The 121,896-nt window shown below is 39.7% G+C and overlaps 8 protein-coding genes across 12 annotated transcripts in view; 2 read left to right on the forward strand and 6 right to left on the reverse strand.

Annotated features, from left to right (window-relative positions):
- tax1bp3 (Tax1 (human T-cell leukemia virus type I) binding protein 3) overlaps positions 1–7,040 on the reverse strand; it is a 7,242-nt gene extending 202 nt beyond the window's left edge. The window contains exons 1-4 of the mRNA XM_030727489.1: positions 6,833–7,040; positions 3,896–4,015; positions 1,017–1,094; positions 1–830 (exon numbers count right to left, since the gene is read on the reverse strand). The exon at positions 1–830 is cut by the window's left edge and continues 202 nt beyond it. Of these exons, the coding sequence (XP_030583349.1) occupies positions 642–830; positions 1,017–1,094; positions 3,896–4,015; positions 6,833–6,871 (426 nt within the window). The 5' untranslated portion in view covers positions 6,872–7,040 and the 3' untranslated portion in view covers positions 1–641. The remainder of the gene's footprint in view (positions 831–1,016; positions 1,095–3,895; positions 4,016–6,832) is intronic.
- A 2,154-nt stretch (positions 7,041–9,194) lies between these two features.
- hsh2d (hematopoietic SH2 domain containing) lies at positions 9,195–14,014 on the reverse strand. The gene is made up of 6 exons (XM_030728005.1): positions 13,996–14,014; positions 13,337–13,527; positions 11,662–11,751; positions 11,385–11,550; positions 10,926–11,186; positions 9,195–10,627 (listed from the first exon to the last, which is right to left on the reverse strand). The coding sequence occupies exons 2-6, from the start codon at positions 13,459–13,461 to the stop codon at positions 10,163–10,165; spliced, it is 1,107 nt and encodes a 368-aa protein (XP_030583865.1). The 5' UTR covers positions 13,462–13,527; positions 13,996–14,014; the 3' UTR covers positions 9,195–10,162.
- Positions 14,015–16,990: 2,976 nt separating this feature from the next.
- On the reverse strand, positions 16,991–24,673 carry LOC115778908 (ras-related protein Rab-8A). Its single transcript, XM_030727284.1, has 8 exons — positions 24,506–24,673; positions 23,935–23,995; positions 23,093–23,153; positions 22,543–22,620; positions 21,514–21,603; positions 21,341–21,406; positions 19,307–19,357; positions 16,991–19,173 (listed from the first exon to the last, which is right to left on the reverse strand). Exons 1-8 carry the CDS (start codon positions 24,627–24,629, stop codon positions 19,084–19,086), a joined length of 621 nt encoding a protein of 206 aa, XP_030583144.1. The 5' UTR covers positions 24,630–24,673; the 3' UTR covers positions 16,991–19,083.
- Positions 24,674–25,145: 472 nt separating this feature from the next.
- Positions 25,146–26,971, forward strand: LOC115778909 (40S ribosomal protein S27-like). The gene is made up of 4 exons (XM_030727285.1): positions 25,146–25,323; positions 26,108–26,216; positions 26,318–26,428; positions 26,531–26,971. The coding sequence occupies exons 1-4, from the start codon at positions 25,318–25,320 to the stop codon at positions 26,557–26,559; spliced, it is 255 nt and encodes an 84-aa protein (XP_030583145.1). The 5' UTR covers positions 25,146–25,317; the 3' UTR covers positions 26,560–26,971.
- Positions 26,815–49,442, reverse strand: tpm4a (tropomyosin 4a). 4 transcript variants are annotated; one of them, XM_030727280.1, is made up of 9 exons: positions 49,114–49,442; positions 47,340–47,465; positions 31,725–31,858; positions 31,456–31,573; positions 31,271–31,341; positions 31,083–31,158; positions 30,001–30,063; positions 29,644–29,713; positions 26,815–28,157 (listed from the first exon to the last, which is right to left on the reverse strand). In XM_030727280.1, the coding sequence occupies exons 1-9, from the start codon at positions 49,225–49,227 to the stop codon at positions 28,075–28,077; spliced, it is 855 nt and encodes a 284-aa protein (XP_030583140.1). In that variant the 5' UTR covers positions 49,228–49,442; the 3' UTR covers positions 26,815–28,074. The 4 variants fall into 4 exon arrangements, with proteins under 4 accessions (XP_030583140.1, XP_030583142.1, XP_030583141.1 ...); XM_030727281.1 differs by lacking the exon at positions 26,815–28,157 and adding an exon at positions 28,761–28,963; XM_030727282.1 differs by lacking the exons at positions 47,340–47,465; positions 49,114–49,442 and adding an exon at positions 40,028–40,595.
- Positions 49,443–67,846: 18,404 nt separating this feature from the next.
- LOC115778739 (disintegrin and metalloproteinase domain-containing protein 10) lies at positions 67,847–99,342 on the forward strand. 2 transcript variants are annotated; one of them, XM_030727018.1, is made up of 15 exons: positions 67,847–68,058; positions 69,655–69,805; positions 70,050–70,168; positions 70,812–70,967; positions 76,723–76,808; positions 77,611–77,733; positions 81,564–81,656; positions 81,880–82,048; positions 87,546–87,709; positions 91,954–92,125; positions 92,275–92,419; positions 92,715–92,898; positions 95,845–95,944; positions 96,264–96,484; positions 98,258–99,342. In XM_030727018.1, exons 1-15 carry the CDS (start codon positions 67,929–67,931, stop codon positions 98,360–98,362), a joined length of 2,118 nt encoding a protein of 705 aa, XP_030582878.1. In that variant the 5' UTR covers positions 67,847–67,928; the 3' UTR covers positions 98,363–99,342. The 2 variants fall into 2 exon arrangements, with proteins under 2 accessions (XP_030582878.1, XP_030582879.1); XM_030727019.1 differs by having other exon boundaries at positions 69,658–69,805.
- Positions 99,343–100,428: 1,086 nt separating this feature from the next.
- lpl2a (lipoprotein lipase 2 a) lies at positions 100,429–105,642 on the reverse strand. The gene is made up of 10 exons (XM_030727020.1): positions 105,415–105,642; positions 104,381–104,577; positions 103,908–104,087; positions 103,636–103,747; positions 103,265–103,498; positions 102,433–102,675; positions 101,570–101,690; positions 101,090–101,308; positions 100,663–100,770; positions 100,429–100,570 (listed from the first exon to the last, which is right to left on the reverse strand). Exons 1-10 carry the CDS (start codon positions 105,512–105,514, stop codon positions 100,549–100,551), a joined length of 1,536 nt encoding a protein of 511 aa, XP_030582880.1. The 5' UTR covers positions 105,515–105,642; the 3' UTR covers positions 100,429–100,548.
- A 5,729-nt stretch (positions 105,643–111,371) lies between these two features.
- lpla (lipoprotein lipase a) lies at positions 111,372–119,213 on the reverse strand. Its single transcript, XM_030727351.1, has 10 exons — positions 119,114–119,213; positions 117,941–118,146; positions 117,356–117,535; positions 116,702–116,813; positions 115,706–115,948; positions 114,811–115,053; positions 113,719–113,839; positions 113,346–113,528; positions 113,139–113,246; positions 111,372–112,455 (listed from the first exon to the last, which is right to left on the reverse strand). The coding sequence occupies exons 1-10, from the start codon at positions 119,211–119,213 to the stop codon at positions 112,404–112,406; spliced, it is 1,548 nt and encodes a 515-aa protein (XP_030583211.1). The 3' UTR covers positions 111,372–112,403.
- Positions 119,214–121,896: the final 2,683 nt, after the last annotated feature.

Genomic DNA, 121,896 nt, shown 5'->3' on the forward strand with positions numbered 1-121,896 from the left:
ACAGTTTCGACTTGTATACGACACATTAACTCTAATTTCAACTGTGTTGTTGCTTTAACAGTTCTAGAAGGAGAGAGGGCGTTACATTAAATGCAAGTAACCACAAATAAAGTCATTTTACTGATGCAAAGAGCTGCATCAATAACATTATAATTAGGGAAAACACAATGGCTGTTTTGTATAGATTTTATACAATATACTGTACCATTATTTAAAAAAAACAAAACAAAAAACTGTCTAGAATTACACAAACTGTTTGATTTTACTTTGGCATTTGTTGCTGTAATAATGACGTAAAAATATTGGTTCTTGAAACGTGTGAATGAATTAACAGTTGTGGAAGTACCAGAATATAAAGTGTTTTCCACAAGTACTAATGCATATTATAATCACTGCGAATGTCTTAAATGTCATTGTTCCCAAGCAGACCTTTTCACATAGTTTTCTTGTTCTGAGATCAGATATAACTGGATGTGTTACAAATGAGAAAACAAAAACATAACTGAGGCTCATTTCCAAACAAAGTGATCTGTCTCAGTTTGGGGTTTTTTTTTTGCATTACTGGAATACAAAGGCCACGGTGCAACTATGAAGTGAATTTGGGGGAGTGTTTGTACTCCACATGAGTCTTCAGTTCTTAGCTATTGCATTAGTCTGTGCATAGAAGTAGAACCACCACATTCGTGTTTGGGATGAGTGCCCTTAGAGTGTTTGACAGCCTCCTCCAACGACTTCCTTGTTACTAGTACTCGCACCACATCCTCTTTCTTCTTTGTTAGTTTTTTACGGGCATCATCATGAGTCACCATGGTCATGTCCCAACCGTTCACCTGAGAGGAAGAAAGGAACTTGGTTTGAAAAAAAGAAAAAGAAAAAAAACCCTCCAAAAATGAGCAAAAAACAAACAAACAAACACAAAACTGGAGCAGTTTCATGAAAGACATCACAGCACTGATTGTGAAGCACATAGTGCCATCTTGTGGATCCATAGATCAAAACTTGAGTTCAGTACACACCTGCATTATTTTGTCTCCTATCCTCAAGCCAGCCAATTCTGCTGGTCCTCCTGGTGATATCCTGGTCACATAAATGCCCTGTTGACAACACGAACAACTCATCATTTCATATTTTCACAACTGGAGAACAGGTCTGATTTAAAAAAGGTAATCCAAAATAATACAGGATATCCCTGAAGTACAGTTAAAGAGATGGTTTTTGTGAAGTCCAGACTGTCCAGACAGAATCACCCACCAACAGAGATGTATAGTAACGAAGTAGAACTACTTAAGTACTGCAGTTAAGTACTAAAATACAGTATCTGTACTTTATTGGAGTACATATTTTTTCCCCTACTTTCACTTTTACTCCACTATATATTTTTGATTAATTTAATACTTTTACTCCGATACATTTTTCACGTGCTGAATCATTACTCGTTACTATTATGAAAACGTTATTAATCATCCCCAAGTCATAGTATCAATGCCAGAGCGGTAGATGGCGCTGTCACGGTTTATGAAGCTGGCTCATCATTGGGCGATTTGAGCGATCAAGTCTATAAAAAAAACGCAGGCTTCGTCTCCGCCTTTTGCGCTGTTGCTTGCAAGTATTGAGGACAAAACGCGTCAGCTTACTGTCCAATATCGAGATGGATGACGTCCCAGGAACACCTTGTCCAGGTTTGTCTTTTAGCTGCTCTGTGGACTGCCCCTCTGGCCTTTTGAGATGTTTTATTTGTGTTTGTTTTTTTGTAAACACTTGTATGGCCTTTTATCATTGTACTCCAGCTTCAGCCAAATACATTGTGCCTTTCAAATGTTTGAAATAATATAAACAATGATAATCAAACTTTTGACTGCCTTTCTTTAATATACACAGTACTTGTACTTGTACTTTCGGTACTTGAGTAGCAATTTTTGAAATACTTCTACTTGCAATACTTAAGTACCAAAAAAATTGAGTACTTCTGTACTTCCACTTGAGTATGGTGTTGAAAGAACACTTCAACTTTTCTCAAGTCAATTTTTTTATATAGTACTTGTACTTCTACTCCACTCCTCTACTCCAGTACTTTATACATCTCTGCCCACCAATAATTTTTGCACAATACAGAACAGATACTTAGAGAAAACAAGACAAAGGCCCGCTGTTATTGGAACGACACAGCGGGTACATCCCTCACATCAAAGTTACTGTAATATATGAAATATGTTAATAAATTAAAGTCTCAAGGTGAAAAGGTAGAAGCCAGTATGTAAGTCTTATTCATCTATAACATGGCAGCACATCAGTACATTTCTGTCCCACCAGCTCAAAATGTGCAGTCAGCAGTGTGGCATGACTTTGTGTAAACCTGAAGTATTCCTTTCTGTGACTGAGTTTGTTTAGTTACCACCTTGGGCCATGAGGAATGTGTTCAGGCCTGTAGCTCACCAAAGTGGGATGACTGAAATTCTTGAGTTGAGATATTCACTGTCTCATTAAATTGAGGACAAGATCCACATAACCAAAACTAGTGACTTGAAGAAAGTCAAGCATAATGTCACAATATTTTTATTTGAAAATCATAGGACTTCTCAGGTATAGCTTTTAAAGGAGGCCTGTTCTGCTCATTTCCAGCTTAATGAAGCTCAAGCTTAAGTTCAATAAGGAAGATCTGCAATCAGTCATCCGCATTCTTTCCCAAGTTTTTTACCATTTCTCTATTTGACATCAACTCCACTTTCCCACACTGTCAAACTCAATGCTGACCCCTTCTCTTCTAGTCCAATCATCTTTCTGCCCACCTTCCTTGAGCCAATCGGCCTCCCTCAGTGTGCTTTAAATATCACTGCTTACCTGTTATTCTCCATTCATTCATGCAACCCACCTCCTCCCCTTCACCACCCAAAAGCTCCTTCCAAGCCTCCATCTTAGTCTCCACAACCACCAGTGTCTAGACTATGGGGGTCCTGCCTAATTCCTATCTCTACTGGGATACCTTCAGCTTCAATGGGCCATTGGAGTCTAACTGCTAAACAGCTATGTGTATTATCGATAAATCTTGTTCAATTTCTCCTAATGATCTCTCCTTATTGAAATAATTTTATTTTGCATAATTCACAGTTCAAAATAATCCTAATCTGCACTGGCCCTTAGTACAAGAGGGTACGTAGAGCAGGTCATCTACTAATCAGAAGGTCAGTGGTTTGATTCCTGGCTGCTTCAGTCTGCATGCCAAAGTATCCTTGTGCAAGATACTGAAGCCCAAGTTGCTCTCTGGTGTATTCACTGGAGTGAATGTGTGTGAATGTTAAAAAGAAAGCACAAAGGTGCAGAAAAAAGTGCTTGCATGAATTGGTGAATGAAGCATGTTGTATAAAGCACTTTGAGAGCTCAAGTAGAGTAGAAAAGCGCTATATAAGAACCAGTCCATTTACCATTCACCATTCAGGACCAAGAGTACAAAAAAACTGTCTGAAATTGAGAATTTAGGGGAGGATGAAGCCTGACCTTTGTGCTAACAAGGAACAGGTACACATAGGCTGACCTCATTATTTTACACTTTGACCATGTTTAAGTAAAATCCACCACTGTTAACATGTATAAAGATGATAGAAAACACGTAAAAGTAGAAAAAGTCCACTTTAAAACATTCTGACTTAACTTTTTAATATCTAATTTCTGATTTTAGTCCTTTCACCACATCATAGTGAAATTGAAACCAGCCTCTCACACTGGTGTGGCTGATGCAGCAAAGTCTGACAATGACTGGAACTGCTTTTCTGACTGTGTCAGTGAAATTATTGTGTCCTCATTCATCCCATGCTCTGAACACGTTTTGTTTGTGTATCATATCACTACAGCAAACTATGAACAAAGACAGTTGGAGAGAATCAAAGTCAAAAAGACTCACTTTGTCAGACTTGTCCTCAGAGAAGGGATTCTGCCCAGGGTCCTGGTCTATCCCTCCTCCGATGCTGAAGCCAAGGATCAGATTCTCTCCTTGCCGCAGCTTCTGAATTTCAATTCGTTGCTGTTTAACAAAAGAAAACAAATCAAAAAAGTGTTGAGGAAAAGAGTGGGTAGGCGTATCGTCCAGCTTTCTCATGAACTGAAGTGAGGGTGTAGGCACATGTTTCATATTTTTATATTAACTCCCAAATGACATTCAGATTGCAGTAATTACATAAAGATAGCCAACTTATCATCCTGTCCGGTAGTAAAGCACTGATTTATCCACCACAAACTAATTTTCTAGATTTCAGTTTAGGCAAACAGTTGATCTCAGAGACCGTTTCTTATTAACTCGAGTCCATAGGCAGACACTTTATTAATGGACCCTACCCTTGACACTGACAAGCAGCTGCAGGCTCACCACATCACAGAGACGGATGACTCAGAGGGACTCTTCAAACACAAAGACTGCCTGTGTGTGCAACAGTGAATAATCAGACAGCCTCTCACTGGTGTGGCTGATGCAGCGAAGTCTGACAATGACTGGAACTGCTTCTTTCTCATAAAGTAAAAGGGAGTTCATAAGCCTGATAGGCAGACCTTTCATGACTGTGTTAAGTCAGCATGCAAGGGTCCTGTTGGGTCCGGGTGACATACATTTTGTCATGAAAGGGTGAATGCAAGGCTCCATATGGAAGTCTGCACAACCTTAAAGAACACTAACACATGGCAAATGTAAAAGTAGTATAACAGGAATGACTGGTCCATGGTGTCTACAGCTGTGTCCAGAAGGAAGTATAATCCCAAATTGATAACAGGTCGACTGCTCCCAAAAAATTGCTATGGTATTGCTTGGTCTGTTCATGTTGTTGGCAAACTGATAATACTTTATCACACTGAGAAAAAAAATAGAGGTGGTTGATATTCTCTCTGCAGCTTGTTGGTAGGTGGTTGCTAGGCATATATAATTCAACGTTTGTGGATATAAATGAAATGTTACAGGTATGAAACAAAAATGACAGAATGCTTTTATGAAGCATATCGGTGCATTAACACAACAAATGGGTCCTTTTAGCCTGTTGCTAGGTGGTTGTTTTCTCATCTATATCAGATATTATGACTCATCACAATACCTGATATAGATAAGAACCTTCAAGGGCCTAACATGTACCTGTGTACCAAGTTTGGTTGTTCAACTCCTAGTGATCTAGGAGGAGTTCACGTGCAACCCCCCCCCCCAAAAAAACACAAACACAAACACACACACACACACACACACACACACACACACAGCCAGAGTTTGTGTATTACAGTAAGATTGCTAAAAAGGCTAAATACCTATTTTTGTTTAGGTCTATTACATCACTGCCTGTGAACATTTTAGTAATACATATTTCTTAAAAATATACTGCACTTTTGACTGCATAAACATTTCAAATTATGTAACTGTAGCAGCTACGCACTGTTTGTTCTGTCTGGGTTCATTTCTGTAAATATTGTATAAAAATCATAAAAAAAAAAATAAAAAGAAAAGAAAAGTAACTTCTCACCTGTACCCTTCAGGATAAACTTATTTTGTTTATGTACAATAATTGTAGTATATTTAATGATTTCATACAAAATTTTAACATCATAAAATAAACATTTTCCAACTTACAGGCTTTTGAAGTACAAAGAAGTGGTTCAAAATTTGCCATTTTTTGCAGCCTTTTTGATCCCTCATAACTTTATAAGTACAAGAAGGTAGCCACATGCACTTTTCAGGCAGAAAAAACACTTTAAAAACACATTTTTATACAGAGCCTAAATGCATTTTTCAGCCCTGAAATTTTTTTTGTGACTACCGCCTTCATTTGAGAATTAATGACTCAAATACCTGAAAAATTAATGGGAATTTAGACACACCCTTATGTACTTCAAGGGTGTTTAACTTGAAAAACAGCAATAGTACAGTTATTGTACAAGTGAGGACATTACCTCACCTCTTTCGTATTTTATTACAGGTGATGGCTTTATTTGAGGTGTATTTTAAGCAGTCAGGGCACAACTGAATAATTATGAAAAATAAATAAATAAAAGAAACTGATCCCCCCCCCACACACACACACACACACGGAAATCACTGACTTCTGTTTCCCGAATTTTGACAAAAACAAATTGTCTATCATTTCAATGTTTTACCCTATTTCTTCTCTGAGCTGTAAAGTGCTGGTCAAACCAATCAACCTGAACAGTTCACTTTGGCCTCTGGGGAGTTGTGGCAGGAATTTATTACTGTTATTTTCAAGAATTAGAAAGGCAAACATTCACGTCACTGTCTTACAGTCAGAGCCTGTACGTTTCACTGGCCTGCTCCATACCCTTCGTATACTTGAGACAACTCGGGCCTGCTAAAATCCCAGCCATCCAACTCCAGTTATATCTTCAGCTTTGTAGCATTGGTCACAAACGTGTACTCGGAGTTGTGATATTTTGCCAACAAACAGTACTTTAAAACACTACGTGAGGCTGCGTGTAGAAGACCAGGAAGACCACCACGGTGGTGACGCCCATTTTCTAAAGAGCTGTTTTCTGTCGATAAATTCAGTTGCCTTTAAATTAACGGTCAACAAAATGCCCAGTTTTTTTTGCTGCAGTGATTTTAACGAGTTATTCGGTTAAATTTAATTGTGTGCATAAAGTGCTAATATCTGTTCAGCTACTCACCGTACTGCTTTTAGCTAAACAAAAAAGTCACCGTCCAGGTAACAAAACGTTAGTTAGCGGCGTATAGTTCCCTATCATGAGTTAGTTCAGAGTTTGCACCGACATGGTTTAATCTAATGTTAAAGTCGGACAAGAAGCCGAACAATAGAGTCTCGGTCAATGGGAAGAGCTACACACTCTCCAAACTTACCACAACAGCAGTGACCGGCTGACCTGGGACGAAAGACATACTCTCGCTGGGCTGTTTGGCTTAAATAGAGACTAAACTTCCAACAAATGCTGTTGTTAAAAAAAAACAAAAGAAAAGAAAAGAGGCTGGGGCTAGCGGGACAACTTTACATGAGACAGAGGAGAAAACCAAGCTGGAACCCAACGGCCTCACACATGATGTCACTTCGCCCTCCTCCCCCTTCAGGCGATCGGGGTTGTGTGTTTTGTCACACCTTGGTAGCCAGGGAGGGCGGTGTTTAACCGCTGGCAGTCGTCCTATAATGACTGAACTGAAATGAAAACGAATCGAACTCATCACGGAATTCTTGGCCCTCCTTGACTCAGGGGCACAATTATATGTAATCTGACTTTTATGATTGATTTTGGACAGTTGCACGGCACTTTGTTTGGCTTTACTTTTGCGCTCAATCACATAGACGGCAGTTATATCTAGAAAAAAGAAGCGGCTGTTTAAAGTGTTAAAAATGTAAAAAAAAAAAAAAAAGAAAGAAAAGCAAAAGAAAGAAACAAAGAAAAAAAGAAAAGCCTTTTTTTTAAAAAAAAAAGCCCTGATCGAGGTTAAAAAAAGGGTGAGATAAACATGGAAGGTGTTACTTAATGCTACACAGCTGAACAAAAACAATACAACAAATAGATATCTGAGCTTTTTTACCCCCTCACGAAAGTTGGGGACCATAATTGTAATAAGTATATAGACTCAATTTAATTTATATAGCAGCAAATCACAACAAATAGTCACGTCAAGGCGTCCACTATATTAGGTACGCCTTTATTAGACGTTCAAGTACTCCATAAAGCAAACATCTAATCAGTCAATCGCATGGCAGCAAGTCAGTGCATTTAGATGTGTAGACTGGACAAAACGACCTGGTGAAGTTCAAAGTGAGCATCAGAATGGGGAAGAAAGGTGATTTAAGTGACTTTGAACGTGGCATGGCTGTTGATGCCAGACAGGTTGCTCTGAGTATTTCAGAAACCACTGATCTGCTGGTTTTTTCTCTCGCAACCATCTCTAGGGTTTATGGTCTGAAAAAGAGAAAATATCCAGTGAGCAGCAGTTCTCTGGCTGAAAATGCCTAGCTGATACCAGAGGTGAAAGGAGAATAGACAGAGTGCTTCAAACTGATAGGAAGGCAACAGTAACTTAATCACTTGTTATAACCAAGATATGCAGAAGAGCATCTCTGAACACATGTCAAACCTTGAAACAGATGAGCTACAGCAGCAGAAGACCACACTGGGTGCCACTCCTGTTAGCTAAGAACAGGAAACTGAGGCTAAAGTTCACACAGGCCCACCAAAAATTGGACAATAGAGGACTGGAAAAATGTTGCCTAGTCTGATGTGTCTCAATTTCTGCTGTGACATTCGGATGTTAGGGTCAGAATTTGGCTTAAACAAAATGAAAGCATGGCTCCATCTTGCCTTGTATGAATAGTTCAGGCTGCTAGTGGTGATGCAATGGTGTGGGGAATATTTTTGTGGCACACTTTGGGCCCCTTAGTACCAACTGAGCTTTATTTCAACACCACAGCCTACCTGAGTATTGTTGCTGAACATGTCCATCCCTTTATGGCCACAATGTACCCATCTTCTTATGGCTGCTTTCAGCAGAATAACGCACCATGTCACAAAGCTCAAATCATCTCTGTTTTCTTGAACATTGCAGTGAATTCACTGTACTCAAATGGCCCCCACAGTCATAAGATCTCAATCTAGTAGAGCACCTTTAGCATCATGGATGTTCAGCATACAAATCTGCAGCAACTGTGTGATGCCATCATGTCAATATGGATCATAATCTCTTAGGAATGTTTGCAGCAACTTGTTGCAGTTTATAAACTGCAACAAGTTGCTGCAAACTCTTAGGAATGTTTGCAGCAACTTGTTGAATTTATGCCACAAAGAATTAAGGCAGTGAAGGCAAAGAAGGGTCCAAGCCGGCAGTGTCAAGGCGTAACTAATAAAGTGACTGGTGAGTGTATATCTGTTCAAGATAGCAAAATAGTCTTAGCTATTAAATTGAAGTGCAATTTGAAGTCTGCTTTTTTCAGTCAAATTTTCCTTTAAACTAATAAAGTAAAACATTAAAAAAAAATAGCAAACATTTAAAGCCAGATACAAACACTGTTGTACTACTTATTCTGCAAGCATCAGATGTGTTTTGCTGCCACAAGAGGGCAGTCTATACAAGAGTGACTGACAATGAGACACAAAAGGCCAAGTTAGAAAGGGAGTGTCATGCAATAAAGATTGCTGGAGAGATTAAACACTGGGTGGTAATGACACACTAATAACGACTGAATATTTTAAGTGCTTTATTAACTCTGTATTTAAAAAAATACATCCTTCATATATTATCTTGTCATAGACATGAATATGAAATGTGGTCTCCTGTAATCCTTATGTCTAGGTATCACTAGTCAGCCATTTATCTTAAAATTGAAATGGTCCTTTTAGGAAAATTCACATTCTGTGTTCACCAGTTTTAAAAAGGTGAATTTAACAGACCTCCATTTTTTTCACCTTTAACAAATGACCAGTTTCTGCATTCTCTCTCTCTCTCTCTCTCTCTCTCAGCATCTCTGTCATACTTCTGATCAGAGATCTGCATGTGATGCAACAGCCTTCCACCTTTATTCAAAGCAGCTGTTATTTCTTCTTTACATGTGCTATCTAAAACTTCTCCTTAGCACATTCAGACTTTAATATCCTACCAAATCAGCATATGAAAAAATGTAACCTCCATTTAAAAGCATAACCTGTAAAGGTGGCAGAAAATTGGCTTCAGGTAGACACCTATATAATGCATTTATTGCAATGCTTATTTTTATGTAACGCTATTTATCTGTTTAGATTTTCTTTAAAGCATATATAATTTGGCACAACTTAAAATTAAATATTCCAAGCTCCCTTAACTTGAAAGAAATAGATTGATATTATGGTAAATATGGCAGCCGTTAGCTTAGCACATAGACAGGAAATAGGATGAGACAGCTATCCTGTCTCACTCATCTGTTATCTTATTTAAAAAAGCATACATGTATCTCTCACTGTGAATTAATGCCTTACTGGTAAAATACTTTGACATTAAGTCATTCATAAGGTGAAACCTACATGTGAATAAAGATCATAAAGTTTTGAAGGAAGCAGGATTTTTCAGCATGGAGGCTATCACATCCTCTCATTTGTATGCACTGCTCAGATAAGGATACATGTGCACATTAACCCTCTTCTTTGATTTGACTCTCTTATTTATTATAGTTTCAGGTGATTACATTGCTGTGGATCAGAAGCCTGGGGCAAAAGGTGGTGGTGGCATGTACTCTAAGGGTAACACTTCATCAGTCAGCCTTGGATGAGTGCAGGTGGAGGAAAGTGGTGGCTCACAAAAGGTCTGCTGCCCTGTGATCTCCTGGTACTCGTGCTCAGCATTTTCACCCCTGTTAGTTGTCTCCGTGTTAATCTCTGAATATGAATTATCCTGCAGAGGTTCCCTCTTCTTGTGGAATTTCTTCTTGAAGTTCTTTAGGTTGATGACGGCTGACAACTTTGCTTCCTGGTTCTTCACATGCGGGATGTTGGTACAGGGTGGTTGTTCAGAGCCCGTGAGAGTGGGCAGGCTCTCAGGTGCAGAGACCGTTCTGGTAGCCTGAATCTGCTTTAGAGCCACGCAGTTTCGAGAAGGGACTTCAGGTGGTTGGTTGGATGGAGGGTTGTCGGCCATATATCTCTTCCTCGTCATTGGTGCAGGCTGTAAATCATAAACATAAAAGATGCACAGATTTTTTTTTTCTTTTCAACTTTTTTTTACTTTTAAACATGCATGCCACTATTCCTGCAAACCTACTGATCACAAGTAAATATCCTTTCACATCAAGATTTAGATTCATACCTGAAATCACCAGACTCAACCCCTTATAAATTACTAAAAGGATGCTGGCTCCAAAGAAAACCTTTTGAATGAAAGCCTTTTCACCAGTTTAAACAGAAAAGGTATGTGTGTCTTTAATTTTCAGAGCTTAAAGAATAGTTTTCATGGTCATTTTTACCGGTGCTGTAGGTGGGGTGGTTCTGTCTTGGAACTCATCTTCTAAAGATGGGTAAAGCCTATCTGATTGACTTTTTTTTGACAAAGGTGGTGAGTTCCCCAGATTATTTGGGCGGTAAGGAAGGGCGGGTGGGATATCCTCTTGCAATCCTGGCTGACTTATACTAGGAAGCTGGGAGTTGTTTGGTGGCAAACTGGTCCTGGAGCCTGGGCCTCTTGAGGGAAACAGTAGTTCTGCATAGTCAGTCCTGTCATTTGAGGCCTGACATAAGATCAGACATAAAAACAGAGCAAGTGTTGATATTTTTTTCTTTCTTAAAGAAAATATGCTGCACAGATGTTTTATTGTAATTTAAACAGCTAAACTTTATATCATGCCCTAAAATGTAAAGCCATAGTTTACAATAACATGTATAAAGTTGAGACACCTGTATACAGGAAGGTTAACACATGTTCTTACCTGTCCACAAGGAATAGTCAACACCTGAGAGTAAGGCATGATGGGAGTCCTTCGATGAAAGTCAACCAGGTCCTGCAGAAACCGGTGATACCTGTTCTCCCCCACTATAATGTAATAGCCATCCTTGAGTGCATCAATCATGAAATGTCTGCATCGGTCCTCGGCACTATGAGGTCAGTACATTAGAGTGAGCAGAGTGGAGCTCAGTCAAACTGTGTTTGAGTGTGTGAGTGCATACTCTTAAAAATAAAGTTTCTACCATGCCGCAAACACTCACCGGTACGAGAGAGTGTAGCCGATCCTGCTCTCGCTCACTCTGATGAGGAAGTAACCCGGAGGCTTAGACACGAGCAGTTCCTCTGCTGTCCTACACAAATTGCCACAAACAAAGGCCTCTTTGATGCATGCACTTCATTCTGTAAATTTTACGGTGTGGGTTTATTTATAAACTGCAACTGCGGAGTCACATTTCCATGATAATCACAGTGGGAATCAGCCTGGCCTTTGCACATATTTTAGAACATGTTTTTCCATGCGCAGGCGTATCTATCAAATAGAAACTTCTGATATTGTGTTAATAAAATAAACAGTATGCTACACCTAAAAATAACCCCAATATATATTAGGTTGTGAATATCTATCTGGATGTAGAGGAAGAATTCCCACCTATGGCCAATTTAGAATCACCAGCTAATCTAACATGCATGTCTTTAGGCTGCACAAGGAAGCCAGAGTACCCGCAGAAAAACCACACAGGCACAGGGAGAACATGCAAAACCAGCCAGGAGAATTGGACCCAGGAGCCTCTCGCTGCAGGCAACAGTGCTAACCACTGTGTTACCATAATTAAACATCCTAAACTGTCAAAAATACATAAGACTTTTTTTCTAACCATAATTAATAATTTAATTTACAGCTTTAAAACATGATAAGGGCGAAATATACCATTGAGAACTGCCCATAGATGCTAATCACATCTTATAGTTGTAGTAATAACAGAAAATGAGTTTGAAATTACTCACAAGTATGCATAATTACATATTTATATAAATGTGTTTGTTTAAAAAAAAAAGTGAATTAAATAAGAGGTGGTTAGTTTAATTTGACCTAAATTTTCTGCTCTTGTGCTGAAGTTTGTGTCCCAGTGGCAAGTGGGTCACAGATTGGCATTAGAACTTTACATATGACTGGGAAATATTCACAATTTATGGCCAACAGCCTGTTTTGTTTATGTTTTTTTTAATCAGATTTTTAAAGAAATGCATCACTTTCTTTGACGAGCGTGAAGACAGGCTTCTAACCAGGAAAATTTCACAGGCCGGCACTTAGGGACGACTGGGGGTCGGGGGCCTCATGGGATTTTCTGGTTTCTAAGCGGGCTGCATCACTCTTGACCTTGGGAAATACTGTACTACACACTATGGAGTCACTATGTACTAACTAAAGAAAACCTGCAAAGTAAAAGATTAGTTTTAGTTACAGTCTCCAAAAGTAGGGTTAAAAAAAAAAAAGCAGGAAAAGTAAATGCAAATCTCTGTTAATGCATGCCTGTAGTTAGATGTTTTAAAGGCTGTTATATGGGGCGTTGGAAAGAAAATCTAACCCTTGTGTGCTTCCTGAAACATTGGACTACTTCCTAAAAATGTGACATCTGAGAGATTTAACACTTTACCTGTTTATGCTTTGCATTTTCACTCATTCTTACATTACAGCTGCATTTTATATCTTACTTGTTGCCATTTTTGCTCCTTTCTGGAGCAAAAGTGGCAGGTAACTAAACTTAAACACAATATTTTAGATATGAAAAAAACATTAATGAAGGCACAAAGCATTTACAAAAAATGCAGTTCCACTGCATGCCATGCCATGGCATCTTTAGCTTGCAGGATTTCTTTTGGTCACCCACATCCACTCGAGTAGATGGAAGGTAATGATAGACCTCATAAACTTACTTTCTGGAAATGATCCCGTGAAACCACTCTGGGACTACACCGTTCTTGATGACATACTGGAGCTGAGACTCTGTGAACCAGGTGTAAGGATCATTTTGCCCTTTAAACGACTGACTTCCCTCCATCCTCCCGCAAAATGGTTCATTTAACCCTCAGTTGTGGCTGTTGGAAAAGTGACTGAACACAAAGACCTGTAAATGAAGAAGTTACAGTTTACTGACTCCAAACATTAAGTATACAAATATAGCCCAAACCACACAGAGGTGAAAGAGCTGCCATTTAATTTGCATTTTTAAATATTCATTGTTCCTGTTTCGGGTGAAGTGTTCTGTGGTAACTATGAATAGTTCCTCATCCATCCATTCATTTTCTTCCGTTTATCCAATTCAGGGTCACGGGGAATAGTTCTTCAGTTGAATTATAAGAGTTCCTTTGCGTTTTAAAAATCTCAAATATAATAGCAACATAGAGCTAAATATCAAGTCTATACATTGATACTTATATTTACAGCAGTTCCAACAGTTGGAAGACCTTGTCAATTATATTTGTTAATTAATCTTAAATTTAAAATATTAACACATAATTTATTACAAAACATTGATTTTGTGAACAAAACTCAAAACTGGTTTCAAATATAACTCATAGCAGAAGTTACTTACTCTGTCTGGCAGCTCCGAGACAAAATGACACAGCTGAGCTCACTCACCTGAAAAAAACCTGCCCGGGGGCGGAGTCAAAACCCTTCTCGATCAAAGTACAGCACAGCAGCATTTTAAATATGGTAGCTTTTAAGAGCTGCACACATTGAGAAAGCACTGAATAACGTCTCCAAATAAAACATTATCCAAACTATTCAGATACTCCACATATGTTAAGACAGAACACACATGGATCAGTAGCATTAAGTGTGTCCAAGGATGTATACACGTGTTCAACACTGTGGAGGAAATGAACTTCAAATGATTGTTTAGATGGAAGAGATAAGAAATATGATTTTCTCAATATTTTGCAGTTGTCCTGCTTTATTCCAAGACTAGATTTTTATAGAAAGCAGAAAAACGATACACATTTGGAAAGTTTCACAGACAGCAATGACTGCACACATCCACATGCTGAAGTTCCAGCTACAGTTGCACCTGCATCATTTCAAGTCAGTTATCATTAGTAAAAACATGTATCAGTGCGTGAGCTATAGGTCACTAGCTTTTAAGGAAAAGTAGAAAAGGAACTTCCTGCTCATGTAGGACAAAGGTGCATGATTACTCTCAAAAAGGAACTTCTAATTTTGGCATGTGTGCTGCTGTCTGACTAATTAAGTGACTTATTGACTGATTTCCAATTCAATAAAAAAATTCCCAGTAAAAAAAATACTAATGGTTTCAGAGAAACTTCTCCACCCACATGATGACTGTCAAAACTAAAAATGCCAGAACAAAGGTCAAAGTCTTTGTTGTTGGATTTCCTCCCAAAGTTGTGTGTCAAGCAGAAGTTATGAGCGCCAGCGTAAACGTTTCTGCGGGGCTCGTCCCTATTTGCACACAAAACCCCCCCACCTACACACTCCACCCCTTCCCCACTTTTATGAGAAAAAAAAAGTAGATTTATCTTTTTCAAACCTTTTGGTGAACCCAGTTACCAGGCAATGATTAATCCTAATATGTAATCTTCTCAAGCAAACAAGCCCTTATACACTTCCTTAAAGCATCTTGACTGCTTCATTTAGTGATGAAGAAGGGAAAAATAAGCCAGCAGCACATTAAAGAGGAGAAAACTACAAGGAGAAGAAGCAACAGACAGTACTGTATTAATAATGGTTGAATCAGGTGACTAAAGTGAGAGGTGCAGGCCTTACCCTATTTGCAAGGCTGGGGAGGAAGTGCATGAGTAGAATATGCTTGGCTAGAAGTGGTGTGAATTAGGTGGCATTTCGTCTCCAGAAAACTCCCCATTTGTACTTCCCATTGTCACAAGATACCCTGATAGTATGAGGCTACAGACTGCTCAGCAGTTCTTGCACCACTTGTATGCCAAGTGCGACACATTTGCATATTACAGACCAGAAATGAAAGTGTAGCACTGTATACAGTAGCAGAATTATTTACAACACAAAACTGTACGTCATGGAAGCAAAAACATCACTAAAAATTCTTAAAAGAAACGGATTATAAGCTGTAAGAACACTAAAAAATACACAAAAATTTGAGATGTAACTAATTTATATATCTACCTATCTAGCTATATATATATATATATATATATATATATATATATATAAATAAAAAGATTTGTTAAATGTCAAGGAGGAGGAGGTAACAGTGGTCCCTGTGGTAATGTGAACACTGGGAAGTGACCCCCAAACTGGGAGAATGACTCCAGCAGTTTCCAGGAGTGACATAGAAGAGCGCAGTCCTGGGAACAGCCAAGACACTGCGCAGGACCCTAAAGGTACCAGGCCTCTAGTAGAGGACCTCAACTTGAAGGTCAAAGACTGTCTGCAGGGTGAGTGGTGAATTTTATATATATTTCATCCCCATGACTGATGTTCAGCTTGAACTTCACCAGCTTTCCTAGATGATTTCTTTATACCTAAATGCATTGAGTTGCTGCCATGTGATTGGCAGATATTTGCTTTAATGAGCAGTTCAATATGCGTACCTAACAAAGTGAACAATAGTTTTCAGTTTATGGCATGTAATGATTTATATATTCATTAGAAAAATGTCTTAATATTTCTTCTGTCATTTTTGCATACAAAAATGTAACAACACATCTTTAAGAATCTCATTTTTAATAAATCATCAAAAGTACACATCTACAAAAAGTGTAGATCAATAAGATTTATGAAACTACAGTACAATCATTGTAGATCTTATTTACAATTGCTGAATTATTTAATTTATTCCACATTAAGCCTATCAGTAATAAGCAAAGAAAGCCAATCTTAGTTCAGGAATGCTTAAGATATGTGAACACAGAACTGTCACATTTACAAAAGGGAGAGAATTACATAATGGGCCAATCAAAAGAAAAGAATATTAAAATTAAAATGATGGCAGACTGAAGCTCACAAACCTGATATTTCATCAAGCTGTGAACTGATTTAAACAGAGTGATTTTAAGAAACAGCTGAAACAGATTTAAACCCAGCTAAGCTGACAATGGTTTCTTAAATCCACAAGTTTAGTTACAGGTTTGATTCAACGACTCTTCAGCACTACTTCAAAGGATCTGCTGTGACCGACCTTTGATGTGATTTACTCAATTTCCTATTTTTATCCTCTGATGAGCTCTCTATGTAAGAGTATGGAGTGACAGCAAAAAATAAAACAGCAAGGATCCTCTGCACAATTCTAATCTCAAATAAAGCTCATTAAGTCAACTGTGCAAAGCTTTCTGAGGTTTCCTACGCACCAAGAATGCATAGTTCAAATGGCCAAAATACTGGACCAAAACAACGCAAGAGGAGAGGTGGAGTAAGAAGGTTTGCGGGGTTTCCAGAAGCATCAAAGGTAAGTTGCAAATAAGGACAGGTGGGGGGAAAAAAAGAATAACCATTTCAATTACTAAGTGGGAATGTTATAAAACCAAAAAAATCTCTGGATCAGACTTGATTTTTTTGATATACTCATAGAAAGTCAGGTTTCAGTGCTCGGATTTTGGGTTTTTTTGGAAGCCTGGAGAGGGTCCATGGAAATCTTGTGCATGAAAATTCCTTGCTCTCAGTTTAGACTTGCAATAAACAGTAAATAAATGTTAACTTTTTTTTCCCCCAAACAGAAAGAAAAAGGAAAAAAGTGCATAATCAAGAAGAACTTAAAAGGGCACTTTGTCATTTTGGTGCTATGTTTTGTTTTACTCCATAAATACTGCTACAGCACAGCACCTATCCAAGGCCCAGGAAACAGTTGTGTATATGTTCCCCCATTGGAACGGAAAACTGGAAGACGTACAAATGCATTAAAACAATGATTTCACTACTGCTCTGACTGTTTTGGTGCCACTGCTGTGTAGCAGAGTTGCCTCCAGGTGGTCAGTGTAGGTATTGCTAAAACAGTGTGAAAAGCAACAACAAAAGGAATGCATGTGCTGCCCCCCCAAAAAAAGAACAAACAAACAAACAAACAAAAAACCCTGCTGTAGCCACGTCAGTACTACAAAGAAAAATCTGGGCTCTTTCATACATTACATTGCACATTAAAGAAGACTGGAATGTTCTAGGAGAAGGAAAGTTGAGAGTAGAAAAGGTGGAGAGACGACATGTAAACCCCACTCTGGATACGATGAGTGACATGTGCTGGCATTACTGTATAATATGGTGAATCATAATCAATTATATATATTTACATGATGCATTTACATAAATGTGGACATTAAAAAAAAAAAAAAGCTAGACCACCCTGTCAGTACAAATATCTAATATAATAGCTTAAAAAAGTACTGGGGGATTGTACTGATCACACTGGCAGCACAGGTGACAGCTGAAATATTAGAAAAGCACACGAGTGTAATACAGTCATTCTGGAAGTAAAACCTGGGCTTTTGTTGGTCATAAGGATGAAATACAGTGCTGCTCAAAGGTTTACGACCAGTTAGAAACGGCCTTGCTTTTGAAAGAAAAGCGTTTTTCTTTTTATGTAATACAACATGAATTTGATTGGAAACAACAATTAATGATTAATGGAATTATTCATCAGAAATCATCACTGTTTTTTAATGGGATATCAACATAGGCGTACAGAGCCCTTTTTTCAGCAACCGTCACCTCTGGCTTCCAATGTCACATCGTGTCACCTAATCCAAGATCATCATGTAAGAAGCTGAAGAATGCTGTGCTGACTAAAGAAGCAAACAATACAGCTAGTTAAGTCTGGAGGATCAGCCTTTGTGTGTTGGATTATAGGTTAAAAATGCACCTCAAAAAGTTAGATTCCTGTTCAAAGAAACACAACTGTGTTTACTACTCACTTCACAAACCAGCATGTCTGGGCTCTTACGAATCCCACGTTAAAAAAAAAAAAAAAAAAAAAGCTGCCAGATGAGGAACTGTGAGGCGTGTGTGTTTCTCTTGAGATTCTGATGTACTTGGGGTCTCCCACTTCTCTTTCTATTCTGGTTAGTGCTGTTCTGTGAAGGGAGTTTTGACAATTTTCTCCATGTAACATCCTCAATCTCTAAGAAGAATACTACCTTTCTGCTGGGAGCAATTTTGAAACTATAATCAAAACCACAAAAGCCGATGTTCCAGACACCTGGATTTTGCTTCTATGAACAACAGTTTGTAGCTGCGCTAACATGATCAGCCTTTTAACATGATAAACTTGAGAGACGGCCGCTCAAAGTGGGCCTCTCCTGTTAGGTAGCTGATGAATGAGTCCATTAATTATTAGCTGTCATTCTCAAAAGGTTTGAACATTTTTATTATGCAAGGAACTGGCCATTAAGAATCTTTCACTCGTATGCCTACTTTGAAAATGTCAATTAATGGGGGAAAAATGAAAAAAAGAAATCAGGTTAAATATGTAACAGAGCGCACAGCAGTTAGATCCACAGGTATTAAAGGAAGATGGGTAAACCGGGTGGGGGGGTAGACTTTTCCTTTTCCTAATTTCATAATCACAGATCAAATCAGAAGGAGGAGGAAGACAAATGAAGAAGGATAAAACAGAGATAAGTGTGTGCTCTGTCCAGTTCTGTCCAGTGGGGGGAACACGGTTAAGGCGATGGTGGTTGCTGACACGCTCGTCTTCTCACAGCAGCGTGCAGCGGAAGAAACTGCTCTTCTTGGGTTGTTCTGTAATCTTTACTCCTTGACTGCTGCCCTGTGGGTTGTTTCCCTCCTAAAATGCACATACGTGAAAGCCCAGTAATTAAGAAAACATCCAAACACCAGTATAACGCCACTAAAGTCAGACATACTGAAAGTACTGTGGGCAAGCTATTAATAGAGTTTTCACTTCTCTACATTCTTACCAGCTTCTTGTCCATTTTTGCCTTAATGTCTCTGGCGAGGGTTAAGAAGGCCTGCAGACAAAAATTGCACTGCATTAAAGTAATGATTCTGGGATAAAAATTATGATGAGGAAAAAATAAAGATTTTTATTTACCTTTAAAAGACAAAAACAAAGTCTATAGTCTCATTTTGTAAGAATTAAACAAGAAGAGCATGTAATCCTAGAAGAGCTAGAAAGGAAACAACAGGGTTTCAGTGCTGGAGCTGTTGCAGCGATTATCATGGGGATTGTGAGGTGCCTGACAATAATATGGAAGAGCTCATTGAACTGATTAAGTGTGTTTTTGCCCCTGAGGTGTTCACTCTGTTTAACTTGAACTTTGGTTCATTTTCTCCCTTGGTGCGGTTCATTTGTGTGAATGTTAAAGCAGCCGACAACAACTGCACCGATAAACAACTGACCAAGAAACAACTGAAGGTTCTTGTGTTTTGTAGTGCAGCATTTTGGTTCGCTTGGAGTTTTCACTATATGAAAAGAAACCAAAACAACAGGAAAAAGCTACAAGTTTACAAACTCGTCAACTGATTTGTACCAGAGCAAACAAAGTGCATGTGTGAAAGCACCCTAACACCAGAGGAAACACAGTGAGTGTAGTCTGATGTGCTCCATGGAGCATCGCTGCACTCAGACTCCCCTGTCCTTTCTGGCTTCAGAATTTTAGGGAGGACAGGGATGTTAATCTGAACACTAAGAAAAAATGTGGCAGGAGTAAACTAATTATGATTCAAAAGTGATGAAATCCCAGAAATATCAGTGTAAAGGAACATTTATGTGGTCTGAATACTAAACTGTTACCTGCTGGGATGCGTCCATATTACTCAATGAGGGAATTCATCTTTACTATTACTGTTTGAATCCAGTCTGAAGCAACAAAAGATTTGGATTCCTCCATCAGCTGAAGCAGGGGTCATCCACTGCGCTTGTGCATAATTAATGGATTCTGACCACGCTCTGCACCATGTACTAGCTGAAAACTTTCTCCAACATTTTTAATCCTTTGAAATCGAAGGATGTGCTTCCCATCCAAATAACATTAGTAGAAAGTGTTTGCAAACAAAAAACAAAACAAAAAAACAAAACAAAAAACAAAACAATAAAATATGACATTCGCTTTCCTATTGGTGGAAAAATGCACCACATCAACCAATCAAAAAATTATGTGGTATTTGGTTGCTGAAGAACAGGTGAAATTTGTGAGTGACTGGGATGAAAGAGAGACTGCAATATTGATAGCCAGTTCTCTCAAATTCCAGATGTTAGTGTGTTTGGAGTATATAGCTAGTGTGTAGTGTGTTGTGTAGTCATAGAAAAGGCAGACTCTTTAGATCCAATGTGTTCATACAGTATGTCAAAGTGAAAATGTAACTGTACAGTCACATGTGAGGTTGTGCTGAAGGGAAAAAAAAAATCCCAAACACAGCAAGGTAAACAGTTTTTAAGATGTAATATAAAAAGGTAAAATCAAAAGTATCCTAGACCCGAGAGGGTTAATGTAAAAGATACAGAAAATCTTTCCAATCTCATACCACAATACCTGCATTAATTTCAAATATGAGGTTACATATTCTAACATATTAATAAGTTTTTTCATGTTTTCACTGCTGCAGCAAAGTAACCTCCCAACTTTGGAGGTAAAGTACTTCTTATTCTTATAATGCCTCAATAGTAGGTTTTAGGCATAATTGTAGGTTTGGAATATTTTGATAGAGTAGCTTGACTCTGTTTCTAGTTTATATGCTAAACTAAACTCATTCATGGCATCATATTATTTGAAATAATGATAACGGTTTTGTGATCATGCTTTGAATATTATGAAAAAAAGATTCTTATAAGAGATAAAGGTTGCTTGAGGTGGATTTCAAGAGTTTAAAAAAACGCTTATCTGTAGCGAATGTGCTGCCCATAGTTTTATACAGTTAAAAAAAATATATATATATTTTTTAAAGAAACAATGTCCAACAACGAGCAAGTAATTTCAGAAGCGTGAACTCACATTCTCCACATTGATGTTTGCCTTCGCACTGGTCTCCATGAATTTGATACCGTACTCCAGTGCCAACTGACAGCAGAAGAAAGAGTAAGAATCAGTATCACTAGGCAGACATTACTGTTGTATTGTTGTGTACTTCACAGTAACATTCTCACTGACAAATGAATCACTCCCACCTTCTCTCCTCTTTCTTTGGACACCTGTCGCTTGTCATTGACGTCACACTTATTTCCGAGGACCATCCTTTCCACGTCTGCTGAGGCATGCTGTAGAAATGAAAATGACACAGTGAACAGATAGGAAAAACATGTGCACACTCATACACACTAAATGGGAAATGGGCTGGTTTTTATATACCGCTTTTCTACTCTACCTCAGAACTCAAAGCGCGTACAACACATCTTCGTTCACCCATCCACACAAGCACTTTTTTTCTATCTAACATTTACGGTCCAATGAATGCAACGGAGAGCAACTTGGGGTTCAGCATCTTGTCAAAAGATACTTTGGCATGCAGACTGGAGCAGCCAGGGACTGAACCACCAACTTTCTGATTAGCAGATGACCTGCTCTACCTCCTGAGCTACAGCCACCTCTAAGGATGCATTGATGTTTTCACTACATTCACTGCCAACAGCTTACCAGTAATTAAGATAATATTTGCTAAAGGCAGCGTCTAATGTTTTTATATCTGTATACTTTACATGACACAAAACATTGGCTATCAACCAAACTGCCATTTTAAACATTGGTATCAACCTAGAATTTCACACTGCACTCCACTGCATACTTATTATAGCAAAAATCCTAATTACAATTGTTCTGTATAAACTGAATAAACTCAAACTAGTTAAATAAATAAATGTGAACATGCTACAGCCTTGCAGGAGTGAATTTGGACTTTTATCTACAGGCAAAATTAAAGGAAAAAGGATGCACAGAAAGGAAAAGCAAGCATTATTGCAAAACAGGATGCAACACAATAATTGTTTTGTCACAATTATCTGGGCTTCATAACTGACAGAAACCAAAACACTGCTAATGCTAATGGCTGCAGCGCTAGCTGACTGTTATGTATTCTAGTAGCTAACTGCTAAAATTCTCAGCCCAGCATGATGGCCCCTCAGCAAGGTGCAGAGCCGGGCAATCAACTGCTGGCTAGAACCCTGAAGATCTAAAAGAGTATGAGTAGGACAAGGTTTTACCTCTTCTATATTCCGTATCCAGTTCTTGATGTTGTCAAAGGACTTCTCGTTGGTAATGTCATACACTAACATGATGCCCTGGAGAGGTCATAAAGAAAAAGACATAAGAACACACAGTAACCTGAGAACAGTGATGCATCTCGTAATAATTCTATAGAAACAGGCAGATCCAGAGAAACAGACCTGGAAATCAAGCCTTTGAGGTTTTATGCTGCTCATGTCACATTTGTTATTAATAAGTGCTATATCAATAAAACTGAATTGAAATTAAACCTCTATTAGTGTTGGAACTTCAATAAAAGCACTTTGACCAAAGATAAGAAGGATTAATTACATTTAGAAATACCCGAACCCATTAAACGAGATGCTAACAAAAATGCCACAGTAAAGTATTAAGTGCACTTGATTTTTCAGGTGCACGTGACATTAACAACAATATGGGGTGCGGTTCTGGTAGAGGTTTACGATGCAGTGCAATCATCATTCACCTACTCCATTCCCAGAGATTATCTGTTATTGTACTATCTGAAAGGCTAATGATGCAACTTACCATGGCTCCTCTGTAGTAGGCTGTTGTGATAGTCCTGAACCTTTCCTGTCCTGCTGTATCCCTACACAGAAGACACATCTGTTAACTATCTGCTCTTAAGATTAAAAAAAAAAAAATTATTTCATATCAGTTTAATTTTTGAGCATACGGGGGTCTCGCCCTGAAACCAGGTATTAGTGAAATTTCCTCAAAATAGCTCGTGTGAAATAGCTAGTAGTCTGTGTTTACAGTTAGTGTCCAATAATTGAAATTGTCCCAAGTCTTAGCAATCAAAGGACAAAAAAAATAATTCTAACACACATCAAAACCTAATTTCTTAAATACAAAAAGTAAGATTTATAAATTAAATTTTTTTTTACAGATAACTTTCTTTTTATGTTCTTATGCAACATTATTCTTATACTTGTGTATTTTCAATTGCAATAATCGTTCAAAGTGTTACCTGTTATTACAGTTGCTGTTCTGTCTGATAATCATCTTTGGATATTTAGTACAATGCATATCAACTGGCACATTTATCAATGCCACTTTTTTTTGAGAGACTTACATATGTTGACTTGACTGTATACTAAACTCAATGAAACATGTGGCATGAATTATTTTACATCATACTGAAATGCATGTGGGGCACAAACTAATTGTCAGAAATGCTTTTCCGTTTAAAACAAGCATTCTAAAAATGCAAAAACACTTTATCCTTAAAGAATGTAGCAAAGAGTGCAGGCATGTAGTATTAGACTGCAGTTTCAGTTTAATTTATGTAATAAAAAGCAGCTGAGTATCACTGTCATCCATCAACCATCCTGTCAGGTAAAGGCATTTTATATATTTATCTACCTTACCATATCTGTAGCTTGATCTTCTTCCCATCTAATTCTATTGTTCTGATTTTGAAGTCAATACCTGAAGAAAAACAAAAGTCACATCAATTGTTGCCTTTTTGTTGAAGCACCACAAACTTTACTAACCACCCCACTGACGCTAACAATGCCTGGTTTTAGTGGACGGAGAGCGGCTGTTGAGATAATTCACACTTTCTGTAACGCTGGCAGCAGGAGTGCGAAGTACAGGGCAGTCTGTCATAGGGGAAATGACACTGCCAACCAACACTGTTAGCATGCTAGCTCAGTTTGACACTGTTAAGGTATTTAATACGATAAAAAATTACAGGTTAGGGTGTACCTCATCTCATTGAGATCACACGTATTTGGGCGTGATATGTATTCTCGCCGATTACAATGTCTGTGAGAGTCCTGGAAAGCCCCTCTAACTAGCCGGTTGAAAGCTTCCTGAGTAGCTTCTAGTACAATATGAATGCTAGCCAGAAAAGTTAGCCGAATTAGCCTGTCGGGATGGGCAGATCCTATACCGCTTTTCGGCCAAGACAACACAAATTACACGACTTTTACCCACCTATAGTGGAGATAAACGTTGAGTTGAAGGCATCTTCTGAAAATCTGAATAGCACGCAGGTTTTCCCAACGCCGGAATCGCCGATTAAAAGCAGTTTAAACAAGTAATCGTAAGTCTTCGCCATGTTATTAGCTAGGTTACTACTGCGGATATCCCGCCCGCCGCGGACACAGAAGCGTCACTTCCTGAGAGCTTCTTTTGGACAAATCAAACGTCACTCTCCTCTGTCGTCGTGGCCGCTCTCTCGAGAGGTTTGCTCGTTTTGATACCTGTCGCCACCCTGAAGAGTTTTGTTAATTAATCTCTTAACTAACCTCTTCTTGCAATAACACAATACTAAATCAGTGGTTATGTATTGTCCATGTGAAACTAGACACAATAGTTTAACCTTATCAGTGAAAGTTTCTAACTAAAGCTAGTTTCGCTTTCATTTAATAGAACTTCTTATAACAACTGGTGTTGTTAGACCCTGTTTAGAATTTGTGAAAAATAAAATAAAAATTAAAAGGCTATATTAAAGAAGATTTCCTTTTTCCATGCCACTAGTTTGCCATTCTCTTACAGCTGTACCTTTTATTATTTTTACTTTGGCACTGTTCCTCCCCTAAAGTATTTATTATTATGTATTCAGCATGGACTTGCCCAGCAAGTATCTGTTGCACCTCCCCTACACAAAGACCCCGCCTGCTCCGTCCTTCAGAAATCAGACCTACAACAAAATTACAGGTGGATCTGGTGGCGAGTATATATCGCGCTTAGTTGGCTCTATTTATATTTGCATTGGACGAAAAAAACGGACGATCTGAGCAAAAATGTCTGTAAGTGAAAATCTTCTTTCTTTTTTGTTAGAAGTCAGAACAGTTCTGCCTGACAGAAAGCGGCTTTAATAGTCTGTTATGAACTAAGAAATACACAATTAAATTACATTTAATTTTAATTTATCAAAGGGTAGCAATAAGTTGAGAGATATTTATTACTGTACTATAAGTGAATTTGCAAAAACATGTTATATATATTGTTAGCTGTGCATACTCCTGTAAGACATGATGCCTGGGCTTGCCTGGACATGTACCTGCCCTAACTAGTAATTCATTCTTCAGACAGTAGGGGGCATCAGGCTATAACACATATCCTAGTACAGCTGTTAAACGGTTCCTGTTTTCATCTTTCGGCCGCTCCCTTTAGGGGGCAACACAGTAGATCATCTGCCTCCACCTCACCCTCTTTCACTCTTCACTACATCTATCTGTGGTCTTCCTCTTTTCCTCCTGCCTGGCAGCTCCATGTTTCACACCCTTTGCCCAGTATGCCCACTATCCCTCCTCTAAACCATCTGAGCTTTGCCACTTTTAACTTTGTCTCCAAACCACTCAACTTGAACTGTGCTTCTGATGTACTCACTTCTAATCTTGTCCATTGTTTTTAATGAAGCTCTGCCTTCTTTTTTTAGTGCCGTCTCCAAACCACATATAATAGCAGGTCTCACTACCGACTTGTAAATCTTACCTTTCACTTTCTCATCCCTCTGTTAATTCAATCCTGTCATTAACTAAAACAACAAAATCGTTAATGTTAAAAAAAAATGCTCTGCCTTTTTTGCAGTTGGCTAAGGATCTGATGCACCCTAGCTTTACAGAGGAGAGGAGGAGACATAAGAAGAAGAGGCTGGTGCAGAGTCCAAACTCTTACTTTATGGATGTTAAATGCATGGGTAGGCATTGCAGCTCATTCTGCACCACATATTGAGTTTTTATGACAATTTCCTTTTAATTATATGTGGTAAATTCTAATTCATCTCCAAATACTCATCAGGGTGTTACAGGATCACCACCATCTTCAGCCACGCCCAGACAGTGGTGCCCTGCGCAGGCTGCTCTATAATCCTCTGTAGGCCACGAGGGGGAAAGTGCAGACTGACAGCAGGTAAGGACCGTGTCAAAGACAGACATGTTGGAGACGACAGCTCTGTGTTCTACTAATTTGGTTGCAAGGAGTTACTGAACTGTTTGATATTTGTCTCTCTAGGCTGTGCCTTCAGAAAGAAAAACACATGAACAGTAATGTGCCAGAACGCAGCAGAAGAGACCACAGAGTGAATCCTCAACAAATAGAGAAATCACCTCTATTTATCTAAATGTAGAGTGAAATTTCAACCCCATGTGGGGCTTAATGAGACGGAGAATGAGAAAGAATCATATGCATGCATGTACATTCCCAAACTTGACATAATGAAGCACTTACTGTCATTACTTATATTGCACGAGTGAAATGCAACAATCAGAATGCACAAAAAGTCAGACAAGTCATGATTTCTGTAAAACATTTTAATAGGTTGACATGGAGGGGGGTGGTGAATGAAGTATTTCATAACAGTCTCAATCAGATGTGAGGCACCCTCAGTGGCTCTGACATGAGATGAAACCACGATGACCATCAAACAAAAAATAAAAACATTTCATGAATGAATTGCCTGTGTTACGCGTGTTCTTTGGTTTTGAGAGTTCCTCTGGCAAAAAGAAGTGGTGTAAATGAAACAAAACCAAAAAAAAAAAAAAAAAAAAAAAAAAAAACCAAAACAATACAAGTTCTCACATTACCTAACATTATTCTACTATATACAATAAGTATCCATGTTGATAAAACTTGACTGAGTTTCCAGTGGTTTGGGGTTTAGCTCACTCATATAGTATATTGGAAATATTGGCTACATTATGGCATATTGTTGGTAATGATGCAGTAGGTGTCAGTGGTCAGGAAAGGTCCAGACGCTGCTCAAGCTTAGCTCTCAGGTTCTGCAGACTTCCAGCCCAAAACATACAAAATGTAGATGTTCAGGATGTCTGCATCAGGTTTACCAGCTTGGCCAAAGAGGTATTACATTATAATTAAATGTAAGGAAGTCTAAAGTCATATTCTGTGTTTATGAATGCAACCTTTCCATCAGGCCTCCTGTTCATTTGACTACTGTGTTATTCTAACACAAACAGATTTATAATGAGACTGACACAAGCATGGATTAGTCAACCGTTTGTTAATTTCCACCCACTTGTGATAAAACGGAGTAATGAGAAAGAAAAAAGTTGACTAACTTCAACTAACCACTAGGTGGTGTAAAAGCCACACATGACTGAGCAAAACCCTATGCCATCTGTAGCCTATGTATTACAAATAATCAGGTGTAATGTATGTGCACACAATATGTAAAATTAAGCCAGTTTAAGTGGTTGAGTGACCAAATCTGAGGCTTCTTTGGACAAATTTAGTGCCAATTCTTTCTAAGTGGTCAAAAACCTTTTCTGGAAAGAATTTCTACAATAACTAATGTAGTTTCAAAAAAAAAAAAAAGAAGAAGAAGCAATGGGTTCAAAACAATTTTTCATCTTAAAAAAAAAAAAAAAAAGAAAAAGAAAGAAAAAAAAAAAAAAAAAAAAAAAAAAAAAACCTAAAGGGGCAAGTATTAAGTTAATCCCCCTTTACACGGGGAATAGAGCTCGAAATGCGGAATGGAGTCGAATGTTTAATGGAATGTTAATAACGACCTCATCCTCTCCAGCTTCCTCTCTGTGTGTTTATAAGCTGTTCAGCTCCTGCAGGGTCTGGTCCAGGACTTGGTGCATGCCCAGATTCTCCTCTTTGGCATGTGATAGTTTCTCTGTAGAGAAGAAGAAACGTGACATGGTGAACCCTCAACCACCAGCTAACAGTACTGCTCATTTCATGCCATTTTAATTTCTCTACAAGGTTTGTCACACAGCACCCCTTGTGTTACTGGACAGATGTTTTGCATAACTGTTTTGGTTAAGTTGTGCCACATGCAAAAAAAAAAAAAAAAAAAAAAAAAAAAATTCAACCACAGCAGAGTGCCTTTCATGCATAAGACTAGAAGACTGTGGGTGGGAGGGTACAGGATGGACTCATTTTCTGCACTGTGAAGTCATTAGTCGAGCCCACTTTGTGTAAATAGCATTAATATCTATACATACTTTATGGATATAAATATCTGAAACCACCAAAAATTTTAGATTTAAACCCAGGTGATTGCAAACTGTATTAATCCACACTAAAATCTCACCAGAAATGCTCACCTCTGTAAAACTGACAATCAGATGGGCACATACAGTAGTGATAAATTATAAAATACACTGTTGATTATCTAATTACAAAACAATAGTCTCTATAGTTTGCTGAGACTATGAATTAAACATTTCACAATTGGCAAAACTGTCAAAAAACAAAAAAGACAAAAGCTGCAAACTAGGAAAAAGAGATTTAATGAATTATGCTGTGCACAGTAAGATGAGCAGAAGGCACATCTGATGAGAGGAGATGAACATTTAGAGACACAGTAGACAGAGAGAAAGAGCAACACATGTCTCTACAGAGATGTCATGTCATTGAGGGCATGGTCCAGCTCCTCGCTAATGGCCTTGTACTTCAGCTTCTGAGCATACAATTCATCTGGACGTCAGAGGTCGACAAAGAGCAGAGGCAGGTGCCAAGGACAGCAGCGACACAAGCAAGCCGAAAGCAGGACGAGAGCGAGAGACAGATGGAGGCAAAGAGCAGAGGGAGGAAGGAAAAGACAAAAAAAATAGGTCAGCCTTTTTAAAGATGCAGAAATGCTTGGAAGAAAGAATGATGAATATCTAATTATGCTCACAGCTCTTTTTGTTTTTGTTTTTGCTGGGTGAGCTTTGAGCATTTAAGTCTTTTGTGAAACTCTCATAAAAACTGCACCAATAAATCTATGAACTCAGCTGCCTCTGGTTCAACAACTAAACGATCCTGACCTAAAAACATCTGAGCACATTCTGTCCCTTTGCTGCTGCTTCATGGCTCACATGGAATACTTGTCCTTCAGTAACAAGGCTCTTTTTTTAGCCTGTCATAGGAGTTTCCATACATTTGGTAGAGAATGCTTTCTTTTCCACAGGAAATTTTTCCAGTGATTCTGAAATAGGACACCTCATCAGCAAATAGATCACCTAATTTAATGAAGCTGAATGTATCCTTGCAGGTTCACTTACTGCTAGACAAAATGATTTTGTGTCTACATGTTGTGTTAAGAGGGGAAAAAAAAGATTTTGGTGCAAAAATGCTGCAAAGTCTTCAAACTTCAACATGTTATTCTCTCATACCTTCCAGGTCATCAATGCTCTTTTCCAGTTTGGCAACTGTCCTCTCTGCAAACTCTGCACGGGTTTCAGCCTGGGAGGAATTTAGATACAACATGTCAAAACAAACTAATGAGCTCTAACAAAAGGAATCCATCAAGCAAGACTGCAACAGGAAAGATTTTCTTACTGAACTTATGAAAATGTCATGTTTTACATTGGAGTTTTAAATCAAATGTGCTACAAAAGTCTCTGAATGGATCGGATGCACAGATGATCAATCCCAGTGCCTTTATGTGTAGCAGGTGATTTGCACAATCATTGGAAGCAGGAAGCTTTTTCTTTTTCCTTTTAAATCCTGTGAAATCACCGTCATCTCACCTCCTTCAGTTTGTCAGTCAGAACTTTGATCTCCTCCTCATACTTGTCTTCTTTTTCTGAGTACTGTTGAGAGACAGCAACACAAAGAAGCAACATTACCCAGTTAGCAGCAGAAATGATCGCACATGCTTTCACTAGAGTTTCACACAATGGGAAACCACAATACAAGAATTATTACTGCTTTGAGAGCTATTAGCGCCACTCCCTCGCGAGTCACCGGCACGTAACAGGCAAGGTGTTGGCTTGTCCTGGGAACAAGTTTTGCTGCTACGCTAAGCACGGCAGGTCTGATTCAAAAGAAAAACATACCACATACTGCCAAAGGAAAGCTGTCATGAGGTAAACCTAGCATGCTGTTGTGCTGCATGCCTATACATGGACAGGAATGAAGCACAGACATTCCTAAGTGTGGCAGGTCTCTACTGACTGTTGTTACACTCACTGGAACACCTTACGTAGCCATTAGCTCTACACGCACAAAAAAAAAAAAAAAAAAAGAGCCTCAGTGGATAATTTGTCCTGCGGTAGATAAGTTACTGTGCAAACATATATTTAAACAGCTGCATATCAAAGGAGTTCAGGTGCTGAGCTCCCTTATATAACATGTTGAGGCTAAAATAAATGGTTGTAAGCAGGGCCTGATGATACGCAGTTATAATGGAAGTAGTATGAAACAATACGTTGCGATGTGGGATCCCTCCCTGAGGACAGCTCACCCAAATTACTATGCGCTGAGCCATGAGTAAAGCCCTAATGACAGGATAAGTCTATACAGGGTGCCAGACTTGGTGTTCAGTATATATATTTAGTTTTTTTTGTTTGTGTTTGTGAAAGAGAATGAAAGCAACTGGATAAACCGTCAGTCTGCTTTGTCACACTACTAGATTTTATGATTACAAAATGATGCATTTTGACAGGAAACCTTCTTGCTTTTTTCTTTTGCTGGATAACGTAAAGTAAGAATGTTTGCTATATTCAGCTGATTTATGTGTGGAAAAACGCTCACCGATTTGCCACTTCAGGAAGCCAAAGCAGAATTACTACTTGTTAATGTTTACATGCATTTTTAATCAGTCTCACACCTTCTCAGACTGGGCTTCTAAGGACTTCAGGTTGTTGGTCACATTTTTCAGCTCCTCCTCTAGGTCACTGGCTTTACTGTGAAGAGAGAATCCCCACGCATCCAGTTTTAATGTGAGAGCCACATGTGAGACCCTGCATCCATATTTGAGTCAATGCAGTCATGCATTTGTGCGTTTACTGGGTTTACCATTCTGAGAGCTCGGCCCTCTCCTCAGCTCTCTCCAGCTCGCCCTCCAAGATCACCAGTTTACGAGCCACCTGAGGCACAAAAAAGGGAAACATTTTGGACTCAAAACACTATAAACTCGTAGATTATTAAAGATCTGAATAAGGGCATTTCTGTCTTGCACTTCAGCTGCCACTGTCAGTCACCTCCTCATATTTGCGGTCGGCCTCCTCTGCGATGTGTTTGGCCTCCTTCAGCTGCATCTCCTGAATCTCCATCTTCTCCTCATCCTTCATCGCTCGGTTCTCGATCACCTTCATTCCTCTGACATGACAGGACACGGTGTGAGGAGAGGACAGACTCGTGCAATTCTTTTGTGAAAGTCAGGTGTTTCAGTGAATTCGATAAAACGCATGTTCTCCCAGGCAATGCAAACCTTTTCTCCATGCGTGTTTATTGTGAATAAGAAACTGACCTCTCGCTCTCGTCTGCAGCCTTCTCTGCCTCCTCCAGTTTCTGCAGCGCTGTGGCCAGTCGCTCCTGGGCACGGTCCAACTCCTCCTCCACCAGCTGGATCCTACGGTTCAAAGCTGCTACCTCACCCTCTGCCTGCGAAGGGGAAAAAAAGGAAGAACTTAAGTCATTTGTTTATTCAACTTAAAGTCACCCAAACCTGTCTACCATCCTCCATCATAAAACAAGAACAGAAGGAACTGACACAGTGAGCGTAGTAATGTCCAAACCAAGCAGAGGGACTTAATTCTTAAGAATGAAACAGGAGCCAAAGTGTATTAAGAAATTAAATGAGCCCCATGTAGACAGGATACAGTGATGTCCTGTCAACACAGTCTACACTTCCCTAACAATGACCGCTATCAGGAGAGTGAGTCGCCTTTTTTTTTTTTTTTTTTGGTTTGTTTTTAACTTAAGACCAAGTTCCTCATCCAACAAACTGATGCATCACTTTAAAACCAAACCACATCTATTTTGAACAAAAGTCCAAAAATGAATCTGAAGTGTTGCATATTTCCCTAACACCAGTGTGATCACTGCAAAGAAAATGTTCCCTTTAAATTAACAACAACAACAAAAAAAAAGCTACTCATGTTGATGGAAGGGCAGCTACACAGTCACGTAGTCCAATGCCTATCCAGGACTCCTTTTCTGCCCTGATAAAAATATTTAAATACAACCACCTGAATATAATCATGGTGCCATGACAACAGGGAAATATCCGGCCTTATCAATCATATCCTAATTCTCACTAACAGACTGAATCCAAATAAAGGCTGCAAGTGAACTTAAAGGAGAGAGAGACACAGTATAATCTTTTCTGTATACTCTCTGGGGCCACCCATGTTTCCCAAATCAAAATGCCATTGTTGCAGATTCTTCTATAAAAGCAGGGCCGAACTGTTCCAGGCTTTCATTTTGAAAAAAGAAGAAGAAGAAGAAAAAGCTGCATCTGGCTTGAAAGTTTAATTCTTCACACTATTGCAGGACATCTGACATTTTTTTTTTTTTTTTTTTTTTTTTTTTTTTTTTTTTTTTTTTAGCCTGTCATGTCTGGTAGATCTTGCAAGCAGAACTGTGATCTGAATGCGTTGTTGTGCCAAACATATTTGCTATTTCAAGATGAGCTCTATAGGTTCTCAATAGGCTCTTCTTGTTGTTGTTTTAACCCTTTATTTTATTTATCTGAGTTATTTTTCCACATACTATGTAACAGCCAGAGCTGACAGGCTGAAGAAGAGGAAAATAAAGAGAAGAAAAAGGGAGAGAGAAAGGGAGCAAAAAAAAAAAAAGGGGAAAGAGCACAAGTCTATTAATCAGATACTTCATCACTTTAACACTCAGGACATCTGACATTTAGACAAACTCAATTTCTGGTGATGGTGAATCCAGAACTGGGCAAAGAAGGGAGAACGACTGGGCTTCTTCTCATCTGCCCTTGGTAAACAAAAGACAGAGAGAGGAAAAAAGAAAGCAAACAGACAACTACACAAGAATTTCCTCTGTTGGTCAGGAAGTTTATCCAACCATCATCTCCTCGGGAGTTGCATTCAAAGTAAAAACCAGACCTCGGTCTTAACATAACACAAAGAGACTGTTGTTAAAATAAAAGCTCACAACCGGACAGATACTGCACAAGCACCGAAGGATTCATTGAAACCCTGTGTACTCACACAAGTTTATTATCTTTAAAACCAAGCAGGCTCTATTCTCTGCACAGCGAAGGGCAGCAGTTAGTAGGTCAGTGACCCATTAAGCTAGTTTTTCAGTCCAGAAATCGATGCTCCCACCATTCACTTTACAGGTAGATGAGTCATTCTGCTGAGCAACTGGTGAGTGAAAGTCACTAATAGAAAGTGGAGTGAGTGACAAGAAGGAAAGACAACACACACAAAAGGAGAGCTCAAATATACTGAGAAGATTTAGGCTGTCATTCCAGTCCAGATATTTCAGGAAATGAAAGCATGCCTGTTGGCAGCTGGCACTGGCTTCTTTCTAATTTTTAGGATTTTCTCCATCTTGTCTCTATCTCACTCACTAGACTGGTGATCGGCCACTCCCCCTCCCTTGTCCCCCCCACCCTTCTCTTTTTTCGGCCTCTCCCAGGTCTTCCCCTGCTGCACCAAAAGCTCACAGGGGAGGCCACGATACGAGACAGGAAATGTCTAACTATCGCTGACTTGTCTCAAAACCACCGGCACTTGACAGACGTTAAAAACCCAACCTGACACACAATGAATGAAAAATCATAAATCGCTCAAAACATCTTGAAATCTCATCAGTAGTGTCGTTCGCACGGGTCTGCATCTGTCGACGCCACATCTGGCTGCTCAGAAATGTTACGCAGTATTCAACTGCAACCTGAAATAACAGATATTCTTACTTCCTGTGTCCTGAATGGAGCAATGTCCAGCACGCAAACAAACATGCTATTCATGCGCTTCGGGTCAGCTATGCTGGCACACCAGCTGCTGTAATGCAGTTGCAGACACACACAAGCTCTGCAAACATGCAAACAGACACTAACTGCACCAATCTCAGCCTCTCTCAAACATGCACACATAAATATCAGCTATCCAGTAAACTGTGTTCAAGTAACACAAAAACCAAAGTCTCAGCTAACACCAGTATGGTGATAGTGACCCTATCAAATGTGTACAATCTGCTGCCTTATCTGCCATCTGCTCACAGCGAATCGTGTGGAGGGGTGGAAGGATCAGACAGAGGCACCCTTGTGTCAAGTTTAAAAGGAAAAGGGGAGAAAAAAGTGCATGTGCGTACAGGTTATCTTGTGCTTCTAATTGACTGAGCTGTTACAAAAAGAAGAGGTCTTCCTGTAAATCCTGAAGGTACAGTTTTAAGCAGAGCCTCTTCTGCAGCTTTAGAAAAATAATTTAACCTTGGCTGCTGCAGCCACAAGACTAGCAGCAGAAGCTGGCTGAAAGGCATTCAGAGTCTTTGTAACAACGGTGACATAGCTGTCAAGAAACAAGAACTGAGGTTAATGACTAGCCTTCACTATTAGAATAGATACTAGCATCATTTAGCAAATGAGGATCTTGAAAAAGGTGGCAGGAAGTATGCTGCCCAACATCCTTTCATTTCCTCCCTTTGATTGTTCTTTCTTTCAGCGACTCAGTCTGCCTTCTCTGGCCATGCCCCTTCCTTTAGCACCCACTTTTCATTCTTTGGCTGCCAGGGACGCACCCTGCCTTATATGGTAAAACAAACTATGGAGAATGTTTGTGGTGGAGCATCAGGAAGACTGTGGCAGCAAAGACAGATATGTAGAAACAGACTTTAAAAGATATTGCAATACAAGTAGCTGCTCTGTTATCGCCATAGCTTGATATGTAACACCAGCTGTCTAAGAGGAGAATGGAGCTTTAGCAACTAGTGCATCACTAACAAGCAAGTGGCTATTAGAGCCATGAGATTCCTAAAGCTTTAGCTCAACATTTTGGGAACTACGTTTTGATGTTAGGTTTATTAAAAAACAAACAAAAAAAAAAAAACTGCTACCAGTCTTAAAACACAAACACTTTGAGTTAATCAAATTTGCTTCCCAGTAACGGTGGAGAGTCAGAAGGATAAGCTGTGGATTTAGACTCTCACTGCCATCATTCCCAGCAAATAAATAATGTGTTAATTAGTGAGTTTAGATGGGCTGATTTTAGCAGATTATGCTGAGTGACTGCCATAGCTTTATTACTACTCTGAAGAAGAAAGTGGTGCATTTCCAAGATGCTCAACTATTTCTTTAATAGACACCCCATTAGTAAGTGACAAACAATATGATGGCATGGAGTGATTCACCTTTTTGAGGCTATTCATCTACTTCAGCCTGTTGTCTCAGTTGAAGTTAGAGCACTTGCAGTGAGGCTGCAGACTGCTGGGAGTGACTTAAGAAATACCTGAGTGTATTACATGTCTTAGAGACAGCATCAAGGACAAGTGAAAGAGGAATCTAATTATTGGCTGATTCCAGGGCAGTGGGCTAATGAGCTGCACAATGCTGTTGGGGTTCAGGGTAAGTTATTCCTGACATTGCCGCCTGCTACTCTTAAAAGTTAATGTGTGTGTGTGTGTGTGCGCGCGTGTGTGTTTGTGACAGAAAGAAAGTGTGTAATCATTTCCCACAAAGATCTGGCATGCAAAGACAGCTGCATAAAGTATAAGCCGGTCTGTCATGAAATATGTAAAAGATGGTTGTTAAACATCCAGACAATCATCACAATGAGCTCCTTCAGTGCTAAATGTAATTTGTCGCCATTTAAAAGCATGTACTCAGACTTTTAGGAGGATCTTGACTCTGGTCTGAGTCTTTAGCTCAGTGTGTCTAATCCTAACCAGAGGCTGATTGCAACCCATTTGTGAACCGCATCACCAGGAATCCACAAACCACAAAAGAAACTAAATGTTTCCAGTGTTACGTTAATTTATCGGCACAGATAAATATTAATAAGTGATTTTTTTTTTTTTATTAATAGGGTGACTGCTGCCTCCAGGTGAAATACAAATCCTAGTAATGTAAGTTTCTTTCAGGCTAAATAAGTTTCCACTCTGCACTGACACACAAAGAGATTCACTGAAGTCTCTCACTGAACCTCTCATGGATGGTTCAAACACTACTTTGTGCAACATACGTGCCATTTAACGACATTACAGCAAATTTAGCTGTGCTGGGACTAACCGTACAAATATAACCCACTCCTCGTTTGAACAAGAACCCTCAGCCTTGGCCTGCACGATCAGCAAAGCCACAAGCCACTTACATGGGAGTGTTCCCCAGGATGCCAGCGAGTGCCAAAACGTATCAACATGTGGCAGTTATATTTGGAAAGTTGAGCTATTCCCAGGGAGAAAGTCCAAAGAAAACAATGAAATCAGGAAGCAATTCTTTCCACAGAATCTACTGGAGACTCTTAGAGGCCCAGCAGAAAGCCCTCGCTGACCACACGAAGCAACAAACGGACACCTCTAGCTCAGCAGATAAGTGTGGGGAAGTTGTTTTTACAATAAGCATTATTTCTGAATCACTTCCTGCAATTTATTCTCAATGAGATGCAAATAAATTAATACATTTGTCACGAATGTAAAAAGCAGCTTCAGCATAACTGCGTAACTCAGGGTAAATGTTGCAGACGTATGCTCTATATGGAGTGTTATATAATTATAAGAAAATAACAGGACACTGATGTTTTCACATTTCCACATATGAAGTTGCACACCAGTGTAGAAAACACACACACTAATCTTCCTGTTGATCAGGGCTGGAGCCAAGGGGCAGGAAGTGTTGGGAGTAGAAGCACAGGAAGTTCTGGACCAGGGTCGGCAGACGACATCCTGGGAGGGTCAGTAAGAGGGAGGGTGCGTGGTGGGGATTCCTCAGTTAAAAATCACGCTTCCCTTTTTGAAATTAATTTCTCTATTACAGTCTGTATTTCTCCATGCATGTGGTCCTCACCATGGCAACTGTAAAAGGTGACTACCAACACAGCTGAGCGGAACGAAAGCTTCAGCTTCAGAAAAGGAAGCAGATATTTCTTCATTTCTTTTAAATTAATCTTCATTATTTAGCCTCTGACAGAAATACAAGCGGTCTCTCAAATTTGCTTCCATGTTCCACAAAAACAGCTCATTTGGTTCATCTGTGCTATTCACAGGCACATGCGTAACATACACACTATTGTCTCTGGCCTGACTCTGCTGAATTCATTTACATTGAGAAATACTTGCTGTAAACAAAACACATCAGACTTTAACTACAGCCTTAAATCATTACTGAATGGTTGAGAAACATCCCCAGAAGTGTCAAAACCACAATAACACGAAGCAATTACTTTGCTTTTTCAATGAGAGACGTGGCCAACATTTTGCTATTCCCTCACACATTTTTAAACAATGATTCACTACACGCGGTAAAGTTCCTGTTTTGATCTCCCCGTGCTCCGGAGAGAAAGAGGTTCTGTGCCAAGGAATAACTCCAGGTCGTCCCAATTATTCACACATGGGACCACGCCGACCTCGCCACACAGTTGCGCCACTCGGTTTGACTTTGAATGGAGGGACATGTGGCATCGGAAACTGCTTGTGCACGCGAATCCTGACAGGAATGACATGGAAGAGCTGGTTCAAAAATGCACATATCCACTCTGAAGATAAGAGTTCAACCACACCCCATCTATTTCAGTGTAAACACACTATAAGAAGACATCTTTATAAGTATTAGTCAAAAACTTTAAACCGACCTGTGAAGCATCCCTACCTGGATGCTGGTATTTGACCTGATAATGAATGGCAATACAAAAACACTGGTAATTACTTAAAATACACAATCCCACTGAGGTTGGTATGGTTCAAGATTATACTGGTTTACAAAAGTACTAAAAACAATATGCTATCAATAGAAGGTCAACACAACTATAAGTTTAATACTAATAGCTTGTAAAATATTACCTTTTAAACTAATAGTAGCTCTGTATTCATCTGCTTCTTTGCACTGTGACCCAATTTATCTTAAGGAAGAAAAAACTAATATGGAAAAACAGAAATTACTGCTGCATCAATTTTGAAATTCTGAACCAAACTGGAGTAAACTGACAATTTGCATAGATTTAAAAAATGTATTTATATATAAAGCCTTTCAGCTCTCCACTGATGTGACACCACACATACACCCTCACAGCAGCTCCAGAAATACTGGTGCATCCCCATAAAATGTATTTATTCATTCACCATTCCCATGCTGGTGTTAAATTCGTGCTGCAGTTTGTACAAACACACTGAACAAAAACACTTAAGGACTCAAGACACCCAAAGAACAAACACAAACGGCAATACAAACAGACAATTACGAAGTCAAATGTCTTTTACTGATGTCGGTATGTGAGTCCATACCAGAATAAATATCCACATGCTGAGCAAACGTCCAATTATCACATTAAAAAGGTGCCTTGTTACCCAATAGGCAGCCTGTAACAAAGGGCCATGGCTTGCAGCAGGCCAACTCCTTTCATCAATTCAGCTGCCATATCTTTACAGACACACCTTCCCCTCCCACTCTCCTCCAGTCTTTCTCCTTGTCCTATCATTAAACCAGCTCCTATGCAAAGGATAGGGAACTGTGTGCCATAAAGCAGCACGTGAAACAAGTCAAAAACTTTTGCTTAACTGTTGCTGCTGCTGCTGCTGCTAAGCATTCCCCCTCCCTCCTCCAGCCACTACAGTACCTTCTTTTCTGTGTGAGGCCATAAAGCTCGGATGTGGGCACAGCCAAGAGAGACAGGCAGGTGACAGAGCTGACGATTACTCAAAAAGATGAGTCACTTTTGACACATTCAAGCAACTGGTTGAAGAAACGGAGTTTGTGAAACTTCAGCAATGACTAATTTCAGCCCAAGCTGAGCAACTAACTCATACTATATGTTGAAATGTACACAGGTGTGGAAAACAGGGTAGTAACTTATTATTTTTTCATTATTGGCCAACTTTGCCAATTTACAGGTCATCGGATTGCATAACACATTAAAATGATCCCAACTGCTGTTTCTGTTGATCAACTAAACAACTAATCTTTAGCTGAAAACAGCATTTTTAGACCTACTCCTCTGTATGCCTAATAACAGAGGAGCACTCTTTTAACTGTGCCCTGTATTTTCCAATCATCTGTGGCGGCAGGAAGGCCCGAGAGTCAGGCTTTCAACCAGACAGCTGCTGGGGGAAATCTTTAGCCTCGCTAAAGTGCCCTTAAGCAAATCATTTAGAATGTAAAAAGAGAATTTCATTGAGTTTCAAACATTGTGCTATTAATCTGGGCATCCGCAAAGCTAATAAAATCCGGCTAAAAAATTGTTATAATTATGATATAATTAACATATGCATGATTTGCTTTTAAAATAAGTAACTAGGTCAGTCTAATAGAGTCATCACATTCTGCACAATCACTTCAGTGCTGTCTACGTGGTCTACATTAATCTGTAGTTTCACAGCGGCCTTCAAGTCACACCGAGCATGCGCAGAGACCTGCAGGAATCCAAACTTTTTTCATTGCAGACCAACGCCTTGCATTGTGGCACATTCACGCCCGCGAATGAATCAATGACATGAACTAATAAGACTTTTCAGGGCCTGAGAGGCGAATACTAATAATTTAATCCTTATTTAATGATTATAATACATGTAAAATAGCAGCAAGAGACGGTGCTACAAAAAAAAAAAACAAAAAGAAAAAACAAAACAAAACAGAGGAGTTGATTGTCTCACTTTTTCTCGGAGCTCCCGTTCACTGTCCAGCTCTCTCTGTAGGACCTGAGCCCGATCTTCTGCGTCGTCGGCCTGCTGCTGCAAACACTGAATCTTTCTCTTCACAGCATCCAGAGAGTTCACACCTGCCATTGTTTACTGTTTCCTTACTTAATTTAAGACTAAACGTAGAAAAAAAGCCTCCACAGTTAAGACTATTAGTTGTGCAAAAAACCGTAAGCCACTGATTCCTGGTTATTTGGCCTATTCAGAATAGTATAGTAACGAAAAAGTAAGACTTTTGTCCGCTGATTTAAAAAAAAAAAGAGAAAAATCGGTGTGCGTCCGGGGATAAAGTCTGTGGAATGTAAAGGAATCGTTCAAGTGCAGCAAAAAGTTATATAACTAGGAAGCGTGAATGTCCAGGTGTTCCCCGAGTGTTTCTTCTGTTTTGTAGGAATGAAAAGCTCATGAGCGGCGTGGAAAGTTGAACCTCGGGAATGTAGGCAGCAGTTTTGGTCCGGACTCAGCTTGATTTAGAGTTTGAGGAGGATACAGAATAAGCTGCGCGGTGAGAAGAGCTGAGAGCGCCAGACTGTGGCGGAGGAGGAGGAGAGATGACTGGGGCGGTGACGTCGGAGAGGGCGGAGCTTGCGAGTGTGTGTGTGCGTGTGCGTGTGCGTATAAGCTGATCCCTGTGACTGATGTGATCACTGTTGCGAGACTTTGAAAAGAAAAAGGAAAGCCAGGATGAAGGCGCAGTGCCCATTGTTGGGTTGTCTCACACAAACCTGAGCTGCTCCAAACTTGATGTGACAGTTAAATTTCCCCTTACAGTCTTCACTGAATGTGGCCCACTACACTGTGGGGCGATATTTATACTGTTTCCAGTGAAGCATGAATAATTTTGAGTATTTCCTCTTAAAAAAAATAAATACACAATTATATTTCATTCTGCCATGGTGGACTGCTGGTTAAGGTACCTCTGTGCACAAACTGTTCCAAGATCCAAATCTCCACTACCTGTGCAAAAAAGAAAGTCAACACCTGGATTTGGATTGGATAATTGCTGCAGTAATTAACATGTTTCAGCTGGCAACAGGTTTGTTAACCCTAACAGATGTAGTAAATAGCTTTTCATGTCTTAAACAACCATGTGAAGGGCATGTCCTGTGGTCATGGAAAAGATGTTGCACCATTTCCGAAAGGTTAAATAGCTGGTCTGCTTCAAGCAAAGAAAACAACTCAGGAGATTGATTAGAACTACTCAAGAAAATGAACCACTCATCAGTAAAGACTAATCAGAAAAAAGGATTCTTACCCATCAGGGTAAGAAGAGAGGCCCGTGAAGTGATGCACCCAACATGCTTCCGCTGTGCAAGTCTGTGGGGGCAGTGTTATGATGTGGGGTGGCTTCACTTGATCCGATTCAGGTTCAGTAATGTTATCTGCCCCAAAAGTGAGGGCAGCTGACTACCTGAATACACAGAATGACCATGATTTTCCATTAGTGGATTTTTTTTCTTTTCACAGGCATATTCCAAGATGACAATGCCAGGATTCATTGGGCTCAAACTGTGCAACAGTTGTTCAGGGAGCATGAGACATCATTTTCACACATGGACTGGCTGCCACAGAATCCAGACCTAAACCCCACTGAGAATCATTGGGATGTGCTGGAGAAGGCTTTACGCAGTGGCCCAGCTCTCCCATCATCAGTACAAGATTTTGATGAAAAAAGTTGTGACATTGCATACGCTTATCAAAACGATACTTGCAAACTTCACAGTACAAATAAACACATTCAAAGCCTGGCATGACACCCATTTAAATTGTACTGAAGTTTAAAGTTATGCACAACTAGGAGTGTGGTCACTTTGAGTTACATGCAGGTGCCAACTAGGCTGGTATACTATCTGCTAGGCCTGACCTTAACTGATCTGAGTTTCTGAAATGGACCTCTCAACCATATTTGTGGTGCTGGTGTGTGTTTTCTTTTTTTTTCAGCAAATACAGACAAATAACATGGCAGTCTATGGAGACATTCAGCTAACTCGGGTTGCTAGCGTTAGCTCATAATCTAGCTCTCTACCTTTTGGCTCTAGAAAGGTAGAGAGTTGTTTTTAGATGGCAAAAGGCAACAATGCACTTGTGACTAGTCTGTTGGAATTTAAAAGATGTTAAAACAAGCACCAGGCCTATCATTGGTGTGTTGAAGGCAAGCAAAACTGCCCAAGATGTTTAGTGGGCTGTTGAAATATTGCTATATCCTTTTCAAAATTTATATTTTGCCATAACTAGTTCCTAAAGGAGTACACACTTCAGTTTATGCTGAGGACATGTGTTTGTGTGCATGCTGCTTAAAGAATGTGGTTATCTGTGGCCCTGGCAACCTCCAGATGTGGTCTGAGCTATCTGACCTCAGTACATCTTGGATTGGCATACACACCAACCAGTAACCTCCTGGCTCCAAAATCAAGTCAGACTCCCATGTTAAACTTATTCAGTTTTAGAGCATGCTTACAGCCTCATACAAAATCATTTTTGGCCTCACAGAAGTTTCCCCCTTCTATGGGAGGTCTTTTTTGTAACATCCACTGGAGTTAGAGGCTGCTTTGATTGACAGGCATCCAGACACAAGTAGTTACAGCCGATATTGCTAACCAAGCCTTAGCCAATTGATTTCTTACGCACCTGTACTTTGTTACAGTTGCTGATGCGAGATTTAAAGATCATTTTAGGTATTTTTCAGTGAAATTGAGTACAAGACATTGAATATCCATCTCTCCATTTTCTTCCGCTTATAATATATATATATATATATATATATATATATATATATATATATATATATATATATATATATATATATATATATTCCCAGGCTCTCTTAGTGAACCGTTAACTGTCTAAATAGAGCTTTGTGAGTGTTTGTCTTGAAGGAGTGAGCAAACAGACATTATTCCCTTGCCTGCCTGCTCACGAATGATGTGCATCAACATCTTTCATGTTTCACTGCCAGCCCTGCCTGTGTTTACCCTCATCAGCTCCTGTTCACATGATCGGTCTGGGAACTTGAATATGTCAGGTGGACGAGCAAGTAGGCCAGCAGATTTCAGCTCAGCTCAGCACATTTGAGGCTCATCTCAAATTCAGTCCTGCTGTTCTCAACAAGAAGAAAATCTCTTACAATCAGTCTCATGTGTTGATTGAGCCTGTCTCTCTGATTTGTCCCTTGCACCGGAAAAGCTGGAAGCATTGATTTCATTAGACACAAGAGTGTGGGGCTTTCTGTTTGCCTTAGCTGCATTCCTCACATACCAGAGCCCCCCCCTGGCTCTTCTCTGCTTTCTCCGCCCGGGTGACCAGCTTTGCTCTAAAACTGTAACTGTTGCTGCTGTGATTGGTGTTATCAATGCCTGCACCAAGACCACATGTGCTAACTATAGTTTACTGCATTGTGTGTCAGTACTTAGATCTATAACGACAGACTCTTTGTCTGGTGGCTTGAGCTAGCAATAAACAATGATGACCTAAATATGAGCAGTTCTGCTCTGGTGCCCTTTTTTCATGAATCATAACGGTTTGCTTGTTGGGGCTTCTGGCTCACTGTGCTGTTTTTCCAGTTGCTTCCAGGTTTTCAATTTGGTCGGTGTGAATTCAGATGTGTAATGACTTGACTGCTTCCTCTAATAAGTGACATGTGGAGGGGGAATTCAGGGAAGTGGGGCAGAGCGGACTTAATAATTTGGTGTCACTGTCTACTCCATGGTGAATCTAAATAAATGTCATAGTGAACTTCTATGTTTTAACAAAAGCTGCACTGCTTGATTTCTCTTTCCAAACAATACAGGACACCCAAGTGTGGAAGCTACAGGTCAGACTCTTGGTTTTCAAGGGGCCCACTTGACCCAGTTTATATGTGAGGCTTCTCAGAACCATCCTGAGTTTAATCACTGTGTGAGGATAAACCAGCATGTCTCAGCCCCTAGGTTTGTGTCTATATAGCAGACACTTCCCTTCTCTTTGTGTGTAGTACAACATTGCATTTCCCTGGGATATCCTCCACACGGCTAAAACAATACCACATCTTGGTGCAAGGTGGGGGAGGTTTTTGCATGACTCTTCTCTCTGTGTGCTTGTGTCACTTTGCTTCATATTCTTGTGGGACTGCTTTCCTCTCTTCTTACTTTTTATTTTAAAATGCCATTTTACTGATGAACAGGTATACTGTAAACAGTATTGCAAGCTTATCTTGGATATATTTGACTCCCTGGGACTGCCTTTAACTTCCTCTCTTTTACCTCCTCACTCTCTTCTCTCTCTTTTTCTCTCCCCCACACACAATAACACACATAAGTCATCAAACACACAACTGTGCACAATTGCTCCCAAGTGCTGGATGAACCACCACTGACAGATATACAGCCCATGTGGTTTGTGGTGATGCCAGCAATCTAAAATATGACCCTCTTTCCCAGATTGCAGCTGATTAGCCACAGGAGAACTGCCAGTCCTAATGTTCTGCTGCATTTGCTCAATTAACTATTTATGTCCACGATGTTTTCATAAATAAGAAGATTCATATAGAATTCCTCAGTGGTGGAAAATATATTTACATCTTTACTTGAGAAAAAGTAAATACTGTAGAGTAAAAAAATCTTTGCAAGTTAGAGTTTACTTAAAGGGGAAATCTGTTTACAACTATTGGTCCAGCTGAGTCTCTGTCATTTGGATCTGAAGACTACAAATTTGACAGTAAAGTAAATCTGATGGTGTCAATTTAGAAATAATAAAAAAAAGCTAATCAGACTTCTTTAACCACCTCCTTGACCAGCTACCTGAAAAAAGTCTGCCATAAAGCTGCTCCATAGGCAACCAAATCTCTGATCAGATTGAAATGCATTATTGGTAATGTAGTTACCAGGCTTCATAAAGAGGAATAAAAATAGCTTACAAATGTTCAATTTGGCCAGATTGGACATGAAATGGGTTTTAACCTGCTAAATCTCTAGTACAAAGTCAGTTTGCTGTGGGACTGCAGCAATTTCCACTGATGTTAGAATAGCACAAGTAATAGTGGTGTATTCACAGCAAGCAAGAGGTTGTCCTGTGCCACCTGCAAACTCTATATACAGTAGCAAGAACAAGGTTTAGACAAATTACCTCCTACTGTGTGCTACAAATTCAGAACATGTACATTTATGTATGTACATGTTTTAAAATATTATATAATATATTCCGTTAAAGTCCAAGAGCATCACAAGCCAAAAAAAACCAACTAAAAATACCCAAAGTGAATTTTGGCACATAAATAGCCAAAAATTGCACATTTGTCACTTTGCTCTCATTATCTCAAAGTCTGCATGCAATTTGTTGTATATGTCCCATCTTTTATTCAAATGTATTATTTAAACACATAATCCCTAAGAACTGAGGCAAATGTACAATTGTGGTCAAAAGTTTACACACGCTGATCATAGGTGTGAATGTCATGGCAATTTGGGGGTTTTATTGGTTTCCTTGAACTGTTCTTGTCCAGGGTGGAATGATTGTACAGCATATATCTTTAATGACAAGAATTGGGTGCATAAGTTTGAATTCAATTTCGATTTTCTCTAATCTATACAGGATCAAAAGTACATGTACACCCCCCTAATATTTGGTTAAATGTCCCTTAGCAAGTCACACCTCAACCAGTTGCTATTGGTAGTCATCAACAAGCACCACTCTTATTGGCAGAATTGGTTGTGTTCATTTAAATTAGTTGTTTTTTTGGCACAGGCCTGGCTTTTAAGCATAGTGGACAAATTCTCAATAGGGTTGAGGTCAGGGCTTTGGGAAGGCCACTCCAGAAGTTTAATGGGTCATCTCTAAACAAGTGATTCCAGGATCATCCGTTCAAACAACTGTATGTTGTTCTGGGGTCTGGAAGAAGACCCAAACTGTCACCCTCAGATGAGAGGAAATTGGTTAGGATGTTCAGGAACACCCCAAAAACTACTAGAGGTCAAGCCTACCATGAAGCTCAACTGAAATTTGCAGTCAAATGCCTTCTGGAGAAAGGTTTTATGGTCAGACAACACAAAGATTGAAGTATTTGGCCACAGAGTTATGTTTGGAGGATTAAAGGTGAAGCTTTCAAACCTAAGAACTGCGTACCAACTGTTAAGCATGGTGGTGGTAACATCATGCTCTGTAGTTATTTTGTTGCCAGTGATAGTGATACATTGCACAAAGCGGATGGAATAATGAAGGAGGACTACCTCCAAATTCTTCAACTTAACCTCAAATCACCAGCTAGGCCGGTTGAAACTTGGATACAATTGGATGTTCCAACAGAACGATGATCCCAAACACACATCAAAAGTAGTTTTGGGATGGATAAAGAAGGCTAACATTAAGCTCCTGGAATGGCCTCCTAAAAGCCCTGACCTCAGTCCTATTGAAAATTTGTGGACTGTGTTTTAAAGCAGGTTCTGTGCCAGCAAATCAACCAATTTAAATTAACCAAATATTAGTTGTGGTGTATATATATATATATATATATATATATTAAACTGTACTTTGTAAATTCAAACTCATGAACCCAATTCTTGCTTTTTAAATAATTAAAGATGTGTGCTGTACAATCATTCCACTCTGGAAACAGAACAGTTCAAAGAAATCATTAAAAGCCCCAAATTGCCATGACATTCGTGCCCTTGATGTGTGTACATAAACTTTTGGCCACAACTGCACATTTGTCTCAGTTCTAAGGGATTATGTATTTAATTAATAAATTTGAATGAAATCATAATGAAAACCATTGTGTCATGATCAGGCTTTCTGATCTGGTTTGCTGGTGTGGAGGACCCAAGTGAATGTGTGTGTGTGTGTTTGGGTGAGGGGATTATAGTTTAACCATGTGCTCATCTTTCAGGAGTGGCTGCACAGGAATGTAACTGTCTCTGAAGTGCTCCAAACCGTTCACGTGGATCAAAGTAAAGCCACAGCTGGTGCTGGCTTAGAAAGAGTCCAGCTGTGGAAGAATGGACCCAAGTTTTCAGTAGTGCCGCATTAATGTGTGTGCCAAAGTTAGATGAAGCAAATATTAATGTCCCTTGTTCATATTTACAGGTGCCAAGGATCCAATGACAGACATGATTATATTGCAGATTGACTTTTAGTTTCATTTTGATTTAAGTGCTGTGAAAATGAACTGACACCAAACCCTCCTCCCTCTGTGTGTGTGTGTGTGTGTGTGTGTGTGTGTGTCGTGTGTGTGTGTGTGTGTGTGTGTGTGTGTGTGTGTGTGTGTGTGTGTGTGTGTGTGTGTGTGTCATTCACTCACATCTGCTGCTTTCTTCTCAGACAGTTCCAGTTTCTCCTGAGCATCTTTCAGGCCCTCAGAGAATTTGTCCAGTTCATCCTCCGTCTGCTTCATCTTTTTCTGAAGATCCAGTAACTCCTCCTCCAACTAAAATAAGAAAGACTGTTAATGCTCTTTAGCTAGTTTTTCAGTGCTTTCTTCCACTTTTACTACAGTTTGGCATGAAATTTTTAGGTAACTGCTATTCCATCCATCCATCCATCCATTGTCTTCCACTTATCCCTTTTGGGGATGGGGTGGGGCACAGGGGGAGGGATGGGGTGCTGGAGCTAATCCTAGGTGTCATAGGGCAATAAGCATGGTACATCCTGGACAGGTTGCCAGGCAATTTAGAATCACCAATTAACCCATTTATTTTATTTTTTTATTTTAGTTTTTTTAGTTTAGTTGAGTTGAGTTTATTTTATTTTAGTTTTAAATGTTACTTTTTTGCATTTGTCTGAGCACTGAGTTCATCATGTTTGTGCTTCCAGCTGAATGAACCTCACCTTCACAAACATAATGAATGAACTGATCCATAAATTAGTTTTTTTTCCCTCTTAAAACTTTCATCAAGTTAAAAACTGCTGAAAAAAAGATAGATGAAATGAGCATTTCTGAAGCCAAGGTACCAGGTTAAGCAACCGATAAAGCAGCAGTGGCTGATTTGCAAGTATGACTGTGTTTATGATATTTATTTAAATGGTATCAGCCTCTCATGACAAGAACTCTGGTATGCCGCGTCTAATCTTGTTTCTCTTTCTATCTTCTCTCTCACTCTCTCTTCTCACTCACACACACACACACACACACACACATGCACGCACACACACACACACGCATGCACACACACGCACACACACGCACACACACGCACAAACTCTCAGGGTTAAGTGTTCCCCCTAATCAATGTTCCCCTCTGAGCCCTTGAAGTACATGTGATAACCCTGTTGTGTCACTGCCACACTGCCATTCTCTTCTGGTCTCTAAAAATACAGCTGTTATCAGTGAGAACACAAACACACAGATGCCTGGAACCATAAGTCTAGTGTGTGTGTTTAATCTTCCATTTATGTATTCTATGCATGTCCATTTGCATGCTTAAGTGTCGAATAGCCTCCATAATGGACGTTCTTCTGATGCTTTCTATAAAGCGACTGAGGGCGACTAACTTTCTTTCCCCAAAGACCAAATCCTGATCCTGGGTGGTCTCATCATTGAACTGCTCAGTACCACCATCAGGGGTACAGAGAAGTTCAAGATACTGTTTTCAGATTCAGCTTCTGCAGATCTCTTTTAGCACAGCTTTGTTCAAAAAATAATAAATAAAAACTGACTGGAAAGATTTGCACATCATTTGATCCAAAGTCAGCCATTTAAGGATAACTTCCAAACTTTCCTGGACCTGGGGTTGGATCAGCTGGACTAGACATTCTAAAAAATAATAATAAAATTTTTTTTAAGAAGCTGTGAAAGCAAACTAGTAAATTAACTGCGAGGAATGTAGAATAAATAAATGTGAAAATTGTTTACATGCTGCGTCCTTGTAAGTATGTCTGGTATGGTTTCAGTGTTGTGATTAGTTTAAGAACTGGATAAAGGGAAAAGCCTTTAAAGTAAAATATTCACATCATCTTACTGATGTGGACGTTTTTGATAAAAACAATAAAATAAATAATTTTAACTGATCAATATCCCCTTTTCTAAATTCTATTGTATATGCACTGGCATAAATTGTCACCCATATCTTTCCCACCTGCTTGCATTTGTCCTCTGCTGCCTTCTTGTCTGTCTCTGCCTGCTCGGCCCGGTCAATGGCATTCTCCTTGTCCAGTTTCAGCATTTGCATCTTCTTCTTGATGGCCTCCATGGTGGCTGTTTGGCTGGATTTCCTCCTTCTGAAATGTTCAAATGCAGTTTTAAAAGTTTTGGCTTTTGTTGAGATGTAAGGGATTCAGCTTTGCTTGCAGTGCAGGAAAAAGCTCAAGTTGAACAAAGCTGCAGAGGAACAGAGAAAGCGAGAGAGGGAGAAACAGAAAGGGAGAGACAGACGGAAGGAGACAGAAAGAGCTGTGAACAGGGATGGAGAGCCAAGCCCTATAAGGATGGTTATTTAAACTTCAACAGAACCTGCCTCCAGGCTCTACTTGCCACCCCCATCACCATCCTCCTCCCATGTTTCACCCTCCCTCCCTCTATCATCACTTTTCTCCATCCTCTCCCTCTCTTTCCATTCCTCTCTTCACCTAGCCACTCACCACTCTGCGTCCACTCCATCCTTACTCCCTGGCTATCACTCTCTCAGACATACACTCAACCCTATCAAACAACCCATCCAAGCGCTCTCTCTGGAATGGTCTGGCTGCTCCACTCTTCAACTGCGACTGATCTCCTTATTTGGGTTGCTATGTTTTCACAAAGAGACACAGATCAGACTCACAGGTCCACATTTAACCCCCTGTCAATGGATAAGAGTCCTGCTGGCACACAATATCTCACACTCAAGGCCTTAAAGAGTGTGTACATAAGACAAACAGAGATAGATGAGCAAAGTAGAAGGAGACAGATTTAGGGCTGAATGATGTGATCACTCTATCACAACTTTTAAGCCATTACAAGTAAAGGTGTTGCTCTCTTCCACGCCATTGTTACGTCAAGAAGACTAAAACAGAACAAAGGCACTGATGTGATCTGAAAGAAAACAAAAGGAAAGAAAACGAAACTGTATGGAATACAGATGCAGAGATAATTGCATGCAAACACTAATGTTTTTTTTTTTCAGGGATAAGTTTCTGCCACAATACTACAAGGTAGTTTCATGCTACAACATTCACATTTCACCTCTCTATCATAAAGCTGCTTTGGTTTTATAACTGCATGATAATTTCCCTACTGCACAGTTTCAAGTGTGATCATCTGCGTGAAGATGAGCTACAACATGCACTCTGAAACTTGAGCTCTGCGTTCTGTGCACTTGAAACTTGATTTTGATGACTGAGGGACAAAACTAGACTGAGAGATTTAGCAAACAATGGAGACCAGTGTTCACATTCACCCAGAGAGAGACAGATAAAGAGAAATATGCAGAAAGCTGGATGGCTCTGAAGAGAGAAGACCTGTGTGAATGTGGGCACACACACATAGCATACAGTATATTATCAGACACATATTGGACACAAATATAATTATCCAGGGCTGGCTGGCTAATGTCAATTAGTGGTTGACTAAAACTAGTTACACCAATAAATGTTTAATCTTCAATGATCTGTAAATTTGTTTCTAACTTATTTCTTCAGATCTGTCTGAATAGACATATTGGAATAATCCTTTTCTGTGGCTGCTTCTAAATACAGCTCATCTTCCATTTCTCTGTCAGGTGGTGTGCCACAAGGTTGTGTTTTGGGGCCTTTACTGTTTCTGTTATATCTGCTCCCTCTTCAGCACATTTAGAGTACTTTGAAGGACATTTCTGATCATGGCTAGACAAATGACATTCAGTTATATATTTCTTTTAAGCCCCAAAATGTTTCTAAGTTGCAGATCTTGCTTAGACTCTATTAAAAGTTGGATGGCTGACAACTTTCTCCAACTTAATGAGGAGAAGGCCTTGTCTGTGCCCTGAACACATTTGTGCCTATGGTAATGGAAACTCTAGCTCACCTTGCCACTTTTGCTAAATCTTCTATCAGGAACCTTGGTGAAATTCTTGACTCAACCTTTATTTTGAATGCACACACTGACTCTCTTGTTTACTCATTTTTATCACTGCCAAGTGACAAGGGTGAGTTCTATTGTACCATACTCTGAATCGGATTCGTGTTTTTATTTCATCACATTCGGATTATTGTAATTCATTGTCCATTTGTCTTAACAAAGCTTCAGTGGAACATCTGCAGGTTGTTTAGGAGTTGCTGTGAGGTCTGTGAAGTCTTAATGTCACACTGTTTCTAATTCAGCTTCAGTGACTCTAACATTCTGATTTTGACTTTTAAAGCTCTGTATGGACAAGCACCAATACACATAAGGGAACTTTTACACCCATACATCCACAACAGGTGCCTGAAGTCATCTGATCAAGGCCTGCTGGCTGTGCAGCATACAAGGTGTGCTTGGGAGGAAACAGTGCTGCCAGACTCTCAGAACTCTCTCTCTCTAACTGGGGATTTATACTTGTGGAAAATCTCCACCATAGGTACGTTGTAACCACAAACCCGTCTGGAACCCCACAATATAACCTATGTCGTAAGATGACGTGCACCTCCTGAGAAATGTAACTACATGTCATGTTGATGTAATCTGCAATTTTTGGGATTGAGCAGTTCAGTACAGTTGATGCATGCTATGCATTTCCAGCTTTTCTTGCCACAGTTCTATCAGTGAGACAATAACAATAATTGCCTCAATATAAGTAATAACAATCATAGTATCAATATAAGGACTCACAAATATCTGGAGGGAGAGTGCCAAAATGATCATAATGGGCATGAGGGAATGTACAAAGAAATGGAAAAACCTGAAGGAAATATGTTTGCCTTTGAAAAAATTACCACAACAAAGAGTGAGGACCCAGGAGGAAAAAAATCCTGGCGTCTTTTTTTTTTGGTTTGTTTGTTTCTATTGGGGCTGCCCCTGCATGTAAAACACCGGGACACTAACACAATGTAACTACCATATAACGCACCACACACAACCATAAATGCTGCCAGCGATGTCGGCCACTTACGTAGGTTACATCTTAGGCTCTACAAAGATTCACCACAGAAGTCTGCATTGGCTGCGAGCTTGAGGGATTTGGGCATCTCTTTTAAAAAGCAGCTAAAAACCTCATCTTTTAAAACTTGGTTTTGGGTAAGATTTTTGTCTTTGTGTCTTTAGTAGTTTGTTGTGAAACATTTGTGATATTTACCTTGAAAAGTGCTACTGTATAAAATAAATTTGTATTTACTTACTTAGAAAAATAGGAAACAACTCAACATAACAAGCTGTAACATGATTTCTGGAGACTAGCTTGTTAAACTGATAGTCTTTATCAGGCATTTCAAACATGTATGACTCAATTATATTTGTGTAAGCATTAAAAAATGTATTGAAGTAAAATTAGCTATGTATTGGTGATACCTGGCAATCACTGATTTAAAATATTTATTATTAATATATTATCTGATTGTCGGGGTTTTCTCTCTATTATTGTAGGGTCTTTAGCTTACAGTGTAAAGCACCATGACTGCTTTTGGGATTTGCGCTATAGAAATAAAAGTGAATTAAAGTGAAACTGTGAGGTTGCAGCTTGGTATTTACTGCATGGAGATTTATGGATCAATAATCTAAAAAAGGACTGCGCAAAAAAAAAAGACTTTACCAAACTGTATTGTGAATATCTTGAGTAACAGGTGGGTGCTGACACTGGCAGCTGTAGCTACTAGCTGTCTGTTAGGCTTTACCTCTGCTGCATGAAGTAACTGAACTAGACATCTCAACTGTTTTTGTGGTTTCAGTGTCTTTTGGAAAAGTCTGTGTCAGTCAGTTATTTTAGTAAGTAAACTTTTAGTATTTTTTTTATAAGATAGCTCAGATTATCAGGCATCTATGTCTGTGCTATGCAGCCACTCAGTCTGTGGATGCATTCCATCCTCTCATCCAAATATGGTCCAGAAGAAAAACAGCCAAACAGGCCAACTCCAGGGCACAACACATTAGCTCCCAATCCAGTCGTCATTATTTATGTACAATCTTTGGAAAATACATACATATATAAGTAACCATATTAAGTCTGAACTTACTCACACGCAGCCAGCTCGACTGGCTCCTGGAAAGATTTTTTAAACACCGTGCATTTGCTTTTAGTATCTGAGCACCTGCAAATTACCAATCTAGGCATACAGGCCACAAACCAGAGAGGAGGGACACTATAAGTCTGTGTAATCAACTTAACAACAAATTTATCAACACACACTTTTCAACATGTCTGCTGATTTATGCAATATGTGGCAGCCAGCATGGCAGTGAAAGAGCTCCCAGAATGTCTGGCCAGTCATCAGTTTGCCGGAGTCACATTGCCAAACTGTTACTGTCCAAGCTCAGGTGCAGCTTCTATTGCTTACGTAACAACTGGAAACAAAGTCAGGAGTGAATCATTGAGTGACAGTGAACTGGAAACAAATATAGACCGGAGGCATTTTATAGACTTCAGTGCTTCATGTGCAATGATGTCTCTTATAAAATTTCTTCTGCAGACCTTTTTGACCTTCTGAAATAGTTTCAAAGCATCTGCTTTCTTTATCTTTGAAGCATTTAAATATAAAAAAGTTATGATTGTGTAAATGGCCAATTCACCACAGAAATGTCTTAAATTATTTTTATTAGGTTTAACAAAGCATAAAGAAACCCTGCCAACACCGCACATCTGCACTTTCCAGATGCAGATGTTAATCGCAGTTGTCCCTTCTGATGTGCAGTTGTTACAAAATGGATCCATAAACTGAAGTGTTCCCCCCTCCCTACCACCCTTTTGAGCAAGAGAGACAGCTAGGGGGGAAAAAAGGGAAAAAAATTCTCATCCAGCAGCTTATCTGTACAGAACAATTTTGTTCATCATAAGTTGCTGCTTAGCGTCTGGCAGTATTTCAAGATGACTACAGCTTAAAAGTGAGCAAAACTGGAGCAGCTTAAAGGTTGTGTGTTCCTCTGTTCTACTACAGAGTCTAAAGTTAATCTGGTCCAGATTAACTCTTGTGTGCTTCATCTTCATGTTATCTTTTTGTGAAGCTCAGGCAGTTCGCGCGCCTTAGTTAAACAGCGGGGTAGCTTTTCTTGACATTAGTATAGGTCTCAGGACAAACTAAACCAGATTAATGGATTTTTAATGAAGCCAGCTAGATTTAAGATGTTTGCTGTCCTCACAAAGCAGAAACAAAATCATGATCTCTACAGAGCTTAAATCTCTACAGACCTCCAATCTCATTGTACATCCTGTATAATGACAATAAAGGCATTCTATTCTATTCTATTCTAAATGACTATATACAGTATATAACTGCACATTTTATGTCTGTATCCCAAAATCACAAAGAGTTTGTCAACATATGAGAATATTTTCCCTTAATAAAGCAAAATTCTATAATAAAGCTTTGTGATTAATGTCTTAATTAAAACAATTATCAAGATAATTACATAAAACTGAAAGCACTGACTCCATAGATCTATACATGTAAATACAGCAGCAGCAGCAGTTCTTCTCTGGTTTGTGAAGCAGCAGCTTTAAATCTCTTACATGTACTGTGTAAAAGTAGCCCTGTTCCACCCGGCCTCTCAGCCAGTAATTCAAGAGTATAATTTAGTGTCTTCAATATTTTCTCCTGATGTTCCAAGTATGCTTTCCTCTTACTGCTGCTTAGCCACAGAAATGCTGTGGATGGGCCCAGACTAAACATGAAGATATTTTGCAAATGCAAGCTACGTAGCCAAAGTGAATGTTTTTTGGTTTTTTTTTTTGCTATTTCTGATGTAGAACTGAGTCCCAGAGAGGTTAAAGCAGGCAAAAGGCAGGACTTTCTGGACTGGTGTTCTTAATGCAAAGCTAAACAAACGGGCATCAAAGCTATTGCACAACTGAAGCTCCAGTCCTTTCAGCAGAACAAGAGGAACTCTTTGTACATGTGCGTAAGTGAACTCCTGTGGCCTTGGGGTGGAAACAAAGCTCATGATTCTGCTAGACAGGACACCACCTGGACTCTGGTGATACTGAGTTACACACATGCACAGATGGTGAGGCACACTCCCTTTGTAACTTGGGGTCTATACGGGCGGAGGCATGTTTCCTGTATGACGACGAGCTGCTGTGTTGCCCTTAAATGACGTCAGAAGCCTCCCAACCTAATCACCGCACACTTGCACACACAGTCATTTCACAGACTATTACAATGACTTACTTTCCTTCGACTCCTACTTTAACCATAATCATAAGGTTAACTAACCTTGAACATAAATCTGCCCTCAGCTGTTGATTTATTTACCTTAAAGAGAAATAGAAGAATGTTGCAATATATAGGTCGCCTCAAGGTGATCAGTATTTGCACACTCCTGCTCCCCAGGCATTTCAGAGATGTTTGACTCACAGCTAACCAATCAGAATTGGCCTGGCATGTCTCAACCACTCTTTGCTTTGGGGCAAGTAAACACATCATTGTTACGGGTACCGATTAAGATGAAATCACAAACATGCAGACACAGCTGCATACTGTGATGTCATTTCACTTTTCTTCTTCTTTTTTTTTTTTTTTTTAATAGCTTCTACCTTTGTCCAAACATCTTGAATTCAGAGGTTGCCCAACCCAAATGTCCTGATGAATGCGTTGTCATGCACACTTTGAATGGAGAGAATCTATCAGCTTTGTAATTAATCCCAATTATTTCCATTGCCTTTACAATTATAGTTAAGCTCAGTAACTCTGTAATCGCTGCACAATGAGTCACTGTGTGAAGAAGAATTGTTGTCACCTGGAGACTAAACCTGCAGCTCAGGTTCAGGTGGTTAGAAATCACTGAGCATAAGCAGGAATCTGATTGCTCTCATGTGAAGTGGTGCGATCTGGGAGTGAAGCGGCATTACTTTCTCCAGTTCAGCTATCACACAGTGACCTACACCAGACTGTTTGCTCAGTTTTAATGAATACTAAGATTAGCATTGTCAACATATTTTGACATAAGCAGGAAACTTGGGTTGGGCTCAAATGAGCTGCCATTATTCTGAAATATCTATGATTAGGATGGATGATCATTCGAGCCATTACACCATTACCCACTGCGTGTGAGACTTTTTCATTATGCAACAACTTCCTGTGTATAAAACAAGGAATAACATTCCAGACTGATGAACCATACACCTTTTGGTGAAGAACAGGCGAAGACAGTGACACAGACTACACAGGCAAAGAAGAGCAAATGTGTTTATTATTTTTTTTAAATGTTTTTAAACCAGAAATATTCAATGATTACTTCAGCACACTACCAAAACAGATTTGCAAGAAGTCCTGATAAATATATCTAAAACAAATAATAAAGCAATAACACAGTTATAGTATATCTAATAATGCATTTTGTAATAGAGCTCAATTTCATATTTCTGCATAATATAAAGGCAAAGACCACTGACCACTGTCAGTATTTTATTCTGTTCAATATTCTCTTACACATACAGTGCAGTGATTTGGCCTTTAAAGGGAAACAATAATGCTAATTTCCAAATCTACATATTTAGAGTAGCCTTGTATGATTTATGATTTACTTCTATATTTCCTAATACTAGGCCTTTGTGCAGGTCTGCAGTTAGACATACCCACTCTCACACACGTCTGAAAATAAAATGTCGGAAACTGAGTGTTAAAGATGTCTGAAGCCTGAGCTTTTGGCTTATAAGGAGTTGTACATGCACTGACCTCAGTTTTGCCCGTGTTTATTATCGACATCAACAATTAAGAACATATAAATTACATTAAGAAAAGAAAAAAGGATCCAATCTTTTTCTCACATATAAAAAAAATGTACTTTTTACTATTCCCTTATTTCTCAAGGAATCACCACAGTGGATGGAGCCACATGTTGATTTGGCACAGATTTTATGCCACATACTTTTCCTGATGCAACCCTCCCATTTATCCAGGCTTGGGACCAGCAGCACTAGGAATATATGAGCAAGTGACCCCCTGAGACTGGGTTTATGTCTCCTCCTGGGCTCAAACTGGGGAACTTTCACTTGTAAGGTGAATGCGTTAACCACTGCACCATGGAGCCACTTCATATCACATACTGAAGCCACAAATATATCAGGTATAGTCAAAAATAAAATGCAGATACTTAAGAGTATAAAATAATGGAGCCCTAAATCAAACTGACTGAATTGGGTTAAAGTGAAATAGTCTGGCAGAAACCGAAACATAATTAAAGCACAATAAATCATGTGGATCATAATCATAAGTGCTGACAAAAGGAAAGGAAGTCAGACAGGGTACAGTAGTCATGACTTCATAGTGATGACACACCAGCGGCTGCACCAGGAGCACTGCAGCCTTGTCTTCAGCACAGACCTTATAAGGACAACATGCAGTTGACTCATTTGGTGAGTGAATGACTGACAGACTAACTGACAAGCCAACTCTGTAGAGAGGGAATGATGGGAGTTGTGTTCATTATCACCACATCACACATCTTCCCTCTTCTTAATCCCTCTCATTTATTTCCGGTCTCCTCCCACACGTTTTCCCGTTCTCGTCTGCTTCCTTCTCTCTTCTGCCATCTTTACTTTGCTCCTTTCTCATTTCCCTGCTTCAACATGTGACCATGTTTTCACCTTCTGTTAAATAAGAAGGTCAGTGTGAATCCCACAAAGACACACATGAACACTCTCACACACACACACACACATCTGGCTGTAGCTGGATCTCACCACTTTCCTGGGAGTGCAAAAAGGAAGGTGTGTGTGTGTGTGTGCGCGTGTGTGTGTGCGTGTAAGTAGGAGTGCCTTAAACAGGCAGGGTTGAGAGAGGATGAGGATGGGCTGGGCCTCCAGCTCCAGAGTTAGAGAGAGGAAAACCCTCCCACAGGAAACCAGCGCTCCACTCCACATGGCCTTTTAAGGTAAAAAACTTCCCAAAACTCTTCTCGCTTGGGAAAAGGGCTAAGATATAGTCATATTTAAAGCTACAGCGAGAGCTGGAAAAAGCAGGGAAGAAGACCTAATGAAAAGCTAACAGAAAGAAAATTATGTACTTGGAAAGTGTTGGCGCATTTCCTTTTTTTAAAAAATGAAACAAAAATGCATCAAGAGCAGAGTCAGTTTCCTTGAGTGTTGTTAGTTTAAACTCACATTTTCATAATATTTCACTATCAGAGCTTTTATGACTGAAAGCACTCATTAGCTCTGGTTATGATTGTATCTTTATGACCGAGTCTTTGACCTGCTGCATAGTCAACATTCATGTCAATTATCTCCTGTCTGAGTCATATTAAGAGGGGAGGAGTGTGGGAAATAGACCCCATGCATTTCTTACACATGGGAAAACTATCTGCAGTTTACAGGAGATCTAAACAAAAGATGCATCCACAAAGTGAGCCATTATGAGAAATTGGTACTGTCGAGAGACCTAATTCCTAATGTTTCAGTAGGATGTCATCTATGTGAGTTTACTGCCAAAGTGGATGTTTGAAAGCCTTGCACACAAACCAACTATTTTGATATTAGGATAGACATTTTCATCAAAATGCAGTGCCGCTTTTGCTGTTTTCTTTAGCAGTGTAAGAGAACAAGGAATAGCTTTATGTATGACTTTTAGGATTTTGCAAAGTTTTAATTCGCTTGTGTGTACTGGTACTGCTTCTGTTACACAAACTTACTGTGAGCAACTGACTCCCTTTGGGGAAAAAATGCAGCTGTATGTATAATACTTAAGCTTAAGGTAAAGGCTAATGTTATGCAATTAGCAGCCATGATTGGTGAGTCCCTGAAGTCCTTTGAAGTGATGGATGTGTAACTGTATTCTTGAGCACTTCAAAAGAAGGCAGCTGGACTTCTTTTTGGTTCACGATGAAGCTTATTTGCTTCTAAAACAGCTTGATGAGGAGTCCAAGGTATTTAACCTATTGTGGGGCTGTCCCGTTGCAGAAGCTTCTTGGATGAGAAGTGAAACGTCTTCCTGAACCAAAAAGAAGTCCATTTGCCATCTATGCACTCAATGCTCCCATGACCTGAATGACTGACGATCCACACAGACATATGTGGCTGTATGTGTGTGTCTGCCCCAGTAGACATTTTATAGCTTGAATCCTACTCATGGCCCAGCGCAGCTATGATAACCTTTTCAACCCTGCGGTTTCATTTATTCGGTTTCGCCAACAGACATTACGTGTGTGTGTGTGTGTGTGTGTGTGTGTGTGTGTGTGTGTGTGTGTGTGTGTGTGTGTGTGTGTGTGTGTGTGTGTGTGTGTGTGTGCGTGCGCGCACACGCCCCTACTTTTGACAGGAGCTGCCTTGTCTTGCCTTCTGTTATCTGGCACTTTAACTTTGCTTGCAGAAAATGTGTAAATAAAGATCTGTACCTTGAATACCTGTCTTGCACCAGTTATACAGACTTTTATCATCTCATCACACTCATTTATCAGGAGACAGTCTGACAGGGCGTGCCAGTTCCACACTCCCCATCAGAGGTAGAATGACACACATTTTGTCATAAATGGTAGAAAGCACACATTTAGGCAATGTGTCACAGAAGTCATAATGATTAACAGTGTGAATCAATGTAGGAGGCATCATAAATTCCTCTAATTCCACACTTAGTCTGCATCCTGCTCCTAGATAAGTCAGATATTCAAGTCTAGTCTCCACTAACTACTGAGGGAAATATCTGTCTCTTAACCTACTAAATGGTCTGCTATGATCTCCAGCTGCAATAGCTGCCAGGTTTGTCTGTCTGCAGTTTGGTACTCGATAGCTGAAAATAGAAGTCTACTGCCGCTGGAAATGAGGTTGATGAGAGTGGTGAGAGTGAACGAAAACAGTAAAAATGTAGGTTGTAAAACCAAGCCCAAACTGATGGGCTATAAACCTCTGCAGAGCTGAGGGGACGGTTGGTCTGAAATTATTCTCTATGGGTTCATCCCTGCAGGAAATCTCTTTTATATAACACATTAGATGTAGGATCCACTGTTTATATAAAAACACTGATCAGAGCATCTTTAAGAGTAAATTACTTGCCCTATACACCACAAAATCATACTCATGCTCATAAGCTTCATAAGCTTCTGAGGGCTTTCTTCCATTATTGTATGTTTGTAAGCAGCGTTAGTCTAGACTTGATCCTTCTTTAAGGTATTCAAAGACAAAGTTCTCACCATATAAACAATGGCATATTGCAGAGGTTATCAAAGCTTTACAGTTAAGAGACCATACAGGAAAAATGCATGACGTTATCCCACAGCCATTCTGCTGATAGGCTACTGATAGCTGCCAGCATAGCCCAGTTAACTAAAGCCTGAAGTGCTGCCATTGCCAGCTCAGTCACAGGAGGCCAAAGGTCTCTGTCTGAGTGACCAACGGCCGTCCTGGATTAAAAATGAAACAAGGAGGTGAGGAGAGCACAAGAAGACTGTGAGAAAATCATGACTGTAAACAGTGTAGCCAAATCCCATTTTGAATGGAGCAAATCAAACAGATGTTACACATTTACTTTTTGAGTCAAGCTCTTTATTCAGACTGCAGCTTTTACTATAACTCCTCACTGGATGAACTTCATACTCTGCAGCTCATCCAAAACACTGCTGCCAATGTCTCTCTTCTCACCCGTCTCCTGTGAAGCCTCCAATGACTGCTCATATGAAGTCTAAATCTCCTTTTGTGAAGTCACTCCCTCAAACATGTAGACCATTTCCAGCCTTCTTCACCTGCACTGGACTCTTCCTGTCCTTCAGCAACCTGAAGTTCTCTCCCCCAAAACTCATCCGATTTTGCACTTCTTTTGTAAACTTTTGTTCCTCTCTCTGTCTTCATGTTTGTTTTTGTGTAAAATCATTCCAGCATTGTAAAATTATTCCACTGATTATCACTCTCTGTCTCATCAGTTAATGTTTGTTTTTGTACCTCTGTTTCAAAAAGTCATTAGATAAAGCAATAAGCCCCGAGATGTGGCGCAGAGACCATATGTGTATGTGTGTGTGTGTGTGTGTGTGTGTTGTCCTTTTGCCTCACTCACATGTATTTGAACACATGGCTTCATTTAAAGACTAATGGAGGGCGTCATTTGTCATCAGCAGTACGAACAAGAGATGTTACACTCATGTGCGCGCACACACACACACACACACACACACACACACCCACACACACACACACACGCACACACAGGCATGCACACACGCATGCACGCCCATTAATTTATGAGATGAGTATTTTCCCATCATTCCCACATTTGAAAATCAGTTCATTTTATGACATTTCAGCGTAGCCACACTTCATTTTTTTCAATTTATGTTTCTGTATTTGCTGAGTTGCACCCATTCTCCCTCTGTCCCTGGTTGGAAATACTGCTGTTTTCCATTTGTAAGGGTGCCCTCTCTTTTCCTCACTGCTTTCTCACCAAGTATGGTTAATTTTTTTTTTTAAGTTTGTGAACAGCTCCCTCTTCTGGGCTTGACAAACATAACTAACATACCCTGATTACTCTCATTTCTTCGCTCTAAGTGAGACCAATAAAAAACATAAACACTCATTGGCCACCTTGGGGGGTTGTTATTTAAATGATTTTGAATGTTGGCGTCAGATGGGCTGGTCTGAGTATTTCAGAAACTGCTTCTTCACTGGGATTTTCCTGCCTAACCATCTCTAGGGTCTACAGCAGCAGAAGACCACCTTTCCTGTCAGATAAGAAGAGGAAACTGAGGCTACAATGTGCACAGACTCACCAAAATTTGACAACAGAAAATTGGAAAAATGTTGCTTGGTTGGATGAATCTCAATTTCTGCTGCAAGATTCAGATAGTAGGATCAGAATTTGTGTAAACAACACGAAAGCATGGATCCATCCTGCCTTGTATCAACATTTTGGGCTTCTGAGCACTGTTTAAGCACCACAGCCTGCCTGAGTATTGTTTGCTAACCATGTCCATCCCTTTATGACCACAGTATACCCATCTTCTGATGGTTGCTTCCAGCAGGATAATCCTCTGTCATAAAGCTCAAATCATCTCAAGCTGCTTTCTAGACCATGACAATGAGTTCACTGTACTCAATGACCTCCACAGCCATCAGATCTTAATCGAATAGACCACCTTTGGGATGTGGTGGAACGGGAGATTCACATCATGGATGTGCAGCAAATCTGCAGCAAATGTGTGATGCTATCAACCAAAATCTCTGAGGAATGTTCCCAGCATGTTGTTGAATTTATGCCAAGAAGAATTAAGTTTCTGAAGGCAAAATGCAGTCCTAGCGAGGTTTACCTATCCAGTGAGAGTACATTATATTCCTAACAAGCTGATTTAAAAATATAGAAATAAGAAAATAAGGCCACATATCTCCTTTTTGTCTGGCAATAGCTTTCAAAATTTTTAAATCCTTTTAAATTATAGTCATTTAGTTTGCCTCAGATATTTCTGTCATCCTTCCATCCATTTTTGTAACTGCTTCTCTAGTGTACGGTTGTGGGGAGGCTGGAGCCAATCCCAGCTGATGTAGGACAGGTCACCAGTCTATCACAGGGCAGTTTCTTTCATTTACTAGACTTGTATTTCATATACTTCTTAAAAGGTTGCGCATTAGATCACTCACTTTTACTTTTAAAACCATCCAAAGACACACAAGTGAGATCACACAATATTTAAGCTTGCATCAAAAAGTAACCTTCCATTCATTTTTTCAACCACTTATCCACTGAAGATTGTAGAGGGAATAAAGTCTCCTAAATGATATCAAAAAAGAGACAGGGCACACCATGAACAGACAAGCATTCACACTCACATCAACACCTGCAGCCAACTGGAATCAGCATGCACGTCTGTGGAGCACACAGTTCAGGTTGTATTACCCACACAGGTGCAGGGAGAACAAGAAACCTCCACACAGAAAGGCCCCAGCTGACCAGAAGCTTCAAACCCCAAAACTGAACGGCAGCTGTTAAATTTTATGTAAATTTATTTTCATAACATTATTTTGCACCACTTTCAAAATGCCTCTGTCACAGAAATTTCTCAAATAATGATGTAGCTGGGCATACTTTAATTTCCAAGTTTCAAACTGCTAAATTTCAGTATGACGCTGATTGTACTGCATTAACAAATATGTCAAGGTTATATTCGGGAGCCATTAGAGACATATCAAACACAGATTATCAGAATGTTAGTTTAATGGGCAGAGACTGTTGCTATCTCTGACAGAAGATCTGCTGCTGAAAGACCTCGTCTGCCCTTTTTTGTTTTGGGTAGCTGTTGATGACATGACCTCCGAAATAGCCTAGTCAAGGTCTTCAAGATCTACTGAGTCATCACAATTTAGTGAAATATTGAGAGATTTACACATTTCAAATGTGTTGTGAATGCTTTGCTCTCAGTGCCATCACCTCTCCCAAAGAACAAACAAAAAAAAGAAACATACACACACACACACCCAAAGCCGGTGACATGTTACAATGTTGCTTTTTCCTTAACTTTCCTTAAAAAACAAAAGAAGGAATCAGACTTGCAACTTTATGAGAAATATGAACTAAAGCTGACTATGATGTGTTTTCTGTAGGGGGAGGCATTGCATTGCAAGTGAACAGACATCTGCAGTGAAATGCTTTTTTCTTACTGGGACTACAATGTGCGTCCACACTGAAATATAACAACCCTGTGCTCCTCAAGAACTGCGCTCTTTTATATTGATTGTGATCGGCATATAAGAGACCACTGCATCCTGATCATCAGTAAACAAACAGATGATCGTGAATGTCACACTTGCAGCTATCAGAAACCAGGGACGATATCTGATGTTACAGACAGAGATGGATGCCAGCTCATACATCTGATTAGCTCAAATTGTGGTTACAATGCTCTCATTATGGAGTATGACACAAACTGGATATTGTGCGGTACACGGTATTAAGAAAGGGAATGCCATGGCCTTGTGAATTGGGTCAGGTCTATAAAGAGGTTAACACTTGTTTGTGTCAGCAGAATGATGTGATTTGATAATTCCCATAACCTATGAACCCCCTGAGAACCAAAGAAGCCGTGATCCTTTGTCTCACACTGACTATGTAGACATTTGCAGGGTCACACTGGATGCCATGAATAGTGTTGGTTTGAATTAGCCTTGAAGGCCACCAGAAATCCCCATGAAAAACATTTTAGTGAGTTAGAGCTGGAAACCTCATGAGAACCTCACATCCTGCAACCCGAAAGGAGAAACTGACAGGATCAGTTACACTAGTGTGGCCTGAAAAAAAAGTTTAGGATACATGTAAGATACATGTAACAAGCACAGAGATCCATGCATGCAGGAAACCTTTGGAGAGGATTGATTTAGAACCTAAATTTTGTGCCAAGAATGTGGCACATTATTGGCACTTTAAAATGTTCCAAATAAGGAAAACTTTGAGCCATAAAATGCCAAGACCAGATCACATTTCACAAGAAAAATGCTGAGATTGTGTTTGAGTTACCTCTCTACATAAAGTCAACGTCCTGAAGTAACCTCTCCAAACAGCATAAAGGAAACGTGAAGGTTAGGGGGGCCTCCCCAAGAGCTGTAAATGTTGCTTATCTTCAGTATACAACTGCTGAGTATACATTTTTATTTACCATGTTTTATGTACTTTAAGACATTTCCGCCTTAAACTGGGAACATAATAAACTTAATAAAACATGATACACAGGTGCTCCTCCTGATACTCCAAAGGGCACATGAAGGTATTTAGTTGCACTTCTTTTTACTGAGAGCACAGCTGCAAGCAGACTTCTTATAGATGTGTGTGTGGGTGTGTTTGTGTGTGTGTGTATCTAAAGCTGTGTGAGCCCTGGGGAGGTGTGTCTTCAGATCCGGGTGATTCTTTTTCAGCCAATCAGTGGGAGCTGGAGGCCTTTCGGGGATGTGGCAGTGAATGATTAAGGGATGGGGGAGGTGAAGCTCCAAACCAGGCTGTAAAACACTGACCAGTTGGAGTAAGTTATTAGTATCATATTTGTCTGTAGCCCCTCAGACCAAGAACCTGTCTGCAGGCCAAGTTTGAGATCTGTGACGTTCACATGGCTGGATGTGACCCAGCTGAGACATCCATCCAGTCTTAGTCTATTTCATTATTATTTCATTAGCTGCAATAAATGAGGAAATTATGTCACTGTCTGTTAGACAGGCGGGTAATATGAAACCACAGTCTCCCAAAACCACTTCAAATATTAAAGTCTACAAACATCATGTAAAACTTGAATGATAAAGAGGTCTGATACATAACACTTAACTCGACACATTTTTCTATTTGTATGTTGCAAACAATCAATAACATTAACACATCACGAGGACCTGCAGTCTCTTCTATCATAAATAGGACTATCATGCAAACGTTTTTTGTCTGCAGTATGCATTAGGTAGCGACATACATTATATGGCCTATAATAGATTTGCAGGCACAAAAGGAATCAATGCTAACATGCAATAAGATCTGCTATGGCTTAACAAAAAAAAAAAAAAAAAATGGCTGCCAGACTCTAAGAATATGGAAACCATCTTAATCCCATCTGATTCGCTCGGCTCCAGTTCACACTGAGAGCTCCAGGATGTCACTCACTAGAAATCCTTCTCCGAGACAATGTGAGGAAATCACACATTATAAATCATGAAACCTTTTTATTGACACAAATATCATCAACACGAGCAGATATATGAATAAATTCCTCTCAGAGCATTTCTTCGTCATGTTCTAACTTTTCAAACCAGATGTTGAACTGCAAATGCGTGACTCTCATTAATGGACTAAAATTAGATAAATGACACAAAATTAAAGTTATGTAATCCCATAGTGAGTCTTTATATCTGTTATTTATTTAAGGCTGACACTGTTTAAGTTCATATACAAAATAAATAAAACAAAATGGCTTCTAATAATTGTTTATGTTACATTAAATAAAAAGAAATCTGCAAATAACCATTTTACAACAAGAAAAGCTACATGTTCAAATACAAAAGTGAAGAAGATGCCATCATGTGACCATCTGCCCAAACTTACAGTAAAAAGAAGAAAGAAATTACATTCTCTTTAAATTCTAAGATTTCTGGTCCTTGGAAGGTCTTAAAATTGGGTAAACACAACCTGAGATGAACAAAAAAATATGTCGGTTAATTGGCCTCACAACTGCAAGGTGCCCAGGTCTGTAAAATAAGCCCAAATCTTCACCCCTCCTTCACCGTGCATGTTTTCTCTGAACACGGTGCTGTGCCGTATGGCCAAACATCTCCACTTTGGGCTCATCTATAGAAGCGACATTGTTCCAAAAGTCTTGTGGTTTGTTCAGATGCAGCTCTACAAACAGAAGTCCTGCTGTGTGAATACGCTTCCGCACTGTAGAATAATGGACTTCAAATTGTTTGGAAATTCACTTCAATTTTATAGCACCAAATCACAACAACTGTCGCCTCAACGTGCTTTATATTGTAAGGTAAAGACCCGACAATAGTGCCAGATAATTGCTTCTCTGAGATTGTGGATGATATCTTTCCTTCTTGGCATTTTGTTAACACACACAGAATGCTCCAGACCTGCAAGCAGCCCAAACCTCTGCTTTTATAGAGGCGCTCACACTTGCTAAAGATCAGCTAATCAATTAAATTTGATTATTCGTATCTGGCTGATGTTAATTCCAATGGAAGCAGTACGGGTGCATTTAGTTTTTCACACAATGCCTCTTATGTCATGTCCTGGTGTTCATTTGAGGCTATATTTACCTCATTGTAAGACCATTTTTACCATTACTATGTGTGTATATATATATATATATATATATATATATATATATATATATATATATATATACACATTGCTTTAGCAGTATTCCCCACTTTTGGGAAGTCACGTAATGTCACTGTCTCTTGGCTGAGTTTGTTTTCTATGTTATTAACTGCTGATTCATGTTGTCTCTAATTTTGTGGTAAACTGCTGTAAACATGTTGTTTTTCTGTTGCAGAAGTAAAACAGGTGACTTTTATTTTAAGCATCAAAACCTTTGTTTTATTTACATCACTTCCAGCTTAACTAATGCCCTGGTTCCTCTATTGTTCTAAAATCTAAAGCTATCATGCTTTGCTCAGGATGAGGCCACAAAATACCCTTCACACAGTGTTAGTCATACAAATGATTACTTCCTTCTCATATTTATTACAAGAAGGAACCATTTCATCACTTTCTTTACTACACAAGGGTCAATAATTAGACCTGTGGGAGGCATTTTCCTTTTTCAGGAATGCTGAATCATTTAGTTTATTGTGTCACTAAAGACTACAATGAAGCATCAAGTAACTTATTCACAAATAGCTTGTTTGCTTTCTTTTACAAAACAACTACTGTTTTGTCCTGTTGACTTTTGAGCATGTTTTATACTTAAATATAATTCTGAATTACTATGACTTTTGATTCTCTCACTTTTAATCTTGCCCAGCATAATTTCTCAAACTCTGGGGTGGGCCAGGGGAAAAAGATAAAACTGGCATCAGCTGATGCCAGTTTTATCTTAAGGACCTTTATATATTTAAAATTCAACTTTTATCCTTTTTCTATTGGTAATAATTGATCCAAAAACTGTTTTTGTCTTCTGAAGAAAAGTGTGAGAATCTCTGCTCTATGTTAACTATTTCAGGAATAAATCAAATTCATTTCAAAGCCTTCCTGTAAATGTGCAGGGATCACCTCACATGTTAGCAAACAAGTCTGAATATGCCTCTCCACTGTGTCAGTGTTCATATCTTCCTGTGTTATGGCTTGAATTTTTTAACAGTCACATTCCAGTGTAGTAAACCACAGGTACGAGAGAAGCCGGGAGTGAAAGGTAAGGTGAAATGGGATGAAAAGGCCAGAGAGAGTGGAGGAAAGGAGAAGAACTACAAAAGGAAAACGCACCAATAAGGAGACCATGGGGGTCCAACACTACTGTTTGCTGCTGTTGCTTGTCAGCTGCCATGAATGGATTGCAGGTAGTGTGAATTACTCTCTCTTTCTCTCTCTGTGTGTGTGTGTGTGTGTGTGTGTGTGTGTGTGTGTGTGTGTGTGTGTGTGTGTGTGTGTGTGTGTGTGTGTGTGTGTGTGTGTGTGTGAATAAGAGGACTTTGCACTGCACCCAAAATAAGTGGGGTTGTTTGTAGTCGCCATGTACATATGCAAGCATCAGTGTGTGTGTGTGTGTGTGTGTGTGTGTGTGTGTGTGTGTGTGTGTGTGTGTGTGTGTGTTTGTGCGTGTGCGCACGCAAATAAAACTGCTGTTTTTGGTAGCTCTTGTGGACCGGCCTCTTTTAGGCTAGACATGTCTCAACCTGTCCCCTCAGGAATGCTGTAAAAAGGTGCCATCATGCAAAGTGTTTTCAGCAGTGGAGACTCACTTAGTTGTGCTTAATGGAGCGCATTATGTAGTTATATGGGATTCACTCATGAGGGGCAACGTCAACTAAAAATGGCATGTAGGCTACAGTGAAGTATGATTCTCCTTCAAGGGTTTACTCAGTTAGCCAGAAAACATTCAGTAAAGGCAGACCAGTTTTAGGGGCAGTCAAAATTTTGGGTTTATTGTTGGATTTATGTTTTCCAGCCACCTGCTACAAAGGAGATCATCATGAAAATGACAAAAAAAAAATGTTACCAAAAACCCCCACTGCTGTTTAACGTCCTACCACCTACCAACACAACTTGCTGGAGGCAAAAAGAGTGACGATGGTGTTGTTTAAGGAATTTATTTCCTGTAATATAAAGAGGACTCTGTAAGATCTTGAAAGTATAGGAATATGTCACCTGCATAAGGGCTGGTTTTATGATGCGGCAAGTGGTTCAGGAATAACTCTTAAAAAAAAAATCACTCTGAAAATGCTGCTTACAGTCATGGCCAGTGGTACAAATTTTGTTTCATATGTTTTTATTTGTATGATTTTTTTTTTTACATGGTTCTATGATATAGTGAAAAGCAATTATAAACATTTCATGCATTTTAAAGACAAAGACAAACACATCAAATTTATGCAAAGAATCAGTATTTACAAAGTTGACCCTTTTTCTTCATAGCCTGCAATTTTCTGTGGCAGGCTATTTAAGTTATCAGCTTCTGGGTCAAATCCTGATGGCGATCCATTCCTGCCTCATCACTGCTTAAAGCTGGTGGCCAGTTTCTGTTTGATCTCCCACCTTTTAAGCACTTACCATAGAGTTTCCAATCAGATTAAGATCTAGTGAGTTTCCTGGCCATGGATCCAAAATGTTAATTTGTTGATCTCTAAGCCCTTAGTTATCACTTCTGCCTTCATAGTGCTCCATCATGCTGGAAAATGTACAGATTATCACTGTTTTGTTCCTGGATCACTGAAAGAACTTGGTCTTTGTGTGGTAGGTCTTAAAAAGCAGTTGGTCAAGCAGAAGCCCACACACTGTGATCACCTTCAAGCACGGATAAGACAGGAATGGCTCGCTATCACTTTGAATTTGGCTCAGGAGCTGATATCCAGCATGCCACACTGCAGACATACTGAATTCATTATGAAGAAGAAAATGTTGCTTTTCTCCAGTAACTGGAATGTCTTCCTTTCCAGCAGGTGCTGTGAGTAGCATCAGTCCTTATATAAAGCATTATGAGGGCTTGTCTTACGACAGGGAAGATCTTCACCGGAAGCACTTGAGAGTCAAGAGAGACACGCGACCTCAGGAACATACACTGCATTTGAATTTTACTGCTTTTCACCGGTAACTTCACATTTCCGTCTGAGCAGCTGCTTGAAACTCACTGTCCACGTGCAAGTGTCTGGTTAAATTTACAGTACATACCTGGTTGTACAAACTCTTTGTTGTTGCTCCCAAATCTATAACACGTGTCAGCCATTAGTTGCTCATTAGTCCATATCTGCCAGATTATATATCTATGAACTTCTCACAGCACTACAAAGCTTTGACCACATCTGTAAGCTGTTTGTATTTTTATTCCCTTCAGGACTTTCCACCTGCTTTTGAGGCAAAACAGAGCAGCGTTTTCTAAAAGCTTTACAGTGGTCAGTGAAAATGGTTCCATGTACGTTGACCTCTCACACATCTATTCAGGAACACTAGAAGGTGGGTAATCACAGAGATATCTCGTCTTCCTGTGGGACAAAAAGCCAAAGAAATATTTCAGCGATTTCACTGCAATCAAAACTAAACCTGTGCTATATCTGGAAACTTCCACCTGTAGAAACATCCCTAAATTGGTTTAATAATAGCGCCACAATGAAAAGGCCAAAATAAACCACACTGGGCACAAAGACAAAAGACCCTCTGGAGAATTTTGAAAGCTCGTCTTCATCATCAGATTTAAAAACTGAAATGATAGAGTTTCAAGTTGCACCGCCCAGCTGTAATATCTTCAAGTGGAAAAGTAATAATCATCCAATTTCAATGTTTTTTATGCTTTGGACAAAACATCTTGATAAACACCTTGTTGCAACACATTTCTGATTATTGAAATTTAAAGAGTAAAACAGAAATCACTGAATTAAACATGAGCCGAGTCACTGATTTCTCTCTTGACCCATAACTCACCTTGTGTGTGCAGTTTCTACCTCCAGTTTTCATGTTTCTGTCATCAACATATATATATATATATATATATATATATATATATATATATATATATATATTTTTTTTTTTTTATGATTAGTCTGTCTCTAATTCTCAGGCATCTCTTATCTCTCTAATTCTGATTGTGCTAATTGTGCAGGTGAACCTGGCTCAGCTTGCCATGGCTCTGTGTTACAGGGTCAGTTTGAGGGAACTATCCATACAGACAATGGGACTTATCACATAGAGCCATTCCACAGATACACCAGCAGTCCAACTGAGCACCACTCAATAATCTACCGTGAGGATGATATAGGTAAGACTGCTTTCACCTCAAAGAAAAGGTTGTCTCTGTGCTCAAACCTCTACTGCCTCTGGAGCGATGGTTCTTCTCTACCCAAGATAAGAAAACGGTACAGACATTTGTGTATTTGCATTACAATAACCTGATTTCCCTGGCCTTTGGCACAAGCATATCAATAGTTTGATTCACAGCCCCTTTTGGACAAAAAACCATAGAAAAACATATCTTTCCCACTATTTTTAATTCCCAGTACCCATGTCTTATACAGTATTTGCAGCCTGCAATTCTCAAACTAGTATTAATAGAGGTCAGAAAACCCGGTAGGACCTTATAATGTAACTGAACAGCCTATTAAGACAGGCTGCTGGGGCCCTCGCTGCCTGGGCACTGGCCAAAGAAAAGATAAACTGAAGATGGTGTGACTTTTGAAACAGGAGGGGTGGGTTAGGCGGGGGCCTAAATAAGAAGAAGAGGAGTGAGAGAATGTGGGGAGAAGGACATTGCTTTCCAAAAGAAGGAAAAGAAGAAAACAGGAGTACAGTATCCAGAGGGTTCTTCAGGTTTTAAAGGCCTTGGAGACAGTTTCTACAACAACAGATTAAAACGAACTTGCTGTTGGCTTAGGATCATATGATTTGTCCAGATGGCATTCATCCCAGTACTGTCAAAGCATATATACATCAACGTGGATGCCAAAGTGTGATTCCCTTGCTGAACGTGCATTTTTGCATTAGCATTAAAATTTTTCCAAGAAAGCTTTTTACTGGAAACATAATTCACATTGTCCAAGACACCCCCCCTCCCCCCGCTGTTTGTCCTCAAGTCTATACAGACTCCGTGGCTGCCTTCCTCCCCAGTCCTCCTGCCATTTTTTTCAGCCCCTTTCAAAACTGTTGCAAAACTTTACATTGAATAGCATCGCAGCTGTTAACATCCTGTTCTTTCATTCACGAGCCAGCATATCTGCAGGAAGCTCTGAAAGATTTGGCATATGATAAATAAACAATCAATGCTTCTAAACAAAGTGGCAAATTAGAGCACGAGGTGGGTGACATAATGCGTCTGCTCTTGTGTATATTTCCACTTCCCGTGGGTGTCGTCTGGGCGCAACAAGGGATGCATGAGGAACTTTAGGTCCCCTGGGATGCTGGATGTCACAACATGCTTCAGATTTGGGGCACAGGTCAAGCCAAGAGTGGACATTTTGTAACAAATCACCGTAATGAAGCCTGATAACATTAAGTAACAATGCGTAAAGTCATTTTGTGTGCATTGTGGGAGCCCTTCAGCTAGTCTCCTGCCTGGACATGACGGCCAGCACTGTGGGGTTTTCATTGTAGTCAGTAAATATGAGGACCAAAACTTTCTCTTCAAGGTGCTGGTCATTGACACTCAGAGCAGATAAATAAAAAAAAAAGAATAAAAGCATCATGCCAGTAAAAGCTGTAAAAACACACACAACAAAAGCTTTGAAAAGTATGGACACGAAACATGGAGGGACATACCCTAGGAGCTAAATACTAAGTTATACATGTATATAATATCAAACATGTAATAAGAAAGAAATTTAAATAAATAAATTTAGAGAAAATGGGAAACAGGTACTTGAGATAAATGGATAGACAGACTCTGGATAATTGAAAAAAAATATATATATATATTGCTGAAATGCAATTTATGATTGTCAAATTAACAAATTAACAGTACCAAAAAACAAGGGTCAATTTTAATGTATGTTTTCCACATAGTTGAATTGTAATCCAAGCTTGCGGGAGACAAGTTTTCCAAAACATTTTCTTGACTCCTCATCATAAATATGAGGATGTACATAATTTTTTCTCTATTTATTATGAGTAATTTTTTTCATTCTACTTTAAGTCATTTGAATCTGAAATTGTTTCTATAGCATCTGAATAACGTACACACAGTTTTTCACTGTCCTTGAGATTATGCATAGAGACAACGAGGGAGTAACCTGCAGCTACTTCCTACTGCTAGGGAGTGACTTAGGAATGATCGGGATTATTAAGCTCACATTCCTTTCATTATAACTTAGTGTTTAACTGCTGTGTCCTTAATTGCTCCTTCAAATTGAAAGTGGTTTTACGGTCAGGAAGTAGCTTGCATTTTCCCCCAATATCTGAGTTTTCATTTAGATTTTACACTTACAAAAATAGATCTGTCAAATCTTACTTACAGCAGCGTAAATGGTAAAACATCTACTTTTTTTGCATTTGCTAAGCTTGGAGAATTTCAGAAATAACTCTGACCCTGGCTGAAGTCCTGATACAAGAAGGTCATCAGTCATCTGAGTGAGTCCTAAAGTCACAGTTGTTGTATGTAGGTATTGCTTTGGATGGAAAACATAGATGTTTAAGTTTTAAACGTTCGAAAATTATGAGACATTGCTTGAAGTTGTTCCTTTTCACGTGTCGCACACAAAGGGAGGTATTTGTGTCAGCCTTGTTCTCACTGCTTGAAATCCTCTGTTTAGTTCAGGTGAGGGTGCTTCCTAATCCAAGCTTGTGGGAGGCAAGTCTCACAACAAGTAAATCTGGGCACTAGAACCTCACACAGACTTTGAACTTCGCATGTTTAAAACTGTTTAATCAGTTCCAACACAGCCCGACGCACAAACGCAACTCTGTCGGGTAATTTCTAGAAAAGTTCAACGCATTTGTGAAAGCGGCTAAGGGTGACTGTTCTTATGATTTCCACATCATTCCAAACAAACAGTCAGCCAGCATCATTCAAAGTGGGAAGCAGATTCCGCTTTAGTTTTTTTAAGTCTCACAAATGGCATGAATAGAGAAGATGTGGGTTGATAGGAAATATCTGGACTAGGGTAGGCAGGCAACTTCCCATTTAATGTGTAAATGACATCATTTGGCAAACTGTGAGGCTACTTAATAACTGTTAGATCAAAGATTTAATTTAGGCAATGGACATGTGTTCATGAGTCATGCGCACCGATACAAGTTTGTCATAGAAGTTATTTAAGTTATTTTGCTGTTTTGACACTTAGACTTTTTTTTTTAATTAATAAGTTATGTGTGAAAATAAGAAAGTGGGTTTACAGAATATAGCAGATGTTCAAAAATGAAATTTAATAAAGTGATCCACAGTCTAAGAAGGCTGTGTGATAGATGGATGACCCTTCCCCACAGTGTATCCCAACTCTCATCCTGTGACAGCTGGCATAGGCTCCAGTCCCCCTGTGACCATGAAAATGGAAAGATGGTTGGTCCATTAAGGTTCATAAAATTATTATACAAGTTATCCATAACAATTGTATTTATGTTGAAACAGAAGACACTTAGCCCAACCACAACAGAGACTGGACAAGCTTTGGGTCCTTACATGAGGCACTAAAACAGTAACTCTAGGCCAAAAAAGGAGGCCTCCCATACACACATATTCTTCATTTCCCATCTCAGTGGCTTTTTTCAGCCAGTACGGGGCTTCCTCCCCAGCAATCCAAACCCCTTCACCACAATACAACAATTTATGCATGAGCAAAGTATCCAATAAAGATTTAAATGTAGCGTGCATGTTCTGTGATCGTGTGGCAGGATTGTAGCATTGTGTTTGGTGTGTAAATACTGTAGCTGCTACACTAAAAGCTGGAATGAGACTTCAGCTCCAGCAGCTGTTGGAAATAAAGGTCTTGGCTGAAATGTGACACTCATTTTCCATCTGGGAAAATCCTTTTCTGTTTCTGTACTGACTGTACAAGGTTTTGCAACTGATTGATTAAGTGGCTCTCACCAGCCTAGTGAAAGCCATTAAGTTGTTGTCAGTGGTTTCCAGTTGGAAAAAAATTAGTGTATTTCTGAATAAATCTTGTTTTATCATGATCAAGAAAGTATTTGCTTGCAAGTGTGACTACACAAAGATTTATCTGCTGCTGTGAGACTCTTTAACAAACTAAGAAAGACTGAGAGCATTGGGCATGTGGTCTGGAAATAATTCAGTCCGTGGGCTGTCGACACCCAGCATTTAGGCCTCTACGTCTATACCCACCCCCACTCGTGTCATGTACGGGATGAATTACAGGTTTCTGATTGGCTGAAGGACTTTGGCAGCATGGTGTGATCCAATCATGTGTTCACTTTCTTTCACTGTAGGTTCATGTGTGACACACATGCACACATATGAACCTACACACGCGTGTGCGCACACACACACACACACACACACTTTGCATTTGCATTATCCTTTAAAGTCACTTTATCATTTTGCATACGGCTCTACTTTAACTGTGGATTTCAAGAATATTTGCTTAGCATTAATGAAGCTGGTGAAGTTTGTTTTTTGTGCGACAATCTTAAATGATCCACTAAAACCAATTGCCTACATTGCCTACACTACATCATGTGGTGCAGCAGTGCATTACTTAACATTTGGCCGGTTCCCTGAATGTAAACCTTATACTCTTTCACTACGAGCACCTTTTGCCTTCTTGCATTTTTATGAAATTCTGTGGCTTTTTCAGTGCAACATGACGCGCCAATTCATGCAAAAGCAATGCCTCCCATGGCTGCAAATCCATCATTCTTGCATCAGACTGAATGAGGCAGCCATCCCAGAGGTGTTACAAATCATGGACAATGTTTTAATGAAATCAGACTAGCAGTTATAATATCATTTCCACAGGCAGCTCCATTGCTCCCACTCCAGATCACTGTGCTGGTTTCCAAATGCAGAACTATTTATAAAGTGTCTGTAAATGTGAGGGTGCTTCTGCCCATGTTAGCTGCAAGAAAGGCTGATCACAAGGAGCCAATCCCCAGCTTTTGTTCTCGCTAGTAAATTCAAGTGTGACACCGCATGACTGATCTGTATCATGTGATGTGTATAATCTTAAACACAAAATGCAAGTTTAATGTAAGTTCTTAGTTTTCAGAGCCTCTCACTTGAGATTTTTTCTAAAAATATTTTATTTCTGTTTTTTCTAATTGTTGATATTAGTTTGCATTTGGCACTGAAAAACAAATGTAAAGAAACGGATGTAAAATAAAGTAGGATCAGGTGTAGAAGAAATAACGTCAAAAGTTGTCATTAAAATCCAAAAGCAATCATATATTTTCCTATTAGAGGAGTAAAGTAATTATTGTGACCTTGCATAACTACTGAGTACACAACAAACATCGCACAGCCTTGACTTTGCTTCAAACTTGGAGACTTTCAATGTTTGCAAAACCTTAAAAGGTAAGGCAGCGTATCAGGAAACATCAAATTAAACACAAATAAAAATCTCTATTGATTTTGTGACATGGTGGCACCATTGCCAACAGTTCCCTGTGTGGTAAGAACTGTGTGGTATTTCCCACATTTGACCAAAATAAAATCTCGGGGCTCGTTCTAGAAGTTGGTACATGTAGGAAATGTTTCAGTGGTCCAATCAATCCATTTTCCCTAGAGAAGGAAACATGCAGCAGTAAATTACGGTAATAATTTCTGCACAAACAAATATTTTCCGAAGATCACGCTGTTGCTGAAGACCACATTGCATCATGTGTTTATTGTTAACTTTCTCAATGTCTCGTTTGTTCCAATAAATAGGAATAGTTGCAGGTTGAACAAACCTTTGATCTCTGCTGAGTTATTTATTATGATTGGAGACTGAATGAACATGGACAAACATCGCTCACTACAGCATTTGCTAGGCTATCTACATCGTTGTGTTTATTGGACTAAAGTAGCAGGAGAAGAACACAGCTGATTAACTATTTTTGTGACTGCAAATATCTGTGTTTCTGTGCAGCCCTGTCATACATGACTTCTGGCCCTGATGGATTCTGTGCCGCAAAACATCTAAACCTCCTCGCCCAAAACCTCAGACCTAGTGAGGTAGGACCGTCCAAACGTGAACTGAATAAGCACCACAAAAACATGTCCACTGTATCCACTTTCTTTTTCTGTCAGCTCTCTCAAACTTTCCTCCTTTGTAATCTTTATTTATAGCCAAACCCATAAATGTTTGTGGAGGAAATTAACTCACGTGTCTGATTTTCATCTTTTATAACTCACCATTCATTCACTTTTATTGGGCCTCACCAAAAGTAAATTACTGCTTATAACTCCAGAAGGCTGTCATCACACCAACAGTAGCATGGTGACCAACCGAGCTGAGCGGTCTCTTTACAGACGACCTTGGCTTTAAAATGATAAAACCAGCTGTTATAAACAGCTGCTATATGAATTATTTTAATTTCCCCCTTGGGCATGTTGAAAATTAGTAACCTTTGACCAAGTGGGTGGTGGTCTCAAAGTCTATTGTCAACAGTGGATGTTGGGACATTGGTATGAATCCATTTTTAACAACATACCTCCTGTCAGAGATCACTTCCACTGTTCTGTCATGAGATGGTCTGAACAGATGTTTTTCCCAGTTAAGCATCCAAGCTGTGTTCCTGCCACAACCTGTCCCCATTTCCGCTAGGTCATGAGTGCCAGCACTATGTCAACATTTGCCTTCAGAAAGCCTCAGTTTAAATTGCTGTGATTTTTTTTTTAAATCTCATTTGTGGTTTTCACCACTTTTTGATACCTTTTTTCCTAAATCTTTTCTGACATTTAAGAACTTTGTAGTGACAAGCTGCTATGCACTATATTACAGTTCCATCTCCCATCCTTGCATTTTAATCCACAGGAGGCACCAGTGAGCCAGGCAAGAAGAGCAGTGGATGAGTCAAAGACCACCTGTCTCCTTCACTTTCATGCTGACTACCACTACTACACAAGATTCAAGTCTCCTGAAGCTGTTGTGGCTCAGGTGACTAGTTCAAAACTGTCTTTAAACATTATTGGTCACAGTTTCACTTTTATATGAGAAGTTTAGTTAACTTTCCTCAGATATTAAGGATTGCTGCAAAAGTTAGAAAGATTCACGGCTAAATGGGAAATGTATTAGTTTGTAAGAAAACAAATTAAAGCTAAGAAAAGATCTGATTCTTTGTACTTTTTTGACAGCACAGACAAAACGGCAGGGTATGCAGGTCACTCATTTGAGAGAACACAGTGTTTCTCCAATGGGACATCCTGCAGTATTTTGGTTACATGGTGCTTTAACCATAGTCTACTTAATGTCATTCTCGATAGTAAAACTTTCACAATCATTTCCCTGTGAGGTGAACAGATTTCAAATTATCATTCAAGCTTCTTGTTTCCAATTACAGACAAAAAAAATCCCCTCTGTATACTAAATACAAGGGTATCTACTGCTCTCCTTTTATATAACTACTTCCTCCAAGCAGTTCCATTTATGGTGTCACTGTATGCCTGCTCTCACATATATATGTGAATAAATTCAAGATTTCTGTTTTTAATCTTATATCAGAGAAGCATTGTGCTGGGTTAAGGTTGGATTTTGGTCACGGTTTAAACTTCTTTTGTGTGGTTTTATAGCAACCAGCATTTAATGGACGAGTGGACAACAAATCGTGTTGCAGCAGAGTATTATTTACCTATATAAAAGACCAAGTGTTTACTACCTTGAGGCTGAATGAAGGGACAAATGTCAGGCCCTGCTCTGACGCACACAGCAGCCTGGCACAACACACTGCAGGAACATTATGTCACACTGGGTGCAAACAGCTACATGAGGCTCTGTGTCAGGTGTAAAGGCCTGGCACTCTAACCAGCTGCACATGTCTTCAATATGTTCTGTGTTTTGTAGTAACAACTATAAAACTGTCATACCAAGAACAAAGTTAAGCTTAGATGTTAAATGGATGGTTAATGGTAAATGGACCATATTTACCTTACTTTACCTTATCTTGCCCTAACCTTTTCACCCACTCTTGGACACAGATGTCAAGCAGACAATATCTACGGGCTGGGGTTGGCTGAGCCAAACATGGTCTTACCCATCCAAACCAAACCAGCACTGAAAATTCTAGTACCATTTCTACCTTCTGATGGAGTGGACAGCTTGCAGCCTCATAAAGTACCCATGGCCCATCCTCTCTTTTCTTCATTTTGACACATGGAGCTCTGAAGCAGGAAAATCCCTCCACAGTATAGGCTAAAGTTAAAGTCCTTCTTTTCTGACCATATTTTCACTTGTTTTGCATTTGGCTAGTGTCAGTGTCACTACTGATAGCATGAGGTGATACCAGGACCCTACAGAGGTTGCACAGGTAGTCCACCTCCTCCATGGCACATCAATACATGCCATTGCAATAAGGTTCACTGTGTCTCCCAGCATAGTCTCAGGAGTATGGAGCATGTCGAGGAGACATGTCAAGGACTGTAGAAGGTGGCTGTGGCTCGGTTGGTACAGCAGGTCACCTACTAATTGGAAGGTTGGTGGTTTGATTCCTGGCTGCTCCGGGGATGCGTGCCAAAGTGTCCTTGGGCAAGATACTGAAACCCAAGTTACTCGCTGATGCAAGCGTTGGAGTGTGAATGTTAGACAATAAGCACTTAGCTTAGTTACATATGGAAGTGCTCGTGTGAATGGATTAATGTAAACATGTTATATAAATGCTTTGAGTGCTTAATTAGGGTAGAAAAGTTAACCATTCCTTAACCCATCAGCAGAAACAGTATCTGCTCCTTTTTTCAAGGAGCAGGATGAGCATTGACAGCGCCTTACAGAATGACTGTGAATGTCTCTGACCAAACAATCAGAAACAGATTTCATAAGAGTGGCCTGAGGGCCCGACTTCCTCTAGTGGGCCCTGTGCTCACTGCCCAGCACCCATTGAGCCCAACTGGCATTTGCCATAAAATTCCACAATTGGCAGGTCCACCACTAGCATCCTGTGCTTTTCACAGATGAGAGCAGGTTCACCCTGAGCACATGTGACAGACATTTGGTTTCTCCTGGTGCACAACAATGCCTGACCTCATGTGGCAAGAGTATGCAGGCAATTCCTGGAGGATGAAAGAATTGATACTATTGGCTGACCCCACCCTCGCCTGACCTAAAGCCAATGGAAAACCTCTGGGACATTATGTTTCAGTCCATCTGATGTCACCAGGTTGCACCTCAGACTGTCCAGGAGCTCAGTGATGCCTTGGTCCAGATCTGGGAAGAGATCATCCAGGACACCATCTGCTGTCTCATTAGGAGCATTTCTTGGTGTTTTCAGGCACGCATACAAGCATGTGGGGGGACCATACAAACTACTGAGTACCATTTTGAGTTGCTGCAATGAAATTGCTGATGTTTGGCTCTTTGGTGTGACACAATTCTCCTACAGATTTCTATATGGGATGCTTTAAGTGCTATGTCTCCACTATAAATATGTTTTTGTACAGTTATTATTTTTGTGCAAGGATTGCATATGTAATTACAACATCTGCCTTCAAACTGGCAGCCTATAAACTACTTGCCTGGACTACAATTATGTCTACTATATTGCCTCTGCAATATTTCTACAACTTTACTGTAGTACATCAAGCTAAAACGATCCCTCTCTAAAGTGGTTAATTACACTGAATACATCTTTGACCATTCTCACTCTGAGTTCTTTGACCTTAACAAAGCAGCAAAATTATTGCAGGAACCTTTGAGATTTATTGAGGAGTAGTTGGTGGATTTTCAGAAGAATTTTCTTTGACAGCTCAAGTGGAAACCAACTCTGAACTTGGAAACCTGTGTTGAATTTAGAGGACACACTGGGCTATAATCTGCCTGTCTGCTAGTGTCCCGGCTTCACTTCAGTCAGTAATGTAAACAGACCAGAGGTCACATGAAGTACCATGTTTAAATCAAGTGTAGTTACAAGATGATATGATAATGCAAAAACACAACTTCAGTATGATTATCTTTCTAATTCCTTCTGATTAAAACCAATAAAGAATCATTATTTTTGTGATAAAACAAGATAAGTGCACAGATGTGAGTTCATGCTCTCAGAATTTGATCCAGGTCTGGACAAGTAATACTTTTTTCTCAATTGTAATGTGTCATGTGGTTTGTATTTATCCTTTTAAAATCTCTTATTAGTAAAAACAAGGTCAGTTAATGAGTAAGTCAGTTTGTCCCTAACTTTTTGTTTTGTTTTGGTTTTTTTTGGCCACACTCTTATTTTTCGCTCTGCTGTCCAGCCTTTCTCCACCTCTTTGACCCACCTCAGATTCTTTCCACCTCAAACAAGCACATATGTTGCCTCTGGCTTAGTGCCAGACCTTTGTTGCAAAGGGTGAGAAAATATGCTGTAAGTGATGCTGTGATGGGTTCGTGGAGTGTAAATAAGCCACATATTGTTGTCAGTGGCTGCTGACCTGGTTTTAATGTCAATATTTACATTTGTGAACATTTTCCCGCAGGTTCTTTTGTTAGTCCATCTCCTGCTGTATAGAGTCAAACCTCTGCATGTGACTGGTGTGCACAAACTGTGCCAACCACAACCACAGATTGCCTGACATGACTCATTTAAATAGATTACAGCCACAGTGAGATCAAAATATTTGTATTGTTTAATCTTCTTAGAAAACCAGGGGAGGGTCAACTTAAAGAAAATATCAAATTTATTGCTTAAAGAGCAATAAATTTGCTCTTTAAGCTAAATTGACAGTGAAATTGTGAAAGTGCTTGATTCCTGAGAGATGTCTGTTGATCTAGTGTTTCTCACATTAAGTATTGTTTCTCAGGTTGCCTCCTACATGCGGGCTGTGAATGACATCTACGACAAAGTGGACTTTGATGGAATAAAGCTGATCAACTTCAAAGTCATGTCCCTCAAAGTAAGCTGTTCTTCTCTTGCAGATGACTTTCACACATTCAAAATCATGCCATGAACAGATAGTCTTGGAAAAAGCTTTTTATTGAGCTAATTGGGTAAACGTATCAGTGTGAAGTGGTTAAGCTGATGAGAAACAGGAGCTCATTTCTCACAGTTGTGGGGTGTGGGGTGGTAATTCCTGCACTTTTATGTCTAGTGAGCTCAATTTGTTTCTCTGTCTCCAGGTAGTAACAGAAGAGGAAAAAAATGACCCTCTGTATCCTCTGTACACTGGCCCCGAGAAGCTGTTAAGTCTGTACTCTGAGAAGAACTGGGGCAACTTCTGCCTCTCCTACCTGCTCACCAACAGAGACTACAGCGGAGTGCTGGGGCTTGCCTGGGAAGGCAAAGGTGGTGAGTACCGTGACACATGTACAAATCTCGCCAGCTTTGAGCAGAGGGATGGCAGTCTTTTCTTAGGTGGCATTAGCTGGATTAAAATATGCCAGTCATACATTGGATCCATGGTGGTAAAGATTTCTGATATTGTGTTAGTAAGAGAGATAACTAAGAACACCAAGTGGTCAACACTTTTCTGGACTTTTGTAATAGCTAGTGGGCCATGTGAATATTTTATAGTAGATGACCGAGTGGACGTTTCAAACGCATTCTTAGCATGACTTCAGTCTCACGTATCTGTATGATCTAAACTGTGGACTTAACCTTAAAGGAACAGCTCAATGATTTTTCTGTTGCCAAGAGTTGGATGAACTAAACTAGCTGTTTTCCCACATGAAGTCCAGACAACACAGGATCAGTCCTCTTTCTCACAGGCAGCAAACAACATGATGCTATTGCCATCACATGCATTGTCACTACTGATAATACTCCACGGTTGGCACCTATGCAACATGTACCAGAGGCAAGAAACAACTGGTACTCGCTCGCTGTGAACAAAATAAAAGGTGTTAGAGTAGTTGTCTAATGTATAATTTGACTATAACTTCAAGATAACCTTTCTCTCAGAGCAGCTTCTGATCTGGCTCCCAGGACTCCCTGGGCTTGACAGCAGCTTGCCAAGGGTCACGTTCAACACACTCACAGTTTCCAGATCAGTGTGAATTATCTGACCCATAACTGAGGTGAATCAGAAGTCAGGGAATGTGTAGTTTCAGCATGAAATGAACTGCATTCATACTGATTGTCACGGCCAGCGATGAGACGGGCGAGGATGGACCAAAACGCAGGACTCCAGAGATAGGCATAACTAAAAAGGGGTTTATTAAGGTTGGGGGGTAATGAATACAAAAATCCTACAGAGGGTGACGCAGGGAAAACACAGGAACACAATGGCACGAAAACATCAACGACGCGACAAAGAACAAATGGAAACTGAGGGCTTAAATACACAATGGGTAATCAGGGCAAGTGGAAACAGCAGGGCACAGCAGGTGAGGCAAATGAAATTAATAACACAGGGGAAGCAAAACTAAACACAAAGCACAGGGAAAACCAGACTGTCAAAATAAAACAGAAAGTGACTAACCCAGGAACATGCAGACTCAACACAGGGAACTGGCACACAGACTCAGGACAGAGACGCAGACTAGTCACAACACTAGGAATAAAACACCATAAGAAACACCGAGGGTCAGAGGACAGACAAGCTGACAAAACAGACACAAGACCATAGATACAGGGGGAGACAGGGACAAAGAAGGAACAAGAATCAAAACATACTGGGGACAAAAACTCAGGAAATATGAAACCAAACACAAAACGCTGGGCAAACGGCCCAGGACATGACACTGATGTGGACTTTTGAGTATGTGCATTAATTGAGGTATCAAAGTGGGTGCAAGAACTGTATAGAGAGATATGTTTTATTAGCACAGAAATGCAACAATGCACTGAAATTGCCCTAAAAATGCATCTAAGAATCATTTGGTTTTCCTTGATCAAATGACAATGTTGCACACATTACCTGGGTTACAGGAATTGTACATCTCCCATTTCAAGGCTTTTATAGAAGCAGTGTTTTGGTCTGAGAAATCCTAATAGTCCTCGGTGATTTGCATGCTTGTTTCATGTTGCATTTCTTTTTAAACTATGATGAGTTTATTTATTACATGTAAACCTGGATGGACAAATGAGACAAACATTATGATACCTTAACTCCCTTCACACTTTCCACAACAGTCCTGTATTAGTTCATACAGCTCCGGTATGTGTGTAGTATCACTGGTGTTAGTATCACTGGTGGGAATTGTTGTAGTAGGAGGTTCTTCTTGCTTGTTTCTGTGTCTCACATGCAGATTTTCATTGGCTAAATTCAGGGGCGTGAGAGCAGACTACCAGAATGACATTTGATTAGGGAGTGCTGAACCTTTCAGATATGTCCAACACACACACACACACACACACACACACACACACACACACACACACACACACACACACACACACACACACACAGAGCCGTTACTAGATGTCTTAGAGAGGATTGGAGGCTGCATTCCACAGCGTGTTTGCCATGGTGACATCTCACATGACCAGCACACACACACACACACACACACACACACACACACACACACACACACACACACATGCAAACACACACATTGTGGATTCATAGTAGCGGTTATACTCTTGTAACTGTTCAGGCCCATGTGACTGCCCTTAAGAAACAGCAGAGAGGTCTGACCTCCACATATGAATACACTCGACCTCTGTGTCATGGGTTTACTGGTGGTTTTTAAAACAGGACTTTAAACAGACCATGATGCCTTCTGTAGCTACAGCAAAGTGCAGCATTCACTCACATGTGGACACACACAACCCCCATTCACCACACCAGACTCCTCCTCTAACCCCTCCAAGTTGTGTGTTTCTACATTGGAGGAAGATGGGGGGTTGGGGCCCAAACATTTCATTCAATTCAGAGTTTCAAACCAAAACTAAGACAGTGAGTTTCCATAAATTATGTTTATTGTTGCTGAGTCTTCACAGTGGCCTTGAATGCTCAGTGCTCTGTAATTAAAAGACACTGAACCTTTCAGATATGTCCAACACACACACACACACACACACACACGTACACACACACACATTAAACATGCAGAAACTTTGAGGAAATGCTGCAATGAAAACTCAGCCAAACACAAAAAGTTGCACAGTTGGCTGAAAGCTTGCATTTTAGTGCAATAGCTTCAAGAGTCACAAACTGTTCAACAATAGCTGTGGTCCCGACATGGAATTATTTGTCACCTGTCTGATCACCTGGCCTTCTTATTGCTTACAAAGTTGTCATCAAATCCTTTCAATAAAATAGTTTTCAGTAGTTTCATTTTATTATATTGACATTATGGAGATCAAAAAACACACAAAGAACAAGACTCAGGTTGATTAAGAGCTGTGCTGCATTCCAGGCAGATTAAGTCTTTAGTCTCTGACCAGTAAAAACACTGAAACAGCCTCATAACACGGCGAATAAACCCCACACACATTTGCAAGGAGGTCATTGAACTCTGGAGACAAAGACAGCCTTGCGTGGGAGCCTGTATATAGGTACATTATTTACTGTATATTTGGTTGCCTTCCTGAGTAGTACTAGTGTCATTTTTGAGAACTCTGGCTGTTGTTTTTGGCACTCAAAATGCACACTGTGTCTGTTTGTGCTGTTAAAGGTCTTATTTGGGCACTCTAACACCCTCTCCTCCCCCAAATGTTCTAAGGAAAGACCCTTTGGCTCTTTGCTATTGTTTGTTCATTTACCCTAAAACCGTGTGTGTGTGTGTGTGTGTGTGTGTGTGTGTGTGTGTGTGTGTGTGTGTGCGCGTGCGTGCGCTATATGAGCATCTCATTGTCTGTGTGCACTTTGATGTTAACTGATGCTGTGTCACTGTTTTTGTTTTGTTTTTTTTTCGCTGTGAGTGTATGTATATACAGTATGGATGTTTCCTGCTGATGTTGAGTGTGTGTGCATTAGGTACAAGCGATCCAGTTGATTGTTTGCTCATGCAGACTGTGTTTATCCAGCAGGCTAATAATAGGAGTCTTTCTGTACACTTCCTTTCTGTGTCAAAGACGAGCAGGAAAGAAGGAGGGGACAAGAGCACAGCCGCTCTTTGCACTCGTTGCCAAAACCCACAGCGCAGACCCTTAACACTCTTTCTAGGAAATCCAGCTCCTTGAATAGCCCATGAGGGGGACCATTTCAGGTCAAAAAACAGGGAACCGAAGAGAAAAGCAGCCAGGTTTGGCAGTTTGCCTTTTAGCTATGAAGAGGATTTTTAGTAATGAGAATTTATCTGAACTCTTTATGTGCTTTTATCTAAAGTTTAAAACTCTCACTGTGCTTCCACCTTACTGCCATCATGTGATATCAATTACCAAAAGATAAAATTGTCTTGAGCCCCCTTCACTTATCTAAAAGACATTTTATTAGCCACTGCCTCTAACCTGTACTGTACCCTCTTTGTTACCACAACAGCAGAGATCGGGTACGCTTTTGCTTTTGTTTTGTTTTTTCTTTTGGCCTCTGATTGTCTCAGATCCTTCCTATACGTCACACCTGGAACCACTGTGTGACAAACACATGCAGGTGGGAGATCCAGATGCCATTTTTCCCACTGTCCTCAGTGACACCTGGTGAACTCAGTTTTCTCTGAAACACACACGTACCTTGCAAGCTTTTCCCGCCGAAAATGGTGGTGTTGACCACATTATGTAAGAGGATATTACATAAAATTCACATGACTGCCAAGACCTCCAACCTAAAACAACAATACAAGTATGTGTGAACCAATGAAGAGATAGGATGGAGACAATGAAGTATCCCCAGCTGGATGACTTGGTGGTCACTTATGTTTCTGGGCTTGGAAAAAAAGGGGTTAGACTGCTCCAAGGTTCAGTGTTTAGTTCAGAATGAGAAGGACTGATCCTATAAGATGACTATGTCAGACTACTGGGATTTACACCATACTTTATTCAGTGAACAGTTTTTCTAAGCCACCATACAATAGGTGTGCAGCCTGACCAATTGGACTGGTTTCTGTTGAGCTGTCTGTCTGGCTGGCTGGCTTTAAGGTGACATCACTTCCCAGATATCCATCCATGTGAATGTGGACAGCTGTTTGTAATTGTAGGAATGGCTTTCAGGGGCCTTACATACACTAAAAGGCAATGAAGACCACCAGAGGTTTTGATGTAAAACAGAGAGTTCAGCAGGGCCACCTGACTGTCTAGCCACACCCCAAACTGGAGCCTCAGTAGTAAAGCATTGTTGGTTTAAAGTATTTACAGTAGCACAAGGTCACTTGTGCAACCTTATCACCCTGCAAAATACAGGTAGTCATGCTTTAATTAGGTCTGCAGCTCTTTGCTGTTTGACTGTTAAATCTTCTTTATCAGCTCTGGAGGCATTTATGATGTTACAGTTTTACCATAATCTACATTTCTGCCTTCCTGAGGTGCTGATATACATCTTCAGTGTTTTTTAAAATCCTATGTGGGTAATCTGGTTGCAGCATAGCATACAGACAACTATACAAATATAAGAAATAATTCAGGTGGCAGTACATTGAAGATGGGTGAATAAATATACTGTATGTGTAAAATATTTAAAGAACATAAATCATAAATCAATAAATCATAATGTTTACAAGGTGCAATTTGTAAATTCTGTAACACAAAATCATGGATACAGCTATTTTCTCTTGTCATTTTTTTTATATCCTCAGTTTCTGTTTTATGTTTCGCCTCTGCTAGTAATGCAGCCATCAGCCAAATAAACGACTTGTTTCCAGTTCTCCATGGCCTGCCTTTGTGTGTCTGCATTTGGGTCTTCAAACTCTTTGCACTCGATTTGACAAATCTCTGTTTTAATCTTCTATATTCTTTGTTTAAGGAAATTGGGGAGGAGTGTGTTCACGGCCCACGACCATCAAAAACGGTGCTACCGCCACCCTGAATACAGGTTTGGTCACGATTCAGAACTACGGACAGTTTCTGCCTCCTCGACAAGTCCAGCTCACCTTGGCACATGAGTTCGGCCACAGCCTCGGATCTCCGGTCAGTAGCCACCAAAAACACCAGCCAAAAAGCCAAAAAAAGGAAAAGCTCATGATTACAGTTCAACCATGATTTTATAAATATTTTATGCATATGTTGATATTTGTTGACATATCAGTAGTGGTTCAAATTATACGTGGAAGGTCAAACACGAGGCCTTTTGTATAAATGGTAGAGGCAGCTGCAGACAGTCTGATGTTGCAGAGCAGGACTTTTTCAGGGCATTTGCTAACAAAGACGATGCTGATTATGATGTTCCAGTTCTCTGAGCCCGCTCTTGTGCATGCCTGATTAACCAACTCGCTTACAAACACTTTGGGTCAAGCAATTTAAAAAAGGAAAATGGAAACGCATTTTTTTTTTTTTTTTTTGCCAGTTACCAACAATTTGTTTGCTTATTTCCAAGTTGCCAGTTTGCATAGTAAACACAAAACAAGTGAAATACAATGTCCAAAAGCAGAGGTGTTGATAGTTTGGTGGTCTGGAGCATTCAAGTGTGTGTTAACACAGTGCCACAATCTTCACAGGAGTGGACACTACAGCAAATTCACCCCAGAACGTGTAATACTCAGAGAAACTCCACAAATCCCAAGAGCTACATCTGAGGAACTACAGGCCTCGTTAGCACATTACATGCTAAACTTCATGACAGCACAGTTATTAATGACTGAACAAGTGTGTTTGGAAGGGTTGCCAGAAGAAAGCCTCTTCTCGCTAGCAAGAGCATGGCAACAGGTTTCCAAAGATGGATCTGAACAGTTATCCCAGACAGAGCAGCAAATCTACAAAGGTGGCTAAAATGGCTAAAAAAGAAAAGAATCAAGGTGTTGTAACGGCCCAACCAAAGTCCAAACCTCAACCTGTTTGAAATGCTGTGGCGGGCCCTTAAGAGACAGCCAGTACTTTGAAGCTCTTCAGTGACAGTAAAGCGCTAGCATTAGCTTAGCATTAGTGATACACACTGAAATAAGGCCAGGTGATTCAGTCCCATCGCCAGATCTCAGTCTTAAGGGGGGCTTATGAAGTCCAACAGGGGGGCACCACTATTATTAGCTTGATTAGTGATCTGGCTTGGGTGGGCGGGCCAGGGCGGGCCCAAGCGTATCAGTGCGACAGGTCTGAGGTGATTTCTGACTGAAGGCTTACCTGTGTTGGAAAAGCAAATAATCATTTAGAGCCAGCAATGTTGAATGTTGAAATGACAGTCTTACTCTGATAAATAAGCCTAATGAAAATTACTGATTTACACTTTTTCTTTATGAGACTGCTCATCACCAAGAAAACAGTCATATCACTGTTACTCATGATTAATTTATGCATCATGGCTTGTCTGGAAGGCAGCCATATCGTGTAAAACATGAGGAGACTTTTCATTCGATTTGAACGTTTCATATTCAGTGTTTTTTGTATGTCTGTTTGCTAGTTTCACCCAGAATCCTTTTTATCTTTTATTTAAACATAAAACTACTCCAGCTGCTTGTTGAACGTGATGAATCCCAGAGATTCAAAATGTTACGTCATATATTCTCACACATGGGCATACAGAGCTGTTTGCACTGGAACAAATTGTCTGTGAATGATTCACTTCTGTGGGCGTTAGAGACCTTGTCCTTTATTGACTAGTTTGCTTTATAGGGACCCCTGGCTCAGGCCCACTGGAACATCTCGAACAAGAGAACAGGAGGAACTCTGATGTCAGTCACGTGTGTCCTATGGCTACTCTCTGTTTGTTTCCATATCCAAGCCCTGGCAGCTTCTTCCACTACTCCAATAGCAGCACGCACTTCATATATGCACACAAATGCCTGCACCTTGCCATGTCTGACAGATGCTAACACCTCCAGCCTTTCTCCTGCTGCTCAAAATGCCAGCATCACTCCACACTCTCTTTTCACTCTGAGCCCTCTGAGGCATTCCTGAGCAGATTAGTTCTGCTATGTCAGTCCCTGCAGGCTTTTTATAAATTAAACTACTGTAAGCACACCCCGGCCACTCTCATGTCCTTGCTCCTGCGACAGGCATGTTTCCAGGCTGCACAGGCTTGAAGAGGCACAAAAAGAGAGGGGTGGACTGTGATGCAGAGGGAATTTTGATTAAAAAGCCACTTTGGCCTTTGGCCTATTTCCTTTCCCACTCATGCATCTGTACACTGACTTTTAAAAAATGAGAGGCATAAATAAGTGTGAAGATAAATTGGGGTAATAGAGTTGTGTTTATGAAGGTGGAAACAAGACCAAACTTTTCACAGGGAACATCTTTACCATTACAGGCTGCAACTCAGCATGGAGATTCAGCAACAACACATGAATTTTTGAAGGTCATTTCTTTCCTATTGGCTTAATCTTAATCTTCTATAATCACATTATTTTCCAGATGTTAACCTGTTAACATTTATGTCAGTTTTGATTTGTTTATTTGTTGCCCCATCCCAACTTTTCTGAAACATGTTGCTGCCTTCAAATTCAAAATGAGCTAATATTTTTCACGAATTACTAAAACGTCTCAGTTTAAAAATTTGACATGCTTTTGGTGTTCTGCTGTGAGTAAAATATGTGTTTATGAGATATGCAAGTCATTGCAAATCATTTTGTATTTATATTTTACACAGCATCTACAACATTTTCAGAGTTGAGGTTGTATAACATACATGGTCAGAAAAAGTTGTTGACTGAAGCCATAGCATATAATGCCATTCATTTAAACCATATGACTAAATGATGCTTTACACAATAACAAAAAGACAGGTGGAGTTGGAGGTGGCAGAGTTGAAGATGCTGAAGATTTTTATTGGGAGAGATAGGGTACAGTATGTCAGAGGCACAGCTCAGGCGGAGCAGTAGCACAAACAGTTACAGAGGCAATGCTGAGGTGATTTGGACCTGTGCAGAGGAGGGATTGTCCTTCTTTCAGGGAAGAAGAAAGGGATGTAATGAGAGAGAAGATGCAAAGGGTTGATGTGACAGAATAGGACGGGGTGAGATAGAGACAGCTGATCTGCTGTGGTGAACATCAAAGGAAGCAGATGAAAGAAGAGACGTTAAATGAAGATAACTGTGGAAAACAATCAAAATACAAACAATACAACAACTTTAAAAAGTAAAAACAAACAGCTTAATTATATCCCATTCAATATCCCTACATTTCAGTGCTGCTCCATGAATCATACTTTTTTATATTTGTTGATTATATTACACCTCATTCTTGAATATTTTGTTGTTCTGCTCCTTTTTTTTTTCTCATGTACAGCTTATATATGTTTATAAAAGAAACATTCAGTACCAGATACATTTCAAGGAAACAGCACACCATGTTTTTACTCAAGTGGAAAAACTTTCTAGTGTAAACATTTGTCTTGTTTCTGTGTTGTTTATCTCAAAATTACATCTAGATTACATCTGTGGAAACAGCCTTTGTAAAACCACTACAGGTGTTCAAAAGGTAAAGAGGAAGCATTGAACATAGCTTTGCTTTTCGTCCTGTTTTTCAGTAGCTGTAGAGAAAGCAGAGTTCTGGTATACAGTAGAACTGATTGCAGGTTTTGGTGTAAAGTCTGGAGCCCCACAAGGTAACACCAAAAAAAAAGCCGAGGCGTGAGAACACGACGCTACAGTGGAAACATAATTCACATTTGCTGTATGTACGCTGACCAAAATTTCAGCATGAAAGAAAAAGTTCCAGCATCTACTGTGTCACAGTGCCCTGCCAGTCCCCGAGCTGCAGATAGTGACAGATACAGTGACGACTAAATTATCACTAAGTTTCCTTCAAACTGATCTTGAACAGATGCAGAAATACCCACACAAAAGCCTTTTCCCTCAGCATGTCTCCATGTTCATGTCAAGTCTTTGCATGAACCTCTTAATTCATCAGAGACTTTGACATCTTGAGATTGTGAGTTCTACAAAAGGAGCTCACTCTAGTTTGGAACACTGCAGTCCTCATCTGAGGGACAACAGATGCCAGTTTAGTCTATTTGCTTCTTCACAGATGCATTTTAAGCTGAAAATACAGGAACATTGATAGTAAAATTCAAACAAAAACAGGCCATTCAGCTGGGATCTGTCCACAGACATGGCTGGAAAAGCTCCTGGGTTCAGTAAAGAGATTGAATTCACCAGAATGTAATTAAGAGGTGGAAGCAAATGTCTTCAGTTTGGTTAGATCATCTCTGATGCTTCTGTTTGCAGCTGAGTGAAGATGCATATCTTCACAAGAAAACATCTGCTGTTGTGTCTGTGTTTCAGCATGATGAGGACTCTAACTGTGGGAACCTGGGCTCTGATGCCGGTAAAGGCAGGTACCTGATGTTTCCTTACGCCACAGATGGGGCGCGTGAAAACAACGATAAATTCTCACCCTGCAGCATCAAACACATCAGCAACATCCTGAAGCTGAAGAAAGATGACTGCTTCATGGGTGAGGGAAAAATATCAGTATTCACCTGCGTGCTATTTACATTGAGCACTAGTTACTGTAAATAAGGTAGTTTGCTGGGCCTTTCAGGGTATATCTGTGTTTGTGTGTTTGCTTGTGTGTTTATCTGCGTGTTTGTTCATTTTGGACAGTCAGTGATCATCCCATCTGTGGGAACCAGATCATAGAGGAAGGTGAGGAGTGTGACATCGGTCACAACGATACAGACCTCTGCTGCTACAGCGCTAAAGAGCCTGAAGGAATCCAGTGTCGCCTCAAGCCTGGTAAAGTCTGCAGGTACTTTGCATGAACACAACATCAAACTGTGAAAAATGATTTCCTAAAGTCTAATCAGCTGTTTAAGTGTATCAGAATGTTTTTAGCTCAAATATTTATGGGGTTGGATTTTAATAAATTCTCTTTTCATCATTTTAAATTGAAGTGGCACACCACAGTGTCACAGTCTTTCATCTAAACTATTTTGTTTATATTTTATCTTCAATACGCTGTTTGAAGATAAAATCTCATGCACTCATGCACATCTGTCATCCTGACTGTATGTTTATGATGTCTTTTTGCTTCCATTCATCAGTCCGAGTCAGGGTCTGTGTTGTGGTCAGGACTGCAAGTTTAAGTCAGCAGGTCAGATGTGCGGCGAGGAGACAGACTGTCAGAAAGCGAGTGTGTGCTCAGGACTCTTCTCGCTCTGTCCTGAACCAAATGCCAAGGAAAACCTCACTGTCTGCAGTCAGGGCACGCGTGTCTGCCTGAATGGGGTGAGGCGGACACATCCACCACACCAGAGTCTTACTCAACACACTGCATTACCCAACGTGGCAAAGTTTGCAAGTGTGCAGCAATGATGCAAAGCATGTCATTCTTGACCTTGAAAGCAGCAGATGGCAATACACTTTCAGAGTGAGGCTCATTTCGAAGCTTTCCCACAGATTTCTTCTTCATGTCCAAAAAAAAAACAAACGGATTTAGAAATATCCATGTTTTTAGAATTTAACTGCATTTTCAAAATGCAAATTTGAAACTGCTAATATCAGCACTTTTACAGTTTTTTATCATGTGTTTTTGTAATTTTACTAACAAACTCCACTGCTTTCCATTTAATTTTAACATAAATAATAGCAGAGTCCTGGAACAAGATTGCATATTATATTTATATACTCATCAGACACTTTATTAGGCACACCTTGGTAGCTCTAGGTTAGACCTTCTTTTACCTTCAGAACTACCCTCATTCTTTTTAACATAGATTCAACAAGGTGCTGGAGATTTTGGTCCATATTGACATGATGACATTTTTTTACACTAAATTCTGCTGTGATTCCAATATCACAGCAAAAATTGAGACTCATCAGAGCAGACAACGGTTTTCCAATCTTCTATAGTCTAATTTTGGGGAGCCTGTGTAGATCGTGTCAGTTTGCTATCAGTTTTCAATTGAATGTGGTCAAGTTGGTAATTACATGCAATCTGTTTGAGATAAAATTGTTACATCACACAGAAATTCATATTACATTCAGAGTGCAGCCAGAACCTCCATAGATTTCAAATAGAAATTCAGAAATTCCTCCACAAATAGTGACGTAGTTGCTGCAAGACTGGGATTTAACTGCAAAATGGCCTTGCATTTATGCAAGAATATAACCAGAATACAACCAGTTAGCAACCAGCTGAGTCAAGTCCCCTGCTGCAAAGAGACACATTGAAGACGAGTTGCGCTCATCTGTGCAGACTGACTCAGAGAGAGAGTGCAGACAGTGCAGTCACTCTGAGCCAGACTGTGATTGTTTGGAGATAGACTGGCTCCCCCCAGCTGACCTGTGCAATGGCTTTGTGATCAAAAATGGTTAAGGGAGTTGCACGCAAAGAAGTTCAGCTGTTTCCAGTTTCTCAATTAAAATCCAATCAAGAGCTTCCTGTTTTTGTTTCATGTAGCACAAATTTAAAATCCTCTGGAAATAATCAGACCATTTAAGAGCCAGTGTTCGTGTTTAGGAGCTGGGCAAAGGTGTAAACAAATGTGCCATTTTAACACAGCATTGCTCAACAAAACAAAAAGAAAACCCATGTTACCCAGCAGGACAGCAGGACAGCGTGACACCATAAAAGTTTCAACTTAACCATCTTCCTCCAGCATTAAATACAGATGATACACTGTCTTCTCAGCAGGAGAGATGAATTTATTCCAGCTGTGACTGCAGTTTTCTGGATATATTACTCTCCAGATGTACTAACCTCAGCTACTCTGGATGATCTGGGAATAGCTTTTAAGGAGATGTGGGTAATAGTTTAATCCAAGAACAGGGGGAAATATCCTTAGTTAACATTTTCAAGTTTAACTTTTCTGTTTCCAAAGAAACAGAAAAGAGAGAAAAAGACTTCAAACGAACATGTTGAGTTCATCAAAACATGTCAAACTTAAATTTATTTCAGCCTTTGAAAACAACAAAAACATCTGTATTGCAGATCACCCGCATACAAAGTCTCAGAACATAATAGGCAGTTTCTATAATTTGTGAAACACTGTATAAGTTTCTGTAAGTATTATGTGCACAACTTTAATATCTGAAAAAACTAAAACATGAGTGTTTCAGTATATCTTACTTGTCATTGGTTTATTTCTATTTTCTTGTGAGCCATAAAGAGACTGATTAAAGATGTCATAAAAGGCTAAATCTATTCTAAATCTATTTTTCATTCCCGCTGCTGCAGCGTGCTTGCTCATAGGGGTTGCTTTGACTGTTGGGTTTTCACTGTAATTATTGTAGGGTCTTTACCTTAAAACATAAAGTGCCCTGAGGTGACTGTTTGTTGTGATTTGGTGCTATATAAATAAAATTGAACTGAAATGAACATTGGTAAAGTGGTGGATGCTCATGTGAAAAATCTCTGTGAGCCAAAAGCTCAGGCTGCCCTAAACACTTGGTTTCAGACTGGTTTTCTGCTCTTGGGTCTGTATGATGTCAAAGAGACTTGTCCCTAATGTGGTTATCTTAGATGCACAGCTCTGGCTGCGAGCACAGAAGCCCCACCCACCTGCTGTTCAACTCTCCTGTTTGTGAGGGGTAGCCAATCAGAAGACAGTTGGCTTAAATACAGGGTGGGTTTAAAGCAACAATGTCCAGTATAAGATACAATGGTATGAAAAAGTTTGGGCACCCCTGATAATTTTCATAATTTGCCTTTATAAATCATTGGTTGTTCAGATCAGCAATTTCAGTTAAAAATATAAGAGAATATAAGAGATGAACACAGTGATATCTGAGAAGTCAAATAAAGCTTATAAGATTTAAAGAAAGTGTGCAATAATTATTTAAACAAAATTAGGCAGGTGCATAAGTTGGGGCACCCTTTTCATTTTATTGATTTGAATACCTTTAGCACTAATTATACACATACATATGCCGCGTTGCGGCGCGGGTTTGCGTCCTGGCCCATCGCCATATTGCCCGCGTGCCTTCCCCAGTATCTTTCCCCCATTTCCTGTCTCTCTCTACTGTCAATAAAAGCTGCTGTGGCCAAAAATGCCAAAAAAAACAAAACAAAAAAACAAAACAAAACTTGAAAGGTAGTGAAATGAACCGGTTACCTACCAATCCAGTCAATATTTTGTTTAGCAACAATAGTGGTACTGATAGTCATCTTTTATAGCATTATTCTCCCAGCCTCTTCTGACCCTACATTTTGCATCCTGTTTGTCGCTGAAGGTTTGCACTCGGTCTGTGTGTGTGAAGCACCACCTGGAGCAGTGTGACTGTCCAGGAGACTCCATGAAGGAGAAATGCCACATGTGCTGCCAGCAGCCGGGTAACCACAGGCACATGTGTCCTCTGCTACAGAGGAATGTGTTTACACTCTGTATCTCAACATCTCAGTCTGTGCTAATTTGTGCTGGGGTTACATTTCTAAATGATCTGTCTTTCATTTCATATTGCCAAGTTTTGAGTGAGTTGAATACCACCTTTATGATATATACATAAAGAAATTTGCCTTCATAAAGCATAAACAGTATTTATATTGTGTGTGGGTGTGTGTGCGTGCGTGCATGCGTGCGTGCATGCGTGCGTGCGTGCGTGTGTGTGTTTATGAAATCTTATCAGATTTACTTTGTTTGTATTTTTTGCAGATAAGCCTGAGACTTGTGCAAGCACTACCTCCTCTGTGCTGTCTCATCACTTCCAGAAAAAAGTGTTGCCCTTGGTGGGTGGTGCTCCATGCTCTGGAAACCGTGGATACTGTGACAAATTTCATGTATGCCGACTCCTCGATGCAGACGGCCCCATCGCAAGACTAAAGAACTCCTTTCTTCATTTGGAGGACTTTGAAGACATGGCAGAGTGGATGAAGGTGGATTCTACTTTAGTCTGATAACATATGATTAAGATAGCAGCATAAATACAATAATGGAAAATAATATAATAAAATGATGTATCATGGGGGAACTAAAAGGAGCTGATAAAATCTGCCCAAACTTCCAAAATGTGTTTATTTACAATTTGCTTTAAAACATTACTTTAAACATTCAGAGCAAACATTGTGCCTTACTACTGGCTGGCTCAGGAGGTAGAGCAGGTTGTCTACTAGATTGATCTCCAAGCTAAAGTATGCTTGGGCAAGATACTGAAACCTAAGTTGCCAGCCTGTGGATCCACATGATAAACCCATCCCATTATTGAGCCTTTGTGCATTTGGAGGCTGCAGAACATTTGTTTTGGTATCTGGGCCATATGTGGTTCAAATCTAGGGCAAGTTCGGTCTTCAATCAAAGTACACCATTTTGCTACAGTTTCTGGGTTGAAATGATGTGGAAAGACTGTGCAACAGGCCTTGAGGTATGTTTTCTTTCAAATGGTCTGTGTGTCAGAAGTGTTACTCAATCAGTAGAGTTAAGCAGAGGCTCAGCTTGCCATATTGGCTCCCTATGTAACAAAACAGGACGTTTAATGTATCGTTGTTTCCATTTGATTAAGACAACATAAAATAAGATATACTTTAATATCCTAGATTATTATTATTATTGTTATTATTATTATTATTATTATTATTAGTAGTAGTAGTAGTAGTAGTAGTAGTAGTAGTAGTAGTAGTAGTAGTATTATTACCTCCTGGCAACATTTGGGCCCAAGGGAAAAATCTGTATCTCCTAACCACTTGGTGAGTGATTGATAGAGGTTGCTGGCTGTTGCTGGGTAAAATCAGTCACAAAGAGGATGCTGCACAAAAACAAACAAACAGAAAAAAAAACTCCTTGTGATTGTTAGCAGATTGCCATGTATATCTGTAGTTTGCATGGAAGATGCTGACTTGTCTGCAAACACTCTCCAACTAGTCAGTATTGTCCATACAAACTATGGGTGACAGCAGCAGCATCTGCCAGCAGTCCCAAGGAGGTGCAGCACTGTATACCTTGTTGCAACCAATTTCACCTAGCATCTCGGAGCAACCTCCAGCAACCACTTGCCAACCAGTTATGGAATAGTCATTTTTCCCTAGCAAACAGTGGTTGCCAGGGGGTTGCCAACTGGTTTCTAGACCTGTGTGAAAGAGGTCAAAACCAATATAAAACCTTACAGATAGACTGTAAATTCTGAAAGAAAAAAAAACGTTCCTCTTATTGTGTTTACAGAATGAATGGTAAGAAATGTTTAAAAACTAGAAAATGTTTTAAGTTGCACATGAAGAGACTAGATTAAAAAAGGAAAGTTATATTACTGCTCAGTAATGACATGGTAGTAGTGGAGTAATAATATAGAAATAAAGTGTTAATATGTAATTCAATGTAATGACAATGTAATTTCTACATAAAGCTTGGTTTTAACCATGGTTTTTTGTCGAGTAATAGTAGACTGAAATGAATGTAATGGGGTAATAATATATAAGGTTAAAATTTTTACAGGTTATCATACAAATATGATAACCTGTGGTTGGTGCATGCATTTCTAATGGAACATCCAGTCCACCTGTTTTGATCCTGATTGCAGGGTTGGACACACAATTTGTTTTCACATTAATATTTTTAGTTTGTTGAAATTAATACATTTATTTAATTAACAAGACAAAGCAAAGATACATGAACCCTTCCAGCTTATTAGAAATCATATTTTCATTTATTCTCCTCAGGCTCACTGGTGGGCCATCCTGCTGGCCATCCTGACATTGTCTGGAGTGATGGGCTGCACTGTCTGCCTCTGCAGCCGTAAACTGGACACACGTAACTTGGAGTGACTTTTTATCCTGGAAGACTCCTGAGTGTCCTTTACCTGAGATTTCAAGGTCTCCGTGCCACATCAAGGAGGACTGATCAACTTTGTTCTACTTCCAAAATAGCCAGTCATTTGAAGGTGACCTGCGTTGTGTTAACCAATGTCTTTGCATAACTTCACATTTAGGAAAGTGGTGAGAGTCTCCTGTGATTTATGTGTTGTGGAAAATGTTGCTGGTTCTGTTGCCAAGTTTGGTTCAGGTGCCCCTCAGAGAGTCGAATCAATTTAAAACCATCTGTTACTGCAAAGCCTGAAATAAACCAGGTGTGTTTAAGTCACTAATTTCAGCCATGATGACCATCCAGCTTTCCATCTCAACCATAACAGCACCAATAACTAATGTACATAGAGTTTAAAGGCATTCATACCTTCTTTCAGTAGTTACCATTTTGCAAATCAAAGGGAAATATTGTACTTTTGGCTCCACTACATTTATCTGCCATCCTCTTAACAATCTACTTAACAGTAAAGATATAAGGCTTAAAGAACAATTTATGTACTAGATCAAACCAGCCTTTTAGCCCCATAAAGAACCAATGTGTGGGGAACCTAAAGCTGACTCTGCATTCTATGGTGACCTTACACAGCATATCTTTTGGGTCACCTTGACACATTTAGCCAAATGCACTGACGCCACAACTACAAGGACTCACAGAAATAACACAGCTTATTGCGGTAAATCCAGAATTCCTTGCTCTTTTATATCAGAAACAGCAGTGTGAGTTTTTAAATTGTTAAAACTGTTTAACTCAAACACACTTTGATTTTTTTTTTTTAATGGAACAAACAGCCTTGAGATAGTAAATATGAGTGATAAAGATGAATGCTTTTTATACTGAATGAGGCGAGGATGGAAAGTTTATCATTCGTCTCAACCTTGAAATAAGGGCTGGTTCACAATGACCTCTCAGATTACATGTTGGTTTTATTAAAGAATTTATACCATACAGAGACATATTTACAGCTATGTACATACAGTGATTACAGAAACACACTTTTTATAGATTAAATTCACAGAGGTGTGAAAAGATATGACTAGCAGCACTCCATATAACAAACACCAGTATCTATATTATAGGATTTACATACATTTAATGCACAGGTGAGTTGGTTTCTCTTTCCCTGTTTTAAGTGCAAAAGACTTTTTTAAAGTCACAGTGATTACAGTACAGTATCTCTGAAGAGCTGAGGTTTAGGTCTTAGCTAAATGCATAAATAAATGAGCATTAGCCAAAAAATTTAAATCTTATGCACAGAAGAAATTGCACTTACTGTACAAAGACAGCACAACACAAACATTGATATTAGCTTTGCTTTCTAGCTTACACTGAGTATTACATACTCATTAAAAAAAAAACAAAAAAAAACAGCTTTTATTAAAAGAATATCTGGCACTTCTTTGAGGCAACAGCTTTGACATGAAATCTTCTTTCAGGAGTGAAGCAGCGAAATATGCAAAAGCATTCAAAATGACACCTTTTTCTGGTTCGAGTGCTTCGGTATCCGTTCATCCAGTAACAATAATGATGCACTCTGAGTTGGAAAGCAACAATAAAAAGCTGAAAAGTTCAGTTTGCTAGAGCTTAACTTCTGCAGTAAGGCACACTGATGCAGGTCCCACAGTCACGTACAGCGCTGAGAGCCACAGTGGTGAATGCTGTTAGGTTATGCATTACATATATAACACAAAATGCAAATAAACTGTAACTTACTGCATAAAACACCCCCCAAAAAACCACCTTTGTCATTATTTTTCCCTCATGCTCAGAGATGTCACTCCACAACAGATTATTACATTTCACAGTCGTTCCTTTATATGAAATATTATTAGGCTATTATTATTGTACTACACAGCAGGACATCAGTACCTCTACAACCAAACATGTTTCATCAGGCCTCTCAGTAAACTATTAGCGCATTTACTTGTAGTACAGCAATGAATATAAAGTTATTAAAATGACTTTTACAAAGTATGACACAGTATTCACATACATATTGTTATAAACAGTTTACATAACTATGTGGATATATACAAAGTGATGAAGGTTTTCAGATATTTACAGGTGTATAAAAGTTACAAGTGTATAAATTATCTGTTAAGTGCTGAAACGAACAAGGGGGATGCTTGACAGGGTTTTTTCTTCACGATCAGTGGTTCTCCAGAGTTACTCTACAGACGAAAGCAGTAAATTTATTGTTATTTATGAACATTACCAGTAACATCATTGTTATAGGACAGAGTAAACACAGAGACATGCTCACCTTTTTGGAGTTCTTTTTCGGTTCGTCCTCCATGGATCCTTGCATTTAACAAATGTGAGCTCCTGTGTTAACCTCTGAGCATCAGGGTCTTTTATGCAGAACACCATTCTGTGAGAGAAATTCATAAAATACTGCTGAATTGTGCATGTTAAAGTAGATGTGTGAGATTCTGCTTAAGCCTGATGTTGACAGTCAATGTTGCAACTGTAAGGATATTACTTTCAGTCATGCATCCAAGCAATGAGCAAATCAAACATTGGAGAAAACTCCAAGAAACCACAGAGGATATATTTTATGGAGACAATGAATTCTCAGAGCAATCTATCCAGTGGAGTATTTCACTCTGGCAGACACTGTTACTATGACTAAATATATTTTTTTACTGCTACAAATAAAGCAATATTCTCTTTATCATTCTGCAACTTACTTTTGTTGCGTCTCACCCGCTCGAATGCGGATTTTGTGAACTGCCATGTTAGCGCTGTCTGAGTTGCCGGACCACCAAGAGGAAACCATCTTCAGCATGCTTGAGGCAGACCAGCCGTTTGCCTCCTCCCATTTAAACTTCAACATCAGCAGGTCACCAATGTCTTTCTCTGTCACCAGCAGGAACGATTGTGTCTTATTTGTTGCAATTTTCTCCTTTCTGCCAGAAACAGACATAAGGAAATGTAAAAGCTCTACACATACCCAGAGCCAGAGTGTTTTATTTAGCTGAGGCTTGTAAAGTATGTGCCATAAAAGAGCCAGCTCTGCTTTGTGTGTGTGATTTCTTTCTGTTTATGGTTTCTGTGTCATGCTGTTTTCTTTGATTACTGACCAAGTGTTAAAAACAACTCATAACTTGTAAGATGCAAGTCACTGTGCTGTAATTCCCTTTTATAAGGGTTCAAACCCTCTCACTCACAGCTTAAGCTCCAAGTTTTCAGCCTCTCCTTTGGTTCCATACAGCGAGACAGTAAGAGAAGGCTCCATATCTGAGCTGGTCACATTACTGGAGAAGTGGATCTTCAGCTGATAGTGGTAAACTGCAGAAGAAAGCAACAATATCCACCATTTAGGGAACTGAAAACTTGCATGTAAGTCAAAGTAATAAAGTTGCTCCAGTTTAGATTTACACTCCCCTCCAAAAGCATTGGAACAGTGAGACCAATCCCTTTATTTTTGCTGTAGACTGAAAATATTTGGGTTTGACATTAAAAGCTGAATATCAACATCTCAGGGGGTTACTCAGGAGTTACCCCCCCCTCCCAAAAAAAAAATAAATAAACAACTGAAAGAGGCCTGGAAATGAATCACAAGAGAAGATTGCAAAGGTTTAGTGATAATCTATTTTCAGTTCATCTGTTCCAATAATTTTGCTCACAAGAAAAATTGGTGGGTTCAGACAACAGGTGCTATCTTCTGAACTGTGTACCAGATTCAGACATAAATAACTGGAAATAAAAGCTGAGATGTTGATCTTTTGCCTCATATCCATCTTTCAATGTCAAACCCAAATGTTTTCAGTCTACAGCAGGGATTTTCGTCACTGATACTTTTGGAGGGGGCTGTATCGGATTTAAGCTTCACATGATCCGACCTTCGCAGCCAAAGCAGCTAGACTCTGAAATGCCACTAAACCCAGAATACATGAGATGTTTCTTTGGGATTATCCATTGGTCTTTGTTTCTGTAAATATATCAGCTGATTTGGTTAATTAAAAAAAAAAAAAAAGAGCAACTGTTTATGTGACAACAGAGATGATATTAAAAGAGCATGCCAGCTGACCTCTGAAAGGCATGGAGGCCCGTGTCTTGGTGTACATCTGCACGTTGCGAGGCTTGCGGACCTTGTTGATGTCGTAGCCCACCGTGTTGCAGCGGCTTTTGCGGCAGTTCAGGCACATGCCACGGTCAAACATGTCGTTGCTGCCACATCTGTAGGCCTTGGCCGCTTCCTGCTCATTCAGGAGGGAGTCGATGAACAGGTGAACCGAGCGCTCGTGTTCACACTTCACTGCATCCGAGACAGCTGAGGAGAAAAAAAAAGGATGCAGCTTAATATCTGCAGTAAATATCTATTACATTTTCATTCAATAGCTGACCATGCTGTAGGTAAATTTATTTATATTTAATCTGACCTTTCCTCAGCTACTTTTGGGACCCTCTGTTTATTTTCACACTGGTGTGAATGATGTCATTGTGCAGCTGTCGTTAACAATGTTCACTGCTAAGACATTAATGACAGTAGCAAGTAGTTGCAGGCTGCTAGCTGGACACTTGAAAAAGAGCGCACTGCATCTTGTTTCTAACAAAAATGTTGCTTAATTGTTTTATGTACTGGCTGAACTGCAGGTGGCCTGTTTGAAAACTTGAGGACATCACTTCACAATAAAGTTGTCCTAAGTAGGTGAGATATCTTTCATGGATTCATTTGCTTTGAGATGTGTTTGTAGACAATTCACACAACTCATCATTTCTTATTCTCAGCATAAAAGAAAATAAAATCCCACAATGCAGCTACAGTACAACAAAAACGAGTCATGCAGCAATATGCAAATACAGTTAAAAAAAAAAAATCAGGGCTGCAGTAACTGTGTTTACATTTGAGCTATTTTTACCAAAAATTCCTAAGTTAGCGATCTTCTTCAGCGCTCCTCTGAGGTTGCAGCCCGGCTGGAAGCTGCCTCCATTCGGGTAAATGTCCACATGGCCAACAGGCTGCTGGATTCCAATGCTGAGCCCCAAAGAGCCACGTGTGAAAGTGTGAAGGACGTCCACGAAGTAAGCGTCATCTGGGGAGAGGCGCCTGTGGGCGTGCTTGCCCTCAAAGTCAGGACCAGCGGGATCCAAACCTTTAGACAGAGACAAGGAGCAACAACAACAGTGTTCACAGTAAAGTAACTCTTCTATTCGAAAACCCGATCATGCACTGCTTTATTATTTTTGTAATGTCCTTAAAACCTACTATAAAATGTTATGTTTCATTTACCAGTGATTCTTCCAACTTTATTGGTTGCATGGCTGCCAGCAAATCCTGCCACGTGAGCCCCGAGGCTGTAGCCAATCAGGTGGACGTTCTCAAGAGGCATGTTGGTGGTCTCCTTGAATCACAGTTAATGCAAGTTAAATAAATGAGTGTAACAAATACTAACCATTACATTGTGTTTCATTTCAAAGGGCTTTTTGCTAATGGCATAGACACTGATAACTGTATATCATTGCTGCATCTCTATTTTAATGAAAATTTTGAGCTCAACTAACCTCGATCCAGTCAATGAAGCGAGCGATCTCCTGTCCCACTGCTTTGGTTTTCTGAGCTGCAACCACATAGTGATTCTGAGCCAAGTTGAGCCAGTCCACCACGATGACATTGGCCGTATGCTCTCTCTCATACAGCGCCGATACCAGTTTAGGCATCCAGCTTTCAAACATACCACTCAGCTATTGAAAAGACAGAAAAAACATTCATTCAATCTGAAAGGCGACACTAGTAAATTTCTAATGTCCAACCTCTGTTATCTAAGCCACCTGCAGATCAACTTCTCAGGAAGTACTTTGGCTGCTTGTCAATAAGTATGATTTTATTATTTTGGTAAGATACTGTCTCACTACATTTTAGTGAAACATGACCCCTCACAGGCTTGGTTTTCCCCTTTCAATTCCAAAGCAAACCAAACTCTAGATGTTTTTGAAAGTAGGGGCAGGTCAAAACAAGCTGATGTGTCTCTGCTTACCGTCCAGCCATGGATTACGAGGAAGGTCTTGGAAGTGTTGTTGAAGGAGCAGGCTGCCAGGGAGTCGGGCTTTCCCAGAATGATGTAGCAAAGGTCATCATCGGGATGGGATGGTTTGCGGAGGGAGAATTTGGCAAGAGTGGCATTGCTCTCATCTTTGTGGTCAAAAAAGTCTTCCACAGGATCAAGGAAGTTACCTGACAGAGAAGATTACTAAGTTAGCTGGTTAGTTTAAGAGAAAGTTTTGCTATTTAAAAATTAAAGAAAAAGAAAGGTCCTCTGGCTTCCTGGTGTTGCTGTCAGATATGCAAATCTTATCTAAAACCGACTGAAGGCTAGATAGTTTGAGAAGCCTGACCAGCTCACTGAGTTGCTGGGGGGAATAAGGTCCGCCCCCAATGGGGCCCCTCAGAAAATGAGCTTCCACCTTTGAGGAGATCAAAGCTCAGGGGTTAAAGGGGTTTACTTGGTCAGGACTGAGCTCCACAGAGGCTCCGAAGGGGTTTTCCCAGCTTTGTTCCTGACATCTCACCGAATATAATATCCCCAACTTTCTGTGGACACAGCCAGCTGACTCAACTCTGCTGGGTTGTACTGATTATGTGTGGGGAGGTAGAGGCAAGAACTTCATATACATTTACAAGACGAAAGGCTGGAGTAGTTTAGGGGCCATACTGTGAACATAAATAGATATAATAACACCTGGACAAATCATTTCTTGTTGAGATGATTTAGTGGCCTGAAACATTTCACTTTGGTCCTCTAATTTCCAGTGTTATCTTTCTGAGAAAGAAAAAACACTGTCATAGTCTCTCTTACAGTGAACTGTATGTGAGGAGAGTATCCGCCAAAGATCACATAGGTGGGCGTGATCGATAGAATACCCTATAGTGCGTTAAGTGTTCCAGGCGGGGTGGAAACTACACACACCCGACTCATGCAGAAGCAGTGCATGCGTGACACATATTACATATTTTTACCTTAAGTACCTGCAGACCTACAAACCTGCAGTTGAATTTTAACTGGCAACTCACCAAAAATAGAATCAGCGAGCGCTTCCTCCAAGGACGTCACATATTGCACAGCTGCATTCAACACCACGAAGCACAGAAACCGCACTTTCCACGCTCTCATTTCTTATGCAGTTTATTCCTTTCGAGGAGAATATCTTTAAAGATTAAAACAAATCAGGGAAACGCCGCAGCCCAGGAGTGTATGCAGTCCTCTAATAGAAATAAGCCCGCGCGTCCTGTTGCGCGCAGCGCGCTGACATCTGAACCACCTTGAACTGCCTGCGTCTTAAATAGCACTTCTGAAGTTCTGACAAGCCATTGGCTGCTGACCCCGGGCGGGGAATGGAAAGTAAATGTGTAAACTAAACCATTAGACTGCTTTATGAGGAGAGTTAGCAACACTGGCTGGCAGACAGTGCTATTCATTTTCTAAATATGTTCAATGGATGTTTCATCATACGACAGGCCCAACAGGAGGCATTAATTAGTACCGAATGTTTGCATTGTTTCATTGCTTCTTGTGTATTTAATTAAAGCTGTAAAGAAATTCGGTTTAATATTTTAAAATTGGTGCAATTAGGCTAAATACAGTACCAAAAGTTTGGACACACTTATCCATTAATATGAATGGGTGAGTGTGTCCAAACTTTTGACTGGCACTGTACACACATAAAACAGACATAAAACTCACGAACACTGCAGAAAAACAACACACACAAAGGTCTGAGACTTATGTTTAAACCTGAAGTGAGTGTAATAAAATAATGTTAAGTATTTATTTTTTAATCAAAAAGTAAACAAGTAGTGAACATTTTAAGTGCTGTGTATATGTTTGTGCATTAATCGTGAACTTGGAGACCTCTGGTTCAACCCGTGTTCAGTGTTTACAGTCAGGTTGTAGGATGCTAGCTGGAGGCTGTACACAAGTGTTTTTTACACAGCAGTAGACAAACTAATAGCCAATACTGACTTAAGGCTAGCTGACAGTCGTGAGGACTTAAGAGGACTCTTGAGGACATTTAGGGGATGTTTTTCACTTTTTTTAACGGCAACACCGACCAGGTAAGAGAGTGAGACACTGGCGAGCATCAAGTAGATGCATCAAGGGATTCTGCAGAGTAGTCCTCCAGGAGCTTCTGCTCAAAACAGCACATCTGCATTCACATCTGCATTCATAATTGCTTTTATTTTTATTGTTTATATTTATTTATTGTTTTGAACAACAAATTATTGTCAACAGAGCAGCAGTGGCAACAAGACAGTCTTCAGCATTCGTTATGTAGAAACAATTCTTATTCAATATTTTAGAAAAAAAAATGAAAATATAATACTTTGCAACCAAACTGAGCAGCAAAGTATTATATTTTCTTGCAGTGAAACTGCATACCTGCATACCATACATACACTAGATTTTTATTTACATTGCTTTAAAACCCAGAGCTTTGACCTATCATGTAGGAGCATTTTACTTATTGCTGTTACAAGCTTAAATTCAGCACAAGATGCCAAAAAAAAAAAAATGTATACATCACAGTGTAATAGACACAGTACATGCCAAATTAAAATCAGTATGAATAGTTTTGAATAAAGTCCATTTAATATGATGCTGTAACTAAATCCAACTTCTCAATTCTAGCCAAGAGTTAACAGATACAGACTTAGGGGGGGGGCTATCCAGAGCATCAGACAATATGCACAAAACAAATACATAATTCTCAGTGTATATTACCATACTAACCTAGATCACTGAAAATATCCTAAAAGCACCCTAAGGATCCTGAAGTGTAGCAACACTAATCCAATACACCTAGACAGTGGTACATGAAAATCGTGGTATGCATTTATTAAAGTGCACCATACAAGGTTTAAAAACAGAGAAAGGTGTTAACATTTTTGCAGTGCTTTCCAGTTCATTCCAGATCTGTGGACCTCCACACGTCACACTAAACTTGTGTATTTAAATTTGTGTTTCTTTCCCTTCAAATGTTGCTTTTCCCTTGTGTTATGTGTGTGAGAGGAAGAGTCTGTCATTGAGTTTAAATCCTGCATTACCCATTACACAGGCAGTGTGAAAAATGTTATATTCAGTTAACTTCAGATATTTGTACCCATAAAAAGGAGGGTGAGAGGGAGCATCTACCTAACTGATGGCATCCACTTCAAACCTCAGCTGGACTCTGTGTCTATAATGACAATTAACTAATGTTGTCATTTTAACAGGTTATAAGATTAAAATAATTGGCTTTCTTTACTGAACATTGTTTTGTTTCTGGTCAGGCTGGTTTGTAGCTTTAGAAGCTTCTGCTGATTTGAATACTGTGCGCTGCTCTTTCAATCATTCAGACCCAAATGATTAAAATATTCCTTTTTGAACAACACCAAATCCACCATCACAATAATATACATAATATCTTTAATTCAGTTTTTGCTGTGGTACAGCCCGTACTGTGTAATGAAAGCTTCATTCCTCTTCCTTCCTCTTGCACACATGCACAAACTCTCCAGATGTTGGTCTTCTAGTAAACCGACTGGCTTTGTGACTTTTTATTCTTCTTTGTACATTACTGCATTTTCCTCGAAAAATAGTGACTGCATTTGTTTTCCTGCCTCTGCAGCCTTTTCAGGGGAACCACTCATTCCCGGAGACAAGAGGGCAATGAAGAGTAGATGCCAGATCTCCACAGCTGAGATTTGTTGTTTCCAGCTGAGATTAAAAATGGACAAGCAGTAACTCCCCCGTGAAGTTTGGAGACAACAGAATGTCTTAAATTTTATGTGTTTCCAAGATTATTTACTAAGCTTATTTCTAGGAATGGAACATTATAACACGTTGCACATGAGCAGATCCAAAAAGACAGAGTAAACAAATTTTTTTTAATGTATTTTATGCAGTTAGTTTTCAGCGAGGTTTCTAAAAGATAGTGACATTAAAAATATTCATACGTAAATATGTTACTATTTATACATGCAGCATTTTTTCCTCAGAGTCCTGAAGTGCTGGTTTCATGTTGGTGAGGGCAACAGGAGAGGGTTTAAGTCATCTTTGTGGCTTCAGCAACAAAAAAGTCATGAGGGAATGTTTCTACACTGACCACTGTACTTTGTCTTTACATTTCTGCAAGCGGTGACCAAGTTCAGATCATCTGTTATTATTTTTGACTTCTCCTTCATACCTAGTTTTTGTTCCAGAAAAGTAAATGAGGCACAATGTCAGTGATACTTTATGAAGAACGTCAAATGAACTCAAAGAAATTCTTTGGCTTAAGGCTACAAACTCATGTTATTCTCAGTGAGATTGCTAAAAGAAAGAATACTGATTTGTACAGCACATAAGCTCTAAATATGCCTACTCAAATGTGATCAAGAAATGCTACCATTTAGAAAATGAAACATTGCAAACAAGTGAAGTGAGCTTTTGTTGTTTTTGTTCGGGAGATTAAATCACCAGTGGACCTGATCAACTTTAAACTTAAAACAGCTGTCAGCTGACGTTCAGATTCTCTGTTGAGATTTCAAATAAATAGAGCATTCGAAAACAGGACAGCATCATGAATTAACATATTTCACTTCATTAACTTGGTCCAGACCCCAAATGTTGCACAACAGCTTTCCTCTTTTTGCACATTTGAGAGGCAACCCATACACTCAAGGAATCAGAGATGCATCGAGTTCTTTTCTATGGCTCGGGTCAGTGTTGCAAAATATGATTTGAACTATTAGCAAATCTGGCTTAGTGATAACAACCAGCTATAGTTCTGTACTATTACGTATGGGCTGCACAACTGTTAACTGCAAAGTTATGAGCCATGAGGGAGAGGGAGTTTAGATATGTAATATCAATAACAACTAAAAGTTTCTTTGACCACTGATGGCACTGCTCACCCAGCAAACATGTCTATGCAGGGCCCACAGTGGGTAGCTCATTTTTGTTTCTTTGTAATTGAGAAAACTTACAAATTCAGCAGGGAATCAAATACTTATTTCCCCACTGTACATGGCTATCTCGAGACCCCTAGCTATAGATTCTAAATCTAAATTTAAAAAAGTCACTGAAGAAAATAGTGAATTTAACAATGAATTGTGAATTGTTTGATCTTACCACTAACACTGCTTGCTCAACAGTATGATTGATCTGCAGTCAGAACAAACAACAAAAAACTAATGACATAAGTAAAGACAGAGAGAAAAAACATCTCAGGAACAAATGCACTGCATTTGCTGAGAAGTATCCACCCGAGGATGACAGAAAAAGAGCAGTTTTGGAAATGGACAGCAGAGCAGAGCAGAAGAGTTTTAAGCACTCGATCAGAGCTCCAAACTTCTCTCTTGCTGCTGGTTTTGTAGTGGCTCAGGGAAGAGTAAGGCGTGGAAAGTGAATACCTGAAAGTGTTATTTATTAAAATACTAGAAAAACAAAACTTTTATCATGCAAAAATTTAAAGATATGCCTCTCTCCAAAATACAGTCAAAGATCTGTCCATAAGATTGGTACAAACATAATAGGTCAGCAAACAGAGGGTGTCAGTTTATCTCTAATATATTCAGTTGCTATGTTTTTAATTTATCATCAAAGTAGGCTAAATTTGACTAGATTCATTTGTGCAACCCCAAGTAGGACTGCATAGCTCCTCTTTTTCAAAATTGGCTCAACATGTTAAAATATTTTTTTTCCTTCACTTCAGTACTGTTCATTATTTCAGTTCTAACTTCACATATCTGACACATACACGGTTTTAGTGTAATGAAAATAGAATGAAATAACCATGAATAGCTTCTTTTTTTCTGTTTCCTTTAGGAGTCGCCACATGGGATCATCTGCCTCCATCTCCTCCTATCCCTAGCATCTTCCTCACGTCAACCTTCTGCATCATTACATTCATGAATCTTCTCTGTGGTATTCCTCCTTTCCTCCTGCTTGGCAAGTCCATCTTCAACATCCTTTGTCCGGTATATCCACTCTCCCTCGTCTGCTCATGTCCAAACCATCTCAGCCTTGGCTCTCTAACCTTGACTCCCAGCACACCAAACCTAAGTTTTCTAATTACTGGTCAATCCAATTAAAATGTTTACATCTTCAGCTCTGCCACCTCAGCCTCAGCTCGGCCTCCTGCCTTTTTGTCAGTGCCACCGTCTCCAACCATAGATCATAGCATGTCTCACTTCCCTTTCACTTCTGCTTACTGCTCTCTTTCTGTCACAAATCACATCTGGCGCTTGTCTCCACCCACTCCACCCTGCTTGCACTCTTTTTTTCACTTCTCTTATCTATAGTCCATTGCTTTGGATGGTTGACCTGGATATTTAAACTCATCCTCCTTCAATATCCCTACTTCTTGCAACTTCACTGTTAGACCTGTCTCCCTCTCATTCACACACAGTTATTCTGTCTTGCTTCTACTGACTTTCCTTCCTCTTCTCTCCAGAGCATACCTCCACCTCTCCAGGCTCTCTTCCACCTGCTCCCTATTCTCACTACAGATCAATGTTGTCTACAAACATCATAGTCCACAGAGACTCTTGACAGTAAAGCTTGCTGACCCCTGACCTAACAGCATCTGCACAAATTCATATGGAACTCCTTCCATCTAATTGGCTGATTGCATAGTAATTAAAAGGTGTGCAGGTGTTATTAATGTAATGCGAGTGTATGTTGCAGCAAATAAGTAGGTTTTTACAAATATTATTAGTTTTTCTCATTCATGAAATTAGTGAGAAATCTCCAACACATATACGTATTCACAGTAAACTTATTTAATTATTTGAAAGCAGCTTTGAGCAGTAATTAATTTTGCAATGCAGTTTGTTTCTTTATTAAACCATCCCAGACTCTTTCTGCAAACAGTGCACTGCATTTCAGTTCACAGATGAACTCAGCAGCTAGAATTGAAACCAATTTGATCGATCCTTCCAAAGTCTCATCCACAAAAAACCCAAAATGCTTCAGTTATAAAAAAAAATAGATGACAATGGAAGCCTGCCAAAATATATTACAGCTTTATATACAAATATATAAATGTACAATCAATAAATACAAGGTGAAGTAATCGAGATGTATTATGGCTGTTATCTATGTCAGTCCATCATTATAAAGGCCTGTGTGATTTTTTTTAAGGCAATTTTGTCATGTTTGACCGTTTATTATATGAGCTAACGCTTTCAGGTGATTTGCTGTTGGCCAAGAGAAGCACTTATGCTTTAGTGGAACACTTAAAACTTAATCATTTTCATGGAGAAATTACCAAAACTAAAGAATGTATATCAATATTGGAGTGCAATCTCAATGATCTTAATATCTGAATGGCTGCAGGGGGCAGAGAGCCTTTAAAAGTGATGAGTGACACAATAGCCAACAAAAATCAAAGAACAAGCAAGACTTCAGAAATTAACATATAGCTCATATTTGAAAAAATAACAATTAAGTTATTTACAAAGACCACTGTGATTCTCCATTCAGTAGATTGTAAATGTTTCTTTGGTCCCTGTTGATTGTTGGCAATAAGTGGTTAAGTAAAGACAAACACTGGGCACAAAATAATCATTTCAGACATTTAAAAAGCAGAAAACAGAAAAAGATGTGCCTAAATCATGCCTATCACTCTGAATTATTTAAACATTAACAATAATCCAAGTTCACATAGGCTCAGGAAACACATCGCTTCTGTCATTCAAAGCATATCAAAGTCGCTATAAACAATACATATGGGATACAAAAGCAAAAATAATGATTACAAAGCAGTTCAAGCTACTTAAGAGTTTTAAAATGTGAGCACATCATCAAAAAGAATCATGCCTCAGCAGCATGATTTCTAGCACTGTGTATGAGGTTAAGTTGGTTGCAGTGGAAGTTCAGTAAATACAAAAAGAATCGGGGAAAAAAAAAACACAAACACAGCAAACTTCATATGTGTCCAGTTATTTGCAAAGGCTTTCCCAGCATTGCCGTGCGCTGTCCATCTTTGGCTATGTATGAAGAGACAGATGATATGCGTAGTGGGCGCTCAAGTGCAACTTCAAGCATCGTTCTGTCCGAAAAGACTGCCCTGCTCTTTAAGCTTTTGCATCCTGGAAAGAGAAAAGAAATGGTTAAAATAAGATATCCTTCCTCTGATAATACAAAAACAAGGCTCACAGGACAGCGTCCCCAGTGGGATCTAAAACGTGCTATTTATAAGATTGAAATTAAATCATAGCAATAAATATTGTATTCTTTTTGCTACTTGTTCTTCTTGTTTTTCTGGTTTCATCTCCTCCTGTCATCTGTAACCTTCTTGTGTCACGCAAACCACCTGCTTGTTCCCTCTCACCCCATCCATAAACAGCTCTTTTTGGGCTTCGTCTTTTCCTGCTGCCTGGCAGCTCCTTCTTCAATATCCTAAATATATCCAGTAATTCCCCTCCTTCTGTGTCCAAACTGGCTCAACCTCTTTTTCCCTGAACCATCAAACCTGGGCAGCCCTTCTAATATACTCCTACTATAATCCTTGTAGCTGTTAATTCAAGTTTAATTTAATTATTTGTAAGTGGAACACATCTTGTTATTACTTTGCAAAAGCTATGTTTGCATTTCTGTGGTTCAAGTCTGATCCCCCACCACCACCACCTCCTCCTAATTTATCAGCTCAGGTTACAAAGAGTTGAGGGTTCTACATCTCTTTAACAACACACAACCACCTCACATGTAGGCAATCCATTTAACTCCAAAGCAAATTATTTAACGTAGAAAATGTTCAGTGTCTTTAACTTACCGTCTTTCTTTACGGCTCGTTTGGTCTTCCTTTAACTTGACAAAGACGGCATTCTCTCCTCCTCTGACGAGGTCAGCAAACTCTCTTTCCTTTGCAGTGAAGATCACCCTGAATGCAAACAGGAAAAAAAAAAAGTTATCACCATCTTAAATGATTTTCTTCCATCACAAGATTGCAGTACATAAATGTCACCAGGTCTGAACTTACTTGGACTGAGTCTCTCCACACTTGATGCGAAGTTTTCGGATGTGGAACTTGCTGCTGCCCCACCAGTTTGACCAGCTGATGATTGCATCCCGCTCCCAGCGCAGCTTCACCATCATCAGGTCTCCAACATCGACATCAGTGGTGACAAGGAAGGACAAAGTGGTATTACTGTTCAGTGCTGGCCTGCAAGGTTAAAGGAAGAGAAATGTTCAGTTGCTCAGATTTGACAGTCCTCTATATAGAGCAGCACTTTGACAAAGTCTGGATTGTTGGACATTTGTTTACTTTTTCTTTAATCCACATGTGCATGTCTTTGTGAATTTAGTTTTTAGAGTTATAAATATGAAAAAATGATGCTCTTAAATGTACATACAGAACAAAAGGAATATCCTCCTTCTCTCCATTTGTTCCATACAGAGAAACCTTCATTGGTTGCTCTGTGAAGCTTTCCTTGTTCTGGTTGAAGAAATGTGCCTTCACTTGGTAGTGGAAAACTGTAAGAAGGGGGGGGAATCCAAGCTGTTAGAGTTTGACCCATTTCTCTTATATGACTGCTCGTTATTTGTTAACCACTAGAAAAGCTTATGTAACCTGGATCTCTCTCCATCTTAGTGTGACTTTTATAAACTGGTGTTTAAAACTGAGATTTGTGCTAAATCCTGGCTGGTTTCATTCACAGACCCACATATATGATTAACAGCCAGTTTCCCAGACGTGGCTTAAGACGTACCAGACGAGAAGAAAAATCAATAACATTTCAGCTTAAAAAAGTACTTGAGTGCAGGATGAGGCTTGATCCTTATCTGAGAAAAAGACCCTCATATATATATATATATATATATATATATATAGATATATATATATATATATATATATATATATATATATATATATATATATATATATATATATATATATATATATATATATATATATATATATATATATATATATATATATATATATATATATATATATAAAGTCCCACCCCTAATATATATACACACACAAACATGCTAACATGTCTAACAATGACATTGTTGACTGGTGTCAAAAAGCTTTTTCATTGCTAGCATGCAGAGGTGTCACTTTTCCTTAACATACCCTCTAGCAAACAAAATACCCATGACATCTTCTTGTAACCTTCTGAGCGTGTGATACTTATTGTACGCGAGTACTTGCAGTAAGTGTTACCTTTCCTGGTCCGCAAATTATGTGCACCAACACTAAGTACACCACAAGGAGCTCATAGACTGAGGATTACTTTAATAAAGTATGTGAACGGCTTAACTCTTTGTAATCCTCTGCGAAGTGCATAAAACCAACCAGAATTTTCTTTAGCTGTTAAATGTCAAATTTCATCTGTTTTGCATTGCAGGAAGCACCTTCAAATTTCCCTCTACTTTAATATCCCTGACAGATATTTAATTAGATTCAGGTGCACGTCCTTTTTCCTGGCATTTACCTTTGTATGGCATCATTCCACGTGTCTTGAGGTACATCTTTGCGCTGCGGGCCGTGCGGACTTTTTTGACGTTGTAGCCAATCTTGTTGCAGCGGTTCTTCCTGCAGCTGAGGCACATTCCCTTGTTGAAGGTGTCTTTGGTGTTGCATCGGAAGGCCACGCTCTGCTGCTCAATGTTCAGCAGAGAGTCAATGAACAGGTGGATGGAGCGCTCATGGGAACATTTCACAAGCTGGTCCATATCTGCAACACAGAGAGCAAAGAATGTGTAACATTTCTGCAAGTCGTGCAGATGACGTCATGCAAATCTAGAAAATTACTTCCTCATGTTGGGCTTTTATGTTTTTTGTTTTTTTTTGGGGGGGGGGGGGGGGTACATATGCTGACATGCTGACCCACAGGCTATTTCCCACTTTGTTCTGCTTTGCTCCATTAAAACGCAACAACTGAGGGAGCAGAGCAACCAAACATCAAGAGGCACTTTAATCTCTGACACACTGCAAGTCTGTTACGACTGGAGGCAAACGGGCTTTAACTGTAGCCCCTGAAATCTTTTGTACAGTCAGTGTCTGTTGAGACTGAGTAAACTTATAAGAATTATTATATTTCACAATACTGTTACAAACTGACCTCAGTACCTTCTGATTTATGCAATTAGCAGTGTCTAAATTTAACTGATCATCATTATCATAAATACAAGGTCATACTTGGTCTTGTAGAGCAAAACTGATGTGACAGTGCATATGCTGGTATGAATCCAGGTTATTTGTAAATAGTTTGGGCTGTGTGCTATCATCAATAATCAAATCAAAACCTAAAGAAAGTACTTCAAAGTTAATATCACAGCAAAATGTTTTGCAAAGAACAAAAAGCAGGAAGGGTTTGTATGACATACTTTGGAGGCCCTTGATTCCTCCTAATGCAATTCCCATCAAAGTATTCTGGATGTCGCATCCTGGCTGGAAGGTGCCTCCATTGGGATAAATATCTATATGACCCACAGGTCTCTGGATGCCAATACTGCGGTCCGGGGAGCCCCTGGTATTGGTGTGCAGGACGTCCACAAACTGCGCATCGCCTCGGGACAGTGTGCTCTGTTCATCTGCATGCTCAAATGTGGGGCCAGCGGGGTCCAGGCCTGGAGAGAAAGAGCAAGAGGAGGAGTTGTTTTTATTTACTGTGGCCACACTGAAGAAAATATAGATAGATCAGGATGCAGTAGAAGAAAGTAGATCACTTTTATGGATTGATTTACCAAACGAGCTGCACATTAAAGCATTTGAGATGCGTATTTGGTTGGCCTCTTTCTGCAGTTCTGCAGAACCATTGAAGCTCAAAACAACATGAGGCAGTGAGTGTGGGCTCTTAATGGGGGTGAAGCTCTTAGATCACAGTAAACACACCATTATTCTTGGCAGGTCAGAGAGATTTCAAAGCTGAGGCAGCTTCATAGTGGCAAATAGAGGAACTGGAGCCACTAGCTGAAGGAACTCAGTAGATGCAGATATAAATGCGTGCCCTAAACATAATGGCTCACAGATTATGTTTCACTGGCATGGTGAGGTGCTTTTGAGAGCAGCTCTGGAAAAAAGGAGTCATGCATATGGTATGGTATGGTATGTTTACACACACAGGCTCTGAAACTAAATTTAGCATTTAATGGTATCTGACAACAGCTCACAGTGCTTACAGCTAAAACATATTGCACAAGCTTGTAACTGTGATGACGCATTACATACACACACATACACACAAGATCACACTTGTGTGAGGTCAGCTTTAAAGATCTAAAGATACCCCCACCAGTCATAATTGGAGGGCACCGATGACCACTTGTGCTAATAAATCTATAATGTAAGCAAACAATAATCTGATATCTTAATGCTCTTACCTGTGATCCTGCTGATTTTGTGGTCCGTAAGGTCTCCGGCAATTCCAGCAACATGTGCTCCCAGACTGTAACCCAGCAAATGAATCCTGTCCCAGGACAACTGCAGCTCTTTCTGAAAGGTAAGAAATGGATAAGAAGAACATATTATTGGCTTAAAATAGTTCAGAGGATCCTGCAGACTTGCAAGAGGAATCAAAACTAACTGTAGGCTGTAACTGTTCCAAATGCTAATAGAATTGTGGAAATCCTCCAAAAGAAGCATAATTTTGTGTACTTTTGTGGTTTGCCAAATCTTTGCAAGCTTGAAACTTCATGTAATCAAATGAGAGCATTATTCAGCCCAGTGCTCCTTTTAGCCTCGTTCAAACAAAAGCTGCGCTCCACTAAGCCTTGTTAAGAGAGGTTGCTGTGAGCCACAGACACAGTCATAAAATGCTTTTATTGGCATTTAAAATCATAACCAGTAGGAAAACATATCCGCAACAGCACCACAGGGTACAAAACATTACATCATAAACAGCAATTTTCTTTGGCCGCAAACTAACAACAAGTCAGTGCTGTGGCAATCTGGCCATCCAAAACAAAAAATTAAAAAAAAATGTGGTCCAGCTGTTAGCGAGCTGTCAAACACAGCTTTTCTGTGAAAACACTCACTTGTATCCAGGAAACAAACTTGGCGACATCACGACCCACGAGTTTGGTGTAGGCAGCAGAGGTCGGGTAGTGTTGGTTGGCTCGGGTCAGCCAGTCCACCACAATCACATTAGCGGTGGGTATACGGTCGTACAGAGCAGACACCAGCTTGGGCACCCAGCTCTCAAACATCCCTGTTACCTGTAGACACACACACACACACACACACACACACACACACACACACACACACACACACACACAAGATCACACGTGTGTGAGATCAGCTTTATGGCGTGATTGACTCTCGTTTTAGCCCTCACTCTGTGTCCTGTTGCTGGAGAGCAGCCAAAGCATCATCAGGTTTAAATTTTGCTGCCTGACTGGCTATAAATCAGATTATAGCAGAAAATGCACGGACCCTTATCATTCCTTTCACAACCTGTTTTCACTTGAAGCTTTGTCTTAAATTCACAATACTGCAAAAGCACTAATAGCACAATCAGCAGGTTTAATTTCCAACATCAGATCAAGGTATTTCTATCATTTCATAGAGTTATTACATCAGATTTCTGTGGTGCAAAGAGTGTGCTCAGTCTGGCATACCGTCCAGCCGTGTATCACAATGAAGGTCTGTGTTTCTGGATTGAAGTTGCACTCCTTGATGGTTTCCGGCATACCGGACACAATGTAACATATGTCATCATCTGGCATGTCTGCAGTGCGCAGGGAGAACTTGGACACGATGTCAGTGTAATCGGTGAGCCATTCAGTGGTATTCAGAAGAGGAGTAGAGGTGACTGTTTCGTTTGCTGTTACAACACACAGAGAAGCAGCCAGTATTAGATTGTTATGGCATAACAAAAATGCGGGTGACCGTTGACAGGTGGGACAGAGACACACTTTATAACATTGTTATTACGTCCAAGTAAATGAGCCAAATCAACAATACCAGAGCACAGAAGAAGACTGGATTCTCCATTCTGTTAAAATGCACATGCAGAAGACAAAACAATTAGGCTAAAATAAAATTAAAATAAATGTCTTAATCAGAAACGACTTCTTACACTTTCTGATGCATAAAGCAGCGACAGCTCATCTCAGCAGTGAAGCAGCAGGGGGATAAAGCGTGATGGTGTCGCCCCCTTTTGTTTTCTCTGAATTCCCACCAGCACGAGTTTTTATAAGTTTCATGATGGCTGAAATTTTTGGTGATTTTCCTGAAATAAAACTGGAAAACTTCTATCTAACTTCATCTATTTTTTTTTTTTTCAATGGCTCAGCGTTGTACCCTGCAACGTAAAAATTTAAATCTAAATGAGCGTACTTTGGGAAAATTTCATTAAATATGGACATGGCTTCTTCCTAAATTAATATTCGCATATTTCATAATGAAATTTGGAAAATAATGTAATAAAATGTGTAAATGTGTGATTATTTTTGCTTTTAAAATCACTCCGTTTTTCTGTGTTAATCTGTTCTTCGCTACTCCTCTTTCCTCAGACAAAAGGCTCTTGGTTGCGGCATTTTTCCCTTCACACATGGAACTGAATGGTATGAAATGGGATGCCGACCTGTAGACCTAAACTCTGTAGCTATTTATGGGGGTTATTCCCGGTCAACGCGACGCAGTTTTAATTATTTAACCCGAATGCCTTATTTCATCAGAGCTGCATCATGGTGACAAGTAGCATAAGATTTTTTTGTTGTTTGTTTTGTTTTGTTTTTTTTAAATATCTCAGCTACAATAAAAAATGAAAAATGTGAAGTCGGTCTTACCAAAAGCAGTGGCGTTGGGTTCAAGGTCTGAAGAAAAAGCTGCAAAGATTTTTCCCAAAATTATCCAAGCAGTCAAAAAGCAAATATTTTGTTTTCCCATATTATTGATGCGTTTCTTCTAAATGTTCTTGGATTTAAGAAAAAAAAGAAGAAGAAGTTCTGCTGCTCAAGCAGTTGTATATCCGGTTAAAGCACAGGTCAGAAAGTGGCGTGGAGACGCAGTTGCGGAGTGAAGTTGCATATGGTCTGTCACAGTTGCCGCTCCAGGTCATCTTTATTGGTGGTTTATTTGAATATTCAAGCTCGATTGGCTGGAGGTTCGAGGGCGGAGATTATAGTTTGTCCCAGTTTTGACTCACTGAGTGGGCGGGGCCGGGGTGGGGGTGTCGGGGGTGCAGATTATTAACATGCTTCCTTCCTTGCTTCCTTACAGAAGAGCTGTGGAAGAGGGTTTTCTTTCTATGGTACCAATAGGGTCACGTATGAACTACCAATCAAAAGGACGGATTTTTAAGGAAACACTAAGTTGCCTCACAGTTCAGGCAAAAATTCACATTTAAAACGTCATATTGGACTCATTAAGCAATGAAAAGATGTAGGACTTTATTTAAAATCGTACTTTTGCTTTTGAAGTAAAAATAGACAAAAATGAGGAGGGCAGGGGACAGACCAACCCACAGACTCACGTGAGTAAAATCACCATTATCTGATGTTCACTGAACACTCGGTCAGACAGTGCTGCTCGTGCAGGAGGATGAATCCATACAAAGATATTGTGTCACTAGAAGCTTGCCAGCATCCAGTATGTAGTCTGCGGTCATTTGGGTGGACTTGACTTTTAAATAGTGCAAATGAAGAGATACCACTCTATGCTTGAGAGAAAATAACACTTCTAATAATAATAATAATAATTAATAATAATACGCTGAAGTAATTCCTTAATTAATTACCAGGCTACCTGTTGGCATGTTTTGTTAATTACCATTTAGAGGGCTCTTACTCTTTATGGCAAATACTGACTGCAATTCAGTTATATTACACCTCTAATAATATACCCTTTGAATTTATGGTTCAGTAACCTGGATTAACTTTTATTTGGAATATTTTGGTAAAGGATCAATACTACTGGTCATAAGTCAGTGCACTCCCAGTGCTGGTTGATGCAGGAAAGGCATCCAGTGTAAAATCCTTCCCAAATCAAACATATAGTTCATCACTAAGAAGATAAAGCATTTTTAAAACACATAATAAATGCACAATTCAAAATAAATATATACTTATTTCATGGCCCTAAGTCTGACCTTAGCCAGATGTTTTCTGCTTGTGACATGATCACTCCAGGATTCATCACTGTAGTGTGCACAAAGGTGTGACTTTTCCCAAAACCAAACCAAACAACAACTGTTAACAAAAAGTAAAAAATAAAGTAGAACATCAGTCCTACATGGGAACACAAACTGCTGTCTTCTGGGTCAAAAATCCTGTGACTTAATTCAACGCAGACATCGGCTGGTCTTTATACTTCCTCATCCAGCAAGATGCTACTCTGCAAAGAGAAAAAAAAAAAATCACACTAAAGGGGTACCCCAGTGCATTAAAACATGACAATGTTTCTGATCAAGCGTGATGAAGTGGGAGTGACAGCGGTTTGACACAAAACAGACACAAAGAGGCACATCCACAAAGTGCTTCGAAATGAGCAAAGGGACAGTGGAAAAAAAGCCCAAAGAGATGCAGATGTAGATCGGCTTTTACATGCTTGTGCCCCTGCGGCCCACCCTCTCATAATATGTTCATGCCTTCAGCATACCTAAAGGAGATCTGAGCAGTGTGGGTGTGTCACAGAGCCCCCCTCTCTCATTGGTGGACCACTGGTGAGCCATTAACTGAGTCTCTTTAGGTTTAGAAGAAGAATTTAATACATATTCTCACCCTAATATCATAAATAAATAAAACAAGATGTTTAGATGAATGTGCATTCTTAGTGGCAGCAGTTAAACCCTTTTGTGGCCGCCTCAGGGGAACCAAACGCAGCAGAGAAATCAAAAGCATGTGGAGGTTACGAGCAGGCGTGTGAGAAACGCGCTTCACTTTTACGATTATTTTCATGCCAAAACACCTGCGTGAGAATATTTTACACCTCTTTTTCACCAGACAGAGGGCAACAAACACAGACTGACTTTTAACCTAGATTACCCACAGTATACTTGTATAGTATGCTCTCTGTTATCCATGTTTATATACGGAATGCAGATCATTTTTTTTCCCCTTAGAGTCCCTAAATTTCATTTTACTGCCAGAAAATGTTGCAAGCAGGTGCAACAGCAAGAGAGAAACTTTAACTTTGATGTGTTTCATAAATTTCATCCTGTGACCGACACTGGGTGTCTACTTCTTTCAGCTGCTCCCTTTAGGGGTCGCCACAGGAGATCATCTGCCTCCGTGTCACTGTACGCCTAGCATCCTCCTCTGTCTCACCAACCCTCTACATCCATGAACCTCTGTACACTTCCTCTGCCTCCTGCCTGGCAGCTTTTGTCCAATATATCAACTATCCTTCCTCTGCACATGTGTTTACAAGGAATAAAAAATAAATCACCCCTGCTCTATTGCTGCTCTATCTAAATATAATCCTTTTGTTTATGTAAGTGTGTGAAAGCTTGCATGTTTCAGTGAATGCCAGGAAGGTGATGCTTACGGCCAGACCAATAAACCCAACCCAGTGATTAGACAGAAGAGCAACGCCTATCCCTCAGCCTGTGATCTCAGCCTCAATCTCTGCT

Source organism: Archocentrus centrarchus, chromosome 4 (assembly GCF_007364275.1).
Source record: "Archocentrus centrarchus isolate MPI-CPG fArcCen1 chromosome 4, fArcCen1, whole genome shotgun sequence".
Lineage (NCBI taxonomy): Eukaryota > Metazoa > Chordata > Actinopteri > Cichliformes > Cichlidae > Archocentrus > Archocentrus centrarchus.

Bases quoted from the DNA above. Each gene is read 5' to 3' on its own strand.
- LOC115778909 (XM_030727285.1), top strand. The intron at 26,217-26,317 runs GTAGGCATTGCA...AATACTCATCAG, and splicing joins TATGGATGTTAAATGCATGG to GGTGTTACAGGATCACCACC. The intron at 26,429-26,530 runs GTAAGGACCGTG...TTGTCTCTCTAG, and splicing joins AAAGTGCAGACTGACAGCAG to GCTGTGCCTTCAGAAAGAAA.
- lpla (XM_030727351.1), bottom strand. From the start codon at position 119,213: ATGGGAAAACAAAATATTTGCTTTTTGACTGCTTGGATAATTTTGGGA. The intron at 113,840-114,810 runs GTAAATGCCAGG...CCCTTCTTACAG, and splicing joins TGGAATGATGCCATACAAAG to TTTTCCACTACCAAGTGAAG. The intron at 113,529-113,718 runs GTATGTACATTT...TTAACCTTGCAG, and splicing joins GAGGATATTCCTTTTGTTCT to GCCAGCACTGAACAGTAATA.
- LOC115778908 (XM_030727284.1), bottom strand. From the start codon at position 24,629: ATGGCGAAGACTTACGATTACTTGTTTAAACTGCTTTTAATCGGCGAT. The intron at 23,154-23,934 runs GTAAGGTAGATA...TCTTCTGTGTAG, and splicing joins AAGATCAAGCTACAGATATG to GGATACAGCAGGACAGGAAA. The intron at 21,407-21,513 runs GTGGGAGTGATT...TTCTGCTGTCAG, and splicing joins CCAAAGAAAGAGGAGAGAAG to TTGGCACTGGAGTACGGTAT.
- LOC115778739 (XM_030727018.1), top strand. From the start codon at position 67,929: ATGAAAAGGCCAGAGAGAGTGGAGGAAAGGAGAAGAACTACAAAAGGA. The intron at 81,657-81,879 runs GTAAGCTGTTCT...CTCTGTCTCCAG, and splicing joins TCAAAGTCATGTCCCTCAAA to GTAGTAACAGAAGAGGAAAA. The intron at 92,126-92,274 runs GTGAGGGAAAAA...CATTTTGGACAG, and splicing joins GAAAGATGACTGCTTCATGG to TCAGTGATCATCCCATCTGT.
- tpm4a (XM_030727280.1), bottom strand. From the start codon at position 49,227: ATGGAGGCCATCAAGAAGAAGATGCAAATGCTGAAACTGGACAAGGAG. The intron at 47,466-49,113 runs GTGGGAAAGATA...TTCTTATTTTAG, and splicing joins CAGAGGACAAATGCAAGCAG to TTGGAGGAGGAGTTACTGGA. The intron at 30,064-31,082 runs GTGTGAGACTGA...GTCTCTCAACAG, and splicing joins TAGAAGCCCAGTCTGAGAAG to TACTCAGAAAAAGAAGACAA.
- hsh2d (XM_030728005.1), bottom strand. From the start codon at position 13,461: ATGGAGGGAAGTCAGTCGTTTAAAGGGCAAAATGATCCTTACACCTGG. The intron at 11,551-11,661 runs GTGAGTGTTTGC...CTGACCTCATAG, and splicing joins GGCTACACTCTCTCGTACCG to TGCCGAGGACCGATGCAGAC. The intron at 10,628-10,925 runs GTAAAAATGACC...TATGATTTACAG, and splicing joins CCACCCCACCTACAGCACCG to CCTGCACCAATGACGAGGAA.
- lpl2a (XM_030727020.1), bottom strand. From the start codon at position 105,514: ATGAGAGCGTGGAAAGTGCGGTTTCTGTGCTTCGTGGTGTTGAATGCA. The intron at 104,088-104,380 runs GTAAGCAGAGAC...TCTTTTCAATAG, and splicing joins TCGTAATCCATGGCTGGACG to CTGAGTGGTATGTTTGAAAG. The intron at 100,771-101,089 runs GTAAGTTGCAGA...TTTCTCTCACAG, and splicing joins GCGGGTGAGACGCAACAAAA to AATGGTGTTCTGCATAAAAG.